Source organism: Poecile atricapillus, chromosome W, assembly GCF_030490865.1.
Source record: "Poecile atricapillus isolate bPoeAtr1 chromosome W, bPoeAtr1.hap1, whole genome shotgun sequence".
Classification (NCBI taxonomy): Eukaryota; Metazoa; Chordata; class Aves; order Passeriformes; family Paridae; genus Poecile; species Poecile atricapillus.
In genome coordinates, this window is record NC_081288.1 from 17,717,321 (window position 1) to 17,861,499 (window position 144,179).

The 144,179-nt window shown below is 40.8% G+C and overlaps 1 protein-coding gene and 1 long non-coding RNA gene across 3 annotated transcripts; one reads left to right on the plus strand and one right to left on the minus strand.

The window, feature by feature from the left end:
- The first annotated feature begins 15,435 nt into the window (after positions 1-15,435).
- LOC131592159 (uncharacterized) lies at positions 15,436-24,531 on the plus strand. Of its 2 annotated transcripts, XR_009280526.1 has the most exons (4): positions 15,436-16,193; positions 21,889-22,444; positions 22,558-23,176; positions 23,705-24,531. It is a non-coding gene; the product is annotated as an uncharacterized LOC131592159 (long non-coding RNA). The 2 variants fall into 2 exon arrangements; XR_009280525.1 differs by lacking the exon at positions 21,889-22,444 and having other exon boundaries at positions 15,471-16,193; positions 23,705-24,520.
- Positions 24,532-27,565: 3,034 nt separating this feature from the next.
- LOC131591885 (transcription intermediary factor 1-alpha-like) lies at positions 27,566-83,679 on the minus strand. Its single transcript, XM_058862994.1, has 19 exons — positions 83,180-83,679; positions 61,962-62,080; positions 52,547-52,694; positions 50,499-50,631; positions 49,081-49,197; positions 47,946-48,060; positions 47,166-47,312; positions 44,394-44,511; positions 42,909-43,174; positions 42,070-42,234; positions 40,386-40,565; positions 38,538-38,673; positions 37,442-37,514; positions 35,970-36,138; positions 35,125-35,423; positions 32,018-32,150; positions 30,992-31,066; positions 29,657-29,806; positions 27,566-28,646 (listed from the first exon to the last, which is right to left on the minus strand). Exons 1-19 carry the CDS (start codon positions 83,583-83,585, stop codon positions 28,437-28,439), a joined length of 3,159 nt encoding a protein of 1,052 aa, XP_058718977.1. The 5' UTR covers positions 83,586-83,679; the 3' UTR covers positions 27,566-28,436.
- Positions 83,680-144,179: the final 60,500 nt, after the last annotated feature.

The following is a 144,179-nucleotide window of genomic DNA, read 5'->3' on the forward strand; positions in this document are numbered from 1 at the left end:
AACATCTCCAGCACATAGACAATCAAAGTACAAAACGCGCCCTGCATCAAGATACAAAACCACGGAACTGGAGATAATCTCAGAAGAGACCCACAAAATAAATCTACTGACAGCAGCACCTATAAATCATGCAACTCCAGCACTTGGCTTGTCAAAATGTCTCCAAGCTCAGGATTTTCTGTGGAGAGGAGGCTGTCCACCCAGATTCTTTCCTAATTTTATACCTTCTGTTTGTCTCTCGGGTGAGTTTGTGTCCAGGGTTTGGGGTTTGTCTTTGTTTTGCTTTCTTAGATGCTAATATGGCCCAGACTGACTTTGACAAAAGTCAGTGATTAATTAGTGATTAGAAATTCAGATTTCTTACCACAAGGCTAGAAAAAAAGTTATACAAACACTTGTTCAAGTGACTGAAAATACAGACATTTTTTTACCTGGTGCCTGTTGGAGTGATTGGATCAATGTTTGGATGTAGTGGGGAGAATATTTAGGGAAAAGGAGGGGGGAAAGGGGAAAATCTCTCAGGATTCATCTTCTGGGGGTACTTTTTTTGCTTGGACCTCCCTACTTATGTCACATATGAGCTCTTGGAAGTACATTTGCAGAGTTTCCACCAAAATCTGAGCTGGCAAAGGTGGTAAGTGTAGCAAGGGCAAGATGAAAGCAGTTAACAAGATAATTTCACCCCTCATTCTCAAGGGGAAACACATCTCTGAAACAATTTCTTCTAGAAATGTGTTAATTCCGAAGTTTTCCCAGCTGCTATAACAAGTGGAGGAATAGCTGATGTTAAACCTTTGTTGTGAAGTGAGAAGCAGAATTAAGCAGGCCAGGCTCAGTGGCTTTCTAGCCACAAGACTAATTGTAACAAGAGCTTAGATTGTCTACTCTGCAGTTTGAACCCAATGCATGTAAATAGCCTTGGTTGTGTTATTCCTGCATATCCCTGTGTCCCATGCCTTGCGCAAAGGAGCTCAGATGCACCTTAAGGAGCAGGAATTATTCCAACTCTGCTCCTCCATAGACTGCTGAAGTTTCTAAGCCTTTGGAGCACACACAGTGTAACATTTTTGTATGCAAATCCTGGAGGTTGTCTCAACTTTGGGGACAAAACTCTGGGAAAACAACACTACAAAAACAGCACAAAAAGACCAACGTTCCCCAGGTAGGTCCTGCATGGACAGATGATCAAGACTGCTAGGAACAAATGATGCACTTTCACACACAAAATAGGAAGAATGATGACAGATAGACAGGGACTAGGCTGAGACTCAGGAGACCATGCTGAGAGACTTCAGCACTAACCCTTGCTCTGCCACTGAACTGCTGCAGGACCTGGGAAACTCAATTTGCTTCTGTTTTCTTGCCCATTCATAGTATAAACTCCTGAGGGTGATGACTGTCCCCTGCTGTATATTTTAACTGCACAACTGAAGCTCAGTTCAGGCCTGTTGCTGCTACTGCAGTTGAAATAATAACAATGTGTAAGTCACAAAAAGCAAGCAAATGAGCTGGTGGAAGAGTGCAGATGGGCATGAAAAGAGATATGGGCGAAAGAATGTGAAGAAGCAGAAAAGACAGGGGGAAAAAATTGCCTGAAATAAAAAAAAAAAGAGATAAGAGGGAGTTAACAAATAGCAGAAGAACACAGACAGAACATGGTCATGCCAAAATCAACTGATGCCTGCTGTTCTCCACTGTCCAAAGGGAGATTTGAAAGTGGTTTAAACAGAGAAAGAGGTGAGCAGGGAAACTATCCTGCCCTTCACCAGCCCTCTGCTAACCCCAGTTCCCAGTTCATGAACTCCTAAAAAACATTCAGTAATCTGAACCTGCAAAACAGTTGGTAAGGCACTGGAATCTCTCCTTATGGACCCAGCACAACCATAACCCCAGCACACCACTCTGCCAGCATTTATTAGTCCTCCAGGGGTCATCTTTGACCTGTTCTAATGTAATCCTGCTAAAACGTGGCTGTCTGGGGCCTGGCTGTCTTCAGCAACACATCGGCGTGAAATATTTACTGAATAAAATAAAATTAAAATGCAATTTTCAGGCATTTTGAGAGGAAGTCTTTAGCTCTACTTGTGGCTAAGTGATAGACTCTAGAAGGTTGCAAGTAACAGTTAAGAGGCTCAAAATACTGTGATAGAAGGTGAAGTTCATGGAGAAGCCCAAGTTAATGCATTTTCAAGCAATCTTTCAAAATGGAAAGATTTCTTAGTCCCTCTGGGTGTTGAATTGGTCTGTGAGGGACTGAATGAGATCCAGTTGAGGCTCATAGTTACCAGAAGTTGCTACCAACCAATGACTATTCAGAGGCCCACATTAAGCAAAAAGATGGTTGCAATAACATATTTAGTGACCAATGGCTACAGACACAAAATATTTTTCATTCTCCACAGTGGTCTGAGGTCAGACAACCAGGGAACAAGAGGCATGAAGGCAATAATAATGAATTTATCAGTCCATACCTGCTCCCACTGAGGGGTCTGGAGGAACAGTGAGACATAAACCCCATTTGTTTCCCAAAAGATCCACGGAGCTGCAGGCTGGAGTCACTGTGCTGGTCAGGCTGACTCACTTTACTAGCACTGAACTGCTGCTTTAAAATAAAAATCCAAGAATTGACCTATAACTACTACACTGCCAAACATAACTGAGATTTCTTAGAATCTGCTCTCACTGTGAGTTTTGTGTAAAATGTTTCCCAAGATGTCTTTGTGTGGCTATTGCAGTTGATGTGCTGTGAGAGATTTTAAATGGCAAGTTGGAGTGTTTCCTTGAGAACTCTTCTGTTATGGACAGCTCTTAAGTTAAACTGGGAAAACAGAAGAACAATAACAAAAAGCAATAATGAGACTAAAAAGGAATGGGAAATATTCATGGTATCCACCATCACTGATAATTAGTCAGAAATGCAGGCTTTAGGTTCAACCTGAAGGAAGACACTGGAATGCAAACTGCTTAAGACAAAGGATCAAAGTGATTCTTCAGCCATTTTAAATCTTTCAGGAGAAAGCTGAACTAAATACTGCAACACTTTCAGAATAAATTGTCTAGAGAAATAATGGAATTTTTAATTTTGGAGAATTCTAAGAAAATAATGCTTGCTAAGAGCAATTTAGGTGGTGCTGATGCTATGGTGGAGCAGGGTAATAGACCAGGAGACCACTTCAAGTCTCCTGTAAATTTATCTTCTTGGATTCTGTGCCTACAAACAAGAGTGTTAGCCAAGAACATGCTAAACTTGGGAAGGTGTGCAGTAATGTTTTAAATCCATTTATATACAAACTAAAGTTTAAGAAAATAGACATATGAGATGAAGAACTGCAAATGAAAGATGACAGAGAAATAACACGCAGGCATTTGAAATGTGGGCCGAAAATAAAACAGGATTCAGCCTGGAAAATGCATGCTAACATACTTGGGGAAATACAATCCTAAATAATATCCTCAGTGGGAAAGCAGAACCTGGAAATCATTTATTTTACAAAGGAATTTTCAGGCTGCTGAGGACAGTGAATCAGATAGATGTGTTTTAAGCACCACTATAACAGCTGGAGCTCAGCTGGGACTTCCAAATTCAGGTCTGCTGCTGCTGCAACCTGAGACACACAAATAAATCCCTCAGCACTCATGGTAAGAGTCTACCAGCTGATTTATACCTTGATTAAAAATGTGAGTCTCTGAAGCTTCAGCTGGAGACCATCAGCTGTGCCTGGAGATAGGGCCTGACGACAATCAGGCTGAACACTGTTTCCAACAGAGCAAGGAAGCCGGCACCCTTCCACCTCTCCCCAGTTTATGTGTAGTAAGGCAAGGTCTTGACTCCCTGACATTAGTAAAGATTAAAGTTCCTCTTGCTGGCTTCTAGGGACACAAAACTGTACCAATACTGGATATTCAAAATTTTGAGAGTAGTTGGAAGAAAACGCTAGGCAAGTAAGTAGAAAATAATTCAAATTATGAGATAAATCACAGAAAGCAGCATGAAGAACTGGCAAAAAAACCACCACATACACAGATATTGACAATAACACTTGCAAATTATTAGACATAGTCTCTTTTACCTTCCTTGGCTACTAATTCTGTTCCTTACCCGTCTGTTCACAAAGAAGTCCAAAGCCATTGAAGAAAATTCTTTCACCACCTGATAAGAGCAATCAATTCCAAGGCCCTTCCAAGGAACCTTAAATCTGCTAGATGGAGATGACAGAAATCTTACACCCCACCTGCTATATGGGTGGCAGCACTTTTTTACCCAGTTACAGAGAAAAACAAGTCTAATTTCAGAGACTTCCACAGAGTCCAAGAGCAATAATTTTGGTGTCGATGTTTTCTTTAACACAGTTTTCCATTCTGTCAGTGGCACACTCAGCAGCTCCTGCCATAAGCACAAGTCCAAGCAGCTGATGGCAGCGAAGTGAAAGTCTGTGTTTGCTCCGTGGGAGATCTCTGGACTCCCACAGCGAATGTTTGTACTTTAGTGCAGGAGTTCAATGTCCATTACCAGATATTAAAATAAGCTTGGTTCCCTCTGCCTCCAATACTTACTTTGTGGTTGTTGTGTTCTTTCCTAACCACTCCAGTTGGATGTTCCCATGGACTACTGACAGCTCTTACCTGTCCATGTGGCAGAAAGTGAAGTTTCCAAAGGAGCTGACCTGCAATCTGAGAAGTCTGTCTCCTGGTTCTGTTCAGATTATAGCCATGGAGTAAAGCAATCCTTCCCCTTCTCCCTACTCTTGATACTGTTTCTCCACCCGAAGAGAGCTTTAATTAAATGTTCCTGGTTTTACTACATCATGAACTGAAATGAAGTCACTTGCTATACTCTGGCAAATGAACGTGACCTGTGTGGTCCTCCAGCTGCACAGTGTTTTTCTCCATGAAACTTTTCCTGCTCCTGAGAGGAATTTCATTATCTGATACTTTTTTATTATTAGTCCTGTATCTTACAAACCCTTCTTGAAAGGGTTTGATGTTGGGCTTCACTAGATAAAGAACAGAGAAGCTGTGTTGGACAGATGTAAAAATCATTTACTGAATTAATTGTGCATGATCCTGTGGACCATTGGTGGTGGAAAATACAGCACAACTGCTGGCACAAGCCATGCCAGCTTCCTGCTCCTGCTGAGAAATACAGGATTGGCAAAATCTGCCCATGCAGGGAGCTGAGCCATCTAGGAGGGTACACCCTGGGCTTCTCCAGACTCCTGTCCCCCCACTACGGTCTCAGGTCTGTCAGGAGTCACCTAAAGGGTGCAGGGGTTCAGTTTGTTTACTGAACTCAACAGAGTCATAAGATCACAGAATGTCCTGGGTTGTAAGGGACCAAAAAAAATCATCTTGTGACATGGACTGGAACACCTTCCACTATCCCAGCTTGCTCAGAACCCCATCCAGCCTGGCCTTGGACACTTCCAGGCATGGGGCAGCCACGGCTTCTCTGGGAAACCCATGCCAGGGTCTCAACAAGATGATCAGAAGGATGGAGTACCACTGCTGCAAGGAGAGGCTGGGATAATTGGAATTGTTATGCCTGGAGAGAAGAAGGCTTTGGGGTGACCTCATTGTGGCCTTGCAGTGCCTGAAGGGAACCCACAGGAAAGATGGAGAGAGACTCTTGACAAGGGCCTGGAGTGACAGGACGGGGGGAATGGCTTCACACTGACAGAGAGCAGGGTTAGATTGGATATTAGGAAAAGATTCTTCCCTGTGAGAGTGGAGAGTCATTCCAGATTGAATGCTAGTGGAAACATGCTCAAACTGGGGCAAATACACATTCAATAAGGAGGCTGCAAGGAACAGAAAGATGTGAGTTCCAATTCGCTGGCCTTCTTTGTAACCTTAATGTTTATCTCCTGGCTGTGCAAATGTTCATAAAACAACACAGATGACTGGCCAGGATCAGCTACAAAGTACACAGATATAAATCTTGATGAAGGGGAACAATTACCTACTGGTATTTACTTTACTGCTGTTATTTTAGTTATGCTTTCTAGTACACTTCTAAATAAATGCCCTTCTTGCTTTAATATTTAAAGATCTCTTGTACGAGCAGACAGCATTTTATATGTGTATTCATATGAAATCTCGTAGTCTGTAGGTATATTTCTTCATTCAAAAAAAAATCACATCATGTAGACCTCTATCATGTCTACTAAATTCATTGTTTCAGTAGTTCTGGTAAAGTAGTTTCTTGCACTAGATTTACTGTTCAAGGATCAATCTTTGTGATTCTATGAGTCTATGAGTTAGATACTTGAAACCCATAGCAAATCAGCAACATAGGTAAAAATGTTTATGAAGAACTCATAATATTTATAATGTAAATATTTCTTTGTTACATGGCACTGCTGTTAGACTATTTCAGAAATATGAAATGTAAAACTGAATGTAAACATCTTAATGCAATAAATCTTAAAAGCAAATATATTTGTTACCTTTAAAATTAGACCCAGTGCATTTTTGGGGATACACCATATAAAATCATTTTCCATCCCCTTTGTGCTGAGCTCAAGTGATGTATTTTTCTGTACATCTTTATTCCTGTTATTTAGGGTGGATATTAGGAAAAGGGTACTGGAACAGGCTTCCCAGTGAAATGCTCACAACGCCATGGCTATGAGAGCTCAAGGAGTGTTTGGACAACGCTCTCAGGCACAGGGTGGGGTTGTTGGAGTGTCTGTGCAGGGCCAGGGGTTGGACTCAATGATCCTGACAGGTCCCTTCCAGCTCAGGACATTCTATGGTTCTTCACAGGATTACTCAGACAACCCAGTATGTCCCCTAGTGGTTTTTTGCCAGTATTTGGTTTCTTTCATCAATAACTGGATTTCCAGACCTTCTACTTTGCAAAGGAAAAAAACTTCTTTTATTTTTACTAACTTCCACATTAGCACTAATGCAGCACTGACTGGACATGTCATTTTTGGGCTTCTGCCTTTCAGGTTTGATTTGTAAGAATCTGGTTCTTCAGCTTTTTTTTTATGGAAATTGACATATTTTGGAAAATGCTTGGAAAGTGCTCTCATGGGACCCCTGATAAGACAACCCAAAGGCAGTGGGACTTGCTTTGCCAACATTGCCGCTTTCTGTTACTTCCTTGCTGTTATTCTTCTGCTAGAATAGTTGACAATCTATGGGCAATAATTCAATCACAATTAAACCCACTAATCTGGTAACAAAATGTCTACATCCCAAATTTCTGAACTCCAAGGCACATTCTTTGGTGATCTTTTTTCAGTTCCCTTCTTGCTTGTGATTTTGAGCACTGGATGCATTGCTTTTGGTGTTCAAACCCTTGAATAATAATGTAGTTACCACTGTATCTGTACAGCTCATCTTTTTTCTTTTGGCAACATTTCAGTCCTTGTTGCTGCAGACCTCAGTTCTCAGCCTTTGCATCAGTTCTTGAACCTGTTTTCACGTAGACATCTGACTCCTTCAGGTTTCTGCTCTATCAAGGTAGAACGAAAATGATACATCATTGCTTGCACAATTTCTGCAGCCTTACAATTGCCTGGGCAGAACAGAGTTTGCTTTGCTGAGAAAACAAAATCTGAATTACTCAACTTGTCTGCTGTGTCATGTAAGTTTTTCGTACAGGAGTCTACAAAGTCTGAAACCACAGCCCTAGTAATGAGTTTTCAGCACAGTACAAACTGCAATTGAGTCTTTCCTGACCTCATGGTCTTCTATGAGACCACTGTGAGTGAAAATTCATTATTTGCGTAAATTAGTATCTCTTTGCTTAAATTATTTGCAAAATTCATCTTGGCCAAAACATTTGTGATAACATTTTTCCTTCTCTTGTTGTCCTACCCTTCTCTTGTATAAAAGCTCATTTATATTGACTGACTGGTTTATTGCTTTATAAAAATGTCTTTTTGGAAGGTGGAGTCTCCTCATATTTAGTCTCTTTTATATTGACACAGGTAACATTTGCTGATGGACTATTTTATCTTTATTTGTACCCATTCCAAGAGATTTATGACCAGGCTTTCCAAGAACAGCAAAATGGGATGACTTTTCACTAGTCTCTTTATGTGCCATTGCAATGACAAGGTTACAGAGTCTGCTGGGATAAAAGAAAACCTCTTCTAACTCTCACCTGCCTTCAGGTAGTGGCCCCATCCTCTGTGCCCTTTGGCTCCTTTGGGTTTGGAGTGGTTTCTGTGTTCCAGTGAAAATCTGGTGGCACCCACACTAATATGTTCACCACCGACACTGAATCCGCCTGGTGATCTGCTGCACTGTTGGAAACTCTGCCCCTCAGCAGATGGTTGCCCTGAATTTCCATCACCCATATGCTTTTCAATGCTGAATGAACACTTTGAAGGATGTTTTTGAAAGCAGCTCAAGAATTGGAGTGGATCAGATTCCTGAATCAGTCTCAGAAAAAAATAAAATGGAGAGGCATAATTATTCCTTATTCACGTCTCTGTCTCTTGACACAAAGGCTCTGTCCATGTTAAGAACTTCTGTGTGAGTACCAGCTGAAATTCTGATTGGTCTTGGATCAGTGAGATATTCATCTCAGAGATATGCTGCCAGTGAGAGCAATTAGCCCACCAGTGGCATAAATTACTTGAATACAAAAGTGAATAAAGATTAGATGAGTTCATCATCATGCCACTAAAGTTTGCCTTATTTTTTCCTGTTTAGGACTAATGTTACTCCATAAGTGATGGTTACTGCTACTTGATAGGGTCCATCATGGAGCAGTAATCCAGGAATCCAGCAGGGAGCAGGAGAGAATCATTTTGCATCCATCAGCTCTTGGTGAAATCCTAATAATGAAGGTCAGAGGAAATGATTCATTTGTTATTAGGTTTGGAATAAAAGGTGTGATTCCAGAGGGGAATATTCACCTGTTAAAATTCTGTTGGGTAAAGGAAAAGAGGGAGGAAGCAGCTGGGGAATGGACAGGTGGATTTTTGGTGGATACAGGGATAGACATGGGAAGGGGCTCTTAGGTAAAATATATATCATGGGTACCACCATGAAAGCCCCAACTGCTCTTCTTTCCAAGCTCTGACATTCCAGAAGGGTAAGCAGTGGTTAGCACATCCATTTCTATATTCCTTGGATGCCCAGTGCCTTGTTGGGAAGAGATAATATTAGGAAATGAACAAATCCAGGAATGTAATTCTTGATAGCAAAGCCCTGGGGGCCCAGGTTTTGATATTCTTCTAGCAACCAAACCCAACAGAGGGAATCCTGGAGGAGGTGGAAAACACTGTCACTCTGTTGGTGGAATTCCTGGGAAATTTAAAGTGGCTGAAGCAGTAAGAACAGAGCTGGAACCAGACTTCAGCCAGGTAAGGCAGACACCAAATCCTTTGGAATTAGAACTGGGAAGGGGAAAGGAGAATAAACTGTTAAATTTGTACCACATGGATTCCTGAGCAAGATCCCAGTAGGGAAACTCTCTGAGAAGACCTACACTGGGGACAGTCCCCAGATGAGAACAGTAAGCCTTGGAATTGTCTGAAAGCACAAGGATCAGCTGCCAAATGTGGAGGTGTTATCAGACAATCACTCAGGAGTGTTTAGCTCCTAAGGCAAATCAATCTCCTGCCTTGTGAAGCTCAGAAATCTGGGAAGACCCCAAGTAATGTAGGGAATGGACTGGCAGATAAAACTGCTGGGTAATGGTAAAGAAAACATTCTAATAGGGGGGCTTATTTTGTACAGGAATCCTGCAAAAATTGTCCAAAAGAACAGGAATCAAATTGGATTGACATATTTCTTGGACACCACAATCCAGTGGGAAAGCTAAAAGAAAACCTAAAAAGGCAAATGAGCCAAATCTGCCAAAACCCTCAAATGGCCACATTCCCTAGCATTGCTGAGGACTTCAGCCAGGCTCCAAGAAAGAGGTGAGCCCATATGGAATACTTTATGGTAAACTATATCCAACTGTGACTCTTCCTGGGGAAAGCCATGGGATAGGTTATCCCAGTTTCAGAGAATATGCTATTTCCTTGGGAAAAACACTTTGCATAACTTCATTGTTTTAGCCTAACGAGTAACCTGGGATATCCAAGTCCATCCTACCCAGTGGGTAGGCTGGGAGTACAACTGAACATGGAGAATTTCTGGGAAAGCCCTGGAGAAGAAACAAGGCTCCAGCTTTGCAGGTCTGTGTCATAACCCATTCTGTCAGCCACTCCTGTTTGAGCCCAGTGGATTTGTCCTCTTGTATTCAACCTCAGCAGCATTAATTGCTGGGAATTAAGCAGCCTTTGGTACTTCTTTTCCATCAAACCTCTCCATCCCACCTTTCAATTCTGTTGTGCACAGAGGAAAAACCCAAAACTTCATTTTTTCCCCTCTTCCCTTCCCTTTGCCTCCTCTTTTTGTGCAGGCTTTGGGCTATCCAGTTGTGGATGTGGATTAGGCAGAGCACCTTGGAATTGGAGCAGTTTTGAGACCATCATGGATTCTCCCAAGGTTTGGTGTGAGGATCTGCATCTTGGGAGGGGCTGGGATTTTGTGCTGTTCTGGTTTGGTTTTTTTTCTTTTTTGCCTTTTGGGCCACCTCAGAGGAAAAGCTGGAAAGCAAACCAACTGAAGGGAATTCCCAAATTCCTTTCCAGACCTTCAGGGGAGGCCCAAATCCATATGGAACTGAGAAAAGGGATGTGAGGAGAATGGGAATAATTGAGCCTCAGGACTGTGCACTCCATTATTTTAATGTGTTTGGAGATGCAGGAAATGCCAAATCCCAAAGGAATTCTGTGTCTGTAACATCAAGTGCAACCTATTTAAAGCCAAGTCCTCTGCGCAGGGGTTTTCCCCAGGGTAAATCCAGATGTGACAGGAAAAAACCTCAGCAAGGATTTCCAGCCTTGAGTACACAGCTTTTGGAAAAGCTTAGTAGCCAAACAATATCAAATTTATATCAGATTGGTATCAAGTGGGGGGGGTTATATCCAGGATCACTCAGTTCCCTGGGTGTGAAAGTCCTTCAAGCAACAAAACTGAGCTGTTTTTGAGAATTCCAAGTGTTGTGTCCCTAAGATTTTTAATACAAAATTTAAATTACTAATATTTAATTGAGACAATGTAAAGCGAATTTGTTAGAGTGGCAGAAATGTTTTTTCACCTGGAAGTATGTTGGGATAATCAATGTTCCTTATATCAGAATTAACTGGTCCTCCTTATTTTACCTTCTTTTCTTTCTAGATTGTGTATATTGGGGAGAATATTTGGGATAAAGAAATAAAATGCATGAGTCAAGCTTCATGTTCCCACAGGAATGCTTTAGGCATGTGAGCTTCTGAACTGCACAGATAAGTCAGGCTCCCACAGAAATCTTCCAAAGCTGGAAGGGGCAGGGAAGAAAACTCCAAGAGTGGTGTGGGAAGTGCTTTCTCCCAGGTCTGGACACCCCTGAGGTTGGAATGAATTAAAAATATTCCTTGTCCCTCTCTTATTCCCAGCTCAAGACTAAGCTGGTGTTCCCTGAGTGGCTGCAGGTCCCTGGATGTGGAGGGAGGAGGTCTCTGCTGGAGACTGGAGAAATGTCTCTGCTGGTTGCTGGGCCCTCGGTGGGCAGAGAACTCTGATCTCAGCAAGATGTGTTTGTGATTATTGAATCAATCCTACCTCCTTTTTAATGAGTTGTTTTAATTAGTCATCAGCAGGGAACACTTTTAGCCAGCTGTAGTTAAGTTTCTTTTTAACAGATTTCTTGCTGTTTTGATCATGAAATCACCAAAACCCTAAGTTTGCTAAATTAACCCTGAAAGGCTTCAATGAACAAATCCTGAAGGCATTGGGGACTGGATATCTTGGATCTTATGGCCTTTCAAGACCATGTTGGGTTTACCCACTGATTTTGGTTTCAAGGGAAACTCCCAATTGAGAATAATCAAAATAATAATAATCAGAGAATAATCAGTTCTCATGAAACTCAGCTTTCCAAAACTTTATTTAGGATAAAAGAAGATGGGAATGCCTTTGGCATAAAAGCATCTGTGAAGTAAAGCAGATTTAAAATGTCTGTACAAAGGTTACAGAAAATCATCATGTGTATATATATATATATATATATGTATACACACAGATAGATATAAAGTAGATATTTTATAGCAGTTGCAGGTGAACTGTCAGGGTTGGGTTTTGAAATATATTCTTAACTATATTCTCTAATTATGCATGTGATTTTTAACATTTAATATACAATATTAAAGCTCTTGCTGGTTTTTGAGCATTGCATTGAAAGTCTATGTGGTTTCTCTTCTTTCCCTGTTCCAGGAGAGTTCTTAAGAAACTTCTGTTATCTGTGAGAAAGTTGTAACATCAGAACTGCCGATTTCAGTGCCTTTATCTGAACTTGATATATTATCTGTACTATTGTCTAGATGCATTTGTTTTTTGACAGAACTAGGGGGCTGGAAGAGAAAATTGAAGGAAAAGGTTGTAGAGAAGGGGCAGAGAAAGAATGTAGAGAACCTAATTTAGGATTGAAATCCATCAGTCTGCTGCTTTGGTCTCCTGGCAGGAAGTGGTGAAGGAGATCAGTCAGTGTTGAACACATGTGTTCTGTGGGTTTGTCCCAGCCAGACGAGGGTGTGGGGGACACTCTGCACCCCAGCCAGGGCAGGGAGGGCTGAGAGGGACAGAGGGCTCTCCCCAGCCTGCTGGGAGCGGTGTCACACGAGGCAGGTGCCTGCAAAGGTGCAGAGATGTGCCCACGATGTCAGTTTGCCATGTGCCTGAGACCCTGGCACACGTCTGTGTCTTGTTTTGGAAAGGGTGAGTGTTGCACAGAAAAATTCTGAATTATAATTTGGGATGTTGTGTGCTGTGGGTTTTGGGGGACACTTCTTTGTTTTGAATGGTTCACACTGGAAAGTTTCCTGTATAGGGGACTCTGATCTGCTGGGTTTTGTGCTGCTTGTCCCACCACAAGCTCTGAGCAATGGAGGGACGTGGCAGCTCTCTCACTGAGTTGGCATCCTTGGCCTGAACAGTCATGGAAGCAGCAGGCAGGTTTCTTGCCTGCTGAATCACTTCTTGTGGTGTTAAGGCTAACATCAAGTGCTAAAGAAAATTCCTCTCTTTTTATGTGACAGCACCACTGACAGGAGAGGGAAGGACTGGGGCAGAATACTAAAAACGCAGAATTTCAGGTGTGACACAAAAGAAAGCTCAGAGTACAAAACGGGAAATGTGTGCCCACATTGCCTCTCGAGGCAGTTTTGCTGTCTGTTCTCATTGTATAGTGTCATCTAAAAATTAGACCATTTTATTAATTGTGCTGTGCAAAACACTTCTCATAATGCCAGGAAACAGATGATACTAAAATCTGAAGGAATTTGGATGTGTAGAAACAAACTATTCTTTCTTCTCCAGTGTGAGGTGCTTGATGTTAGGAAACACTGAAAAGCAAGGAAAAGGTTATAGTTGAGTTGGTCTCTCTTTATTTATTACTCCCCCCACCTTTTTTTTTTTTTTTTTGAAACAGAGAAGTAACTGGGATGTAATAAATCCCTAAATCTTAATAACAGAAGAGGCTTAATGGAGAAGTTAACAGTCCTATGAGGTGATTATTTTTGAACATGGAGGAAGTACACATTGCAGAACCATGAAATGCCACCTGTAGAAGACTAAGTCAAATTGGATTTTTTGTTGTTTTTCTTATTTTTAACCTCAAGGGCTGACACTGTCATCCACAGTCTCAGCCTTCCCAGCACGGCACTAGGTGGATCCTTCTGTCTCTGCTGGAGGTGCAGCTTCACAGACCAGGGGAGGATTCACTGCTGGGTAAGGGGAGGCCAAAGCTGCCATGTGTGAACTGGCAGAGGGTCTGGCCTGATTTAAACAACTGAACACAGCACAGTCACAAGGTGACTCTGCTGCTCCCCAAGCTCCTGCCAGGATTGTGGACACAGGTGGAAATTAAGGGAAAATGACCCAGATCAAGCTACTTTGTTGTGAAATTGTGTTAGGCAAAGAACAAAAGGATGATAAATCTTGGGCTGAATGGGTTTTTCCCATGAAATACCAAAAGCAATACTGGGAAACTTAATGATTCTATTGATAATGGCTACATAGTCTTGGACTTATCCTATTATTACTTTTCCTTTCAAATATTGGAAATTCAGACTGTTCAAATGGAATTGTCTCCTGTCCATGGTATTTTCTTGGTTGTTTTTCAAAACAAAAGTACTTGGTCAGTAATAGTTAAAAACTCATGTTCACTGCATTTGTTCACAACTAATGAAAATGCTGTACAACAGGAACACGGCAAGGAGCAGGTGATGCATTAATTCCTGTGTGAAGATCAACCTGTTATCCATAGTGGGGAGACCTCTCTGCCCCTTCAGAGCACAGGGACTGAGTTTGGTTGGTTTGAACCAAGACAACCCAGACTTCCCCTACCTGCTCAGGCAGAGCAGCCACCAGCCTGTGACACCAGAGCTGGGGAGGAACTTCAACCCTTCTGGGGGCTGATCCCCTTTATTATTCCAGCAGAGCCCTTCTGGGAGGATGCATACGTGTAAATGGCTTTGTTAAAGCAACGTGCTGCTGTCCAGGGCAGTTTGACTTGTTTTGACTCACCCTTCTTCGGGGATGAGGAAGAAAGGCTGGGGGAGACAGTGGGGACTTAGGGGCTCTGATGTCTTTGGGGCACCCCAATGTCCCTGGGAGTGCCAGCTGGAGGAGCAGGTGAGTGCGGAATGGGGGGGTCCCCAAAGGGACCCCAAACTGCCAGAAAATTCAGAGGTAGGGGGGTGTGTGAAGAATACTAAAACTTGTCAAGTTTTAGTATTTATACTACAAGTTTTTGAGTATTTATACTTTCATTTATATATATATATTTACAAATAATACTAATTTTTATATAAATTCATTTCGAAATAAACCCTATCTACTATATTATATACAGGAATGTAAGAAACTCTGAATAGAAATCTGTTGAGTTTGAAAATAACGACATAACGTTTTTATAAATGAATAAAACAAGCAAGTGCCTGAAAACGTAAGCTGATGGGGCTGAAGGAAATAGAAAGGGCTCTATCCCACCTTGTCCCTCCATTCTCTCCCCGGTCCGAACAGCCCTGGGCTGAGCTGTGCGGTGCTGCTGCTGCCTGCTGACAGAGACCGGCACTGCCAGCCCCCGCCACAGCGCCCTGACCCTCCCTGCTGTCCCTGCTGTCCCTGCTGTCCCCTGCTGTCCCTGCTGTCCCCTGCTGTCCCCTGCTGTCCCCTGATGGGTGACACGGGACACCCGCGGCCTCCGTGGCTGCTGAGCATGGGAAGGGCAAGAGCCAGGACCGAGCGAGGCGATGTCTGTAAACAGAGTGGAGGGGTGAAGGAGAGTTACGAGCGCAAACAGCCACGGCCGTGAGCGGGGCCATAGCGATAAAAGGAGTGTCCGCCGTGCGGGGCGGTGCCTGAGAAGAACGAGAGGCGTGGCGCCGGCTGTGCCGGGCCGCACCGCGACACGGCCCGGGGACACCGGGCGGCCACAGGCTGGAGAGAGCAGCCCGTGTGCCACTCTCAACATGGCGGCGCGGAAAGGGAGCCGCAGTTTGCCACTCCCAAGATGGCGGAAGTGATAACAGTCACGTGACAGAGCACCACAGATGGCTGTCGGGGCTGAGCCACACTCAAAATGGCGGGACGGCGACAGAGGTGTCTCTGACTCTGCCTGATGTTCCCCGCGCGGCTCCCGCCAGTCCCCGTCGCCGCTGACGCCACCACCTGTGTCTCCACACCGGGAACGCTGAGAAAAATCGCGCTGAAAGCGCTGGGTCGGCGTCGGGCGGTGGGGTGGATTTCAGGCAGCCGAAAGACAGACGCCTTTGTGAGGAGTGGGGGACCTTAATCGTGCCACTCCAAAAATGGCGGCTTGACCGGAAATGGCTTCCGCCACAATCAAAGATGGCGACGAAGGGCGGAAGTCACTTTTTTTATGCCACACCAAAGATGGCGGTTTGACACGCCTCTTTACGGCCTTCCAAAGATGGCGGCATCTTGCGCATGCGCCTTGGGGATGGGACAAATGGCGGCCGGGAAGGAACATGCTCCGTCCTTTCGGCTGCCTGAACGCCACGCCGGCGCCGACCCAGGTCTTTTAGCGCGATTTTTCATAACGTTTCCCGACGTGGGAAAACGGGTTGTGCGGAGCTGGGAGCACCCGGCAGGATGCAGCTCCTCTTTCCTAGGAGGTGAGGGCTGCGGGGCTGCAGCTGGAGGCAGGGTTTGCCAGGCAGGGGCAGCAAGGAGAGTTCCAGCTCCCAGCAGCTCTCTGGCAGTACTGCATGGACTCTGGGCAGAGGAGGTGGGAGGTGTGGGTGGTGTTCATGTCCTGAAATGGCAGCAGTCTCGTGTGACTGTGTGGGAACCAGCTGTAAGGCTGGCAGCCGAATCAAATCTTTTATTAGATTTATATCAAATGTGGTGTTTATATCTGGGACCGCTCAGTTCTCTGGGTGTGAAAGTCCTTGAAGCAGCAAAGCTGAGCAGTTTTTGAGCATTTCAGGTGTGCTCTGTCCTGCTCTGTGACCCCACAGCGCTCGCAGGGTGAGGGGGGATGTGGATCTCCACATTCCACATCTCCATTGCACATTTCAGCTGGGAATTCTGTGGAAGCGCATGAAGGAACCGGCCAGGCGGGCGCTGCGTGTGAGGCCGGAGATGAGCAAAAGTAAGGGAGAGAAAGGGATTGATCTGAGGGATTGCTTAGACACCCTTAAATGTTCTCCCTCTTTCTGAGGAAGGCTTTCAGCCCTTGTTTCAGTGAAATCCCTTGGGGCTGGGAACGAGCGAGCAAGCCAAAGCCGTGGGGTTTGGTCAGGGCCATTCCCGGGGGCTGTGAGGCAGCTCTGGAGGGGTGGAAGGAAGGAAATGCTGCTCTGGGGGGGCTGACACAGCAGGGCCCGAAGGCTCCCATGGCAGCTCAGGGAAAGAGGAGGTGTGAATCCCTCCCTGTCATGCCCAGTGGAAACGACTGCCCCAGGTGCCAGGGCAGGGAGGAGCCGGGGGAAGGGGATTTGAAAATCCAAGCAGGCAGAACCCACTGGAGATGTGTAGGCTTTTCATCAGGCAACGCTGAGCTGCTGACACAGAATTCTGCAGGTTCCCAGGAAAAGTGAGTTTGGATGTTTCTATTCTAAGATCAATTTGGGGACCAGGGGAAGAGAAATGCATTGTGTTAGCTTGGGACACCAGAATATATGGTTCTCAAAGTTGAATTGGCTTTTTGTTTGAAGAGAAGCAAAATTAATATGGTAGATTGTTGAAAATGGTGAAAAAGTGGAATGAAAGGTTCTTTTTGACCCAGACTGAAAAGGTTTTTTTATTTGTTTTGTTTTGTGTAGCCTGGCTTAGGGAAATATAGCAGATCTCACTTTTTTTTTTTTCTCCAGCCGACTGGAGTGTTATCTTCTTAATTCAAAAAGGGTTTGCTGTATGTGTAATATTTCAGTTGTAATTCCACAGTGGAGGAGAGCTTGGAGCAGTCAAACTGAATCCAGCAGGCCAGGGGCTGCCCTTGTCCAGCAGTGCCCTGAAGGCAGGGAGGGAGAGGAAATCCCAATTAGGTTGGAATTCCTACTTTTGTGGCATTCCAGAAGGTAACTGAGTCAGGAGGGAGGAGTTAGAGGCCGGTGTGTGCTTTGTGTGCACCTGGACTGTGCAGGGGGGAGGATTGTGCTGAAGGTTGTGCTCCTGCTGGGCTTTCAGACACTTCTCTGCAGCCGAGCCGAGGTGTAAATAATTGTAGTACTGAGGGGTGGCTGTTTGTGCTAAGATGGGGTCGCCTGTCTGTAAAACTTGTTCAGGTTACTCTGAAAAGAGCAGGAGCACAGCAGGAAAAACGTCTGTCCCAGGGCTGTCATCCTGACAAATTAACAATTTACTTGGAATTTTTCTTTTCTTACATGTTAACTATAAGGAAAATTTGCTGTTGAGGATGTGAAAGGCAGGGAAACAGGGACAACACCTATGCCAGGAGAAGAGAGATCCTCCTCTCCTCTCCTGTGAGCTGTGCTTACACTGGCTGCTGTCTGGGGAGATGCCACCATGGAAAAAAGCACCTGATAATTTCTGTTCCAAGGTTCCATCCTGCTGTTTATGGTTTATGGCCTGTGCTGAGAGAGGTGGAAATGTTTCCCTATGAGTGTTGTCTGTCAGCCACTAGAAACAGACTCCAGTCTTCTCGTGTAAACTAAATTCTTATTTTTCCTGACCCCATTGAGAACATTGGAATTGGAGAAGAGAAATGATCCTGGTTCTTTCTCTGCTCCACCCTTCATCTGTACCACTTGATGGTCCCACCAGGACCTGTGATGGGGTACATGAGAAAAATAAGTTATTTTGCTGATGTAATTGGATTCTAGGTACTTTGCTGTGGATTTGAACTCTTCTGTCGTAAAACTTATAAATCTTTTAGATTAGAACAGAAAACCATGGAAAAACAGCCTGGCTTGAAGGGTTTCTACCAGACTAGAGCTGACTACAGAAAATTGGATGGTCAAGTGCTATGTTGGTCTGGACTTCCAACTCTGAAAGATTAGAAGCTGAAAACTTCCTGTGTCCTCCAGCAGAGGATTCATTTGGAGTTTGGGAATAGTTCAATGGAACTTGGAGATGTGACAACTTCCAAAGTGTGAGCTTGTGTAAACAAGGAAGCAGATGGAACCTCTGAACTAAAAGTACTTTCATGAAGGTTTTGTGCCACAGAGTAATTGGTGATGGAAAATTAGTTTTCAGGCAGTTGAAAGGTCCATCTTTTCTTTGGAAAAAAAAATAAAAATAAACTGAGGCAAAGGGATAGCCTGGTTGGTTCTGGATCAGGAAGTGAACTTTCCAAGATTTCTGAAGAGAGGAGAGAGGTTTTTCCCCATTTTCTAGAATTCGGTCTCATTAAGAAGAGTTGTCTGATCCTGACACCCTGTCAGTTCCCTGGGAGAGAGGTGGGCAGGACTGGAATGTATTGTTTTATTCAGCCTCTCCTCAGTGGGTTTGCCTTTGGTTGTGTCTTAAGCCAAGAGGGAGCTGCTGTCTGCAGTGAAACAAAGCTCTTTCCTCAGCTGAAATGTCTTCCAGCAGCACTGGGAGCTCGGGCTGCTCTTCCTGGCCCTGTGTTTCCAACAGGGTGAGGTTTGTGTGTGCCTTTCCCTTATGGCAGATTCCTCCTTTAGGCAGCTTCTGTCTGTGCAGCCTGTGGGGGCTTTGGGATGGATGGAGAGAGCCTCAAGGGAGTCCAGAGAAGGCCAAGAAGTGCTTCAAGAGCTGGGGCACTTTTGTTACACAGATAGGCTGGGAGATCTGGGAACATTCAGCCTGAAGAAGAGAAGGCTCTGGAGAGCCCTGAGAGCCCTTTCCAATGCCTAAAGGGTTCCAAGAGAGCTGGAGAGGGACTTTGGGGAAGAGGACAAGGGGCAATGGCTTCCCACTGCCAGAGAGTGGGTTTAGATTGGATCTGAGGAAGAAATTGTTCCCTGTGAGGGTGCTGAGGCCCTGGCACAGGCTGCCCAGAGCAGCTGTGGCTGCCCCATCCCTGGCAGTGTCCAAGGCCAGGCTGGACAGAGCTTGGAGCAAGCTGGGATAGTGGAAGGTATCCCTGCCCATTGCAGAGGGTGGAACTGGATAATCTCAAAGGTCCTTCCCATCCAGTCCATTCTGTGATTCCATGATTCCAACATCTCTACACATATGGAGAGCCAAAGTGCAGTGCAGCATCTCTGGCACCTGATCCTTAATGTCACTTTGGTGGGCTGATGTTGGGAAATAAGACCTATGGATGGACTGATGAAGTCAGTCAATACTTTTGCCTCCTGTGGTGGAAAACACCTGGGATTCCTTTCCTTGCTGGGGATAAACAGCAGACAATGCTTATGGAATAATGCCTTGGCTGATCTTTATCTTCTCTTGGTGGTTATTAATAGTGGAGGGAGTTATCTCCAGGATTCCAGTGTCACTGTATTTGTCCATGGGTTCACAAGGTTCTGAGGTGGGAGCCAAAGCTCTGGGGGTGTGGATCCATTCCCTATTTCCATGCAGCAGGATGCTCTGATGAAAGGCATCCCCTGCCTGTGTCTGCTCAGCTGTCTGGCTGCACTGGAGTGAGGGGTTCCGGTCAGGATATCCATTGGCTGAGGAGGGCTGGAAAGGCAGACGTGGGGTCAGTGTTACCAAGAAGGAGGAAAGCCAGTCGGAGGAGAGGGACGGTGGTAGATCAGTGATGGCCTGGCAGCTTTTGCTCAGGATGTTCAGGGAAGCCTGCATCCCTGGAGCTCATTGTAGGGTCCTGCTGCCTTGGATCAGGAGAGGCTGATTATTGCTGCCCTTTTCCAGCCTTGTTTGCTTTCTGTATTTAACTGGACCAGATCAAATGGAGTTTTGAGCCAGCTGCTTGTTGCACACCACCGCATCCCCTGCAACTCCATCTCTCTGGAAAACGGGGAGGGAGAGGGAAGGGAGGATTCCCAGGGACACAGGACTGAGCTCCTCTTGCAAATGTCTGATGTCCCTTTCCCAGGAGCTCTGACAGGGATTTCTGTGGGTAGTTCCCAGCCATTGTGGAATTTGGGGATGGAGGTGGGAATTTTTGTGCCTTGGGGCCACTCAGCTCTAGGACACAAAGTGGGAACATGAGGTGACATTCCCAAGGAATGTGTCTTCGAGGACATGCCAGGGAGAAGCAGGAGAATCAGGGCACCCAAGCATCCCCTGAGCCTGGGGAGATGGCAGGTCTCCTGGATCTGGTCCATATCTCCCTCAGGGAATCCCAGAGGTTTCTCTCTTTGGGTGTCAGATGTCCTCTGAGCAAATCAGTGGTGTCTTTAGAAGTGGGCTGGGGACAGAGCAGGCCAGCTTGGGGCCACCGCAGCTATTGACGATCTGGGTCGCACACAAACCACACAAAGAGGAGAGAACGTGCAGGGAACGGTCAAAATGTCAAACCAGGGACACACAGAGGAGCAGGAATCAAAGACAAAGCTGACCCTTGGATCAGCTCAGTCATCTCAAGACACATCAGCCTAAGTCTTTGAAGGAGACTGGACAGTTCAGGGGCACATGAGAATTTTTTGGAGTCAAAGCAAGGTCTAATCTACAAATGAATTGTTGTTAGAGATCTTACAAGGTGACGCTTCAGAAAATGGAAAATACCTTGCTATTCCTGTGTGCTTCCTGGCTCCTTTTCCAAGTTGGGATTTGTGCTTCCTATTTGCCATGCAAATAATGAGCTGTATTTGCCTGGAGGTGAGACCAGGCAGATTGCCAGTGGGAACCCCAGCTGGCTGTCTCTTTTATTCACGGTAAGGTTTTATTGATTGGGTGGAAAGATTCATATATGCTGGGTTTCTTGTATTTACTTCAAGCTGCAAATTGGATCAGAGGCCAGGAACAACCAGCATCTCTTCTGGAAGTTCCTCAGAAAGCTGTGGCCAAGTGGGAACAGTTCTCTAAGCCATTTGCACAATCTGTCTGCTTGTAAGTGTGAACTAGAAATAAAAGTGAGTTACTGGTGAGACTTGGGAATAAGATTTACCTGTTTCAGTGGCCCAGTCAGAAAATGGACCAACTTTAAAGTGTGAGGATTCTGGATGTGCTTCCTCAGTTTGACCTGGAAAGAGGAAGGAAACAGTTTAACACTAATCTGAATGTGCCTTCTCTTTTCTGTCCCATGAGGGGAGTGTTGCAGGCTGGTGAGAAGAGTACATGGTGTAGGGCATGGGAATCATTCATGTTTATTTTGTGTCCACTTCTAAATCCTGATGAATTTCAGGAGGGGTGGAATCCCCTCTCCCTAATCACTGTCTTTGAAGGTGATTTGAACAGACACACAAAACCTTGCCTAATTTTGAAAGTCCTAGTGAGGAAGGGCCAGGATATTATTGCTTCTGTGTCTCGCAGGGTTGAGAACTCCACTGGTTCCATGAATGGAGACAACAGGATTGATGTTCTATGGATCCCTTGGCAAATTGCTGACAAGGAAAAGTCCCCACCAAGGTCTTGTCTGTGGCACCTGCAGCTGCCGTGGCCACTGAAATGCTCCAGATCCAGTGGTATTTGAGATGAGCTGTGGCAGAATGGAGGAGCAAACACTTGGGATTGATTTACTGCAAGAACTGGGATTCAGTAGCAGCAATCAGCTGAGCTGTGGTGAGAAACCTCTCCAGTTTGTGCTCCCATTCAGCTCCTTCTCCTACCCTGGGCTCCTGGCAGGAGCCGTGGAATGCCGGAATGGTTTGGGGTAGAAGGGACCTTAAAAGCTCATCCTGCTCCACTCCCTGCCACGGGGACAACTTCCACTATCCCAGCTTGCTCCAAGCCCTGTTCAGCCTGACCTTGGACACTCCCAGGGATCCAGGGGCAGCCACAGCTTCTCTGGACAACCTGTGCCAGGGCCTTGCTAAAATCAGAGGGAAGTATTCCCTCATAATAGCAAACCTAAACTCTTCAAAACAAGGTGAATCTGCAAACTTCTTTGCTAAATTCTTACTTGTGTTCTGTGAAAAAAACAAAACAACAAACCCAAAACAATCCAAAAATACTAACAAGTGTCCTTTTTCCCCCTCTCAGCAATGTAGCATAGATGCCAATGATGGGGAAGAAGCTGGATTTCACACAGTGGAGGCCGTGATTTATGCAGCAGAGAAGGAGCTGCTGAATATTAAAGGCATCAACCAAAGCTGGCAGAATCCCAGTAAGGATGTTCTGGAACTTTAACCCAAGATATTCCACAGGTTTATTTGTCCTGGCTGAAAGCACTGTGGTAAATTTGGAAGGTCTCCAAAGGGCAGTAAAGGTGATTGGAGGTGTGACATAACTTGTGATGGGAAAAGTCAAAATGCACCAGGACAGGACTGAAGTGGAGGATATTTCCATAAAACACACAAAATGGATGTTGGAGCTTTCTTGGAGCAGAATTTCAGTTCTGTTCAGAGGTACCAACTCATGCACGGTCTGTGAAATGTGCACAGAATGATACAGGCACCTCTCCACAAGGCAGGAAATATTAATTACGGGGGGTTAACGAACGGCAGGAGCTCTCCTGGCACTGCTCAGACGGGTTTTCCCTCAGGCTGATGCAGCCAAACTGATTCCCAGGGTTTCACCACAGCCACAGACCTCTGCCAACGACGGTCAGAGAGTATCCCAATCACCACTGATTCCAAAGAGCTGGACAAGCTCCATCAAGGTCAGCATTTTATTATTTCTCTTTGCTGCTTAAACTCAGTTATTGGAGTGGGGTTTTCCCATGAGTTTGATCTTTGCATGGAACCACAAGTCTTGGTTGGATGAAAGACCTCTAGGACTGCTCTTGAATAATTACTTTTATTTTAAAAGCTATAAAAATAGTCTAATCCTTTTAGTCATGATGCAAGACCCAGAGCTGTTTGTGGATATTTCTGGTTTATTTAAGTCTGTGATGTGTTTAGGGAAAACTAAACCAGGCATCACTATCTCCCCATTCCTCTGATAATCTAAAAATGAAAACAATTTCAGCTCTTCAGCAACACACCTGGACTTCTTATCCACAGCATGCACAAGTCTCAGGATGACAAGCAGTTTTCCCTCTTAGTTTTGAAACTTTCAGCCAAATTCACTGTTTAACTGAATCTCTATAAATGTAATATTTTATATGTGGAATAGATACATAGGTGTATTTTTGTAACATGTGACCTTTTAATTTTTTTAATAATTATTATTATAATTTTCCCTTCAGGAGAAATAGAAACAGGATCCATAATGGACTTATCTGGGGAATTCCAATTAGGTCCATGTACTTCCCGGGCAGCATTCCCATGGGACCATACCCTGCGTGTTTTTCTGGATCCCGGTGCAGCAGAATCTCAGTGGCCACGGTTGGGAATTCGGTGAATTGGAAGCAGAGCTGAAGGGTTTGTCCACTAAGAGAAGTGGTGATTATAAACCAAAGCAGCATGCTATTCCACACCATGGATTTGGGATTGGTGATGGTCCCAATCCATAATCTTTGCTCATTTTCTTTTGGATGCTGCAGCCTGATGGGCTGGGGGAGCTGCTCCTTTCCATTTCCATTTAATTTTCTGTATTTCATTAATTCTCTGTGGAAATCTGCTTTTAATGAAAGGGCCCAGGAGGATATCGATGTCGTCCCAGGTTCCTGGGATTCACAGCTCTGTGTTCAGACCAAGGACTGTTCTGGCTGGCAGAAGCTGCACCAATCTCCCAAGAATCTCTGGATTTTCTTCTCCCAATTCTCAGTTTGGGGGTGCAGTGCAGCCCTGCCCTGTGCATCTCCTAGAAGAGTTTTGGTGTTTAAAAGGTTATTTTGTATCCTGTAGTACTTGTAACTTGATAAAAAAGTATAACACTGTATCAATGTGGTTTTGATTGGCTCATTTACATTCCTTAATTAAAGCAAATAATTGAGAAGGGGTTTGAGCAGCCCTTGGTTGGAGCTGGCAGCTCTTCCTTATCTCCTCATTCACTGAATTTCTTTGAATTATTTCTTAAGCAGTTACTGCAATCCAGATGCACAATGAGGAGAACAGCATTGCTGCCCTGCTGGATTGGGAAATCCAAGTGCAATTCCTCAGAGGGATTGAAGAGATGGGGATCTGAGCCTCAGGCTGGGTTTTGGCAGCAGGAATTCAGTGAGGAGGGGTGAGGGGAGATCCCCCAAAACTGGTTAAAGCAAATTCTGCTGGGTTTGGGTGCCCCTCCCCAAAAAATGATCCTGATTAAAGGGGACTTGAGGAAGCAGTGGGATATGTTGGGGGGGGGCTGTGCTGGAGCCCCCAAACCCTGGTCAGGGATGGTGGGCAGTGCCAGCTCCCTGGGGACACTATGGGGGGGGCTGTGCTGACACCCCCAAATTCCAGCCAGAAATGGAACGGCAGCCGGGTGGAGTAGGGGGGCAGGACGGGAGGGGTTGTTCGTTTGTCTGGCGATTTTTATGTCTGTTCACACTGCAGTGATGTGACCCCCTCTGCTTCCCCCTATCCCTCCCGGCCCCCGGTCCAGAGAAGGGGCACCGGAGGAGGGGGCGGGGACTGGAGGGGGGGAAGCCCACCCCAGCCCCCCGGGGCCCCCCGGTGCGATGTGTGGAAGCCGCAATGCCGCCGGTGTGTGTGAACAGCCCCGAGCGGAGACTCCAGCGGGGGCGCGGGCGCCGGGCTCCGGCCCTCTGGGCTTTGTTCTCCGGCGGCCCGAGCTCCGCGGCTGCGGGGCAAGAAGGAGAGCGGGGAATGGAGAACGGGAACAGCGAGCAAAGGGGGGAGGCGACAAGGAGAGAAGGCAGGTGGGGGGGGGGGGGGGGTTCGGGCTGCGCAGGGCAGGACGGGAGGGGGCTGGGGGGGAAAGCAGGGTGGAGGAAGGAGGGGGAGGATTGAAGGCAGGTGGGGGGATTTGGGGAGGGAGAAGGAGAGCAGGGAGAGAGAGCAGGAGGGAGCCGGGGGACAGGGAAGGGGGGAAGCAAGAAGAGGGTGGAGGGGAAGGGTTGGGGTATATAGGGGGATAGGGAGGTGGGAAAGTGGCGGTGGAGAGGGAGGGTGGGGGGAGGCAGTAGAGGGCGGCAGAGAGGAGGGAGGGAGGGGAGAAAAGAGGATAGAGGAAAAGAAGTACAGAAAAAAAGAAGCGCAGAAAAAAGAGAATGACAGCTATAGAGCCCGGCCCAGCCGCAGCCGCTCCCACCGAGGGACAAACAACTCCAAAGTCAATTCCCGGGGCTTAAATCCCCTCGGCCTCGCCCCGCGCAGCCGCTCTGGGCCCCGCGCACCTGAGCCGGCCCCGCCCCGCCCATAAACCGCGGCGGCTCCGCACCCGCTCCGCTCGGCTCCGCGGTGGGGGCTCGGCCCGGGGTGCGGCGGGACCGGCACTCGGAGCGCTCTGCGGAGCCCGAGGCGCTGAGATGGGGCCGGCACCGGGACCCGGGTCCCGGTCCCGCCCCCGCCGGTGTCCGCTGGGGGTCCCGGGTGAAGCCGCTTCTCCCTTGGCGGGCGGGGTGCGGGATTGGCACTGGGATGGGCCCCGGGACCCCCGGGCCGCGGGCGGGAGGAGCCGCTCCGGGCCGGGCGCTGGGGTCGAGCCCGGCGCTGCCGCTCCTGCTTCGGCTGGCGCGGGGCCGGGGTCCCGCCGGGGCTCCGGGCGCGGTCCCGCTGCGGCCGCGGGGAGCCGGGTCTGTGCCGGTGCCGGGAGGAGGGCGGCGGCTCCCCGGAGCAGGCGCTGGATCGCGGCTGGAAGCGGGCGGGGAGCGGTGACCGCCCGTGCCGGGCCCGGCCCCGCCGCCGCCTCAGCGCCGCCCGGCCCTGGCGGGGCGCCCCCTGGCGGGCGGGAGCGGCGGGCGCAGCGCCCCCTGGCGGGCGGGAGCGGCGGGCGCAGCGCCCCCTGGCGGACAGGAACGGCGAGTGCAGCGCCCCCTGGCGGGCGGGCCCCGCCCCGCAGCCCCGGAGCGCTCCGGGCCCAGCTCCGCGCGGAGCCGCCCCCGCCCCGGCACCCCCGAGGCCACCGCGCCCTCCGGACCGGGCAGCGCCCGCCTCCCCCTCCCCGGTGCCCGCACCCCCGGGCCGAACGAGCGGGGCTGGATCGCCGCGGGCGGCAGGAGCCGCTCCGGGGCTGGGGCTGAGTCCGGCGCTGCCGCTCCTGCTCCGGCCGCGCCCCCTGTGGCACCAGAGCCCGCCGGGGCTCGGTCCTGCTCCAGCCGCTCATCCGACACCTGCCGGGGGAGGCTGCACGCTATCCCTGCTCTCCCCACTTTCTCTGTGCCTCGCACTCTCCAGTGGAAAAACCTGTGGGTTTAAAAAGCCGGTGAAACTCGGTGACTCCCACTCACTGCCAGGAACGTTCCGTGGTGTTTCCTCCGTGTGTCCCAGCTGGCTGGGAGGGGGCTGGGAGCCCCAAAAAGGGAACCAGCACCTCTTGTCCTCGGTGTTTGCAGGGCAGGAGCTGTGCCTGCAGTGTCCCACCCGCGGCACGCAGCGTGCCAAGGGCACATCTCAGGGATGGGCACTGGGATTCCTGGGCAGTGCTCGGATGGACGTGGATAAAGGGCTGCCAGCAGCTCCTTGGCCAGGGGCTGCTCCGAACGGGCACCTGGAGATACTTCAGCCTGGGCAGACCCCACCCACAGCCCAAAAATACCCCAAGCTGGCATTACCTGGGAATGTCAGCACGGTGCATTTGTGGAGACGCTCAGAGAGCAATTCCCAGTGCCGACCTCCTGGAGCACCCACCCACCCCAAATCCCTTCCCTTCCAGCCCAGGGACACCATCCATCAGCAGCATTAAAGCCAAGGGAACCTCCCCTCATATAGAAATTAAACTCCGAGCAATAGTCCTCAGAGATGCCTTAAAATAAAAGGTTAGAGTGGGATGAAGTTCTGTTTGGATGAAATCTGGAGTTTTTGAGGGAGCCAGCTGGAGCTACAGAACTGATGGAGAGCTTTCACAGGAGGGTACCACTGGAGGTGTGCTTCAAGGGCAGAAGCAATCCCAATGTAGTCAAGAGCTCCTGGAAAGCAGACGGAGCAAAATAAGGTAATTCATCCTCATTTTCTGCTGATCAAAGACAGATGGAGGGCTGAAGAGCAGTATCTCTTTCTCTTCAAACTTGTGTACTCCCAAGTGAATACTGGTTGCATTCTGACATATTTAGAAATATTGGAAAAAAACAAGAGATTGTGGACAGAAATGATGCTTTTTCTCCCCTCTTTAAAAATTCACAAAAATTACTGGTTTTGCAAACAAACATTTCTCCACTCAAGACACTCAAGACTTTCCCACCAACTTCATTAAACAGAGGTACATCACAATTAGACACCTGTTAAACAAAATAGTACATAAATACAACTGTTTCCTGCTGGTGGTGAGAAAAATGGTGCAAACCAAAATATTCTGTCATTTACTTCCTCCATTAGAAACTCTTACACAAATTAATCTTTTTTTTTTTTTTCCAAGTTATTTTTAATACCCTTTCCCTTACATTTTAAAATTTCCAATAACTTATTTCGGGGCAACTACACTTTCATTATACCAATCAGTATTTCAGGACAATAACATTACACCATCTTTGTTCATGGCTTGTGTTAAATACAGTACAGAGAGACCAAATTATGGCCAGCCACATGCCTTTGGTAAAATTAAAATCTGGTGAGATCACATTTTCTTCAAACTCAGAAAGCCACATGTTGAACCCATGTCATGTTTTGAAGTTCAATTCTATACAAACTTCTTCTTCAAAGCAAAGTTAAACAGCTGTCACCCCACGCAAATGGCAATTTCTGAGCTGCTCCAGAAAAGAGATGAAAGGTTTGAACTTCAGAGAAGCTCTTCACATGCCTTGATCTCCATTAGATTTGTGTTTCAGTCGGGGGCAGAAAGTCTAGTAAATATTCACAACCCTACAAGTCAAAACAGTGATACCAGTGATAAATATTCTCAGTTTTTAAAAAACTTTCTGTAGTAACACATGTGGCTCATTTAAGCAACTGACGTTCTTCTCCTTTGAGGCGTTTTTTCCGGGGCTGTACAAAGTCATCATCTGAGTCATCACTAAGTTCTGGATTATCTTTTTCACTCTGGCTGTTTGGCTGTACAGGGAACTTCCTCTCAGGATAAAGGTTCCTTAGAAGATCTTCAAAGTAGGCTTCGAGTTTCATGCCAGCATCAGCCACTTCTGAATCAGGCTGTTGGGTGAATTAACAACATCAGTGCATCATGAAATAGCTTTGTACTTAGATCACATTAGGTCTTTTAGGTACAAACTACAAAAAACATCACTCAGCAGCAAGAATGACTATGGAGCACAGGACCCCAAAGAGCACAAAAACTCAGAGTAAGGGGAGGTGACCACAGAAGCCACTCACAAAAACCACACCACCCAGTTTCTGAAAGCTACACAAAAATTCTAAGAACTCTTAAATCCTGACTGGGGTGGGAGCAGAGGGGCAGAGTTGTGTTGTGCTGTGAAACACATAGATACGCCCTCAGGGTGTTAGAAACTTCTCTAGCTTACAGATCTTTTTAGTAACAGTGAAAATACTACTTGGTAGACAATGACTGTAATGTGGAACACTGAGCAGTCCTAAAGTCACCACAGCCACCACAGCTATCGGTTTCCTGAGGCAGAGATCACCTGTTTAGGGATAATTCCTATCTAGGGTGACTGGATGAAAACACCACAGAGGCCACTGGGAGAAGCCTTTATTCACACTGTAATTCTCTCATTTTGTGGTCCATTCAGAACCTGCATCCCTATTTCACCACATGTTCCCTTATGTGCAGTAGGGGATAATAACAATTACTTAACATGTGACTTGAAATCATAAGGGTGAGTAAAGAGCTCTCAGAATGAAAATCCCACTGAATTTAAGATCTGATGCAAGAAGGACTAAAGCAATTTTTAGATCATAATGCCCACTCTTAACCTGTATGGTAAAAAATTTGTCCTTTTCTTTATCTGCTGTCCTGCCATTCAGCTATGTTTGTTACCTTCCTCCTCCCTTCCATGAAAAGATTTCCACTGCAGAGTTATCTCAGACCACAGCAGTGTCAAATCTGATCTGTTTTCACTGCAGTCTCATCATCAAAGTAGGTTTAATACAGTAAGTTCTTGCGTTGTAAGTTCTACCCCCATTACAATCTTCCTGAAAGCAATGAAGCCAACAAAACCTGATAAAGTATCTACTTTTCTAACCTCATTAAATTCAGCACAGTTTTGGAAAATCAGTCTGAAATCAGCCACAAAATCTTCTGGTTTTGTGTAGAATGAATTGGTCACTTCAAGCCTTTTCTTGATGGTTGACAAGTCCATAGGCTTTTTGATTATTTTGTAGTAATCGGGGACCTAAGTGGAAAAAAAGAAGTCCAAAATGCAATCGTGTTCATAATTTATTGTTTTCTAAACCTTTAGATTTGAGACAGTGGGGAAGATTTAGTCTCATCTTCAAAGTACAACTCAAAGATACAAGAATTGCAGTTTTAATATACATGCAGACTGTTTCTGGAATAACAGTGATGTATGACAATTTGTTGGCTAAAACATATTCTTTCTAATGCCTATTTTAAAATCAAAGAGAAACACATAGAACTTCCACTAACTGCATATAATAGAGCCAAAGAGTTGGACATTATTTTCAGGTGTAGTCAAATAAGCTATCTATTAAGTTTCATTCTCAAGACCACCATATGAAATAAGTCCTTTGAAATGGTGGCATATTCCAGAGATCTCAATGGTTTTCAAAACCAAACTGTGGCTGTAGGATTAAGATTTTTTTTTCTTTAGGAAGAAAAAGTAAATAAGAATGAAAACCAGTGGTAATATATTTACATTTTTTCCTACTTTCTCGTAACAAGATTCACATTTTTAATACCTGAATTTAGTAACACATGACCATAATATGAATAATTAGTTAATCTCTTGCACCACTTATTATTAAACTCTGTGGAATGTTCTTCAGAATTGCTATGCAAATGGAATGAAGGCTGCATAAGAATGTACTACTTTTTGGTGAACTCTTTCCCCACTGTCCTTCTCCACAGACTCACTACTGATCTTTTCATCTGATCATGGTGGTAGCTCTTTGTATCCTTGGACTTCTAATGCACCTAGGTACTGCTTATCATTTTAAAGTAACAAATTTCAAATCACTAAGAAACTCAATTTCATATTACTACTATAAAGTACCCCAATTCTCAAAACTAGGTAATGTTTAAAATCCCCAAATATATCCCAATTTACCTTCTCAGTGATGTAACTCAGGATAAGAAGTTAGCAAAGTTAGAACTTACTTTTTGTAACCATTTTTAAAGTACGAAGTAAAATCGTTATTGTGGAATTTTACTTGTAAATCCCCTGCCAACCCAATGCTTCAACTTTTAACTTTCCCCTTCAGCCAGTTTGAATAAAACTACACACGTTTAATGCATTGAATGTCTGTGGAATGTGACTTATGATAATGGACTTTAGAATGCCATTAGAAACACGGCAAATATGCTGCTAACATAAAATAGAAACAAGTGAGGTACATACTGTGGGAGGAACTGGATCTTGAAAGGCAGGACTCATTTCGTGACAGTAGAGGTATAGTAGTAGTCTTTCACACTTCTGTGGCAAGAAAAACAGATACCAAGTAATTCAGAAGTCCTGTACAGCTTATTCTAAAATCACAAACTACAGGAAATACAGAACTCAGTCTTCCACCTTTTTCTTTGTGTATATAAATATGTTAAAATGGATCTTGAGCCTTGAAAGAGATTCTAAAAATCCTTCTGTGTGATTTTATGCTTGCTGATCCCTTATCAGAACCTTTACAGAGCTTATAACTTACATTTGATACAAATAGAGCTCCTCCACACACATACACTCACGCTACTCTTGATGGGCAATATGATCTGTCCAAAGATAAGAACACCAGGTGGGAATTGCAGGAGGAACTGTCTGGATGCTTGCATAATTAATGTATTCCAGAGATGGGGGAGTGGTGATGGTTTCAATTGATCTTGGTATACATGGGCCTGCAAAAGGGTACAAAATGCTCCTGGAGCCTGGGCCAGCTGGGCAAACTGACCTCCAGGGGCTGCAGGGCAGCCTCCAGGTGGATCCCACACCTCTACATCCAGCCCGAGGATGGGAACGCTCACTTTTGGACAGGTGAGTGACAGTGGAGATAAAATCCTAAAGTAGCTCCATGAGTGCTTTACAATTGTGCTTTCTGCAAACCTGCACATTTCCAGCTGAACCTGTCTGTGTTAAAGCCCTTCAGACCTGCTTCTATTATAGACTGCATTGGCAATATTTAGATACTGTGTTAGCAATAAATCTCATCATAATCACCCACATAATCAGTGTCATACTTCTTGCACCTGACTGAGTCTTCTCTCAACTACTCTTCCATAAATGGTTCTACATGTAGACCAAGACCCCCAAATAAAATACTAATTTCAGCAGATTTACATAAGTTGCTAACTGAAAACAGGTGGCAAACACTGACAAAAGTTTCTAACACAGTTCAAGACTGTTCAGCTTAAAAGTTTTAAATAATAATTTTATCCTTACCCTACGGTCTATGGGTGCCAAACCCATGGTGTCTTCCAATTTTCTTTTTTCAGAGCTGTTAGCAGGTTTATCACAGTCATATTCAACTTCTGGCTTGGACAAATCCCGACAGAATGTACAAATCCACTCTCCACTGAAGAAGACAAACAGACACACTGATCTCAGTGAGAGCCCTCCTTTGCCAGAAGGCTTTCCACATATTCTGGGTAAATCCCTCATCTGTGGGGTGGGTTTTCTCTGCATCTCTGTTGTTTTCTTCCTGGTGGTACAAAAGGCTGCAACAGCTGGCAAAAATGCTTTACTACAACTTTGTTTCCTTTAAGTGGCACTGGCGTCATTAATGGTGTCCTAGCAGAAACATAGACAGATGGTCTCTACCTTTGTCAATACTGAAATTTTTTCACTTGAGCTCACACGATTTAAGGATAGCACTGTGAAGAGCCCTGTACAACCATGACTACTGAGAGACTGAAGGAGTCATCTGGGCTGAACAGAAGGAAAAGTGTTGGTATTATATGGTGAGAACTACATACCCTCTACAAGCTTGATCTACAGCACATTACTAATCTACAGAGATTACCATAGACCAGATTCTTTGTAAAATTGAAAATATTTCACTCCCTAAAACTTTCAAATTTTCATGATTTTACCAGTTTGTGTAAGACAATACTGGAGATTTAAAAGTCAGCATAAGATTATAAGATAATTAGTTCTGCAAGCTACATCCACTGATTGTTGAACACAATTTATGAACTTGAAAGTTTTGAAAAAAACTGTGAAGAATTTATGTTTTTAATACAGCTCTCTACAAAAGAAAATAAACCTGCATGCTTGCATATAACCACCAGAGGGCTGAATCATCACACAATAGACAGAATCCAGCAATAATCAGTTATGAGCTCAACTGCGTGTATTTACCCAGAGGTGTGTTATTATAAACAGTGTCTTCATAAATGGAAAATAGTTTCTGCAGTACCCTTTATTTCATTTCAATAGTAAGGCAGAAGACTTCACAAATTTAAAAAGAAAATCTTACTGTTTTCTATTCAGAGTGATACAAAGGTTTTCACCATCTTCCAGTTTTAACATGCAGTGGTGAATGATGGACATTTTGCTTCAAGAAGTTTTACTTTCTGCTACCTTAAATTCACAGAGTGATTTATGACAGTGTCACCTCTGTGCCTGGACTAGCCTTACAGAAATGATGTGGCAGATACACAAAAATTCATACAGGCCATGACCTAAAGATCTTGTGACACAAGAAAACAAGGAACAAATTAAAGATAGAGGAATGATGCATTAAAATATTCAACAATCAGGAAGAATGTGGTAGGCTGGAATGAAGGAAAAAAGATGCCGTGGCCTTACGAATCTACGTGGGGACATTATGTTAAACTGAAAGAGGGTAGATTCAGAGTGGATACAAGGAAAAAGTTTTTTATAGTGAGGACTGTGAAACACTGGCACAGGTTGCCCAGAGAGGTGGTGGATGCCCTGTCCCTGGAAACATTCAAGGGCAGCTTGGACTGGGCTCTGAGCAACCTGATCTAGTTGAAGATGTCCCTGAGCATTGCAGGGGGATTCAAATTAGAGGGCCTTTAAAGCTGCCTTCCAACCCAGAACACCCTGTGACTCTCTGAACCTATGAAATTACCCTATCCACCTGAAACAGGAACAAAAAGCAACCATGAAAGCAGCAGACTGACACCGCTGACACCAAAATAACAAAATTATTTTGTGCATTTGAAGGAACTAAGACTAAGAGACTGAAGTTTGTTTAGCAGACTTACAGCTGGGGAAAAAAATGCAAGCAACCCCACAAATATGAGAACAAAAACCTGATACATCAGAAGTCAGCGAACTGCGCTCACAATGCACCTGTAGTAATATGCACCTTTTCAGATCTGAACACCTGCCATCAAAGTGGCTTTTGGCTCCCTTGCCCTCAGACATCATTACTTCAGTTTCCACTGAATGATCCAGTAAAAATGAAATTACAAACTTGTTACTTGTTATTGAAGATTTAATTTTAATAGAAACCAAGTCTTGTAATGCACTGTTATCTACCTGCTTCAAGATTACTTTTTCTTTTCTTGCCAGAAAGAATATTTATTAATTTAAGTGCTTATTGTAAACTTACTGTGTTTTCCTTATGGCATAAAGCTTTGTTTTAATAAAAAAAACCAAACACTGAAATCTGAAGTTTCAAAAAGTAACAGAAACATTTTAATGTTCCATTTCTAGTGACATTTAAAAGAATGATATACTTTCAGAAGTATGCCTGTGCAGAGTAGCACAGAGATGATCAACGTGCTAATCTAAGTTGCTATCTAAATGTTTTACACCAGTAAACTCTGCTGATATTTAATCAGAAAACCTAATATTTATAAAAGCATTAACCAATGAGCATGTTATGACCAATGTTTTTATCCTTCAATACAAACAAGCTTATTGCATGACATTTCCAAGCTGGGGCATTGCAAAATGCCGTTTATTTTAATCAAAGACGCTAATTCCACAGGCAAACGCCGGTAATGCTTATAACAATAATCTATTTAAGACTCTATTTTGAAAGTCAAGAAACTGAGCAATGGTTTTGTAACAGCCATTCAAGAAAGCTTAATGCTTGTTTCAACACTGACTGTTATAAAATATGTCAGTCACTACACATCCCATGCTGGGAATGTAGCCATGTTTAGCACTGCAGTAATATATTTAATATTATGTTAATCCAGATTTTTCCTGTAGACATTTCTTAATTTTTCTTTTAAATCATTATTATTGAGAAATATAACTATTTTCAGTCACCCTTAAAACAATTTATGACAGATTGGTAATGTAATTCTGTGTCCCAGTTTTAATAATAGATGCCCTAGATGTGATCTTGCTTAATTGTCAAATAAGTGAAGAGTTTTACTAGATTTTGTAGAAAAATATGCAATTAAGATGAAGTTTCATGAAAATTCAGGTTTTCTCCAACTAATAAAACTGCTGGATACAAGACAAGAAGACACTGCTCTGAGACTGAAATGTCTTATCCTGGATTTCACAATACAAGTCTAATGTCTTTTAGTGCAATTTTAGAGGCAACTGAAATAGTTAATTACCTTGGAAAGCTCATCAATGTTGGGACATGACAAGAAAGATGGAATACTTTGGGACACTTCTCACAGCAAAGGAGCTTCCCTCCATTTTGACATACAGCACACCAGTCTTCATTGGGATCATCCTCTTTTCTGCCCTCGCCAGCATGGGAGGAGCCCATCCATCCTGTTTTCCCAGGGAATGTGCTCTCCTGCAGTACCCGTGGCTGGTCATCCGTGCTGTCTGGTGCAGCTGTTCTTAGCATAGCTTCGTCAGAAGTAGAATTGTGATTGGTATCCAGCAGCAAGGAAGTAAGTATGGACTGCAGGAAGAAACAAAGGAAGTCAGATTGAGTATTTATGTGAATTTACATGACCCTAACAATGTGCAAATTGACCTGAATAACAGATCTACGTGCCAGCAGCCATACAACTTGAAACGTGCATGCAGAAATTACTAACACACTGTAACACAGGCAAATTAACACAAGAAATTAACTATGAAAGGCTATTTACTGCTCCACCAATAAAAAAAACTAATCTCTGATGGCCCAAAACTCTAGTGCCTTGTTTATGGATATTCCTGCACTATGACTGGAAACACTTCCTAGCAGCACCTGAAAATTTCATCTCTGCAAGTTACTTCTGGATTTCCCAGGTTTTCAGTGGATAAAAGCAGTCTGATCACACCAGTTAATTTAATTGGCAGTAGGGCTAGCTTGATTTTGAATTTCACCTCTTCCTTTTGTTTAGCTTTTTAGTTTTCCCCTGAAACAGTTCCCAGCAGAATACGAGTAAATGATTTTATTCCCTGTAAATACAAAATACCCTCCAATGAGAAAGGCAATCTTTCTAGCTGTAAATATTACATTCCGAGGCCGGGATTCCTCCTCCATCTCTTGCTTCACTACAACAATTGGGAAATCGAAGTTCTCGTCTGATGCACTTGACTCCTGTTTAATTTTGATCGGCTCCAACATAACAACAGGGACTTTGTGTGTGGAATCAGCTCCTGGTGGCCTGCTGGACGAGCCAGAACTGTAAATGACAGGAAAAGGAAGGAAAAAAGGGAAATTAGGCATCAGAACCAGGAGCTTTTTGTACACTGATGCTTTCTAAGACCTCGCGATGTTAATCAACTTTGTTTCTTTGAATCCTGAGCAGTATTCCCTTTATGGAATGAACATCCAAGCTTATTTCCTTTGATGTATACCGAAAAAGCATTACCAAATGGGAAAATTTGGATAGTGCAGTCCCAAAATTAGAGAATTACTCATAATTTGACCCATTAGTGCAAAACTTGCAAATAATCTCAGTTTCTTTCAATCATACACGAAAGAGTACCTCCACTGAACACTGTAAACCATACAACTGACTAAGGCAGATAAAACATGTATTTCCATTATCTTGGAAAACTTTCTTAGAACCTTGCAGCTCTACCAAAACTTGGACCCTACTTTCAGAACTAGATTTGTCTTTTTTCATGTATTTAGTCCTAACAGGATGAGAATAGACAATTAAACTTTAGAATACCTTATCTTTTAAAATAAAGAATTTAAATCTAACACAATTAATTCAAGCAGCAGCATATTAAATCAAAATTTTAAATGCAAGTAAAGATTCTTCAAACACCCATTTAAACTGTTCATTTAAACTATTCATAAGAGTCCTTCACAGAATTTACCATGTAAATGGAATAGAGCAAAAGGTATTCCAGATTAAAAGGCACCTGCATTTGCAGCTCAAGTAGGATGAATGTCATCTGACTTTCCTCTGCATGAAAAATTAATTTCATGTCAGATATATGCTCTAATTTATTGCAACACATTAACAGATCTGCACTCTTCAAACAACACTGTGTAAATATATTTGTTCATTAATATTCCATCAGTAAGGGAAAAAAACATTTGTGTAGACTCTCAGTAGATATCTAGTGCTCACTTAACTGTATTGCAGCAGAAAATTCTTAATAACCCTCTTTGTAACATCAGCTCCTTAAATCTGAAGTAATTTACAGTTCCATAAGGGCTTTCAATATGCAGGTTTTTCCTTTAGCTGATTTTTCTGAAGTTAAAACCTAATTTATAAATGGTATTCTTTTAATAACGCCAACCTAACCATCATTTACAGAGTCAATACATCTTTAGATGTTCTATTAATACATTACAAATGAAATTACTGCTTTTAGAATGCGAAGAGTGCTGTAACAACCATCAGGCCTGACCTGTCAACAGAGAAAGTGAGACAAATCGACATCTTTATGCATTAAAGAAAGAAAGAGACTGAGGCATGTTCTGTGGAGGAGGAAGTTACATTTTCTTCTCTCACATTCTTTCCTTACCTCTCTCTGCTCCCAACACTGGAGGCACTGGGTGAACGAATTGGAGGGTGTACATTTGTCACACTGATTCCTCCTAGGACAGAAGGATCAGATTAGAACAGAACACAGGTCTGTGCCAAATCTGAGATACAACTCAGAAGTACACATGTTTTGGGGAAAATTTCTCCTGCAGTGAGAAATATCTCATTTAATACATTTTCATGAAAGGATGAGAGGCATGAGATAGCAGAGGGAAAGAGAGGGCTAAGAAAGGGTCCATTACATGCAAGCAGGCTGATAGGTGAGTACCTTTGCCTGGCTGACCTCTCCACCTAATCACTGCAGGCTGTTTTGTCTTATTCAGGAGAACTGCCAGGAAACTTCGAGCTGGTGAGCAGGAAGAAGTCTGGGGGACAGATACGAGGGAGACCAAGGTCTGGGGCTCCAAAAGCCTTGTGAAGCAGACTCCTGAGCAGCAGCCCTGAGGAGCCTGAATGGGCTGTCTGTGCTGCCTGTGAATGCATTACCCACTGTCTCTGCCACCACGCGAGCGCATGAGCCTTGCACGAGTGCTTCCTGGGAATTCCCACTCACACGGCCTTCCCACAGCTCAGGTCAGAAAATGGGAGCGAGGAACAGCTGCTGTGGGCCACCAGCATGGTGACAGGAATCCCCTGGATCCTCCAGGACAACCACATTCAGCCACCCATCACAGTAACTTCTCTGGTCATCCTGTGTCAGTGCTGCACTACCCACCCATTTCTAGTCTGCTGTTACATCCTATCTCACTTGCTCAAATACTCGTCTCTTACCACAGGTGCTAGATCTTAATCTGGTATACACCTGAGAGTGCCACTTTTCTGTGGATTTCTATCCAATTTGCTCAAATCTACCCCTTTTTCCCCCCATCCCTGTTTTTAAGATCTGGATGCTTAACTTTGGATCACAATGCTAAAATATTATCTCAACTCTACCTTCTACAAGGGTTTCTACAACTTTGCCTTCATTTTCTAATTTCTCATCTTTAATATAAAACATTAATCTAATGTGTTAACACTGCCACATTAGATTTTTCAATTGCACTACTTTAAGAGAAAATTGAACCACATTCAATTACCTGAGAGGCCTGGGGATGGTACCGAGGAATTTGGTGACTGCACAGTCCTGTTTGAAGGGGGTTTTGGCTGATTCTGCTCTACAGTGCCATCCTTCCTTACAGCATTATCCAGTGTGATGTTTCCTGAACAATCAATCTAAAAGGTGGGGAAGCAAAGGGAAGCAGTTAGTGTTGGGAAGGGAAAAAAAACCCTCCAAAGCAACAAAAACTGAACAAAATGAAAAAGCCTCTGCCATGCTGTTATTTTGAAAGCAAAGACCAAAATGCATTTCACCAAAGTTTACCCATCCAAAAGTGAAATGGTTACTTTATAACATATCATCTTGCTTTCCCTAAAAAGAAAATGAAACAGCCAAATCCAGACAGTGCTTCATTTTAAGAGCAGATGACTCTGTAATGCCAATTTTTCTCCAAAGGCCACAGAGAAGGCTTAAATCAAACAGGGAGCTTTCACACATTGAAGTAAGTTTATCTCCATACCTTCTTTGGACATGCTCACATTACATACTCTTGAAAAGGTAATAACACTATTCACAAACTACCCCTTAATCCACCATTGTTTCACAGGACTGGAAGAAACTCAAAGGACACTCAATCCCATCTGTCTCACATACCCTCTGAACAACAACCATGCATTATTGACTCAAAAAGGAAACAGCAAACTAACACCTGTTCTTTCCACTGTGGCTCAGACCAGATAACTGAACTTTATTCTAGGAACCCCCAATGCAGCACTTCCATAAAAACCACACGTTCTGGCTTGATAAGGAGGAATGACTTTTTGAAATGTTTGGTTTCTCTCAATATGTAAAATAATGTTTGATAAGATGTATCCAAAGTGGGTGCAGCAGCTTTGGCAAGGTCAGCCAAATAGTGATTTGGGCCATGTATCTTAAAAGCATAAACTCAATCACACACAAATAGAAGAGTTCATACTGTGCACAGAAATAAATATGCTAAAATGTCTCACAGACTCAGTAGTTTTATGACCACGTTGTGTAGTTCCCCCTTTAATTCTGACAGATACTGTAATTCCGCAGTCTATGTACTCCATTTTAATAAAGAAAACACATAGTATATAGGTAAAAACAAAGCACAGATGGGAGATAAAGGAAGTAACAGCAAGCTGTAACTAGAAAACCATGACACTTCAGATATCTACAAATCTTAGACAACAAAAACCAGGTTAGGCACTTATGTGGAAAAATAAAGTCACCTGACTAAAAGTAACTACAACATGGACCTCTGGCAAACACATACCATTCAAAAGAAAGTATAAAAGAGAAGCTTAGAAGGTTAAGAAATTATGATCTTACTATGCTATTTCAATCACCACCTCACAGGCATGATAGAAAATATATGAAAAAGATGTATGAAAAGAAGTACCAAAAGGAAAATATGTAAGGAATATAGCCAGTATGCTGACCATTAATACCTACCCATGATAGCTCTTTCAATAAGTTAAAAATAGATTTTAAAAATGTTAAAAAACTACCAGAAATGCCGTCAGTAAACCACTGCTATCTATGGACACTGGTAAACGAAAGCTAAACTAACACATTTTTGTAAGAATCGTTATGAGGGCTTCAGAAAAATATGCAGCACACAAATCAACAAGTCCAATTACAATTACAGCTTGTAATCCTATTTTTCTTAGTTGTTCTAACAGCTGTCTCCCAGAACGGTTCTGAATATTTCCAGCAACGTGCAGGCAACTCTGAATTGTTTATTTCCTAGAACTGTTCTCGTTCTGACAAACAGAATTTCTGTCTAAAAGGTTTTTATTTCTCACAAACATTGAGACTTCAAAATAGAATCCATAAAACATTGCCTCTATGTTACACTTACATCAGGGAGAGATGGCAGATTATAGGAGCTACCCACTGGGGAACTCAAATCTATCACAGGGGGACCATAATTCTTCCCATCACACCCAGCAGCACTGGTGACTGTGGGGCTGGATGGAGTCGATGTTGTGCTGCTTGCAGTTGAAGGGGTGGTTGAAGTTTGTCCACTACTGATCTGCCACTAAAAAGAAGAGACAAAAATCTGAAATTCAGCATTTTTTTTCTCTGCAACAGGTCACATCTACTGAATACACTGACAAAAGCAGAAGCTTAGTTTAGGAAGCCGAATTCAAACATTAAATCCTGATTTACTCTGAAGTTATCTCATTTCAAGAACCAATCTCACAAGACAACGTAAGATGACAAGTAGTTGAAAACTATGAATAGAAGAAATGAATGCAAATTCTTAAATCCAAAACTCTACCTCAGTGTTAAAATATCTATTAATATTTCATGCTGCATTGACAGTGTTGTGGAAGAAATGTAACAGTTTTTGTGAAATAAAAGCATTAGAGGTAATCAGCTGAATGCACAACTACTCCAGTGCTTTACCAAATAAATGGCTACAGTGTCACCTGGATGCCTTGAAGTCTTTGATGCTGTGCTTCCCTTAAAAACATACAGTCATTAAGAATTTGAAATGCTGACTGGATCTCCATCCACATAAACATTTAACACCATGATATGAAGTGCACAGTCAAGTCAGACCAAATTTCCTTCTCATTTACATGTATACAGTTTTCAATGACTTTAATGGAATTTCCTGGCAACTGCAGGCAAAATCTGACTCTCTCAATCCCTTTTTAGTCAGTCATTCTATTTACTGGCCTCTTGTTTCAGAAAGACATTACTGAATAATGAGGTATCTTGAAAGAAAGGCTTGTAAGATGGGCCAGTCTTCTTTTCACAGGCACAGAATAGAAGTGACTTACTTTTTATTTGCACAAATTCTCTTAGATACTGTACAGCTTTCTTCCATTTAGCTGAAATTAGTTCTCTGATATCGTAAGCACTGGAAGCATAACTGGTATTACATCACTTTTCAGGTGACAGATTTGTTTGATTCTTTTCTGCTTACCTGCACCCAGCGACTCGTGTGTAATAATATGCTTTTTAATAAAGATGAGCCTTCCTAAACATCCAGAACACACATGATGTGTTTGCTTCTGCCCCAGTTCAGCTGCTGATCAGTTGGGCACTGATCAGTCTCACTCAGCAGAGGTCCCACAATTGTGGACTCTCTTTTCTCCCCTGACCTGTAAGAGTTCAGGTTTGCCATACTCTGAGGAACCTAGCAGCTCTAGATTTTTAGTCAAGGTTTTACCTGGTTCCTGGTGAAGTCACTATCATCAAGCTAAAATGGGATTTTCTGATTTATCTACTCACTGACTGCAGTGTGCAGACAATGGCCACGCTAAGCTTTGTGTAAGCGGCCAGAAAACACAGCAAGAGAATGAAACACCAACACAGCACACACAGTGGCTCACCTCCCTAATGCTTCAGCTGCTTAGAACTGTCAAAATGAAAGCAACTTGACAGTTACCTCATTTAGAAAACTATATGTATCTTGTCACAGAAAAAAAATGCAGTCTGTTTTAACTGAAAAGCACTCAAGTAGTATAAAATATAAGGCACATTTGACGCTTAATTTCTAAATGGAGAGTGAAAAGGTAAAGATAATCTACCTGTTTTATAGCTTGCTGTGCCAAGAATGCCATTTGCAGTGGGTTTGGCTTTACTGCTGGCCTTGGTAGGTTCTGATTTTGGGGAAATCTCATCTGTTGTGCAGGAAGAGCTGAACCATTGGGCTTGGGACCATGATTCTGAAAATGAATCAAGCGTGGTGGTGCCTGAATAAAAACAGTAAAAATAGTTCTGCAAGTTAGCTGAGATCTTTTCTATATTCCACACATTTTTTACTAAACAGTCCTTTTAAACTTCTGAAACTCCTCATAAATTATATGCAAATAAATAGTACCACAGCATTTATCTGAAACAGCTGAATGAATTTATCTCATTGATCTGAATGAAAAGCATTGAATTCCAATGTTAAAAGTAGTAGTAGACAGTAGTAGACTAGCTGATAGTTTTGAGTTATTTTAATATATGAAGAGAGAGAACAAGAGCCAGTGAGAGTGTTTCCAACTTTGAAAGATATGTGAGAGAATCACTGGGTATTAGGCAAAATAGATGTAGCAAAAAAAAAAATTACACTAACTTTTTGATCACTTGACAAAAACACAAAAAATGTTGCTAAGCACTGTTATATGGCTGGATATAGCAAGATTTTATTTTTTTAAAGAATAAATATAGGCTGGGTGCTACCACACATTGTGCAAGGCAAGTTTAAAATTCCCATTCATTTCTCAGTAAAGAAAATGTCCCCTAAACCATCTACATAACTACATGCTGAAGATGAAGATCTCCAAAGTACCTAGATTTAAGTTCTTTCCTTTTTTTCTTATCTTTACTTTCTCCTTCAGTGCCACAGGAAAAAGAGACTCTGAAAACAGTCCTAACTTACCTGATGAGAAGCAGGAGGCTGTTGCATGGCTCCTGGCATTCTTGTGTTTGGTAGCACTACTGGTCCTGCTCTGCGCTGAGCTTGCTGTCTCTGAGCCATGACCTGCTGCTGCATGTGCTGGAGGCGGAGCTGAGCTAGGCTGATCTGTGTTGGGAACTTGGAGAGCTGGTTGGGGGGTAAGCTGCCTGGTGGCTGCAAGTTTGGTTCCATCACAGGGCTCTTGGGCATGTGTGGTGGAGTTTCCTTATCTTCAATTACCAAGGAACCTATTTTAACCAAAATAAATTAAACCAGTACCAGAGTATGGCAGTTAGCAGAAACACCATCACACTGCCTGAGACATGCAGTCTGACTAGAACTCAAACCATTTCTGAAGTAACTTGTTGCTTTACTCAGACTTTATTTTATTTTTTCTTCACTGGTTCTTATATCTAGCTTATCTACAAAAACTGAACATGTCTGATCATAAACGAAATAGCCTAAAGGTTGTGATTTCTGAAACTAGATAGATAAACATTATTTGGTTTTATCTGTCACTTAAACTCCTGCAAGAACCCCAGTGCTGGTCTATACAGGTGCCATTTGTATTGTAGCACTTTTCAAAATGTAAGGGACCATATTTCAGAAGTTCATTAAATAAATATACACAAGAAAAAGAGCCCAGCAAACACAGGAAAAAGTCAGCTCATTACAAACATCTTATCTGAGCAGCAGTTCAGAGCTATCACCACATAACCTGACAGCCGGTTTCTGGAAATATATTTCAATTCTTGTCTATAAGAAAATTATTTATAAAGAAGGAACTTGGAAAATTTCCTTGCTACCATCCAATGTCGTCATGAAAAAGGAGCTGCCATAGTACTTTCTTCCTCTGACATTGTAGAGAATCATACATTTCCACCTCTCTACACTGAGAGAGCGCTTTCTGATGAAAGGCAGAAAATGCCCCACAGATATCTCACCAAGCCTTCCGCACATGACAGAAAAACAAAAATGCCCACCAAGGTAACAGTGGAGAAAGGAAGCACAATAACAGTCAAAATCCTGAAAGACTTCTAAAACTTTTAAGTCCTCCTACCAAGCTGTTGAGTTCTTAGGGTGCTTATCATCGTGGCTGAAAGCTGTCCCATGGGAAAGGACCTGTGAGTGCTGGTTGACAGCAGGAACCCTTTCTTTTGATGTGAAATAGGGTTAAAAACTGTTCCTTGTTTCAGAAGCCAGAAGTTAGAAGTATTGACCAGCAAACTGAAAGTGCTATTTTCACCATCACATATACCATTCAAACAAGATAAGTCTGTTACTACTTTATCATAGTATTCATAAATAATACTTTTCCTCATGCAATGCACTTTGTTTTTCACAGCTAGGGAAATGCATTAACAGAGTAAATAAAGAAATGAATAGCACAGAGGCTATCATCACAAAAAGAAAGCTGCTTTCAAAATAGGATCAAGACACCAAAGGGCTAATAAAAATTTATCATACCTAGATTGAAAATATTCTGAGCCCAGAAGCTAGGATCACAGTGGAACTGGATGGTATTGTTAGTCACTGGGGAAGGATCACACCTTGCTCGGAGGAGATACCGTAGTCGATATGTAATCTAGAACAAGAACAAAAATAAGGGTTTTTTTTCCTCTGGGGCCAGAGCCATGTATCTGAACAGCATGAAAAACCCAAAACTACACACCCCCACACACAACAAAAAAAGCAACCAATCAAAATATCCTACCAACAAACCCCCCCCCTGAACAAGGCCCTAGAGAATTGAGGTTAAAGATAGAGAAACTTGTCCAAGCTACAAATAAAGAGGTATTTTTAACATCTTTCCCTTGTTCCTAAAGTAGTTTTTAAAAGAAGTTAACTACAGCCTAAACAAAAATAACAATTCTTCCCTGTAGAAATACACATCCTTCTAAAAACTTGGCCGTTATATTCAATGACTTTAACTACTTGCAAGTGAAGCTCCGATTTACATAACCATTGATGTTTTTTCCCCCCACAAATCTATTTTAGCCCATTCATTTTTCTTCCAAAGTATGCCATTCGTTTGGCAACAAGAATGATCACAGGGAATTTTCTTTTGTACTAAATTTAAGTTTTCTTCAGACAGCCAAAGAACAGATTTTTATAAACTGTCTTTGAAAACTCAGATTCAGAGATATTTTCAAATTTTTCCAATGACTTGGTTCCAAAGAACTGGATTGTGATTACACAAGAGAATATTCTACCAAATGCTCACAATTTATCTACTTCCTAGAAAGAAAATGTTGTCTTGAAGTTGTTTCACTAGAAATGTCAGGAACTGATATACCAAAATATAACAGGCACTAATTTTAGAATCACACACAGCAGAGATCCTGAAAAAAAGAACTTAAGGAGTTCAGTTCTTGTTTTTCTTAAGTGCTAGATTATTTCCTGGAAAAGAGAGATACTTGGTGAAATCATCTTAACTGTTTAAAATTATACAAGTTTGAGGGGGTTTTTGCTTGGTTTTTTTTCCTTTTACAGAGAAATTTTATAAGAGCATCCAGTGTACAAGTTTTTTCTTTCAATTTTCGGCGTGTCAGTTTAAGACCATACCCAAAAAACATTTTACACGACTCAAGATTTTCAAATGACCATGGAAAATTTTTAAGTACATTATTACTATTTTGGATAGAGATCTCCTTAGGATTTTCTTGTACATTATCAGAATCAAATAGATGACACTACAGAAATCCTAGACTTTTGTCCTGTTCCTAGTACTGGTCACACACAGTTCCTGCCAGTTTGCTCCACTATTTTCCTACTATTGTGCACATACATGTATTGTAGATAAACTCCTGACTAATAGATAACCTCCTGTTAGCAGTAATGAAAAGTACAACCTGAGAGTACAACTCCCAAGCTCTAATGCTGCCTTTAAGTCTGATGGGCATTCCTTCCTCTCTCCTGGATTTGCTGGAGCAGAAGTTTCACATGCTCCTCTAAGCAAAACTGCTTGGAAGTAAGTTTTTCCAAATGCCCACTGATAAGTTATCTACTCAACTCCCAAGCAGCACCAACTTTCTAAAGCTCAATCTGTTCTTTTGAAAACTTCTTTTCATTTGCTGAGGCTTTTTGGGCTAGATGGTCCTTTCTTTCAGCTGCCTAATGTTTATATGATTAAGATGCCTGAAACTTGTTTTCTTACTCATGTAGCAGAGCCTTGGTGGCAACACTAAGCAATTACAAACAACATGACTCAGTCTGATGTCCTTTTTCTCTATTCAATTAAAAAAAATATGACTGGCTGAGGCAGTATAAGGCAGACCAAATTAACTTAACTACTTGAAATTGATAAAAACAAGTAATATTCTGCTATAGCTTGCAGTATCAACAATGGCTGTTAAAAAAAAAAGAAAAAAGAAAAAGCCACCACCAAACACCAATAGCAAACCCAAACCAAAAAACCCCACAGAATACTCTGCTAGGTTCTCAACTAAACAATGAGAAAATAAAGAAAAAAGCTTTGTGAACCAGTTTCTAGAAACTGGAAAAAAAAAAAAAGTATCTAGCATCTTTCCTCAACATTGCCCCAGATTGCTGCTGTCAGGCAAGTACAGTCTGGCAACCTTTGGAAAAATAAAGGTAATCTTTTGATTTGTTTTTTTCCTTTAAAATTTTCTAGGATTGCTGTCCATCATGAACAGTCAGCTTAGTGCAACAGCATGCACTCAGATCTTCAGGGTCATTATAGCAATGAAATATTTAGCTTTGTAATCATTTGTAAGGATAAACAAAAGCCTTAGTTTAATTTTTATCGATTTTGAAAGACTTTTAGTGGGAAATGAACCTGACAAAGACATACAATAATATTTACATTAAAATGCTAGATACCAGACACTATGATATACAAAACACTGTTTTCCATGAACTCAGATGCTGTAGCAAGTATTGTAAAGAAGCACAATGATGATATAGGAAACAACATTTTTTTCTGTGTTTCATGGCTTCATGGTACATAACCCAGAGAAAAGGAGTTGTTCTTACTTCTGCAGATCTACAATAGTTCTGTAGTATTGTAAAAGGAGAGAACCATGGCAAAAGAGCTAAATTAATAGAAACATTTTGTATTTATGTTTAAGAAAAAACCATGAAAACTATATATAAATATTCTAATTAGTAGAAAATCATTACAAATTCTAATACCCTTGTACTCCTGACAAGCATGGGCATGCGTATCTGCAACTGTAGTCTCTAGATGAACAGAGAGAGCTGTCTTCCTAACCTTACCAAGCGTTTACTGTACAACAGTGCTGTGCTGCTCCCACTGGAAACTGCCCATTTGGAAAAATTCATGACATGTTCCAGCTGTTTAGAGAGACCTGCCACTTCCTGTTGTTGCTGCAGAAGTTTCATCCTATGCTCTTTGGCCAGAGTCTGCAAGTAGAAAAGCAGTTCCAGTCAAAAGGTTCAATTTAAAGGTTTAATTTAAAGTAAAAAAGGCTTTAGCTTTCATATTTGTAATTCACAATGATCAAGTGGTTTCACGTAGCTCCTCTAAAAAGGATCCCTGCTCCCTGATGTAGCTATCAAACAAAAGTCAGTACACATTTACTCAAGATATCAGGACTTCCTGTGCTAATGACAAATTTTTACATATATATATATATATATATATATATGTATGTGTGTACCTCTCTACATACACACACACTTTTTAAAACACAACTGGAGATATTTTTCCAGGTGCCCATTCTAGATAATTCTCTCCTGTGATTTGCTACTGGACTACTGAATTTATGAAAAATTCTAATGGAACACTTTTCATGCATGATGCATAGAATTATGAATTACAAAAGCATGGGGAAAGAAACTGGCCACCCCTCAAAAAACAAACTTTCCTTCATCAAAAACCCCACTTGCTCAAGTAGCCTGTATAGGGCATCTTTCCACTTTGGAATCATCATAGGACATGCACAGGGGACTAATGCTAGAAATTTACTTTAATGTGAATACATAGAAAAAATATGAAGACTGAAATTTACTTTCTTATGACAGAAATGAAATTACCTCCAACTGATGCAGCAGAGCTTTTCCCTTTTTATTTATTTCTACCATCAGTGTAAATATGGCAACTTTAATATCCTGTTCCACCTGCTTTTGATTCTGATTCACTTCAAGAATTCTGTAAGTAGACAGTATAGAAAATAATGTTCTTTAGCTCATAAATCCATCCTCTAAACAGTACTAAAAAAAAAAAATCTCTTGCTTAGAGTACAATACTTCTTGGTCATATGCACCAATTAATACACGTATCATCAGATACTTATAGTCAGGAAAATTACTGGGAAAAAAGAGCTGGTAAGAGTGACCTATGATTAAATTAATTAACTGGTGGCAAATTCTAATGCTGTAACTCTGACTTCCATCACTGATAAAAATTAAATGCTCTTTGTAATTGAAATTGTCCATTTTTAGAGCTCCGTCACTTTTCTGGAATGGTTCATGCCAATCAAAACTGCTTAAGTCTAATTTCCATCTAAAGTAGAATGGCACTGACTGAGCCATTTCAACAACTGTGCTCAAACTCATAACAGCAGAGCTAAATGTTATATTGGGGAAACCTCTACTGCAAAGATGAAGGAAGAGTTCAAGTCCCACTTGGCTTCCCTGACTGTGCTGAATCTCCCTGGGTACTGCTGCCCCTGAACTCTGCTGAAGGAGCAGCCACAAAGGCTCACTGCAGATTGTGTTTTACAGATTTATTTTTCTCCTAGGTTTGTGGTACCCAGTGAATACAGCCCCAAGCATAAATGTACTACATAAATCTTCAAATACATGTCACAAACATTATGAAAACATGAGTCATAACCTTTCACTTTCAAAGAGGGATCTACAGTAAGAAAATTAATCTGCTGATGGTGGGGAAGCATTTAAGACTGTCTTCTACAGTCTCTATTTGGTAAGTTGTTTTGTTGCACCCAAACAACTGCTGCCCATTAAGTCCACAGGCTGAGCAGAATTATTACCTAACACAACCAAGCATACTGAACAGGCAACAGTCCCTACAGTGAACTTTAGGATTCTTCTTTCTGGAAGATTCAAAGGAAAGAGGTACATAATACACTAATTTAAACATTTCAAGAAACTATAGTATATGTTAAGTTGCCTTCTGTCAGTTTTAACCTCATAATCTGATACAAACCTGTTTTGGATCTGTTTCCCTGTATATTTTATGTACTTAGTCTTCTCCATCAATTTGGTGATCAGTGTCTCAATAATAACTTTCTGGTTCTGAAAAGCTTCTTCTATAAACTGATACCTGTAATAAAAAGCAGTGAGAATTTACACATGTAAAAGGTGTGATAAACTTGCTAAAAAGCAGGGGGACTTACAAAATAATACTTCTTCAGTTGAAGAAAGAGGCTGCTCAAATCCAAAATGTAACTGTCATTGTGGAAGCATATGTCAGCAAATGCTTATATGTTTAATTTATAGTGTATTTAATTTTATAGTATATTTCCTGCCATATTGGAGGAAAAAATTATGATTTTTCACAAATACAAAAGGACATTGTGTGACCATAGCCTAATTTTAGCAAAAGAAAAGTTAATGCTTTGAGGTAGTCATCACTTTGAATGTGGAAATGCAGGTACACTATTACTTCATGCAACACAACGATGTAGAAATAGAAGAGACGACTGACTGCTGAGTTGGTAGAAGTTGGCAACATTTTAAATCAAGGAACTGAAATCTTTAACAATCTGAAGAAAAAAGAGGTGGCACATTATAAAAGGGATATAAATCCTAAGAAAAGGAGAATAAAAGAGGAAGACTGCAACTCTGCAAGAGCAATCTTTAGCCTGTTCCAAGGAGTAACAGTAGCCAACACTTCTCCACCTACTGACATTCACCTGGTCAGGCAAGTAAGCTCTCTGGGTGGTTGCACCAGGTATAGCAAGCATATTAATATTTAACCAAAGTGCATCTGTCCCAAAACACTACTATATGTGTTAACCAGCAAGATTTTTGCCTTGTACTCAGAAGTTGTATATATTTCTGCTTTTCAGCTTCAGCGACCATAAGAGATGACCAAAAGAACAGTAACACAAATATTTAAATATTATAGTGTTGTCTAAATATAGTAATAGCCAAACTGTAGGTTAACTCTTCCTTTGAAAGGGCTCTTCACAGAAAAAAAATCCCCATTTGCTCCATTCTGAAGCTGTTTGGTAATGCTGTTATATAATCTTGTTGAAGGACAAACAGAGAAATTACACATAAGTGTACAGTTGCATAACACAGCCCCTGTGTTTTTTAAGGACTCTCTGAAGAGCTCCATAGCAACAAATGCTAACCAAATAACTTGACTGTAAAAAAGGTCTTGTGCTTAAGTCACCAGATTAACAACTGGAAGAAACAGGTTTTATTCTATATGTAACACACACTCATCTGTCACATTCTTTGGGATACAAATTGCGGTTTTTTTGTGAGTTTTATGTCTGAGCAGAAAATTTTAGTTTGCACTTTTTCCACCTGACTGTGTTCCATACAGCTAGAACTACAATCACCTTCATGCTACCTTCCTGTGAGATGGATAAAACATACACTTTGCTTTGATACCTGTGCTCTTTGTGCTCTAGCAACTGACAGTCTCGGCAGGTCAACTTGTCACAGGTTTCACAATACAACTTCAGCTGCTCCTTTTTGTGGTAAGGGCAGAACACTGGCCGCTGACTGGTCACACCAACTGCCTCTGTTGAATAAAGGAAGATGTTAGTACAGTCTATTGGACTTGTTCAAGTTTGCATTCTCCTGTTTTTCCTTCTATGTACAAGTGTGTATCGGGTCACTCATTGAGACTGCAACAGCCATATCTCAAACTGCAATGTCTCACTGTTGTTGCTCAAGCATGGAGCTAGCACCTTGTCTTAATGGAAAGTGTCTAGAACCTATTTTAACATAATCTCTTATGGCCTCACAAAACTATTTACAAAAGGAGTAGCCAGTACTGTGGAGGCTGCAAAAGACATTTCATAATCAGCAAGCTCCTTTCTTAAATTGAGATGAGGAGGTGATTGACTTAATTCGTTCTCTGTCCTCTTTCTCAGCTGACCTGGTGGAAAGGGGTTTGAGGATATCAAGACATGGACATTCAAAGTGTAGAACATACAGAATGTAATAATGTAAATAAGGAGATATGAACTTCATTTCAGGACCCCATTCTTAATGGGTGAAAGGTCTTACTTCAGTTTCTAGTGAGCAGATATCAAAGGGTAAAGGAAACACCACCAGATCATAGAAATTAAATCTGTTTCTTTAAACAGTTTAACTGACAAAGCCTGATTTCCAAGAGGTTAGGCTGGACACTAAGTTCATAAGCATTATAGAGCCTGCAATGAAAACTGGCTTCTCACTGCAGCCCATCCTTCACTGCAGATCAATAAGGTCTCTTTTTCATACCCATTCATTTACTGTTTTCAAGAAATCGGGAAGAAGCTATTTTCAGATCTGTATCCTTCAGTCAAAATTCTTTCCAGCTCACCAACAAACTGCCTCCCAAAGAGGCCTAAGTGCACTGAGATCACTCCTCCCACCAAGTCATGTTCTGCCTAACAGTCCACCAGCCACTTCTACCCACTTCTGTCCTCTCTTGGAAGTACACCCAGGACTCACTTTTGATTAACCATATGTTAAAGTGGGATACAGCATACACTGCATATCCTCAAAGTATCGTGGTGGAAGATACACTTTGAGCAATAGATTACCTCATAATACTAAACAGGGTGGAATGAAAATAAATATCTATTCTAATACATATATTTAAAGTAACATGTAACAATTGCTAAAAATAAAATTAAAATTATATATTTACAAGAAAAACAATGCAAGTCCAATAGATGTATTAGAACCAGTAGAATGTCAGCATCGTATAATGTTTATTATTCTCCTATAATGACACTAAAAGACAAGACACAGTGGGAAAAAAACTGAAACAAAAGAAGTTCTCAATGAATAGAAATACAACCTTTTCTACCACAGAGTAGCCAAGATTTCTCAGAGTACTGTATACAGATAAAGCCTCAGCAATTATAACTCAGAACTGAATGCCTGAAGCAGGAGACTGGACTAGATCAAGTCACTTCTAGCCTGAATTATCCTAGATCCTCCTGAGGAAAAATGCCCCAATTCATAATATACTTCCCTTACATTTCTGAGACAAAACATTTCAAGCTCAAAAGACACATAGCTAAAACATGAATTTTGGCTGTCTTTTTATCAGAATGCTGAAAAGATATAACCCATTAGTGCCCCTTTTCCTGCTGTATACAACAATAAAGCTCATATTAACGATTTGTTAGACCCCTAGTAAAACGAGAGAAGCCAAATGCCCGAAGAAATATTTTCTGCAGCTGATCTCTAAAGTCTAGACAATAGTTTGCCATCAATCCATATAAAAGATAAAATCTATGTGTATTTATTGGTAAAACATGTTACATAAAAAAAAAACACAACAAGAAAAGCAATCTGTACCACTATTCAACTTATCTGAGACAAAAAACTGACAGAAACCAGCTTTCAATTTATCACTTTTTTTAAAAAATGTGTGTTGGTACAATACAATTTTCCATTGCAGACACAAATTCTTTGTGAAATTATAAATACGTCACCTGGAGATACTTCCTCTTTCTGCCTCACAGTATGATCCTTTGTGAATTTAACCCTCTGGTGAGCTCTGATACAGGTCTTGCACAACCACTCTACACACTCCACACAAAACCCATGAGCTTCTGCATTGTCTTCACAGCTTGTGCAGACCTGGCAAGAGGAAGAAAAGGTAGCTGTTAAAATAAGTTTGGAATATACACACAGGTTATTTTTCATACATCATCAGTGCACTTTCATAGTTTTCTGAAAACCATGAAATCAGAACAGAAAACTGCCTGAGGTACAGGAACATTATAAATAACAGCACAGAAGTAACTGAATGTGACTTTTCAAAGAAACAGGTCATTTTGTCAGTGTTACCCTAAAATCTTTGCTGGACATGATGAAAGACAGACCACTACTTTCTGCCATTTCCTGCACACTTAGAAGCAATACAATGTTTACTATATACAAGATGCTGTTGTGAAATATTAACTAATGACAGAACGCAACCAGCACTACTCTGATTTTAGAAGCCTCCCTCAGTTCAAACAGCAACTTTAATTTTAACTTCCAGTCACCTGCTTCGTTTCAGGAAGCACACACCATACTGAGCAGTAAAGTTGCTCTCAAGAATCTTAGCATCATCTGTTAAAGACAGTATGCCAGTTATGTTTGTTAAAGAAGATACCCCAGAACAGATTTGCAACCAATGCATAAGAATTTTCCAACTGTGGCCTGTTAATCCCTGGGGCTCTTTGGGCTATACCAAACAGACCTGGGGGGGGAAAAAAAAAAAAGTAAGGAAAACAAACACGTCATCTGACCAAAACCTCTCTGCACTGACTAAACACATATACAATAAAAAATTGCTACAGTACCACAATCTGAACAACAGGCTGAAAACTCTGAATGATGGACAACACCATTTCACACATTCGTACTATCATTTCATTTTTACTCCCTTACATCTTTACAATGCCTTCAATGTCCTGCCTTCAGTAGGGTTTTGGTAGTAAAAAATAGTGAACTTGCTTATGTAGATCCTTGTTTAGTTAACTACCACTCATTGCTGGCAATGTTTAGCACTGCTGCAAACCAAAGCCTCAAGGTGTCTGAAGATTGCTACATCCTACAGACAACAGTGACAGATTTCTGCTTGCAGGAGCAACAAGGAGGAAATGTTAGGTTTTAGTTTTGTTTTCAGTTTGATTAAAGAAACCCAACCAAATGACTTCTGCACCCACACAAGGTAAATATAGATAAAGTTAAAGAGGAAGGAAATATTTCTATCTCATGCAGATAAAAATATATATATACAGAACTATGTTCCAGTTTCCCCTTCAGGAAAGAGAGGAAAATTAGCACAAAACTTGCCTTAGGCCAGATAGCAAGTTACTGACAGAACTGGAACTGGAGTTCCAGGCTTATTCTTCTGCACCATGTTATCTCTCAAAGTGAGTATCTTCTGAGAAATGAAGTTACAACACAAGGGCTGTTGACCCCTCAAACTTGGGAGTTTGAAGCAGTTTCTTTTCATTAAAGATGACCTGCAAAGGAGAAAAAATTGGGCTTGTGCCCCTTTTTCTGCTTCTTTACAAAAATGAGGCCTGGATTTTCTTTTTCTTCCCCTCCTTCTCTTAACAATAAAAATTTTTATTCCTATCCAAACCAGTAGACTAGGGAGAAATACCAGAACATCATTAAAAATCTAGAAATTGGAAGGAAATACAGCAATTAAACGAAGTAAACTGTAATCAGGAAACTGACTTTTCTTCCTTTCTGTCCTGATTTCAGCTGGGATAGAGTGGGGGGTTTTCCTTAGTAGCTGGCACAGTGCTGTGGTTTTGGATTTAGAATGAAAATAATGATAGCAACAACCAGAACATCAGTGTGTTAATGAGTGCTTATACACTCAAGGACTTTTCAGCTTCCCATGCTCTCTGCCAGTTCACACATGCACAAGGAGGGAGTGTGGCCAGCTGAGCTGAACTTCCCACAGGGGTATTCCATACCACAGAATATCATGTTCAGCATATAAACCATAGGGAGTTGGGTGGGAGGCACCAATCTCTGTTCAGGGACAGGCTGGGCATCGGTCAGTGGGTGGTGAGCAAATTTATTTGGCATCACCTGTTTGTCTTGGGCTTTATTCGTCCCTCCCTCTCTCACTCTCATTACTACTACTATTATAATTATTTAATATGACTTTATTTCATTTATTAAACTGTTCTTAGCTCAACCCACAGTTTTACCTTTTTTTCCCCCTGATTCTCCTACCCATTCCACTGGAGGTGGGATGGGAAGGGAGAGAGGAAGTAAACTGAAAGGGGGAAGTAAAAAAAGCTGCATGGTGCTTGGTTACCAGCTGGGGTTAAAGCTAACACTTGTTATTAACCCTTAAATTCAATGACATTTTGAGAAACAAACAAACAAAAAATTTTAAAAGTATTCTTAATTCTTGGGGAAAACCCAAGAACCAAAAACCCAAGAACCACTCTCTCCTTTCTCTTTAGCCAGTTGTCTCCTTTTTGTGACAGTGCAACCCTCTGCATGACTGCGATGCAAACCAACACTGATTTCAGCACTGTAGCCCAAGGCTCAGTTACATCAGCAATGCTGACTGGACAGTGAATTTAACAGCGAGGCCAGGACAAGAAAGTTTGCACATCAGTCTTGTTGCCAGAGAGATGTGATTGTGCTGTGCCCCCAAACACCCAGAACATGTTTTTAAAAGTCAGAGTGGAGAGTAACATATTGGATGTTTGGTTTTCTAGTGTAAAAAAAAAAAACAGCAGTAAAAACAAAATAAGCAGAGAAAAAGAACAAAAGAGTCTTTCAGGCATTCTCTAAGTCAAAGAAGCAAAACAAAGACCCCAAAAAAATTAAAAAAAAAAATAAAAAAAAAATAAAGGGGCAGGAACCAAATTAAAATCAAAACCAACCAACCAAACTCCCCACAACAGCCTTTCCAGATTATCTTTAGCAAAATCCAGCAGATGAACATGCCAGGGCATTTAGGTAAATTCAAAGAATTTTTGAATTATTAATTCTTCCTAGATTCCACAACGTTAATCTGTTTTCTTTTTTCAATATGCTTTAGTTGGGGTTTTTTTTAACTGCTTTGACCTGTACACGGAATGAGATGAAAATTGTGATTCAACAACCAATAATCAGGAGCGGCCAAATGAATCAAAACTCCTCCTTTGTAGTTTCAAAAATTTATATCCCACCTTTACACTCTTCAAATCCACCAAGTGGACATGAGATAGATTTCTAAAGCTTTTCATAGACATCATAACTCAAGCTGTCAAAACAGCAATGACTTCTAGGTAGCATCAGATTTGCTCCTATCCACTTCTGATTTGAAATAAGCATTTTCAGATATAGGCTGGATTTTACTAGAATTCCTAGTTATCAGAGTAAGCCATACAGCTAAAGTACATGGAAGCATAATTACTGCAAATATTTGTTATGCACTTACAAAACCTAAAACTCATTTTGTTCTTATTTTTGTGACTCACACAAGCAGTGTTTCAGTGATTTCAAAGAAAACTCTCCCTAGTTAACCTGCAAGCCTTTATTCTGGTCAGACAGACATTTCTTTTTAATTGAGTTTTCCTTGTAATTACATTTAATTCAGTTACAAGTTCTAGTATTTATAACCCTGGGATGTGTTCATTCAGCCTTCAGTCAAATTTAATGAAAACAGAAATTACTCAGCATGTTGCAGGTAAGTACTATTTGAAGTAAATACACAAGCTTTTATGGCAGAAAAAACACATTTACTTGCAAGAGTTGAGGTAACAGACCTGTCATCTCAGATACTGTAGTAAGTAACCACTCTTCCAATTAAATACACTTGGAGTATTAAAGAGATTAAATAATCAAGCAAAGGTTTCAAAGGAAGAGAGCAAAGTAGTCCAGATGAATATTCAGTGAACTGCAAACTTCACCAATGTAAATTAGATGCAATGGATTAGATGCAATTTCCCCCACTGGATCCAAACCTCACTGATGCTAATCATTATGTAATGATCTCTCACTATATGTAATTCTAAATATGAACCATGTACTGACAGCTCAAAATGCAGGAAATCTGATCAACATATCCTTCTTACTCCACCATCCCATCAATATCCACATCTCTTCAAAGCACACCAGAGCACATTGTGACTCTTCCTGAGTCCATTACCGCTGGCTTTCAAAGATGTTTGGGTCACAGGTACAGCTTTAATAAGCTGTTTAAGAATTAAAGTTCTTTGGAAAAACACACAGTGGTTCCTCTGGCACCATAAAAACTTAAAGAAACTTATTGTTCTCAATTTTCCTCATTAATCACCTCATTATGGCAGTCAGACCTGCTTACCTAATATCTGGATCTAGTATCATATTTAAGCTGATACCTTGTGTTTTGTTACTGCGATGCCTTCATAAAGTTGACCTAGAACAGAGGCTAGACAGGGTTAAGAATTAAGTACGTATTTATTAAAAGGCATTAAAGGACACATCTTGGGCAGTACAAGAGCCTGGCCAAGGCTACACCCAAGATGGACCCAAAATGGTCACAAAATGGACAACTGGTCATGAGGTCTCACACTTTTACACATTTTGGTCCATTTACATATTGGGGTTAACTGCCCAATTACAGCTCCAGGCTATGAAGTCCCATCTTCCTTTTTTGCTCTCTTCAGTCCAACTGTTGTTTATGCTTTTGGGCCTGAAACTTGTAACAATTGTCCTTGGTACCAACCTAGAAAAGGATTGTTTTGTCTACCTACCCTGTGAAGAGAACTTACTGACACTTAATATGAAGCTCAAAACTACACACCTAGGCAGCACAGAATCTGAAAATTATGAAAGCTAAAACTTAAGGCATCATTTCCCCCCTACATCACTACATTCCCAACATCTCACATAAAACCCAGATGTTCTTCGTTCCTAATGCAGTATTTTAAACTCTCAGGTCAGTAACTGGTAAAGATACAAAAAGTTATTCTTATCATCAAAAATATTTTTACACACATTCTGTTTTGGACACAGAAGATATGAGAATTAGAACCTAGACTAAAATGCACTAGAGGCTCAGTATGCTGCACCAATACCCATGTTATCACCAAGGTCTTCTCTCTTGCATCAATCTCACATTCCTCATTTTTATTTTCATGGCTTTGCATATGCCATTTTCTTCTGTTAAAGTCCCTAAATTCCCCTCATTTATCTACCCTTTAGTCTTATTCAAATCAAAAAAATTTGCTTCAGCTACATCTCTTAGGTCTGAAGCCCCTTTCTGCTCACTCTTATAAATGAAATACAATTAATTTTTATTTTCAAACTTCTCTTTAGAAGCCAATAACTTTGCCAAGTCAATAAATTGCAATGTCAAAAAAAAACATTATAAAGCATCTGCTCTTTCAAAGTATTTATGTTCTAGCTGCCCACAACTACAATAACTACCTTTAGGAAGATCTCAACTGTCTTACAAATGAAAAGCTAGACCTGCCAATACATCAAGCAAGATATCCAGTTTATTAGTTTGTTCGATAAAAGGGTGAGCAATGACAGCACTGGGTGCACGGGGGTCTCCACCCCAAGCAACACACAAATTCAGGTCTCGAAAGGTAGTCTCTTATGCCATTCCAGACACTTCACTTCCTCAAATTTTCAGTTATTTTCTACTTGCTTTTCTTTATAATCAGCAGTTGTGGTGTTTGAAGATCTGTTGGGGAGGTGGTCCGAGATGGTCTTCTGATGTCTCTCCAGCCTCCCATTCTTCTTCTAAAATATTTTTTTTCCACTAGCATTATTTTTGGTTATACAGTTTGTTTAAGCAAGCATATATATTCTGTTAGTCAGCATACATTTTGCAAGCCTTCTTTTAGTCATTTCACAACCTAAAGCTAGCATGTCTAAAAGAATGTCTTCATAGGACTTCTTCCTCAGTTATTACAAAACTCAAAGTCAGCATGTTTACCTTTGTAGAGTCTCTCAGCTCATGTTAGTCCTACTTCTCCTTTTTGAAGATTCTTCCATACTCAAAAAAACAATTTATAGCTTGTACAAAGGATAGTTTGAAATTTATATTACAATGTAGTTTAAAGCTTATATGAATTACTTGCAAGTAATTACAAATTTGTTGTTAAAACAAACTGTTAGCTAAAAGCTTATTCTTATATAATTGTTATATAGTTACCTTGTTAAACCCTACTTCCATGCCTTACTTTAGCTGATTCTTAAAACTTCTATATAATAATGCCATGGTCTCTGTCCACATTGCCTGCAGACACACATACATAGGTAGGCGCTATTCAATTGACACGAATCACAACCTGAATCCTCACAACTGCATTTCCTGTGAGTTTCGTTTATTTTGCAAGGTTTCCTATGCTACTAGCCAGCACAAAACCTTTAATGCTAGCCAGGGAAGCTCTTGTGGAACATCTACTAGGGAGTTCTATACTTTCTTCATGCTCACTTCTTGTGCTCCTGAAGTTTTCAGTAGTAATTGCTAGAAAGCACAGCTATGCCAGTAGTGTACTGAACTGCTCAAATCAGGCTCAGATAAGATAAACATGATTACAGATAGATGGATAGCATTTTCATGGGTTCCAGTTATTTTTCTTTTCCCAAAATGCCAGGCTCCATGATAAGCCATTCACTTCTGCAGTTTTAATTCAGTATGCTAATAATTGCTTTAGCATTAGTGCCATTTTGAATCTGGAACATTTCATTTGCAAGAGGTCTTTTGCAGTCTCTCTTGGACTGAAATAAAGTAGTCCTTCCTGACAACACACATATAAGGCTAATCATAGATACAGACCAATGGTTCTAAGCCACAACAATATTTGCACAAAACCCATGCCTTGCTTCCAATTCTAGTTTCTTACCCACTGAAATAAAGCTGCAAAACTACTGAAGACAAATTAACTATCTCAGTAGAAAAATCCTATTAAATAGCCACAGTTTTGGATAGAATTTGGATGATCTCTGATGCAATATTTCCTGCAAGTGTCAGTATCTTTTCTACTTTAATTTCTCTGATGTGTTGCCTATGCTATTGGCAAATTTTCTTTCCTTTCTCTTTGCTCCTTCAAAGGCAAAACAAGACAGCCTGATTAGAAGGCTGTATCATCCTTAAACCTCGTAATATTCCCCCCTGGACAGTACACTAATCAGTTTAACTATTATTGATTTAACTTTGCTGTTCCACAACAGAGAAGTTTACAGAACAGTGTAGAGCTTTTTTTCTTAGGTACAAAGGAATGTACAAAAAGCTTCATTATTATACCAAAATTAATCTATTTGAACAAAGAGAACTGCACATCATTCATTTCCAAGAGGTAAGGTACACACTCACTTAGCAGGCATCTCACAAAACATCTAGCTCCATTTTCTTAGAAAAAGGTCAGCAGAAAAGCACATGAATGTCCTATTCAGCTGGTTCAGCAAAGTCTGCTGGTCTTCCTTCAACTGCTAAAGAAAGTGTGCTGAGCTCATACAAGGACCTTAGCTGAACAACAGACCTGCTTTTGAAGTGCAAACCTGCTGGCTTGTGTCAGGGAGAGGGAGAAACAAATATGGAATGGAAGAGTAAGACCACAGTCTAGAAGGAATCTTAAGAAAACACAAATGTTTTCAAGAACCTCCCTGCTAACACCACTCAGTGAATGGAATTATCCACTTAACTTCCACAGGGAGAAAAAAAATATTGTAAGGGGGAAGAGAGGTTGATCAGAGACTTTAAAAAAAAATGGTTACCACTCCCAAGGGAAAAAAAAATTCCGTTCTATCACCACTCCCCAAAGAGTATCTTCAAGGACTTGTTATGTAACTAAGCAGAGGCTATGGGACAGCCCCACCCTCTCAAAAAAACCCTCCACATTTAGGACTGCTTCTGCATAACATTATTTGTTATCTTGCTTCTCTTAGTAATTTTAAAGTCACTATAAAAGTTATGATCCAATTTTCAACATGAACTACTCATCTTGTCAGTCTTACTGATACAGTATTGAGAGACTATGTAAATCTCACAACCATCTGCAAAACTCAGATACTATCCTGCAATTCCCAGGGGACAAACAAAACAACAATCCAACATTTCCCCTTGCCAAATCCAAAAAAAGCCAAGTTCAAACAGTCCTAAATTGCAAGAACACAGCTTGTACTTTCAGCAACTCACAAATCAATTTCAGTTTCTGGTAAGGTCTACCATTTCTCAGAAATCAAGTTTCAAAACTTCTTAAACTCTGAACAGTTTAATGGTTTGCAAGACACAAGTTCTCGTTCTCAGAGATGATGACACCACTTATGCCTTCAATAGTCAGCAAGTTGGCATCATGAACCTGACTGGGTCCTGTCATCTGTTCTGAAATGTGGCCGTTCACACATGCAAGGACAAATTCCAGCTAAGCCTTGAAACAAGCAGAATGCACAATGAAGGACCTTTAAGACACTGCTCCTGAAGCAAAGAGCTCGAGAGCCAATGATACAGTCCCCCCTAAAATGGGAAAGTGAAAAAGAGGAATTTTCAAAATAAAAGGAGACCACCATCCAAATACTAGGGCATGAGTTGGAATAAAAGCCACATTGATACACAGCAACCTTACTGTTCTCTTCTATTCTACTATTCTTATCAAGAACGCAGCAACATACAAAGAGGATTAATTATTTACAATATGTCCCTGGAGTTTAATGAAAAGTTCATGAGTAAAAAGATGCATGAGATACTCCCTTACTAGTTAAAAATGAAGACATGCAATATTTTGCTAACAGAGATTGTTCAATTGTGATCCTACACAGATGTGACTATTAATTTGGTATTGCTTCCACACTAGCCAGTACTTGCCTCCTGAAAAAAACATCATGAGGGAAAAAAAACCCCCAACATTACTATTCTTCCAGATAAGCAACTTTTATGAGATGGCTGTTACTTGACTGCAAAAGGAAGAAGAGGCAGACTACATAAGTAAAACAAACAAGAAATCCCTACAATATACCATCCTTCCCAATTAGCATTTTGAGCCTCCTCCTTGGCAACGGGACTCCAGCTATTTAATGCCATGTTTTGTCAGTAATGTGATAAAGTCCACTGAGATCTCCTGGTGTAGTGTTACTCAAGTCTCTGCTTCCAAGAATGCTTTAAGTACCTTACCCAAAGTATAAAAATTCCCATTCTAATGCCTATTCGTTACTTTTATCTTTTGCTATTAAGATGCAAGTTTATATCAACAATTAAAAATAGTTTAGGGTAAGATAACCACCTTTTCACATGCATTTTCATACATTTTAACTGATTTTCTAGAGTCACTACCCCATATGATGTCTAAATACTTGAAGTTCTGTCTGCATATGAAGAGCAAAAAGGCCACACAGCAAGAAACCAAGGATATGCACACACATCCAAAAGGTGTTAACTTGATTACATGTTAATGCACTTACCTGATTTGATTTCTCTACTGTGCTACTGGGAACCTCTGTGGTATCCTTCACAAAAAAGTTATCTATGATGTGTCTCTCTGCACATTCCTGACCACAAATTGGACAGCGGATAACACCGACTGGGGGGAAAAAAAAAAATCTGATTATGCTTGCACAAACTAAGATATATTAAACAACTTCAAAGACAACTTGCAAGGATAAATATTTTTGAAAGGATGTTGTAATACCTTCCTGTCAATAATGTGTGAGCAAGAAAAAGCAAATTCTTATTTATCACTGAAATAATGTTTACCTGTTCTTCCCTGATGACATATTCTATCACCCAAGGTTAAACACTTTCTTGTTTCAATGCCATAAGGAATTTGCCTTAATCTTGTAAAAAAATAATTCTTTTACTATAATGGGAATTCCCATTGACAATTTGTTGTTATAGACTGGATTAAAGTAAACACTTATTAGTGTGGAATAGTAATAAGTGACACTGAGTGGTATTACATATACACACACATACACGCCAGCAGTGTGACGTGACTGACCTTCATCCATGTCATATGAGAACACAAATGTAATACATTCAAAACTAATGAGGTGAGTTGTAGAGAGGAAAAATGGACCTGTATTAACATCCTGACTACCTTCACATTAAGCAAGGGAAAGCAAAAAAAAATTAGGAATAAATAAGCAAGGCTCTCTCCCTCCTCTCCTCTGCAAGACACAATGTGGTACAATTCTAAGACAGAAACATACTTTGGCTTCAGGTTGAAGAAAGCTGAGAACCGGTAACACAAAAGGATAAACAATTAGTCTTCTGAGCAGAATGTAAAGGACAAAGTAAAGTTCAAAACTTGGGGATGAGCTGTGAGTAGACTAGGTTGAAATGGAAAAGATCTATATAAGCATTTTTGAGCAGACACCTTTTCTAGCTGCAGAAAATAAGTGTCTTATTAGCACTGAAGCTTGTTTTTAACATTCAAGAAAAACCTCTAAAATGCTAGGCACTGACATCTTGCTTAAAGAAAATTACCATAGTTATTACAACCAAAAAAGAAAGCAATTGAAACTAAGTTAGGCTGAAATAATCATTTAGGACATGGAAGTCAAATGCAAAAAGCCTACAGTCATGCAAGTCTACACTGACATAGATTCTAGACCTTCAGCTCCCATTTGAGATGAGAAATAGATTTAGGGCCTTAAAAAAGATCTGTTTAATCCAGTGAATTCAACACCAGTATATAACTCACCATTTGCATATTTAACTAAACCAGCATGGGCTTAAATCGGTTCCTGTTTCATTTTTACAATAAAATGTAGAAGTACAGAAACTATTAAATATTTCACTTTCTGCAGAAAGACTTAATTCCTTACCCTAAGTGCTTCATACAAGATTTAGGTAACTTTTTCGTAAGATTCTTCCAACAGATGCTCAAGATTTAACTGACAACTCAGTATAACGCAGTGCTCTAATAAAAGTCTACCCATTTTACTACAGCAAGTCTTCAATCTGGGAAATCAGCAAGAAGTTTTTAATTTGTTATCCAGGCATTTCACTTTCATCTGAACAGCTATGATGTTAAGCCTGATTTTACTCTAAATGCCATTTCACCAGTCTGCATTTCAATACACATATGTGCAGCTTCCTTTGATACACAAATTCCATTTTTTGGTGGCAATTTTTGTAACTTTTTTTATACCATCATCTGCAAGGATAATTGAGAAATTAAGTTCTGGTAAGGCAAGTAGCTAGCAAAACTGCAAGTACTGAATTTCTCCTGAAATTAAGCAAAGCAATTTACTACAGTCAAGAGTGAGTACACCTTTTAATACTCAAGCTACACACTTTCCAAAAAATACTATTTTTTACATTTTTCAACAGCACCAATTACAAACTACCCTCTCCCTGTTCCCTCACTGCTCATTCTTGACCCTGACAAAGCATAGTGCTCTGGGCTGATACTGAATTAAGAAAATTAGGAAATTAAGATTTTAACTAGAATAGGATCATCTTATGAGAAAATTTAAGGTACAGAAAATATAAAATAATTTATGGTAGGAGCAATGTGGGCGATTAACAATTTCTAGGTGTGGTTAAAAGTTAAAAACAAGTCTATACACCTCATGCTTGTAGAAGGAATGTAAAGTACTCAATGACTGCCAAGGTGAAATGAATAGTCCAAGGATATATATAATATATCATTCCACTTGTCTTAATGCTTAGTTAGAATAGGACCATATATCGTTTACTTGTCTTAAGTTGTGTTTGTAGAAGGAGACAAGAAGTGTGGACTATTGTGGAAAGGAAGGATCCGTGTCTGCACCTGCAGGCAAGGAATATTAACTATGTCCAAGAGTACCAGGAGAGCTGCCAACAGGACACAGTTGAAAAGTTCAAGCCCGAGGAAGATTTCATTAACAGGACCCCAAGCCCCACTTCAAAAGAAGAACTGAGCATGCCCAGAGGGGCATGGAGCTCATTACCATATGAGGCAGCAGCAGGCGGAGTCAGACAATGAATATGTATTTGTATATGTACAGTATAATTGTGAATATGTAATTGTATATGTATTGTGTAATCCTATGCATATGTGATACTTTGAGGAATAAACAGAGAATAAGGGGCAGTGGTGGAGCACACAGGTCTTTGAGAGATGACTCCACGTGCCGCACAGCCGTAATAAAAAAATAAAGCATACCACCTTCTAACTTTAAATAGAGAGTACTTTGACCGTGATTTTACTGCTTCAATACCAAAATCAGCTAGGGAGGAAACTTTCAAATAGAATTTTAAGTATTAAAAATCAGGAATTTTTTATTGCAGCATGCTGGATACACAGAGGGTGTTTCCTCTAATCTCCTCTAATCTGATGTGTTGCAAAACTTTACAAAAAAGATATTTATTCCATCATGATCATAAATATTGATTACAGTGTACTTCCTGGCTGATACATACACATCACTTCTAGAACTAATTTGCACACATCCACCTCTTAGTAGGAGTCCTTTTATGTTCCTACAGGGTCCTCTGAAGGGGTCTCTGGTGATTGTATTCACTGAGAGCCCCCAGTGTTAAAGGGGACTTTTCCTTGAATTTCTCTTAAGGCATGAACTGTTGCCTCCTTTTATGTAACTACCATAAAACTCACTGTATTCCTCATTATCTATTTATCCCCTGGTTCCAGCTACATAGAGCATCCTGTGTGTCTACTTACACATTCTTTTATCTACTTCTTTAGAACACATTGTTCCCTTATTTGGATAAGTAAGGCATCATTATGTTCTGTTCCTTTTGTCAAGGTTAACACAGGTGTCTGAGTCTTTGCATGTGTTTGGGAGATGGGCATAGACATAGAATGAGACTGGCAAACCAATTCAGACATGGATGTATTTTTCCTGCTCTCCCAAACTTCACTTTCATCCCCTGTTCTGCTTCACTGACCAAATGCACTACTGACTACTGTGAAGCAACACACGAAGCAGCACAAGGATGGGAAGAGGATAACACCACCACTGAAGATTAAACATGGAGCCACTGAACCAGATCAGCAGCATTAACCACAGTTTGTAAATCAGCTTGAGTTGAAAATATGGAAGACAAGGAAGGGGAGGCAAGAAATTAGGGAACATACTAACATAAACCAAATGTTTCATATGTCTTTTCAACAACTTTGCCAACTACCTGTTCAAGAAATAACTTAGAATTTCTAGTATTAGATGGGAAAAGGAAAAAAAAAAGGAAAAATTGCCTACATCTCTCAAAATCTTTATTAATTTTCTTTTCTAGAATTCCTTAAGCTGTCTAGCCTTATGTCACAGGTTTCTTCTGCCACTGTGTGAGAGTAAACTTGCTTTTGTTATAATCCTGGATTGATGACTGCTACACAAATCAGTTTTAACCCAGAATTAGTCAACCTTAGGATGATGAATTTAAGCAAAAGATCTCAAGTATCAGGGTTTATATTTGTCAAAGTAATTCTATAGATTCTATATCTAAGTAATTCTATATAATTATATATTTCTTTTTAATGGAGCAAGCACAGGAAGGCAAAAACATATGACTTAAATTGAGAGGAGTTTCATAATCATCATCATGGTAATTGTGAGGATAGTGAGTGAGCAGATCCCACATTTTTATCTGCTCCTCTGTTCCAGGTGTAAGGAGTTAAAAAAACACAGTTGTCTGTCTCAAACATTGTAACAGCCACAGAAGGACCTTGCCATGAGATAAGCATAGAATGGAGTGACAAGACAGCGCTATCTCCCGGCCTGGCAGAGGTGAGACCTGGTTAGCTCATTCTGGGTAATGCACCCAGACAAAACTTCCCACTGTGGAAACATGTGTAAAGAAGCAACTGCTCCTATGCATATCACTCGTCAGAGATCACCCCAAGTTCTGGCACAGCTGACATCTGTGACCACCACCAACCACTGAAGCTGCCTGAATAATGCCTCCCTGGATACCTGGAACTTTAACTGTAAGATAAGCCACCACAGCAGACACGTGAGATAAAAGGGGTGCTATTGCCTGAATGTTATCTCAGATCTAGGGGGAGGCTAACAAAGCTGGGGGAGAAGAATGTATCACTGATAATGCACACAACTTCGGAATTTGTGGGCTACAAGGAAAGCCAGCTCAGCAACTGTGCTGAAATCAGCTTGGATTTGGTAAAACGTAGTTCCGGCAGGGGGAGAGCGCAACCACCAACTCAAACAAAGGGGAAGACTGAGTACAAGGACTAATTAGCTTTAGAAGCAAAAGAATCAATTAACCAATAGAATAGAAGAAGTGTGTAGCCAATGAGCAGCAATTTGTTTCATTGCTAGTATGTATGAATAGTGAAAAGACCTGGAGAGTCCCACTACTGAGAAGACCAGGGTGAAGAAGGATCAAAAGGACACCACTAGATCCACAGGTGGTGACTATCTTCTACCTGATCTCTCTCTTTCTGCTTTTTTCCAATTCTTTCTACCCTTCTCCCTGTCATCCCATGTTAAATAAAATCTGCATTATTGACTTCAGTGTATGATCTTGTTTGAACCTTAATTTGGGCAGAGGCACATCTCAATAGCTGGATCTTAGCATCAGGAGCATTGTTTTTTCAGCTGTAAAGGGAGCTGGGTCAAGCACATGTGGCTCTTGAACAGGAGAAGTAAAAGAGAAGACCTCCACTCTTCTTAGCAGCATTCTTACAAAAAGCAAGCAGTTGTGGAATCTCACATTCAGATTTTGCTTGAACCAGGACAGGACACCACAATGCTAACAAAAGTAGCAATGCTGGCTCCCATGCTCATTCATTTCTGTCCCATGACAACAGGAAGATTTGTGCTGCCACGCAGCAAGTTGGATTAGGGATTGATTAGGGATTCAATGGGGAGAAAAAAGTGTTTCACCCCACTGGCTACAGGCTCATAACACATGCACCTCTTTCAAGGAATTTTAGTTAGGAAAAATCAAGGCCCATTCTTAGTCTTCTTCACAAGTTATATGCTGCATTTGCAAGGGCACTGCAAGCCATTCAGCAGAATGGATTTACAGTGTATACAGTATTATTTCCAACTCTAAACTCAATTTCCTGGGAGTACATTCGAGACCACTGAAGCATCCCAAGACAATAGGAGGAGACTGCTCTGGTTTGCCCCAGTTTTGACTCATTTGCGTCTTCACTGTTGCAAACAAGTTTCAGAGCCAATTTAATAAAGCCACTGGATGATCATTTGTATATCCAAGAGGGTATTTTTGTTAGTAGATGCAAAGTGCTTTACTAAAAGGAGGACTTAATAGTTCCCTGTCTTCAGATTAAATCAGTCAAAAAATCCACCAGTTTTCTGAAAGAGAGTTCTCTTTATTAAATAGAGTGCTCAGAAGCAACCGGCAATTTTACCTGCAATGACACAGTCATTACAGAATAAATAAATTAGGGTTTCATACAGCAATCTTTCCCAGTTTTACAGATGTTTTGCTTAAAATTCTAACTAGAGATTTCAGAACAAAAAATATTAACAGCAAGTTACATATGCAGTTAAAATGTTTAAAACATGGACATGTTAAGTAAAACTAATAAAAGGTATGTCAGGGATTGAAGACAGCACCAGCTATAAAATTTTTAACATAACTACACAGAAAATTTGGGTGCATCAACTGTGAGATACAGATTCTTTTCTTCTCTTGCTCTTTCTATAGATACCATTAATACTTACAAGCATTTTCATTAAAATGCATGGGTTTGAGGGTAAGCTGGTTATATTTACACAGGTCATGTTTCCCAGTTAAGAACAAGCACTTAGAAAACTTAATTTGAGAGGCAATATCATGTGCAGTATCATCTGAATCAATTTTTAAAATAATTACTGCTTTCCTCTTGCTTCTCATTAAGCCACTACTGGTGCTGCAAAATTGGCAACTTCTTCAAACCAGTTTGTTCCAGAAAAAGCTGCTCCCATCTAGTTGTGACAGCCTGCTGCTGCTAGTAGAGGGGAGATAGGTTAAACCAATAAGCAGGCACATCTCAAGGGAAAACTGGCACCTACTGACAAGATATAAACATTCCAACCAACCACCAATCTAGCAAAATGTTTATTAAAATTATAATTAATTAGTTGTTAATTTAAATTATTTTAAATCCTTTAAAATGCAAATAAATTAAAACCAGACAAAGACTATTAGCTGTAATCCCCCCTCTGGAAGAGTGTTACAGGCCAGTTTTTATGCTGCAGTACATTGACTTTCTTGGAAAGCACTGCAGAGCTGAATTAAAATATTTCAGCTGCTCTGTGAAATGGTTCATTGTTTTTGCTATACATGCCCAATCTTCAAACATTTTAGATAGTGTGTATTAGACTTCAAAAATTGCCAATTTTGCAAGGATTGACCCTTCAGCCACTTCTGAATACCTTAAGAAATTCTGATGGCAGAGTTTACATTCACATGCAAAGCTGTCCAATACATTTTCTTCAGCTAACAATTATAAGAAGTGTCATAGTGCTAACAAAAGGAAGCATTGTTATTGTGGGGTAGACAATGTTTAAGTACAAGATGATGAACAAAAAGTCTCACTGTCTTGCAATGAACGTGCTTCAACGATGATGCAGAAGCTGCCAACAATTAAGCCAATTGTCACTGCTGCCTGTGATGAGCATTTCTTTCATCAGAATTAAAATACATTCTTTCCAGTCCTGAAATTGTCAAGTATTTCCAAATGGTATGTAATGAATTCAGACATATAACATGCAAGGATTTTTAAGGTTTTGTGATTTTCTTGCATCGTTTTCTCTGATCAGCCAAGTATTTCATTTTGAAATAACATTTTGAAAGTGGGTTTAATGCTGTTTAGATTTATACATTCTACTGAAATACCATTTTGCAGATACTCTAGGATCTTGCCAACAGTGCTCAAGTCCATTGTATCCGTGTGTGTTTCTGGAACAAGGAAATTAGTACCTTTCTCCATAAATAGCAGCATGTTAACATGTTATAATTAATGTTTTAAAAAAAAGATGACTACGATAAAAAAAAAAAAAAAATTGTTGTCAGAATCTCTGGTATGAAGATGGACCCTGCCTTAGAGCACAGCACAGCTAATAACAATTTCTTTGTAGCACTGTATTTCATACTCTGGTCTTCATCTTTTTGAGTTCTCATCTACAACCACCTGTTAGTTCAGCAGTCGCAGTAAAATGCATCTATTCCCAGAAATCAGTTATAAAAAATAGCAGGTTAGCAGAGTATAATTTGGACAATTGGAGCCAGTCTCAACCCAAAGAACCAAGCCCTTCTCAAGCACTGAAAGAGTTGGTTCTTTTTAATTCTTTGTTGAAAGGATGAAAACTACATTCCAACATGTGACACTCCTGAGTGTTTCACCCACTTCTTCTGTTTAGCCCTAGCTACCTTAATGTTCCCATCAACACTGAGCAGATGTGAAGGTAAAAAAAAGCCTGAAAATATAACTTCTAAGAACTGGATCGTATTAAGGGAACCAAATTAGTAGTGGGAACAATAGTAGGTAACAGGCTTTAGTCAGAGTATTTCAGTATAACTGTCATCCAAACAGAAATGATAACGCAACTCAAGGCCTTTGACTAGCTCATGTTACTCCCTCTCTTCTTCAAGGGCTCAGATGCATCCTTGCAACCTGTTCCTTCACAAGTCTCCTTCCATTCTCAATATGTTCACCACTCAGTAACTGGAAACTACCTAAGAGACTTGGCAAACTACCCTCTTGGCCCTCATTTTTCCAGCCACTAGCCTCAGGGGAGCAATTCAGGTGCCTAAACAGACATACCTAATTTGAGGGTAATATCCTGCCTGGCTTCCAACTACTATTCCAGAAGGAAATAGGGCTCCTGTGGATTGTGCAGTACATCTACCAGCCCTTTCAAAAATACTACAGGCATCCCAAAAATTCAGAAATGCCAGAAGATATTCTAGTTCAGATAACTGAATTTCAACTTACCTGCCTATTCTATGCCATGTATTTTTGATATTGTGATTTTAAATTCCTGTTGGAGAATACAACTGAGGCACACAGATTTCTGCACCCTAACAAACTGCAGTCTGAAGCTCCAAAGGAAAACTTGTTTTAAAATGCTGAAGTGTCAATATTCAGAGCCATCAACTTAACTGCAGTGTTCACAGCATCTGTCCATATTCTGCTACGTGGAGTAGCATGACTGGTTTCACTGTTAAAGCAGATATTTACACTTGGTCAGATGAATTATACCTTGAAAACATCCACTTCTTTCCAGTAACTACATTAATACTCTTATCCACTACTGGGCATTCACTTCAATTGCAAGAATTGCTCTGATATTCTAAAACCAGTCATTAAGAGAGGAGAATATCCTCCAAGTCTACTGTAAGCTACACTTTTGGGTAGCTTACAGTAGACTTTTGGAATAAAAAGCCAGCTCACTTTATATTCTTCTCTTACATGTGCCCAGTATGCCACAGCACCCTTGTAAGGGTTCAAAAAGCAAGGTGCCCAGCTTTTTCTAGTTCCCACATAGCTTTAAGGCTACCAGGCTGGAGCATTATATGCACTGTGAGATTCACACATGGTTATGCAGCCTGCAAGAACCATCATTAATTAAAGAAGCAGTGTTATCTCCTCTGACATTGCATTAATATGAAAATTACTGAATGTAACTAATAAAACATATTCCTTCTGGGTTGAAGAGATGCACTAATTGATCAAGTAAGAACAACAGGGATTTCTAACAGCTGCCCTACAGCTTTCAGAAAACAGCAGGTTACAGAGCCAGCAGTGATACTGCTTATGTTCCCATGGTGTATCTCCTTCTGTTGCTGTAATCTGCAGTAGATAACTGAACCATGAGCCAGAGCCTGTTGGCTGATGTGAATGAACATCCACGTCCACTGAAGAAATCTAGTCTTCCTATGGAAGTTTCCTCCGTGTTCTCAGAGCTAAAGAACTCCTTCAAAGGCGCTTTCCCAGTGTGACACTCTCAGCGCTAAGAAAATTCACATTCTACCAAAACTGGTCTCCGTAAGTGCCATTTACATACCTTCTGTCCTTTAGACTCACTCAATCTCTTTTCCACTTCTTGCACCATACTGCCTCAAAGGATTGAAAATTAAGTTCTTGGCATTCAATAACAGCTTGGGAATGAACTAGGATTGTATTTCTATTTCTTCTTTATTTTTAAGGAATAATCACAAGGGTTCCACCATGGCATTGTGGTTCTTAATCTTCTTGTCTGGCATAATGACAAATGAAAAGCAAAAACCAGCCACAACTTTAAGCCAGAACAACAGCGACTCTAGCTAAAGTTTGAAGCCAGACATCCTGCAGCTTACAACACCTACACTATATTCTCAAAAATTTAGATCAGTCAAAAAGGCAGCCAAAGGAAACCATTTTAAATCTGACCTCCTCTCAGTGGAACTGGGAGCCGGGAAAAGGAAAAAAACTCCACACAATACATACAATCAGACTGGAACACAATACAATAATGCTGTTGCTAAATGGACTTTTAAAGGATGCAAGACTAGCATTTAGCTTTTTAAAGAATCCAGACTACATTCAGCTCTTGCATAAGGGGTGGAATTGCAGCAAAGAGGACTGTCAACTGAATCCATTTGGAATACCCATAAACAAAATCATCTTCGTTTTGCCAAAACAGCTTCTAGAATCCTTATCTTGAGGAGAGATCTTTGGCTCTGTTGAGTGTCAATGTCTCTGATAATCTAGAAGACACATGAGCTACCACAAATCATGGGTTTGCTTCTAACTTGTGTCTAGTCCAGCTATAAAGCCATTTCTGAAAAGGAAAAGGCAACAGAGTACTGTCTCCCTGCACGATCCATCAAAACACACACAATTTTACTGATGGTGCCAGTGCCATGTATCAAATACTTATTAACCAAGTGATAAAAGCAATACTTGCAAGTCATTCTTATGGTAGTTATAGGAGTTATGACAAACATAAAGACTGTTTTCTTTCCTATTTTGTTTAAAATTCACTGCTAGATGAGGGAAGCCCACAGGTCTTCCCACATGTTCCATTCCAGAAACTTCTGCACACTCTTTCACAAGACTGGACTCTGCCTTTGCTATGAAGCAGAAAATAAACATTCCATTTAACAACTTGGAGTGCAATATTTGAAGAAGGAGCTGCTAGCATCCCTGGACTCCCATTCAGATAAACTATCTGAATGCCACCTATGTTTATCCAAGGAAAGAATTCTATGTGTCTGTTTTGAGGTAATACTTACTCACGTAACATTTAACACATCAGCTCTGAAACCATATTTGAGTATCTTGCATAGAGAAGGGACTGAAGGAAAGTTTAGAGCTCCTCAAAGGACATAAAGTTCCTTTAACAGTTGATTAAACTAAACAATCTAAGTACTCCTAAGTTCAGCAATTTCCAAGATATGCTAGCCAGTGGGTTATACCCTCACTGTCCCTTCTCCCTACTTCCAATGGGAAGATAAAACTGAACTACTGAAGGCCAAGTAGTCTGTAGTTAGTAAACTCAACACAGTCCATAACCTAAAACAAGTGAAAACAATAGCTGCTAATGTGTGATGAGAGGCCCCCAAACAAGATAAAAGCAAATAAGGAACAGAACTATTGAGTGCTGAAAACAAACTGCTTAAGCAAGGAAAGGTAGGAATCTGTAAACATAAAAAAGAGATAACTATAATCCAGACCTACGATACCCCCAGGGTTTCAAAGTTCCCAGATATTTAGCCATTACTGAGGTCCTGCTAAGGGACACTACCCACCATTATACAGCTCTACATTCATTCAACAAAGCTTATCTGCTAAATAGACTGTTTTTATCTCAGTGTCCAACCGATGAGTTACCTACTACCCTAATTTATCACTTTGAGGCTGTGATACTGAAATCAGCCAGACAGAAACTATCTAACAAGTTTTGAGTATTAGAAAACAGGCACTCTTTATTACAATGCACTGGTCACTTGGAGGATCTTTCCTCTAACCAAGTGCCCTGAGTGTCGGGTAAACAGGTTTTCATCATAAACACTGATGACATATTCATTAGCTATCCCCATTTACTTGATGTATATGTATTACTTTATTTGATATAGTCACTTATCAGTGAGAGTCCTTTCAGGATTCTTTGGGGGTCTTTTTCAGTGGTCTTCAATGTCCAGTATCCTTTTCAGGCAGCTGTTCCTCGACCCCCACTTTTGAGTAAGCACAATATGATTGTTTTCCATAACTTCAGCCTTGCAGAACTGAGCTGGCATCCTACTTACCTTTTGCATGACTTCTGTTTGCCTAAGTTACATCCTTTATTTCTACAAGGCTGTACTGTTCTGTTCTACTGTCCTCAGACTAAAATGGTGTTCTGTTCTACCATTAGCTGGCAATGCTATGAATTCTAACTTTTACTTGAAAACTGTTGAAACAATTGTTCCAAGTCATCAAAGTTTTTCCAAAGGCAAAGAAAATTCAAAGCTGCTACCCCTTCTCCTTAAACCAACTGGTGAGGAGAGCATGTAATTTACATTCCTACATTACTTCAGCAACTAGTTTACTCATTTTAAAGCAAAGTCCAAGTCAGAAAAATATATGTGTTTCAATTCACACTTTTGCTGTTCAGGACAATTTTGCATACTGCTTATTTCTGGTAACAGACTTGGTGCTGGGCTGTTTTGTCGAGGCACTGCACCTTGCATTTAAAATTAGAACCTTGCTCCCACTTTAAAATGTCTCATTCTCCAGTCCCAGCAGTGCTGCAGCTCTCTCCCTCTTTCTTTCCACCTACTCATTCCCTGTGCAGCTGCCAGCATTCCCTCCCCTAAGAGCATCAGTGTTACAAATATCCTGACATAGCAAGTTCAGCAGCAGCCGTCTAAGCACAACATGAACTTGTGTGAGGGCTGGATTATAGCATTAGCTCAACAATTAGTTTAGCTCATACATCCTTGACCATGCTCAGACTCTAGAGTACATGCCCAGAAACAAATTAAGTCAATCAAGTAAGTTTTAATAGATACTTTCTGACCTCATGTAGCCATCCTAGAAAATACGGGGGGGGGGGGGGGGGGAGAAATCCAAGTCAACATGTATGTTAAAATAGTCCTGATTCTTTTTTACGACCTACAGTCCAGACAGATGTGTTAGCTCATTGGGAAAATTATACAGTCACTTTTCAAATTAGGCAATCATTTTAGTTCAAAGGGTATTTGCACTACAGTCTTGTTTTATTCAAATTGCACTATATTCACTTGAGGGACTACAGTTGAAAGGGAAACTCTCCATTTTAATAGTGAGTTGCCTGTGGCAACTTAGTTATTAATCAGAAGCAGAAATCTTTCTACATTCAGAAGGCAAATGTCTTATTTCCCCTGTCCATGTACTCTAACTTACAGAGGACTAAGCACTAGAGTTGCAGATTTCTTTTTTGAAATGAGGATGTCTCCATGACCCAAATCCACAGACAAGGGCCCTCAAAACCCATGGGTGCAGAGCTGAGCCTTGCTTACTGTCATCCTTTTCCCATAGCCCACTGATAAACTTCAAAAATAACTAGAAACCTTGTTTAACATCAGTCCTTTATCATATTAGTAATGTATGTAAGGTAATATGCAATTTTCTCCCACATAAAAGCTTCAAATAAGCCTTTACTTGAATCACTGGAGAGACAGTATCAAGTAATTAGGGACATTCCTTGGCTCAACCTTCAGTTTCACAGTTGATTTTACAAGACTGTTTCCTGTTAAAAACGATGTTATTTTCTTACTTACTTTACACAACTGTTTCATGATTTTTTTGATGGTATTTATGGTTTTACACATACTCTCTGGCCAGTAGGTTAAAAAGTAGATAATTTGGTCAGTTCAACTATGGCACCTTCACCGTCAAAGCACATTTGAAGTGCAAGTAAGTACTTTAAACATACACAATTTCATAGCAACCTAATTGCTGAGGTGAATTTTATAAGCATCACTGGAATTTTTCCACACAAACATCTTTTTCTGTGACCTTTAAATTTGCCAAAGAAAAAAGAATGCATCAGAAAACTGCTATAGCACATAAAAGTTAAATCTAAAATAGTAACTCCAGTAGAAGATTTTGATACTATTAACAGTTCGGTGGGATCATCTGTACTGGCCCACAACCCACACTTCAGGCCATATGCACCTGAAGAACCCAGCCTGAGCAGTGTGTTATGGAGACCATGTGGAGCAGAGCCCATGGAGAACCCTGTGCTGGAGCAGGTGGATGCCTGAAGACAGCTGTGACCCCACGGGAACCCTATGCTGGAGCAGGCTCCTGGCAGGACCTGTGGATCCATGGAGAGAGAAGCCCACACTGGAGCAGATTTGCTGGCAGGACTTGTGACCCCCTGGGGGACCCACACTGGAACAGTGCTCCTGAAGGATTGCACCCCATGGAAATGACCCATGCTGGAGCCGTGTGTAAATAACTGCAGCCCGTGGGAAGGATTCACACTGGAAAAATTTGTGGAAAGCTGTATCCCATTAGAGGGACCCCATAATGGAGCACCAGAAACATCATGTGATGACCAGAACACAGTCCCCATCCCTGTCTCCTTGAGCCACTGAGCAGGGAAGAGGTAGTGAATTGGGCATAAAGTTAAGCATGAGAATGAGGGAGGGGTGGGGGAAAGGTTTTTTTAAAGTTTGCTTTCACTTGTCATCATCCTACTCAGATTATGATTGGTCATAAATTCAATAATTTCCCCAGAATAACTTCCCTAAACTGAATCTGTTCTGCCTATGATGATAATTGCTGAGTGATTCCCCAGTCCTTATCTTGACCCACAAGCCTTTTGTTACATTTTCTCTCCCTTTTCCAGTTGCAAGAGGGAGTGACAGAGGAGCTTTGATGGGCATCTGGCATCCATCCAAGGTCAAACACTGCACTAGGGTATTAAAGTACTTCATTTTACTGTAAAAATCTTTTAAAAGTCTAAATTCCCAGTTTTGGAAATAATGGATTTTTTAACCTAATCAGTTACTCACCCTGAAATACAGTGCTATTTAGAATTCACTTAAAGTTCCTTTTGGTTTTCCCCTGACTTGTTTTTAGACTAGATACAACAGGCAAAATACCAGCTTTACAAGTTTACAGTTACTGGGAAATTCCACTAAATAATATGGAAATTCCTCCTACAGCATCTTAGCAAACACACACAATAATGGAATAAAGATTTTCCTGCACAAAAGATAAGTTTCTTTAACAACACTACATTCAGAATCAAGAGTTTCAATAAAAGTTCTTTCTCAAATTTAACAAACTGGGTGAACTTGAGAGAACATGGTCACTTTGTAGTACTCATGGAATTCAGGAGACCAAGCTAAAAGCCTGCTGCATTACTGAGTAGTTCTTCAGGACATTTTTCCTAGGAATAAGCTAGCCCACAAAAACATTCTTACACTTGCCTCTTCATGGACATATGCACCACTGTTTTCCCTTGCTCTTCAGACACGACATTTTCTGAAGAGATATCTCTATTATAAGCATTAAAACAACCCCAATACACTTTCCATTAGACACATACCTGAAAATTTTTAATACATTAGTATATATATGCTGTTCTTATGATCCTTTCACCTTATGATCTAAAATTCCTTTCCACTGCTAAAAGTACTAATTGCTTACCAGAGACATTATAAGACAATTTGGTATTGAAACAGAGCTAGGTTGGCCTCTGAGGATAGAAATAATCATCTGGAAAGTTTCACACAATGACACAGCTATTTTGATAATTTCTACAGCCTAATTTCTCTAAGGCTTCCAATTGGAATGAGCTTGGTAACTGCAGTTGTTCTAACACTCAACTGAGGTTCCTGATGGCTTCAGCTTTTCAATCTCCCACTTTCTATGTGTGAAAGAAGCAAGAACATAAATGCATTCAAACTACCCTAGAAATACTATTCTGCATACATAAGACAATAAACATCTATTACATCTATTAATCATATATCAGAGCAAGCAGCATTCAAGTTTATTTCCACAACATGCAGTTGCCTGCCTTAATAAAGGCTGCATAGGTGTGCCTCCAGATTTTTATGAAATTCCTAGTAGAAGAGAAAGCAGTAACTTTTGGCAAATATATCCCTACTTCAAATTACACTAGTACAATAAGTATCATATCCCATTGCATACATCTTGAGAGCATACTTTTTTCATAAAAGAAGGGTATTATAACTAGAAAAATAAGAAATTTCTCTAGGTAGTTCATTAATATTTTAAGCTTTTAATAGCTTCATAACTTTTTAACCAAGAGCTTTGTCCGTTGCAGGGTGTCAAAACAATAATATTGTATTTCACCTGTAACAATGCTAAATGTATTTCACATATGCAATCCCTGGGGCTCTGGGAATTTTCAATTCAAGGTAAGCATAAATCCAAGAATGAAAACTAGACATATCTTTCCTATACATATTCCTATGACATACACTATTTCCAAAGATTAGCACTCCCAAATGTCCTTATGTTGGAGGTTAAACAATTCACTTCTTGATGCATCACAGCAGAAACAAGATGATCCATGTGAAAAGGATGCATAGATGTTTGTGAAAGTGAGTGTATAGCCACACGAATAAAACGTGGACTCTTTGTAATGGCAAAGATGCAGAGAATTCACTTTAAGCAAGTGGCAATATCAAGGATAGAATGGAAATAATCATTTGTAGCAGAAGATTTAGAAAAAGAATCTTAAGTCTCCTTAGACTACCAAGACATAAAAGAAAAATTGAACTTCACTATAAGAAACCTCAAATGTAGTTATTATAGGCTTCAAACTAATAAGGGTCTCAATCATTATCCAGCTAAAGGAGGGAAGTAAGAAAAGAGACAAGTAATAAAATTTAAGTTGATGTTAAAAAGCTGTATTTTCAAGGTCAAATGAAGTGATGACATCAAAAAGTCCAGATATAAAGATCAGATGAGAAGCTGAAAGCATTTGAAGCTATTTGTAAAAGGACTGTGGTACATAAAAAAGTAGCTGCCATCCGCGTATGTGAGGAGATGTCCAGAGTAAGGCCTTTGTTCCATCATCAGAGAACTTCAAACTCTACTGCCAAGCAAATATTTCTGGGAAGCAAAACCTGAAACATGAACATCTCTGAATCCTTGTTTAGTAATTTTGAAGTATTTATTCCTCAATTAAGAGCATGTATTGAACATATTTGAAATGTTACTCCAGACACTCCCCAAGCATTTAGATCATGGGACTGTCCAAAGATTATATGCTTCTAACAGCCTCATATAAATTTGTCTGTTAACAGGTTTGCTACAGAATAGTTACAGAAAAAGAAAGTTTCCCTCTACTGTTTTGGCACTGACACTAGTAAGATTTCATGATTATGCCTGCATAAAACTTTGCTATGCAGTTCCATTCACAAGTATTTCTCCGCACCAGTTCCAAGTCTATTTTGTGTATAGATTCATGACAAAGAACAAACAAGGCTACTTGAAACTTTAAAAATTTTGAGAAGGAATAGAATTTTGATCTCTAACTTTGCAGCTCTGATGTACCTATTTCACATTTGAAGATTCCAGAAGAGTACTATGGAGGTCTGCACATTACAAACATCACCCTTTAAGTACAGGCCACTAGTCACTCACTGACTTGCAGCCCAGACAAAATTTGGGCAAATGGCAGACTTTTAATAACAGTCTTTTTTTGTGTATGCTCCAGTTGTAACTCACACAACTGGACAGTAAAGAACAGCCATTTGAGAAACAAAAAGAAAACCCACATGAACATAGCCAAATGGTTAATAGAGGTAGCCATAGATACTTGCTCACAAGTGAGTGTCACATTTACAGAGCTGCTCTTTCAGCACTCTCTGCAGCTCATAATGCTCTGTATGACAATCCATTTTTTGGCAATGCAACACCAAAATTCTCACCTATAGCAAATAAGCTAGCACTGGACATTCAGAAAGCAGATGATCAACTCTCCAGGGCTAAAATCACTGCTGTCTGACACACTGATGATTCTTCAACACCTCCAACTTCAGGAATGGTAGAGAAATCAGAAACTCCAAGGGTTTTTTTCCACAGTTCTTCTATTTCAAAACTGAGTGCATGTGGCAGTATAGAATATATCCATGCCAACTGGCCCCTCCGATTTGCCTTTACAAGAGGAGTACTAGTTAACATTTATCACATGAAATTCCTCTGCATATCTTGCCACTTGTCTGCTATTGTCCATGTTGAATCTTGTATTCAAGTGAGCAGTTCCAGAATTCTTAATTCACTTTAAGCTTGAAGTCCTTTCTTTCACAGTTCCTTAATTAGTTGTTAGAATCTTCACAGAAAGAGAGCAAACTAATGAACTCCTCTGTATGTTGCAAGTTGAAGGCATACTTTAGTAAAGTGAACAAATGTTTCTTCTTGGAAACAGTTTAAATGAAGACAAAAAGCATCTCCAGATTATACTTGGAACTCAACCTCTTTCAGCTACCCGTTTCTCAGCTAATTTCAATACTCATATAACACACAAGGCTAGTTTGGTGAAGCACTTCTCAGATCATATTCTCTCTTTTGTTCAAGACAGGCTCCATTCTACTAATCTTTCATCAGGCTCCTTTTTGTGCAACTCAAGAGCTCAGCACTGGTGCATAAGCAGCCTGTCTACTTATCTCTCAGGACATTTTCATAGTTTGCAATTCTATTGTGTTCCTTACTCAGGACATTCCTTCCAGCAAAAACTGCTTCCTTGATGTTTGTTTCTTCAGTTTAGTCATAGTAATTTCATAATTTACATCATAAGAGTCATTTGTTATCCAGCTTTCTGAGATTATATTATTCAGTTTATTTCTTCATGTCATTCCTCATAAGCATTTTGTACAACATATTACCAGAAGAGGTGACAGTTTTGCACCACTTTGGTCCTTCCTACCATCTTAGAATTTAAGAACTCCTCCAGCTGTAACAAATTTCCTCTATTTCCTCTAGCTTTGGACAATAACAGGTGGGTTCTTTCCCAATCCTAACTTCGAATTCACAGGGTTGTTTTTTTTTTGTACCAGCTGGAAAACAAAGTAGACAATGCACTTCACCAAGTCAGGCTATAGCTAGCTAATATACAGTCTGTGTCATTTTAACCAGGGCAAACACATGATAAGTAAAGATATAAAAAATGCCTCAAGCTGAGTGTGAGTTTCTTCTTCCTACTGGACAATGCACTCTAGTATGGAAGCATGAAAGCAGCTTGGTAGAAAAGTGAATAGGGTAATAATAATTGTCACCAAAAATACAGTATGTCAGTGAATGTGTAGAATGAGTAGTATGTACTGTGAAAGTCATTCATACAGAACCAACTCACAATCAAAAGGAGGGAACAGAGCTACAAGTTTACTATTGCTGTGACTCATTATCAAGCAGATGTTTGAACAGCACTAATCTTTTAATTCTTATGATGCATCTCATTTGTCATTCAGCTACAGATCCCTATTTCTGCTATATATACAGAACATCTGGGAATGGACCTGTGCTGTTCATGACCTCAGATCTCAGAAGACAATGATGCTATTGCCTCTTACACTACCTTGCAAAAAGTTCTGAGCTTGTATCTATGCCCTTTCCTACTTCCAAGTCTGAAAAACGAGGTTCCCATATTTTTTAAATAAAATTTTAAAAGTTTAATAGAAAGACAATTAGGAGATAGAAATAAAATAAAATGTACAAATATGGGCAGGTGCCTCAGCATTCAGCCAAGAGAGCACACCTTACTAAAAAAGGATTGTCCTTTAAAAACAGAACCCTATTACATATTCATAAATTCTCATACATGATTCAAACATTCCTCTTAAGTTTTAGTGTTCCTTTGTTTAGTTTTATCTCAGCCCCTCCCCAATAGATCAATCTTCTTGGCTCTGATGAATTTCACACTCTCTGATAACAGAGGTTCAATTAATTTCTCCCTTGGAGCACTGGTCACTTCTGTCCTCATCTGGATAAGATAATCTAAAAACGCAGGGGGGTTTCTAACTATCTTTGCAGTCTCTGGGCTACATGAACTAAAGCAGGTTTTTTTATTTTAATACCATGCCACAGCCTAACATATATATGTATTATACCACTATTTTTAAGTTTCATCAATAACAGAAATAGAAGGAACTATATTAATACAACAAAGTTTTCTAACCTTATACATGTAACATTCCTTTTAATATTTGCAAAAAGCCAATAATAGAATATGTATCTATAACACAAGAATCTCATCTTGAAATATCTCATCATACTCCAGTCCGTGTTTTTCTGTTCCTCCCATGCAGAATTTCCCATTTCTACTCATAGACATATAAACAATAACATGTCCTGAATCAATCAAGCTGAAGTATATAGGCTTTGGGTCTCACAGACTTTCCCTTTCTATAACTTTTGATTAGGCAGTCTGACTAGGACATACTTTACATGCTAAAATTAAAGACTGAATGAATATACTAACACAGACATTCACACAGATGATGAGGCTCAGCATATCCTGTTAACATACTCCGGAGTTTCTCAGATACTCTGAGGCGAATATTTAACTGTTCCAAATATTTCTTTCTCTGAAGAGGGTGTTTCCTTTACGAATTGCTGCAAACACTTTACGTATTCAAGTGGTAATCTTTGGTCAGAACTCTGGCAGGATGGTGAAGTTTTCCTAAAGTCCATTTAAAGGACTTAAGAATGGTCAACCTGGAGCTACTCCTTTCCACCTGAGCCCCCACGACACATTCCAGCAAGTATAACCTCCACTAATACCTATGGATTAGCTCGATTTCCATCACACTTCCTCCTTCCTATACAAGTTTTTCCGAGACCTTGACCAGCTCCCACTACAGGATGCCTGTTTACACTTTTTTCTAAGACAAAATTGCCTTTAACAAAACTAAGTGATCCACCAAGAGGGCTAGTAGGGAAAAAAAAAAATCAAAAACATTAGGAAAGTAGTTTCAAACTGGAGGAGTTTATTCCATATCTTCTACAGAGATACGTACTTTTCAAACACATTGACACAGGCTACTATGTCAGTACACGAGCTTAACAAAACTTCCTCGCGGCATTCTCCCTTCGGCGCGGTAATTAGCAAGTAAGTGGTGCATGAATGCATTACAGAGCCATCCAGGCTGCCCATGGCGCGGACAAGTGTTGTTATTAGTGCTCGGCCGCCCCGCTCCCCGCCCAGGCGCGGGGTCGCTCCCCGCCGAGCTCCGCGCACGGCGGATGACACCTGCCGGACTCCCCTCCGGCCGCGCTCCACGCGGAGAAACATCACTCAAAAAAACTCTGTTCTCTCGCTACCTTTTTGTGCCTCGTTATCAGCCCGTGCTCAGGTTTTCCGCCGGCCGGGGGCCAAAGCCTGCCGGCTCCCCCGAGAAGGGCTGCCTGGCCCCGCACCCACGGCCCAGAGCGGGAGGCCGGCTCTCACCGCCCCTCTCCATCCACACAGAGAGGTCCTGGGAAAGCACAATAGTTCTGCCTTCCCTCCGAGGTGGGAAATTTAAAAAAATAACGATTAAAACAAACCAAGCCAAAGCAGAACCCCGCCGCCAGCCTTGGCGCTGGCGAGCAGCGCCCGTCCCGAAAGCTCCGTGCCCCGGCAGCTCCGCGGCCGGGCACCCGCACCCCGCCCACGGCACCCGGTCCCCACAGTTCCCCGTCCCCCCAAACGCGACCCACAGGCCTCCGGGCTGCGGGGTGGAGGGGACAGCACCCCCAGGCAGGGGCAGGGGGTACGGCAGAAGGGTCACTTACTGGGCGTGCAGTGCAGAGGTGAGGCTTGCGAAGAGACGGGCGAGGAGGGAGGCGCCGCCGGCGGCGGCGGTTCCTTGAGGGCGGCGGCGGCCGCGGGGGTCAGGACGGGGGGCAGCATGAGGTACCGGTCGGGCTGCGGCAGGCAGCGCTGGCACACCGAGTGCAGGCAGGGCAGCAGCTTGGGCCGCCGGCTCTGGATGGGCTGCCCGCACACGCCGCAAGTGTCCAACAGGTTGAGCGGGGCCGCGTCCCCGCCGCTCTCCGCCGGGCCCTGCCGGCTCTCGGCCTCGTTCTCCCCGCTCAGCGGCGCCGCCGCTGACGCTGCCCCCGGTCGGTCCGCCGGGCACGGCCCCCCCGACGCCACCACCGCCGCCGCTGCTGCTAACGCCGCTGCCGCCTCTTCCATTGTCCTGCGCCGGCCGCCGCCGGAGAGCCGAAGGGAGGCGGGGCGGCCCCGCCGCTTCCCGCCCGCGCCGCCGCCGCCGCCTCCCGGCCCCCGCCCCGCGGGTGTTGGTGCGCCCGCCCCGGCAGCGGCTGCCCCGCCCCGCCGGGACCGCGCCCCCGCCCCCGCTACGTGCGGCGAGCACTGCCCCGCCCGCCCCGCGGGAACCGGCCCGGCCGCCGCGGAGCCCCGCCCCGCCCCGGGAGCCCCGCCCGCTCCCCGGCACCGGGGACCGCGCTCTCTCCTCTGGGCGGCCGCCTGGAGCTGTCCCGGTGAGAGGGAGGACGGGAAGTTCCTCTTGAATATGAGGAAAAACTTCTTTAGTATGTGCGTGACCATGCTCTGGAACAGGTCACGCAGAGAGGGTGTGGAATCTCTCTCCCTAGAGATGCTCAAGAACCGTCTGGACACAGTCCTGTGCCATGTGCTCTAGAATAACCATGCTTGAGAAGGGAGGTTGGGCCACATGACCCATTGTGGTCCCTTCCAACCTGACCCATTCTGTGATTCTGTGAGAGTCTTTGTCCCTTGGACAGGGTGTTAAAAGAGGTCACCCTTCTCCCTGCCCTATGTGCAGGTGGGAATCTGTAAGTTTTGGCTTGGCAGATCACAGCAATACCACCACATGCAGCCACGGTACCTGACTGAAGCTAATTGGTGATCGGTACAATTAAAAAGATAAACCAGAAAAGTACAATTCTTGTTTAGACACAGCATTTTATTGAATCAAAGGCCTTAAGAACTGCGCTGGTGAGACATTGGAACAGAGAATTACGGATGCCCCAACCCTAGAAGTGTTCAAGGCAATGTTGAACTGATACTGAAATCAGATACACAACAAACTTCCTAACAGAATTTTGAGTATCAGACAGCAGGCATTCTTTATTGCAGCGCTGGACACATCAGTAGGATAGCTCTGTTAATCTGACGTGTGTCCAGAAGGTACAACAAGGAATTGATTCCATGGTGATCATACATATTGATTACAGTATACTTCTGGTTAACACATAAACATCACTTTTCATAGAACTAATTTGCACGCAACTGCCTCCTACTGGAAGTCCTTTAATGTTCCTAGAGAGTTGTTTGTACTCACCAAGTGCCTCCAATGTTACAGATGACCTTTCTTTGGACTTGTCTTAGGACATGCGCTGTTGCTTCTTTTTACATAATTTTCCCAAAAAGCCACTATATTCCTCATTATCTGTTTATCTACTGGTTCCAGCTATGTTTATCATCCTGTGTGCACACTTCTACATGCTTTTATCTTTTTTTTTTTTGTTAGTTGGTCTTTAAGCTCCATCCAGGAACTTCTGGGGAACTGAAAATATCTATTCTGTGTTATCTATCAGGGCAGGACTTTGAGCAGCCTGGTGCAGTGGAAGGTGACCTGCCCATGGTAGGGTGGGGTGGAAGCAGATAAATAGTTAAGGTCTCTTCCAACCCAAACTGTTCTATGATTCTGTGAGCTTCTATGAAGCATGCATGCAGATACAAAGCATTGCTTACAGTTGGTTGCTGATCAACCATTAACTGTTGCAAGCTCCTCAGAATATTCCAGACAGCTGTGCTTAAATTCCCAGAGCACCTAATATACTTCCCACTTCCTTGCAATTTCATCAAGACCCTAGCATCACTCCTGTAATAAATAGGACCATAGAAAACCTATATATGACAAAATACTGATTTCTTCAGCACAAGGAACAACCGTATACAGGGCCATTGTCATGATTCAGCATGTCTCACATGCATAATTTATCACGGTAACAGGAGAACAATACTACAGGTTGTTTTGGGGAGGAGGAATGGATTTGACCTTACAATGAGGAATTGTTAAGAGGGAAGTGTCATTCTCTGATTAAGAATATCAGTGGAGGGGACAAACCATACATTCACACCCCTTGACCTGCCGACACATAGGGAAAAAATGCCTCCAGAAGCAGTCTCCTGAAGTACACCTCCTGCCTCCCAGTCCAGCTGCCTCTGTCCCTTCACTAAGAGGCACCAAGTGGTAGGAGAGAGTGCTGTAGTCCTCTTTCCTGCCCTCCCCCTATGATGATGTGCTAACAATCCATTGTGACAGGAGCTAGCAGGCTGAGAGCATGCCAAGTGTGAATGAAGAAATGGGTTCCGGAATTAAGCTTAAGGAGGATGGTACAGGTTCTGCAAGGTGAAAATTACCAAAAATGCCATTCAAAAGGGTCTGTTGAGGAACAGGCAATAACTGAAGAATGGTTGATTAGTATTGAGAGCAAACATGATCAGAAACTCAGTAAATAATACATTTGTGAGGAGTAACAGCAAGTCATACGATCATCAAAATAGATAGTTTCTGTAACTACCTATTATAGTATTAACTATTTCTCTAACAGATGTCAACACAGGAAAATAGCAATACTGTGTAATGGTACAAAGATCATCCTGTGAAGGAACTGAGTAGAGGCTTTGTTGCAAATGATGATCCCCGTGAGGCAGTGTCCCAAATATTAGTAAAATAACAGGATTATGTTTCCTGCCGTTCGTTTGCTTGGAATGTTTGCAAAGCTTGCTCAAACTGTCCTGTAAAGTCTGTAGTTGCATGGCATTTGAACAGCATCTGATTTAAAATGAAAGTTTGAACTTGCATAATTTGAATTTGAATGTAGAGCCTTCCTGTTAGTGGTAGCCTCATATCAGGGGTACTTGGGACAGGAACAAAAAGGGCATGGAGGGACAGAAAAAAACCACCCTGAGAAAACCAGCCGTTCAGTACATGTAGCAAGGGAGTGAGGGAAAAAGCTTTTAAATGTAACCACATTGTCTAGACAAAATGTGACGAGTGAAAGAAGTGGCATCCCATTATACTGATCTGGGTGCGCAGCTGTTGGCCACAGCTACACCACACCTGGCCATCAGGAACACAGGCAGAGCTGGCTTGGAGCTGTTGGAAAAGCTCATGTAGACAAGCCCACCACAGGGCAAAATGTGCTGTACTGGCTTTTGTCTGAAAACAGCTGATGGTTTTGTCTAGTTTCTGATGGAAGGCGACTTGTTGGGCTCTCCAGTGTTTTACAGGAATGAGTCAAATCAATGAAGAAAGAATGACAATGGTCATTCTGGAAATCATGATGGCTAGCTACAGGAAACATCCAAAAGGTGAGGATCTCTTCCCCTGCTTTGCTACTCATTACTTCTGTTCACAATTTCTTTTACTACCTCATCTGCTTCTTCTGGACATACCATTTAATGCAAATTCCAGAAGCATTTTGCCTTCTGTTCAGATATACACTTTGTGGCTGCAATCTAGATATTTGCCATTTGTAATCTACATTCCTGTGATATACTCCACAAAAAGTCATCATTCAGAAACCTCAGCTGCAGAAAGAAATGGCTGCCAGCTGCACTAAAGAACTTCTCAGTGGAGATCTCATAACTAGAAGTTCCTTGCACTTAGAATTTACTTGCTGGCTCTAATTTCCTCCTTTTGTCCCTGGTTCAGTTTGTCTCTTTCCTGTATTTCTAGATTTTCTAGCAGTCACTTGGCCTTGCAAATGCAACAGATGCAAATCTTCCCAGATTACTACTAAACATCAGCATGTACATTTCCTCCTCTTAAAATAGCCATGTGACACTAAACAATCTCTTTTCAAAGTTTTTTTTTTACAGACCAAAATAAAGCCATGTGCCTTTGCAGTGTGCCAGCCCAGTTTAACCTTTATGTGGCAACATTGAAGGAAGTGGGGAGGAGAGACTCAGCACTCCGTGTCATTAAAGAATGCTTTTGACACAGTAGTCATCCAAGAGGTAGATCTGGCAGCTTTTTGGCCAGACTCTATTACAGCAACATGAAACAGTCACTGGGAGGATGTGTCCCAGAATATACAGCCTTTACTATTCTGTGTTCTTTTGAGAAATGGACATCTTAATATGTAGTTGGTTTTTGAAATCTGTAAAACATAAAATATGTTCACTGGAAGCAAGATGAATGCATTAGGAATTCATGGTTAGGGAAATGTAATATATTAACCTTTCCAGCAGCAGTGAAGTAGGAGAACTTTATGTACTAAAACATCTGGAACAAGCAATGAATGAGCATAGTGCCTCAAAGCTCTGAAGGCTGAATTAGGAATTGCTGTAGAATATAGCTTAGATCTGTAGGCTGCCTTTTGGAACTCCACAACCAGAAGCCCATTAAGCTATAGTAAACTACTTACTTGTCATTTCAGTAAGGAAAGAGTGAGAAAAACCTGGTTCCAGTAATTTTCTTAGGATTTTCAACTTTCTGTTTTCTATACTTCACTCACCTAACATATACAGACACACACATAAAACTTTCCCAGATTGAAGGATGGTTTCTTGGAAACCTTTTTTGTGTCCTATTGTACATGCTCTTTACCCAAAGAAAATATTTCTCCAGCACCTGGCAAATAACAACTGACACTTTCACAATTGGGAAGAGATTTGCTTGACCAGTTTCAGCTGGAAGCTTACCAGAGATAAGGCTGGGTCCAGCACTCTGGAGTGGGCCAGCTGCCATGTAATGTTTCCAGTTCTCCATGCAGCATGCCTCCACTGTAAACTAGGGAATAATATCACCTCTTCACAGTTTCTATTGGTCTCATGGTCAGAGAAGACACTCTGTTTTTGTAAATTAACCCATCCCGTTAGATTCCCTTTCAGGTAAAAGGAGCTTGCCTAAGGTGAGAGGAAACAGGCCAGCTCTGAACACCCAGTATTAGATGAAAACTGATGGCAATGACTGTGGTGTTCACAACCCCTTTTTCTTCCAAAGATGAACTTTATTTTTTAGGGCTCACTTTCATTGAAAATTCCACAAACACATGGAAACAGCCTAGATATACACAAGAATATTCCAGTTACTGTCTCCTAACAATATTCTATCCGCTTGTTTTATTGGACACTTACAGGTCCCATCTCTAATTCCCAGTGGACCTTTGGAACCCTGTGTCTCTCCTAGGGATGAGTAGGATGCTACTCCTGCTCATGTAGAGATGCTGTGGTTCAAAATTTAATGTCTTCCCCTTCCAAGTCCCTGGGCTCCCTGGCTGTGCAGCATCAATGGAAGTGGGGCGTCTCAGGGTAACAAGCACAGATCCGCCCTGATAATTTAAGAATGCAACTGCGAGCTAATCATTGATGAGTTAAACCCAGATACTCAACCAAATAATCAGGCCAACAGACCATATTCCTAAATTATCACAGGCCAGCTCCAAATCTGTCACATCCAGTTTCTTTTCTGACACATAAAAGGCCAGAAATATCTTTCTGCTGCAGCACAAGTAACCTCATTGGGTATTAGACTCATTTTAAGGAACTTGGGAATTGCCCAGTGGGGGCCACAGCTTCTGTTGATGAATCTCAGTGATTATAAAGCAGGGGATATAGTGGTATCGCCTGTGGGTTTGAAATTCAGCAATAATTGACTGCTTAGCTCCTTACCTGCCTAAGGACTTCCCTTGCCCTGTCTCAATGATCCTTGTGGGTCCCTCCCAACTCAGTATGTTCTGTGACTCCTTATCTCATGAGGGTTTCCTACTCAGGTTCTTGTTAGCATTGTTGCTAGAACAAAATGAAGCTCCGCCAACTCCTGGCAATCTATGAACAAAACAGCGTTTCCTCAAGTCACCTGGCTCTACTGGGACACTGTAATCTAGCAGGATGAGATTCTGCCCTGACTTCATTCCTGAAAAGGGAATTCCTAGTCTTCTTTTTGAGGGAGGCGGAGGAAAATGTTGCTTTAACAGTCAGGTTGCAGGTGAATGTACATGGAAAAGAAGCCCTGCATATCTTTCCACTTCCCTAGTGTGAGTCTTCAGCTGCAAGAAGAATCAAAGATTCACTTAACTAAAAGGATCCCAGGTTTCAAAATGTGTTTCCATTCAGATTAGGAAAGAGTTTCCCCAAATATAAAATACTTTTAAAAGAAAAGTATTGTGACATAGTCTGGATTTGATTAGAAATTATGCTTTCAATACATATATTTTATTTGGATTTTGATATTTAATTTATTACTATGTTAAATAAATTATATATTGCCACATGAAGTATCTGGAACTTTTTCCCTCCAAAACAGCTAAAAGCCACTTAAAAAATTACTAAAACTTTTTACTTTAAATTCACAGTTTGCTGAAGCATTTTTATCCGAAAAAAAAAGAAAAAAAGAAAAGAAAAAAAATCCCCAAACCTCTTCAGACAGCAAAGGAAGACGGTCATTACCTCATTACTGGTATTCTTACTGTCACCTCCCTTGCTGACCCCACCTGTTTTTCAATAATGCCTTCACAGACTGTGCCATTTTTTGCCCATAGAACTTTAACTGAATACCCACAGTAAGGTACAATTTGTTCTCTTAGTCTTATTGAGCATCAGAGGTTTGTTTTCCCTCTTGTTGACAGCAGATCACATTAAATTACTAAAAACAGCCCAGGACCAAAACCACATTAATTTTCACTTCTGTTCTGAAAATTAACCATATAATGGAGTTGTACAATAACATATTTTTTTTTCCTACTGATTTTAAGGTCAAATATCCTCAGTTTAAAGGTAAAGGGTATTTTTTTAAAATATTATACCATCTATTAAGCTACTGCAACTTGCAATTTAAAGGTCATAATATTCCTTCCCGATCAACACTACTCCTAATGAGCACTTATTTTTGACCAGGAAGTCCCTTTCTTTAGACTTAGGCTTTCAGGAGCATCTATATGAATCACATAAAGTAATCGGGAGGAATAGGTGTTGGGAAGGATGAAAATTTAACAGGAAAGTTTTACAGATATGAATGCTTAGCAGAAGGTTCTCTCAAAATAAAAGCAAACTTTGATATATAAAAGATGTTTTTAGGGACAGTTGTTGCTGAAACAGCTGAGAGAACAAAGGTTTAGTCAAGTTGGAAGGTTTAGAACCAAGGTTTAGTGAAAGGTTTAGTCAAATCTTTAGAAGAAGGTTTTATGGCTAAGGTCCAACATGTTAAGTGGTCTTCAAACAAGTCATGTTTTCTACCAAGTAAAAAAGAATAGGCAGACAGAAAGGTGTTTACCAAAGCAAGAAGAATTTTCCACTGCAAAACAAGTTTCAAAGTTTAACACGTAACTACTAACTCAGATGACTGGTTAGTCACTAACATAATATGGTAATTTTAGCAGTTTCAATAGGTTATACATAAATGTAAAGGTATTGTGTTTGATGCTGATTGGTTGTTATGTACTAAGATGCACAGCAAAAGAAAAAGATACAACGCTTTGTAACATGAACAGAAAAGGGGCTTCAGGACTCATGGCTTGCCTACAGCCAGCAGCTATAGGCTCACCCACAACCCCCAACTGCTGTGACCCAGTCTAGGCAATAAACAGCATTTTAAAGGAGAGATGACTGAAGTCCCCATCTCCCCATCAGGCTCTTACAAATAGGATCTCTCTCTTTCCCTTCATTTTAAATATTGCGTATATTCAGAAATGCCCTACTTTGCACACAGGCATTACATCTGTGTGAGGGATTTGCATCAGTGTGACTAAATTGATTTTGCTGCATCATTGCACATTTGCCTAATGTCAACAAGGCCTTTACTGTCGGCTATGCTGAACTAACAAGAATAGAAAAGTAGCATTGAAAACTTTCCTTAAGGTTATTTGGAGATAGGATTCTGACTATACCTACAGGGAAAATAAGAAGGGTTGGTTTGCTTTCACATGTTGTTGTTTTTAGACAGTTGGTTTTCAAAGAAGCAAAGCTTATTAGAAAATTCAGAGTATATCAATTTAAGTCAAAGGACCATGCTAGCAATCTCCTAGCAGAAAGATAAAACTAATCTTATCTTGGGTACTAAAAATTTTATTTGCAGTGGTAACTGGCTAGTAAGTAAACTGTTCAGCTCTCCAAAAGCCTCTGAGTATTTTGAGTTTCTCTCTCATTGTGTCCCAAGTGTTGTCCCTGTTATAAATGCAAAGGCAATTTCAGGATAAAAATAAAAAGAGAAATTTATTAATAAACAACAAAGAACAAACAACGAGAAAAAAACACAATAAAAATGGTCAGCGCAGCGCTGGGTGGACAGGGTCTACACCGGAGGTGTAGGGTTCCCAAATCCACCCTGAGTGTTCTCAAGCTTGGGGTTTTATAGAGATTTTAAGTCCTCAGGCTAGAATTCCAAGCAGGCTCCATTCACCAAGTGTCCTTGATTGTCTGGTGAATGGATTTCCTGGCATGGAAAAATAGAACTAACCAGTGTCCGGACAGAGTCTCCTCATATGTAAAGAGATTCTGTATGTATTTCAATTTGTGTCATCAAGGCAAAAGTGGTGTGATCCGGGGCCGGTGCCGATGGGTATCTCGGCAGAGTCTTTCCTTTTGTTTCCTTTGATTGCATCTCCAACGCTGGTTTGACAGGTGGGGTGTTCAGGTCTGGCGACGACTAGACGACTACCTTTTTCGGGGCTTGTCTTTTGTCGACCTGATTGTTTCCCAACAGAGATCTGCAGGGACGTTGGTCAGGTCCGGAGATGGATATCTCCTCCGAGCTAGTCCTTTTGTTTTCCTGATGGCCCTCGTCCTGTCTATTTTCTGAGCTGATGTTCCTTATCTGGGTGTTGGCTGCAATCTGTTGCTTCTGGGAGGAAACTCCCGGCCAGACTTGGAGAACGGTTTTTGTACATTTTGGATTTTATATTACAACACATACATATCTTATTTATACCTTTACGAATTTTTATTTACAGATTAATTTATTACATCCCCACTACTAAACCAAACCCACATTGGACAACGGGCACCAGGACCAGCTGGAGCCAAACCAACTCTTCTGTGTGTTATGCAACTTCCCTGAACAGCCCTGAACAGAGGGTGGGACAACAAAATAGAGGATAAACAAGTCGCAATCCTGGTTAAAAGCCACAGTGGACAGACATAGGACTGTGTTACTTGGAATAACACCTTCTGAACCCTTCAACCATCTGTGTCTGGACAGACCTCAAGACTGCTGCACAGAAATGTCAAGGCTCTTGCCTGGCCTCTCAGCTATGAAAGTATTCTTTGCCATAGGAGACATGGCAATATGACTCATTTCAGCCCCAAGACATAAGGGATGAGGTATCCCAAGCTTCTCTCCAATTTGTTCATTCTGCCGTCACTATTTTTGGTATTAATTCTTAGGGGATTACATGATAATGGAACTATTTATGGTATTAATTCTTAGAGTATAATAATGAAATTAAAGGGAGTAGATTATATATATAGGAACTTTGGATAGATAATATCTAAACCCCACACATTTTGCACTTGGTTACCTCAAGACGTTTATGGATCTAGGGAAATGCTGAACATCTAAGAGCACTTCCATTTTAAAAATATTTTTGTTTGGTTAATATCTGGGGGAGAAGGGTGGGAGATAGGCAAGGTTCACTTTACCTTTGCTTTCCCACATGCAATTTCCAGCTCTGCAGAAATTCCTTCCTGGGCTTACGTTGTAATACACAACTCTTTTGGCAACAGTGCCAGGGATGAAGTGGTGCCACTCGAGCTGCTCAAATGTCCAGTAATGCCCTGAACACAGCACTGCTAAGTGTTCCAGCTTTTTTGTGGGGCAGGGGGTTATCATACTTTGGTTGGCTGCAGAAAAGAGAACCTTCAAAAATCCATGACTACGCCAGTGGCAGCTCTACCGTGCCCCATCACAAGAGAGTTACAGAGTGTTGATGGTACCATGATGCCCACTTTTCAGCTTCTCAGTAATGCTCTCTTCTGGATTTAAAATAAAGGCATGACTCTTAATTGCATTTATGATCAGAAATTGAAGGTGTTAATACTGATACCAGCTATTATATTTGTTGACTCATTTTATTTAAAATTTCTCATATTAATAGAAGAGTCAAAATGAGGCTTCAACTATGAGCCTTCAGAATTCCTGGATAGGAGGGATAAATAACCATGGAGGGATAAATAACCATTTATCAGGCATATTTTAGTTAGATTTCCCATAAAATCATGAATGTGCTGATAGACCTCTTAGAAATATTTCCACCAAACATTGTCATATTCTGCCTCTCTTAGATTACAACCTTAGTACATATTTTTGCTCATGTTTGGAGCAGTCAGCACTGTGTACCCATAGAATACTCTGACAAAACCTGTTCCTTCACTCATGCACATTTCCATCCTAAACCAAATGTGAGAAAAGCAAGCAGAGTTTGACCCTAAATTGGGGAGTTTTGCCAAAAGAAGATATGTATTACATTCACAGGAACCTGACCTCCATATCTGTGGAGCTGCATATTTATGATTCTACAGTGCTTGAACAGATTTTAAAATAAGCCAGTCTGTAAATACAAGGGAAAATCTAACTGCAGCATTATGAAGTTGTGCAATGCAGCACTCCAGATTTGTTTTCTTCATAAATCTGTAGAACTGTGGGCAATATGTAAGTAAATAACTGTCTAATTTACTTCTTGTACTTCTATTCAAACAAGTCATACCCTAGAGTATAATATTTTAGTAATATTTCTAGAGTATATTTTTTGAGGGTATCATTTGACATTTCAGGATACAGGATCAAGGATTATGGTTCATGCATCAGAGACATATTCTGGATTTAAGCACAACTGGATTGAGTTTATAGATACGCACACACACACATGCACACACACATATATATTACATACATATCTGTATTTTATGTATATACACATGTATCAATCACATACTTCCCTGGGGGAAACAGTCTATAACTCTTGTTTGCATTTGCACAGAAATTGCATTTTCCTGTCCCATGGGCCTGTTGTAATAGACCTCAAATACTGAGATATCTCACATATTGTTGTAATTGGAAATCATATTAAATGTGCAGCAGGCAGATATCCTAAATGTTAAAATTAAGTTGGAACTCGGAAGTAATTTCTAATTCGCCATTATCATCATCTAGTAAAAGATTAAAATAAGGAGAATATTGCAATTTTTTTCCTGGTCTCAAGTAATAACTGAGTGTATTTTTGCCCTGGGAGACAGCTCACATCTAATGACATCATTTTCACTTTAGATATTGACCAAAGCAAAATTTCCCCAACTTATTACTCCTACAGAGATTATACTGTATTATGAAGAACATAGCAAGGATACTTAAAATTCAGATTCTCAGAAAATATGGTTCAGCATAACTCCACCAAAGTAGCTAGAACTAGACCAAGCTGGAATTCCTGACACTCTGTCACAGTGTTCCTACCCACAGTTTCAGTTACTGAAACCTTAGTTCACCTTTACAAAATACATAATTTTATTTCTTAGTTTCTGCTTGATTAATCACAGGTGAGTGACAAACTGAGAAGAATTAATGTAAAACCAGATCTGAATAGCAGCAGTATCAAGCAATGAACATGACAACTCTTTTTCCTTAGAAAAAAATTGAAAAACCAAAATAGGAGTGGTCAAAGAAAAGTACATTAGCTTAAAACCCCTCACCATTTTCTGATAAAAGGAGTTAGCTATGATAAAACTACATAACAGCATAATCAATTGTCCACTGATTTTTAAAATACAGAATTTGCTTTAAATTATTTATAGTTATCCAACAGACCAGTGCAGAATCTTTTCCATTCTGTAGTTTTCTACAGTTTTGCCCTGATATGAATGCTAAATAGCTCAAGTTAATGATTCCTGCTCTTGCCACTGGAATGATGCCAGTCCAATTCCTTTCACAGTTTCAGGTGCATTTGTTAATCTGTTCCTTTCATTTTCCTACCTCATTTTTCTTACGTACATCCTTTTGTATTACAAATGAAAAAAAACAATTATCTATTATCATTGTCAGTATCTATTTCCAGAATAGAGAGTAGGAGCCTTCACCCTCTGATATTTTTTTCCCCGAGTGCATTTACTGTTAATATTCTACTTCAGTCTTTCCATTCCTTTTACTCACATTTTGCCACACTTCACTGCCTTGTTCCCAATGTTGCTGCATTCTTGTTGCAGCCTCCAAGATTTCCCCCCAGTGTTGTGGTAGCTCGGTGCTGACTGCCGTGTAGCAATCACATCCCAATAGCATTACAGGGCTGTGTTGGATCAGTCACACAGGAGTCGTGTCAGATACACCACACTCCTCTTATATGGTTACCTGTGAGGTGCAGTAGCTGAGGCACAGAGTTATATTAAGAAAAACGCCTAAGGACTTTTAGAGGAAATATAAGGAGCTGAAGAAAACCAATGTTTCAAATAAAAGAGAAGGGTCTCTTCCATTTAACAAGGTAGTGGGGGAAAAAAAACCTGTGTTAGTGATATTGCAAGCCAGTGAGAATTTAGTGATTCAGACTTAGAAGCAACCAACAATAACCTCTCATATATACCTTGGTGAAAAGAGTATTTCAGTTTTTCCCTCTTCAGGCTGCAGTCCTGTGGCCATCATCAGGTTGGCAGAGGCTGGAAATATAATCAGGGAAATGAGGCAGATGCACACCTGAGCTTTGGGGTCCCTAAGAGTTGGTGCTTTGGCACTGAAGAGCACTGAACTTTCTGTAGTCTGCTCAGCCATAGCCGATGGTGTATGTTGGGTTAGAAGTCCTTCCTCTTGGGTTGCAAAGGAGCATGGCTTAGCTCAAAGGGGAGAAGAGGAAAAGGAAATTACAGTCCAGGTAGAAACACTCCATCTGTTTGCCCAGACTAGGAGCCTGGAGATCAAAAAGGCTGCACCACACATTTCAAGCAGATTTCTCTGAAACAGGGAAAGAACTGCTTTATGGCATATGGTGATAGGCTGCTTTTCATGGATTCTCATGTTTAACACAAAATGGAGGAGGGAGAAAAAAGAAAACAAGAGAGAGAAGGAAGTCCTTATTTGACCAACCCCTAATTCTTTTCCAATGGACTTAAAACTTTTAAGTGGAAAGAGATATCTCTGGCTTCCATAGCCTGAACATGGAAATAAATATAACTTTCCTATAATGATTTGCTCCAGCACGTCCTTAAACAACTGCTCTGTTTTGTTCGATAAAAAGTAGATATAAATATTAAAAATAAACCAGAGACAAAATAAAATCTGCACATGGTTGTATAGCATAAGGGAAGAGAAAACCATGTTGATTGAACAGTGTGAAATAAAAAGAGAATAGATTTTCTTATTGGCAATCATATGGAGAAATCTTTCAAATACAGAAAATGCCCTGTCTTTTAGATTTTGTTCTAGAGCTTGTCATTACAGAACAATTTCCCAAATATCAAGTAAAAATAAATTTGGAAAAAAAAAAAAGATGACTTCATGGTATCCACTCAAAAATTTTGCACAGTAAAATGACAGTAGACTGCCATCCCCTTACATAAATATATAAACTATGCCAAGGAAAAGTAGTGTTGGTAAACAAAGTAGTTAATACACATTCTATTGTTCTGGTATTCACTGAGCCTCTCATAGAAATTGGGTGCATTTCTGTACAACCATCACCATTTTTTTTTCCATTCAGCCTTACGAATATTAACTGGAATGTTAGGGCAGGAGTTGATTATGCAGCTTTGGTGGTGAATTGGTTTGTATCCAAACATAAAATGAGTTGTCTTACAGAATGATAGAAGGGGATTTAACTTTGCTGAGTCAAATTTCAGTAAAGCAAACAGAGCCAGTGGGTCAAATGAATTAAAGGTCCTGTGTCACTGTAACAAAACTATATTGCTAAACAAGCTTTGGATAGGGTTTGGGGTTTCAAATGCTTGTTTATTCCTGTGGCAATATGGATCACAGGAAATCTTTTAATCTTTTAATCTCTGTTAAAGATAGAAAAATACAAGGGAAAAAAGAAGAATAAAAATATTTAGAACCCAGAAAAGTCAGGCTTTCATTTTAAAACTCCAATTTGCATTCATTGTTTAAAGTCTATGTAAGAAAAACACCATTATTTAACAGGCTTAGATATAGTAATATATAGTAATGTAATATAGTAATCCAAAGTATTGGATTTTCTACTTCAGAAAAGAGAGACATTCAGTTCACTGAGATGGGCTGGAAGTTCTACTGGAGCTGTTGACAGAGCCCAGTCCTTCCCTGGAGAGGCAGAGCCATATGGGAGAGGGACAAAGACAGCTCAGGAGCTGTGGGGGAAGGGAACTCAGCCTCTCTCTCTGGTATTGGCACTGAATAGCAAATTCATTGCTAGAAAACTTCAGGACAGCATATTGTCTGTTGGTCACACGGAAACATGGAAATTGCAGCAATGCCCTGCTGTCTCTAACACAGCTTTTTGGATGTTTATTAACAGCATCATAGCAGCTCTCCAAAGGACAGCTTTAGAATCTCAAGCAGATTTTTCTCAAACAGAAATCAAAGGAAAACACATGTGAAAAAGGAAAGAACCAGGGAGGGAAGGAAAAGTATAAACCTTGTGCTTCTGCTGCCTACTTATCTTTCTGCAGTTTGGGTCAAATTAAGCATCTTTGCAGCTCAGGATTTGGTTCTTGAGGTTCTTACCAGGGAGTAAGAATAGCCCATCGCTCATGATTTTGCTTATGAACAAGGTTTACTCTACCATCTCAATTTTGCCCCATTGATGGTGACAAAAAATAGTCAGGGGTCATGGAGTGTGTCCTCCACACACATCAGCTCCCTTGCCCATGCAGTCTTTGAATATGAACTGTCCAAAGATAAGAGCACCAGGTGGGAATTGCAGGAGGAACTGTCTGGATGCTTGCATAATTAATGTATTCCAGAGATGGGGGAGTGGTGATGGTTTCAATTGATCTTGGTATACATGGGCCTGCAAAAGGGTACAAAATGCTCCTGGAGCCTGGGCCAGCTGGGCAAACTGACCTCCAGAGGCTGCAGGGCAGCCTCCAGGTGGATCCCACACCTCTACATCCAGCCCGAGGATGGGAACGCTCACTTTTGGACAGGTGAGTGACAGTGGAGATAAAATCCTAAAGTAGCTCCATGAGTGCTTTACAATTGTGCTTTCTGCAAACCTGCACATTTCCAGCTGAACCTGTCTGTGTTAAAGCCCTTCGGACCTGCTTCTATTATAGACTGCATTGGCAATATTTAGATACAGTGTTAGCAATAAATCTCATCATAATCACCCACATAATCAGTGTCATACTTCTTGCACCTGACTGAGAGTGTTCTCTCAACTACTCTGCAAGAGTACTACTGAGTCTAGTCTCACATTTGTTTTATCTTTACTGGAAATGATTTCAGCATAGTCCTTGGAACTTTTCACTGAGTCTTGTTTTCTTGAAGAAGCTGTCATTTTGTGTTTAATTTTCACTGATCTTTGCAAATTGTTTTATGTAACAGTCTGAGCAGTACACTGGTCACCTTGAACTACTTAGAGCATAGGCCTTGGCACAACAAGATCTAATTTTTCTTGTTCACAAGGACATTCCTTATCTTTTCTGCGGAATAAAAGTCTGTATAGTGATCACTAAAGATATTAAAATGCTTTTTATAAGATTAAATGCATCAATACTGCTGTCCTGTCTAAACAATATGAAATTGTATCATTCAGGACTTTTTACTTGACACATTCTCAAGGGGAGAACAACTCAGACATCTCTGACATCTCTGACATGTCTGACAGGTTGTAGGGGGAAATGTGCTGTGGTTAAAAATTCTGGTGTCTTCTGTGACAAAACCTACAACTTTTAAGTTTGGTGTAAGGACTTAAAGGCTGATAGAAGACAGCTTTTGTGTCAGTGACAGGTATATGAAAAGTCATGGTGCATGTTTAATAAAGATGATGTTGATTTCAGCAGAACACTTTCCTAAAAGATCCCATTTGCTACAGGTGGACATGAGCTGTAAGAGGTTTAGTCAACAAAAGAAAAGCAGGAGCCTGCCTTCCTTGGATCCCAGAAACACAGATGTTTACATCAAGAGGACAGAGGACAGAGTTGTTCAAATGCACTGTGAAGAATTTCTCAGACAGAGATACTGGATACCAAACCTATTCTAGATGAGAAATGGGATCGTAAGAAGAAATTGGGGAGTTAGGGCAGTCCAAATCCAGCCAAGTAGACTGGAAGGAAAGAGTGTCATACTGGGGAGTGAGCAAAGAGCTAATCAGATTGGGAGATCAGGAGCTGGGACCCACTGTGACTTCCTGTAGGAGAAGAGGAGGTCTGGAAAGAAGTGGGGAAAGAAAAAGGACAAGGATGGTGAGAGGCTGGAGGAGACACAGTGGGTTACCTTATATCTGGAATATGCATCTATCCAATTACTTGCCATCCCAGCCAATAAGCAAATCCTCAGTTCATGTTTCTCACCAGTGCCCATCAGCAATCCTCTTCTGGGAGTGCTTTACTCAGAGGATGACAACCCGTGACTGGTAGTGGCACTGCATTAACTCAAGTAGCAGAAATCTGTGCTGATGCTGCAGTTGTTCATCTGCTGAGGAGAAGGAGGAACCAGGATAAAATTCATCTCTTTCCAGCTTGTTTTCATATTTTTTTTTTTTCTGTTTAAGAAAATAAATAAAGAATTTGTTAAAGAAAATTACTGAGATTGCTAAGTAAAGCAATTGAAATAGGAAAGAGAAGAATCAGATAAATTATGTTTATTCTGCTTAATTAATTTTTCCTAATGTGATTTTAAGAGCTTATCTCCCCTGCTTATCCCATTTTGGTCTGATAAGTAATTAGCCCAAACTCATTTAGAGCAGAGAATATGCTAATACAACATAAATATTTCTTCCAGTATGTGTTTTTTCATGTATTTGCTCTACAGGCTTATTTTGACCTCTCTGTTAGTACAGCAGAAAAACAAGAATGCAACTATGCAGTCACCCTGATTTATCTGTTTTGAACATTGTGCCTGCTGCCCTTGCATTTAATTTCAGTTGTTTCTAGGCTGTGCAGTCTGGTCACAGACACTTTCCACCTCTGTATGAGATCTAGAATATTTTGGAAATGACTTATGGAACAATACTGCCATGGTAATTTCCTCAAATATCTCCAAAATACTAAGGACCCTTTGCTCACTCAGACGAGTAGCTTACTGCTGCCTAAGAGGAAAATGGGAACCTAATCATATTTTTCAAAGGAAAATAGGAGCCCATATTTGTATCTTGGCTTGCTTCCCTCTCTCTTTGAAACAAGCTTCAATGTTCCAGCTTATGTAAGCTGTGGCTGAACCTGCCAGATCAGCCTAGAGAAACAAGGTCTTCTATCAAAACTTATTGTTTTCAGAGACAAAATGAAACCAGCATTAATCCAAGAAAACTGCTGAAATTGTTGAAGAGTCTTAGCTGTTCCCAGTGCTTGGGGCTGCTCCACCCAACCAATACCCTGCACAAGGGCAGAGCTGCAGTTGGAACCCAAAGGAGAAATCATTTATTAGATTACTGCAAAAGGTGGACACTGCCTGTTGTTCTCTGTGGCTGGGGCTCTCAGTGGAGCTGAGCTACCAGTGGAGCTGGCTGTCATGGCCATAGGACCAGGGCACAGGAGAAGGCAAGGCAGGGCAAGAATGCCATTTGCTTAATTTTGTCCTCAGTCCTGGGAGCTTATCTCCGCCTCTTGTCATTGCCTGGCCTATTAGGGAATTAACCCAACCTCATTTACATCAGAGAATATTCTAATACAGTCTAAGTATGTCTTTCAGTCTATAATTGAATGTTCTAATTATATAACAAATTTGAATGTCACAATGTAGATTTGCTTCATCACAGCTGTTTTCTGGGACCCATGACCTTCATCTTGATTCTCCCACTGCATAAAGGCAGGTTACTAAAACACATGGTCTCACCTGAGGAACAACACATTGCATGATTACATGCAATGTGTCCTTATATTACTTATATTACTTATATTGCTGGTGAGGCCAGTGTGAGTTTGTATCCCCTTGCTGCTGTCAGCCTTGCAAGCAGCAAGTGATCCAGGCAGTGATATTTCAGTCAAGGTTTTGATTCCAGAAAATAAGCCTGTTCTTTGATGTACCCCTATTCAGAAAAGTGCCTAAACATGCATGAAACTTCTCTTCAGTAGATGCTTAAAAAGAAGACACACATTTAAGAGTCCCTCCTGAATAAAGCTCTTTACTTCAATCACTGTATACATATAAATACATATGGATCTTGATGGACAGACTCCCAATTTTTATACACACACACACACACACACACACACACACACACACACATATGTATTTAGTTATTTAACTAGAGAGAACAAGAACAATCTCATTTTGGAAATTAGGTTAAGCCCATGATAAAGTAATGAAAAACTCTCATTATGAAGATGTGTAAGAAACACTGATGCTCCTTTATGGAGGCAGGTATCTAAAATAACAGCAGTCTGTACTCAAAACACAGACACAGGCTGCTGCTCAGGACACTGGAATATATATATAGCACAAGAAGGTGGAAAAATTTCACTAGCTACCATTGAGGAATCTGGGCTATGTGTGGGCTCGATATTATGAGAAATGTAGAAGAAAGCTGAGAACAGACTGTAGAGATTTACTTTTCTAAAGAAGCATAGATTTAGTGCTTTTGTGTTAAAACTTGACCAAGAAAATGACTGGGAATTACAGCAGGAACAATATGTCCGGAATGTATTCAATGTGCCCCCTTATTTCAAAGAGGAATCACCTCAAAAAGCACACTCAGATCTAAGTTCAAACTTAATAAGCAAAAATTACTTGGTAGATAATGCAAATAAAAAAAGGACTACTCATTTTATAGATATTACTAATCTTGCAGATCAACACCAGATTGCACACCAAATATTTATGATTAAACAGCAGAACTGTCTAATACAACACAGTTTGATTAAAGATCTTTCATTCAGTCTAGGTAACAAAAATAAGCCATCATTGCTAATGACACCAGTAGACTCTAGATACCTTTGTAGATACATGAAAGGCAAAGCCCCTTTAATCAGGGATCAAGTAATTTCCACTGGCATGACTACCTGAGTCCCACACCTGCCAACCCTTCTTGACCTGGACTTTCTCCCCAGTCCACCATGGCTGCAGCAATTACACAGTGATGCCTTGGCAAGAGGTTTTCCCTGGCTCCTTGAAGTATTTGGTACAGTGCTTTCATCCAGAGCTACTGCTGTAGCTGGACAGCAGCTACACTTTGCATCTCTGGAGCAAGAGCATTATTTTCCTCCCCTTCAGTAAGGTTCACAACTATTACCTCCAGTGGCAAACTAGGTAATGCAAGATTTTTTTTGCAGAGCAAACAAAGCACTTATGAAGAATGTATTGGGTTCTCTTTGCAGCTCTTATGTTGTTCTTGCTGTGGAAGGTGGCATCTTCCATTCCTTATTGTCATTCCCTGCAGTTTCTAGCACATGGTTGGGATTGATCACCATCATTCCTGTCAGGTGGACCTTCTTCACACACATTGGATCGTCTCTGGAGGAATTCTTGGGGGTTGCCATTCAGAGATTGCACAATTGTACCCCATGCTCCCTGCTGCCTGGTGCAAGGAGAGGTGGTGGTGGGCAGTTCAGCTCTATGCTGAGACAGAGACCAACATTCAGACTTTTTCATAGGCACTTTCTTTTTCTCCAGGCATCTAGTTTTCCTAGCATCTTTGATGTCTCTGTTTTCCAGGATCTGTTTTAGCATTGTAATTACATTTAATTAATAATTCTAATTTTTTTTTTTTTTTTCAATCTGGAACTAAATGTCTTGGATTTACATATGCTGAAATCAGTGGTGCAAGACTTTCCTATTTTTACTGTCAGTTCTTTCCTAATTAGTCAGAAGTGGGATATGGACAGGACTGGCAAGCTCTGCTTTCCCAGAATTTGTGTTTTCTAGCATGACTTTGATGCTTGGTATTAAGCTTTCAGGGATGTTTGCTTTGATAACTGATTTTGAATCCTGTCTGGCTTACTACTTTTGCTAGGTTATGTATCTTCACAGGTTTTTTCAGGTCTATGGCTCAGTAACGCAGTGCTACTAGCACAATTTATGCTTCCAAGATATGTGCAATCCACCCCACAGAATGCTGCTGCTCGTGCTGCCTACACAGTAGCTATGCATGATAATGCTAAAGAGCTCCAGAAAGTAAGTGTAGCCTTGTTTCACACCAGTGTTCAAAGTGAACCAGTCCACTTACATGGACTCCCAGATGCAGCCATCCACCGCTCTCTGCAAGGCGGTGATGATGGAGTAAGAGCTGAGTGCTGAAGTTCCACGAGGCATTCCTGAGGCCCATGTCAAGCAGCCTGAAAAAATTATCAGTGAAGATGGTGATGAGCAAAGCGTGTCATTGCACGTGTTCTTCCAGGACAGTTCTTTTGCATGACTATCTGGTTTTCTGGGCCTCAGTCCAGAGGCTGCTTTTCTCCAATTCTGTGTCATCTTGTGCAACATTCCACTGCAAATGACCTCCCCTATCTGCACAGGGCAGAGAGACACCTTCCCAGTCTCACATCTTAATATTTTAACAACTCCATGTTTCCTGTTGTAAAAATTTGGCACTTTTTTTCCAGTTTTTTTTCCAACAACTCTTAAAATTTTACTCCTGCAGTGACATCATGGTCTCTTAGCATTTCTACTGTAACAAAAATGTCTTTCATTGTGTTTTTGCTGCTACCTACTGGACTACAACTTGCTTTTTTGATGTCATCACTGCACCAACGGCAATCTCTTTTTAAAGAGATTCACATCGTCTCATGTTACAGAATCTCATGTCAAAGTAGGGCTAACTTTCTGCTGCTGACTTCTTTAAAATGCTTTGCTGATCCATATTATCTCTGTTGTACATATTTCCCTATCTTTGCTTTTGATCAGCCCATTTCCTGTCTAAACTACCCACACAGGATTTTTGTAACTTGGTAAACAAGATCTGTGGTTTCCTACCAGGGCAGGAGTTTCAATTTCAAGTGTTAGGTATTTGATACATCTCTGCTCATCTTTCCTTTGCATCTTTACAAAGGACATTATTTGTCACTGATTTGTTTACTCTCATGTTCTTTCCTGTAATTCCATACTTTTCATTGTCTCAACGCTATAGAATTTTTATTTCTGAGTTTTTATCTTCTTTATGATGCACCCTTTTTTGGGCTTACCCGATTTGTTCTGCCCATCCTTCCCAGACATTTCTACTTGGCATTACAAAGACCATCACTGATACCACCAGTTATACAGAACGTCTGACCCCGCGGGGTGTTTGTGTCAGTATCTATTTCTGAGTCTTTTTGCCATCTGGCAGGACCCACATGTTTAAGCCAGCAAGGTGCTTAAAAATACATCAAACAACAAGTACAGATCAATCTGTCTCCCACCATATTGGTAGATCTTTCACACTCATACTATTTTAACACAAGGCCTAGGTAGGCCATGTGACCCCCAAGTCTGCTTGACTTAAAAAAGGTTGCTAACCTATAAGTGACAAAATAAGCACTTAAGCCAAGCAAGATCTATAAAAAAAAAAAACCTGAAACAAAAACAGAAGTGAAATTGTTGAGTTGGCAGCAGTCACTTGAGGACTCATGGAAAAATTAACAACTGAAATAAGTCTAAAATTCTGAGAAAAAAAAATCAAAATACAGCAACTTGGCAAAACTGAGGATCATCCTATTGCAAGAAGCAATGGAATCTCACACTTCCCCATGTGATTACCATCTGCCTGACTAGCAGAAATCCAGTGGTTACCTGCATCAGAGGCAGTGAGGATATTAATGCTTAGGCTAATAGCACATTACTCACAGCCATTTATTGTGTGTACAATCCAGCAAATGGCGTAATTGCTCCATACTCATAAATTGTGTTTGTGATCCTGCTTTTGAGCCTCCATGCAAAGGAAAAGATCCATATAAGAGTGAACAAAAATACTGATAGGGTTATACTACACCACTGCTGTATTTCTTGATTCCTGTAGTCATCTTTGTTATTGAAGTGGTCCATGAAAAGAAATAGGCTGAGTTTTGGTATTTCTTAATTCCTACTATGAAGGCCATTTTGTAAATGCATTCTTGTGCTCTTCTCCACATTTCTCTGTCATAACAACATTGTGCAATCTCTGTTTTGGCATGTGGGGTGCCATGCATTGCTCAGATCACCTGTTTGGTTGGCACACTTCCTTCTCCCTCCTGGCTGCCAGATGACGGTCTGCCTTCCTGGGGTGACTCAGCCTGCAAGCTGCCTGGCTTACCTGTCACTGCCCCGTCATCTGCACGTGGATATGTGTCAAGGCAGGATGTGAGTGCAGATGGAAGTGCAGCCCAATTACAGAATGAAGAATGCAGGTGGGAATGCATGAAATTAATATTGGTAGAGTGCAAACGCTGGCTTTCTTCCTAAAGTCTTAAAATCTATATACATCTTAAGATGATTTCCAGCAGAGCAAAGAATTAGGCTGGTCTTGCAATCTAGGAATTTGGTGCTCATAGACACATGATAGATTCAGGTATTTCTCTGTGTCATCCATTAGCTGAAAAAGCTAGCCACCAAAACTGGAAAAAAAAGAAAATAAATAACTAGGAGCAAATGTAAATAAAAGTTATTTTTTGAAGTTGAAGTAATCTATTGTTTTACTTCAGCTCAACAAAATTTAAAAAAACCCAAACAATTAAACAGTGGTGGGAGCGTCAAGGTTTGGGAGAAAATGCCGAAGATGAAGAGGTAAAAAAACCACAATTTGACTTATAGAAGCCCCATGCTGTCCTGTAGCAAGGTCAGCTCTAATCCTACAGACCCATCAAGGAGACAGTCATCTTGATTTTGGGGAAGGAAGGAAGGAAGGGTGAGTCTGCTGTCCTGTACATTTTTGCTGTGTGAGCAGCCCTCAGTGACTGGCCAACACCTGATGATCTGCCCAGCAACATGACCCTGGCAGCCTGCCAGCACTTGGTAATTTAGTCCAGCAGCAGCATTGAAAACTTTCCTTCCCCACTGGTGAATGGATCAGCACAGATGTGTGACCTCACCAGGCTTAATGCAGTCAACAAAATACTTCTGGTGCACACGCAGTTGTTTACCAAGCCATGCAAACGTGCAGTGCTGCTGTCATCTCAAAGCAGCAGAGTTAATTTTAACATACTCTGATATTTCCTGGAAGTCAAGGGAAATCAAGTTCCACTTGAAATTTGTGCAGAAGTGTAAATGTCTGCCAAACCATGGCCTGTATACATGACCTGATGCCTGGTTTCTATTTTCTGTTTTACAAATGTTAAAAAAATCCTTCACTTGTGAAACTACCCAAACTCTCTTGCAACATGAATAGGATCTTTGTCTCCTGAGATGTAATAGAATATATGGCAAAAAAAAATGCATGAGTTGTGAAAAGATGACTACATATAGCTTTCATGGTTAAAAAAGATTACTTTTCCATGTTCACAATTAACCTTACCCTCCTCAATTCCCATCATTAATTGCTGCTGGAAATGAGCAACTTCCTAGAGAAGAATGAGACCCAAATTTCTGCTGAAGCTGAAGAAATGGGGATTGCAGCTCACCTTCTCCAGCCTGAGAGCTGTATGGACTCCAAGCAGCTAACACTGATCCACTGATCACAAAGCCCACAGCCGGTCCAGACAATCCGCCCTTTTTCCTACAAAACTGGCTGGAGCTGGAGAAGGAGATGGGATAACTAGGAGGATGATGTGGACACAAGTCATGAACCTAAGGAAAAGACAATCTCATGGTTCCATTACTCCACTACAAATATATCTGTATCTATACAAATATATATATTTAACTACCAGTGGTGTCACCTGATGGGAGCATATCAAACCAATATTTTAAAAAAAAATATGCAATCACTCACCAAGCTAGTGAATCCTTTTGACATCATATGTGGGGCTTTTGAACACATTTTGAAGGAAGTAATTATTGATAGGTGGATAAATGGGAGAAGAGATTAAAATGCATTGATGACATGAAATGAATAGATCATGCTACAAATCATCTTCTTCAATAAAAATGGAGACAAACATGCTTTCAGAATACTGAAAAAAAAATAACATTTTGTATAAATCAAGCCCTAATGAAAGTGTTAAAGGATGATTGTATAATTATGTCACATTCGACATGGTGTGCATTCAATACACACTATGGTGATAGGTAACATCATTTAGGAACGAATAACACAGATAATCAGCAAAAAATAGATAGTAAGTAGAGCTGACCATTATCCCTCTTCCTGCTTACACTCCCTAGTCTTTCAAACACATTGTTTGAGCATGATAAGCTTAATAGTTACATTTCTTAGCTAAATTGTGATTGAAGTGTGTGAAGGGACTCCATAAGCCTGTGAAAAATATGGGCCCAGTTAAGGATTGTGGAGAGACAACACTTGAAAAGTTAGGATACAGCCCGAGGAAATGGGTGAAGGATATGAAAAAGAGGTGAATGTTCCTTGTAAAGGAACCGGAAACCGCATTAAAAATGTTCTTGTTCTTGAAGAAAAATTCAAGCACAAGAGAAATGGGATGATGCAGGCCTGAGAGGATCCTGTGCAGCAAGGATATCACATCCAGCTCAAGTGCTCCAGTGTATTATCACCACTGCCCTGGTTCTTAGCATGGGAGCTCAAAGTGAATTGTCACTAAACCAAACTCAGCTGCTGTCCTCTGTGTAAGGGGGAGGGGGTGTTACATCCTTTGGTAGGAACAACACGACTTGTGGTTTGCACGGCATACCTCAAATTCAAACAGATGGAGTAAAAACTGAAAACAAAGCCCTCTCAGCCCTAAGAGATTCAGTGTAGGAACATAAATTTACCCATTTTTCTGGACAGCTGTCCCCAGACTTCCTCCTCTTAAATCCTTTATGAAACCTCCAAAATGCCAGAAACTGCGACACAGATTCAGTGCATTGTATTCCTTCTTCTGAACAATGCTCTCCCATCTGGTTTTCTGATTTTGTAGGTGATAACTTAATGACTGCCACTGGTACTTCCTGGGATTACATGGTTGGGTTTTTCCACAATGCTTCTATCAACTCATGCCCTTCTTCTAAGAAAAAAAAGTTGTAGATTTAGGTTAAACCATTATGATACAAATGAACAATTACCCCCAGCATGGCTCTGTGGATTGAATAGGCTGAATTGAGATGTGTTTTCTTCATAAAAGTGTATCACTGCGGTAAGAGAAGCCCACTGATCTCTTCAGGAAGAATTAATTAGACAGAAAAGAGATACTGAAAGAGCCTGAGCTAAATGGGCAAAAATGGAAAAAAAAAGACACAGTGGTGGCTGGGGAAGTGAGGTAGCCAAAAGAAAAGAAAGTAATAATGAGTTAAGGGCAGAAAGTATATGATGCATTATTTCATACAACATCATTGACAAAGTATGTCAATATCAGCAGATTCCTTGCTGGATCTGTGGCAACCCTGCAGCTCCATCCTTCCAGCCCATGGTGAGGGAGCTGCAGCCAGCTTTGTTTCACTTGCCAGGCCAAGAGCAGCATTGTGGGGCCCTTATTAAAGTCCTAGAGTGGTTTAAGCAGCTTAAACTGCTTTATAAGCTTACAGTATCTAAGTCTTCAAAGCTGCTTAAAGCTATTTAATCCGCTTAAGACACTTTAGTCTGTTGGTCTGTGCAATGGGGCTGTACCAACACCCTGGCCTGCAAAGCAAAGAGTCCACCTTTGTATTTACAGGTGCCAGCAATGAAATCAGCTCAGCTGAGTTCTCTTCTCTTGGATCATAGAATCACAGAAGAGCTCCGTTTGGAAGAGACCTTTAAAGGCTGTCTACCCCAACCCCCACTGTCTAATTGTCCCTCCCTGTGCTTTGGGATTATGGCTGCCCTTGACACCTGACATGTTTGTCCCAGGGTCTTTGAAATTCTGCAAGTTTTTTACTGCTGTTGATCCAAGGGTGAGGTGTCTAATGATACACCTGATGCAAGCCAGATGTATTATGTCAGTATTTATCCATTTGCACAGAAATATTCACAAGCTCCAGCGGTTTGCTTATAAGAGAAGAAGTTCTTGTGCAGTGTGAAATCCTTATTTTGGTGTCTAAATGTCATGTATAGTTTTAAAAGAACAGAAGAACCAGTGGATATTCACAGAAGTGTAGCCTATAAACACCAAAACTAAATATTTATAAATTTCTGTAAAGTCATAACCCTCATCCTATCTTTGAGGATCATCTTTTATTAGATTAAAAAAACAATGGCAACTGAAAACACTTCTAGTTTACAGTCATATTTTGGTCAACATGACAGTCCACTCTGATGAGCACAGATTTCTCTAGAAAACATTTTTGAGCCAGTTATTTTCATAGTAAGTAGTGACTAGAGTTTGTCAGAAGTTTTATATAGATTTGAATATCTAACAAAGAGCATATTTTCTGAAAAAAATTAGTTTTAAATTAAAAATTTAAGTAAAGTAAAGTTAAATAAATAAATAAAGTTAAGTAAAAAATTTAAATAGAAAAATAAATGGATTTGCTCCATTTTTCTTTGTGAGTAAGATTTTAAAGAGATTTATTTTGAGCTAACACAAAAAATATCATATTGCAGAATGCTCTTTTACTTGCACAGTAATTCTGGTTGGCATTTTCTTGTGTATATGAGGGCTCTGTGCTCCCCTAGCTAAGACAGATATATATATATATATATATATATATATATATGGTACACCATGACTGCAACATTTCGGGTTTTGAATGTTGAAATGATCTGTTGCAATTCAAGCCCTCAAAACTTTCCAACCTTTTCAAAGCACATACATTTTTTTCTCGTTCCCATTCTTCTAATTTTCCAAAATAGAAAAATGTCCTAAAACTTTGAATAAGAATTACTAAAACAGAATTTCTCACAGGTTGAGAAGTCTGCACTTGTTAGTTTTACTGACATCCATATCTGTGCAGTTGTTTTGCAGACAAAGCATGAAAACAAGATTTTGTCCTTTTCCATTGGCAAAGATTATTTGATCTGTGTTTATTCTGGTTGTTTGTTTAATTCATCATTTCAGCACTATCATAAATGATTAGGTCATTAGTTCCCTGGTAAAAGAACTAGTTTAATAATTAACTTGTGCTTTCAGAGCTCTTCAACAGCTCAGAAAAATACAGTAGCTTGCACGTGAATCATGGAAGTATAGATTTGGATGGAATCTCAAGGGGTTATGTAGTTTGTTATTCCCCAGTATTTTTAATCAAAGCTGTTCCAAGCCTTCCTGAGGTAAAATAAAAACAAACCAAAAATCCCACAACTCAAAATCAAAGGAAAAATGTTTAAAAAAAATACCAAAGAACAACCTGTGCAATATTCTGTAACAGCAATCCAGTAGGCTCAGAACCATACATGGAATTTCCAAATGCTTTCTTAGTGAAAATATGCTATGGATTACCTTGTAATAATTTGTATGCTCTGTCACAGTTCCAGTGACCTCAGGCACCTGCTACAAAACATGCACCTGGGCCATCTCCTAGCTTCAAAGAAAGTCCACAACTGTCTTGATAAGTGCAGATGGCAGTCCCTCTGATTTGTATCTAAAATCAATAATGGAAAGTATTATACAACCTTCTCGGGTAATATATTCCAGCAGTAATCTTTTCTTCTAGTTACAATGTGTTACTGTCATACTTACTGTAGTATAGCTGAAAAAGGTTTCCTTGGCATTATGTGTGTCATTTCTGGGAATGAAAAAACATGAAAAAACATGAAAAAACATGAAACTACCCTCTTAGTAATAGCCTTTTATGTACTTAAAGACTGTTGAGTGCCATATAACTTTTTTTTTTTTTTTTTTTTTTTTTTTTTGAGATTAAAACAAAACTAGAACTTGCAACCTTCTTTTATAGATCCAGTTTTCCAATCTTCATCCTTGTTGATCTCTGGATTGCTTCCAGCTGATCTACATCTTTCTGAAATTATGGTGCCTCAGTGTAAAACAGCATTTTAGCGGAGGCCTCACCAGTGCCAAAAAGAACATGCTAATTTTCTCATCTTACATACACTGTCTTGAGCAGACAATTCAAGAAAATCTAGAATTACATTTATCTCTTTTCCTCAACAGCATCACACTGTTGGCTCATTCATGGCCCTCATTAATCACTAGATCTTTATCTGTGGTGGCATTTTGTGGTTATGCTTTTGATTTCATCCTCCCAAATGTAGCCCTCTGCGATAGCCTTTGTTCAAACTTTTCATGTTGGATTTCACAATCTGTCAGGATATTTTTGAATTCTAGTTCTGTCCTTGAGCACATTCTGCAAATCTTTACATATTGTCACCTACCAAGCTTATAGGTATGTAATTATTTCTAATTCTGTCATCTAAATCTTTATTGAAATGTTAACAGAAGCCTATCCATTAGGAGCTGCGCAAGACATGCAGCTACCAACTACAAGGTATTAGGTTTACTTTTGACAGTGGATTGAATTAGGGTTGATTTCAAATGGAACAGCTTTCCCCAGTTCATTTATGAGCATGCAGGACTGTTGAATGTCTCTGGGTTCTTTTCCTCAAGGTCGGGATTAATGAGTGAGAGAGAGAGAGAGAGAGACGGTTTTCATGTTCGGACTCAGTTGTTTATTTTTTCTTACCTATGTTACATTCTCACAGCCAGTGAGGCCATCTGCACACTGAGCTAACAGTCTAGAAAATGGAGACCCAGGTATCTCTTTCTAAGGCCTTTTAAGTGTCAACTACCCAATTATAAAATGCCAACTAATTTATTTTTACTTAGAACCCAGTAACCAAACCCATGTAATAACCCATGTAATAACAATAACTTGTGTTCCACAATGTGGATTTTTCTACCCAATCACACAAAATTATTAAAATCCATGAAGAAGAAAGAGCAAGGCAGCTTAACGCCCTAAAACCTCCATCTTGTTGCATACATATTATTATATTCTAAAACCTTAAAGTCTAAATTTTCCACCAAGTGATACAACACGCTTCTATTCAAACTACACACTCACAGTTTCAGTTCTATCTATCAATTTTGGAAGCCTTTTCCATGGCCTCAGGTCAAACACAGTGTTCATGCACAGGGTCTGTGCATGTCAGCACAGAAAGCATGAAATTCTCTGTGTACAGGACAATGTCAACAGCCTTACTCAGGTCAAGATACATCTTGGGTCTTACATACAGTCATTTGAACAGCTTTTCCTTATCTTTTGGACCCGTTGCCTTCTTCAAGAAGGTAATTAGATTAGTTTGATAAATTCATGTTGGAAGCTTCTTATCTTCTTCTCATGGTGTGCATGAATTTACTTCTCAATAATTTGTCTCATTATCTTTCTCAGTACTGACGTTAGTCAGAGTACTCTGTAATTCCCTAGGTTCTTCCTTTCCCGTTTTTAAAAGCAGGAACAGTTATAACCCTGCAAACAACCAATAACTTCTTGATAGTGTCAAAATCTAAGCCTGCTATGAATGCCAAATTTAAGAAACAAATACCTTACTAAATTTTTCTTTTCTGTTTTAAAACCCAGGTGCCACAATGGGAAGAATTAAGAAAGAGCAAGGCTTTAAACCCAGTGCATGTTTGGTTTAAAATAATTTGTAAAATGTATATTGCAATGCCAGATTTCTGCTAATTACCAAAAATTGTCAAGTATGATGCTGACTGTATTTCCTTCTTAGGCTAAACAGTTGCTGTAGGCCCTGGTGACTTAACCAGTCCTCCAGGAACTTTCAGAGATAAGTCAAGAGCCCAGTAGGTATTAAGTGAATTTCAGCAAGCACTAGAGACTTGCGTACATCTGACTTATTCAAACATTCTTTTACTTGTTTCTTTCCCTACCCTGGCATATTCTGTTAAAAAAACAGCATTATCATTACCTATCCTTAATGTTTATGTGCACGTGAAGAAAGTAGCAAATTAATAAAACATTTCCCTCAACTCTGCCCATCTGTTATTTGTGCCTTTGCCCTTCTCTTCCTCTAACTTCTTGGTATTTATAGAATCTCTCTTTCTTCCATTTTATGTTCCAGGAAGGCTGTAACTCACTTTGTGACTGATTCTTTCTAGTTTGATCCCTAGATGTTTATGCCACTGCTTTATTACCCATGTCACTTATATGCTTTGAGATTGAGAATAATGGACCACCAATTTGTCATCAAGCAAGATTGTCTTTATAAAACACACTTGAGTATTTACATGCTTCTTCTGTGTACAAGATTTAGGATCAATTACACAGCTAGCCAGGAGGAGAGAGAAAGTAACCACACAAAAACAGGAAGAGTAGAGCCAATGTTTCTAGCTCTTATCATTCATCCCACACACTTTCACAGCCCAGTTTTTTGGGCTCTAAGTCAAAGCACAGGTATTTATGGCTGGACTTATCCTTTGGTATGCGCTTTCCCATGGGACAACAGCTGCTAATCAAGGCCAGGATTGCTGAGAAGGCCGCTGCTTCTACAATATGCCCTTGATTTCACTCTTAGTAGGATTTCCTTTTTGATATTCAAGTCACTTGAGAATTCCTGATGCAGATATACTGGCCTCTTACTACTTATCTGTCTTCCATGTCAGGATGGTTTGCTGGTGCACCTAGTGCATGGTTTCACTTACTCACAGGTCTATTTTCCTTATAATTTCTTCACATGGAACAGTTCCTAGCAGCACCCTGAATTGCTGTGATGAACAGCGGTCAGGTTTTTTATTAGCTGCATTTAAAACCAAAACCAAACCAGCGTGTTTCATCTGACAGTTTTCACATGAGAAAAATAATAGGTTTAAAATAGATAATATGTGGCTCTAAGCAACTTAATTATATCCCATTTTAAAAAATTACTTTGCCAATGAAAAAAGGCATGTCAGGGTTTCACCATGATGATTTATGATTCTGTCATAATGACAGATGTTCTTCATGCATCTCTAACATTGTAATCTGGAATCAATGTGCTTTTTTTTTTCATGTTTTCTGGTAAAAAGAAATGCCCTATATAAATACATCATTATTTGTTTTCAAGGCCTTGTTCTGCATTAGCTTGGGAAACTGGTTTCATTTTGAGATGAGTTCTATAGTAAAGCCACTGTAATAGTGATAGTGTACTGCAGTTTGGGGTCCCTTACTGAACATTTACCAGGCTGTTATGCTCAAATCCAGGGAGGATCTGGCATGCTGCTGTGCTCCTCTGAGCCTTGGCAGACTTCAGCCAGGGTATCCAGCTTCTTGGTTCATCCTGGAGACTGAGATTCCTGATCTTAAGCACACCTTGTCTGCATTCAGGATTTATTCCCCATACCCCTTGGCTGCTGAAAGGCAGAATTTGAGCCTAGTGAGAGAGAGAATCAGTGGAGCATGAACAGAGAAAGGCATTAACTCACAGAGGAAGAGAAGTGACAAACTGTACCCAAGAGGAGCTTCCTTCTGCCACTCCCCACCTCACACAATGCAGTTCAATAATCCTCCATCTCTAGCCCTTTCTTAGGTACAATTGTTCTCGGGTCCCACGTTTCTGCTTTGAGGACTGCTGAGAGAAGCTGAAGGGCCACAACTTTATTTCAATAAAGTAGTGGAGTGACAGAGACACAGGAATATCTGTGCACATATTTTTCTAAGTTGTGAAGTTGCAGTGAAATCACAGTAAATTTCTCTACCAGTCCGTCTTAGGGATTGCGCTTCTTCACAGTGTGGCCGCACTGGTGACAGCTTGTGGGATAAACATAGCTGAAGTTCAGAGCTTCTGCAAACCATAGCTCATCTTGCTGCAACAGCTTCTATAGGTTTCTTACTGTGAGGGTATTTCTCTGCAGTCCAGATCTCTGCTACAGTTGTGTTTATTTATTTGTATTTATTTATTTATTGCATTATTTATTTATTGTATTTATTTATGCTCAGCTCTGGGTTCTCATAAAAAGGTGCAGAGAACTGTCTTCCACAAAATGTAGAAGTAACAGGAAAACTGCTTTTGCCAGATATGACTTTATAGCCTATCTTCACTAGGAAAGAATGTGTGATCAGCTATAAATTCACCCTTAAAAACATAGTGAAATACTGCACCAAAGAATATTTGTTAACAGTGAACTCTCTTGGCTGGTGCCATTTTTATGAGCTTTTTGGTAAGACAGGCTAGGGGAAGAATCAGATACAGAGAATGGTTCTGCACTGAGCAGAAAAAAATGTTAATTCACCTTTCAGATCTCTACTTTTCACAAACGAGGTAACAACAGGTGCAATCATCAACAGGCAAGCCAAACCCTGCATTGAAGACTGTCTTCATGGTTATTACCAAGACAGGATGACATTGCTACATTCTGGGGTTTCCTGAAAGCTGCATCGCATTTTAAACTAACTCAAGCCTGCCCTGCTAGTTTTACTACATGAGTAGTAGTAGGATGCATGCTAAGTAGAAGGAGATCTACTCTAGAAGATACCTGAAGCAAATTTCATTAACAAAGGGCATAGTTTGGCCAGGGTCCCAACAGAAACAAAATTAACTGTGTGTGCTACGGGATGCTGGGATTCAGGTTAGTCTGGCAGCTAGAGAGGCACAAGAGTGGATCTCCACTGCTGCTGAAAACCCCTGACCCTCATCTCAGCTGGCTCCCCAGCTTCCAGATCCCAGCTGGTGGACAGGACACAGCTACAGAGCAAGGGCAGGACGTCTGTTTCCAGCTCTAACTGCTCATCTGGTCATGGTTTGAGATTCCCAACCACAGGCTAAACTTAGCAATACTAGTACATGAAAGAAAATTACTCACATGAAAGCCAAAAAAGGGCTTGTTTTCAAGATCATATGGCCTATCAATGTCAGTTCTGCAGAGCTTCAGACTGAAAAGTTGAGGGGTCAGGCTATTCTTTAGGGTTTAGGAAACCAACAAAAGGGAAGTTGAAGGCTCAGACTATTCTTTAGGATTTAGGAAATTAACAAAAGTTAACCTTTAGACAAAGAACATGCAAATAATACACCATTATGGTGCAAATACAAAAATCAAGTTTCACAGATGGTTTCTATTTCCTTCCTTCCTCAGGGCTGCAGATCTTTCAATTCATTTGGTCTTAAGAAAAAAGAATCATATGACATTGCTCAAGGATTTATACTTACAAAATCAATACATTTGTCAGCTACTACACAAACTTATTTGGGGTTGAAATATTTACAACATGGCAGAAAAGTAAAGTATGAATGCAGTTCTTTGTATTATTGCAAAGCTGTCCTGTGGACAAAATGGTCTTTTTAGTGTCCTCCATTTTGCAGAAAACCAGAAACAATAAGCAGTAATCATATTATTTATTTTTAATCATATGCCTTTCAATAGAACCCTTAAGGAAAAACAAAAAAAATCTTCATCATGGTCATGAAGAGACATATTCATGCACTTATGAGGCACAGTCATTCTGTTAACTTTAGTAATTTACTTTATAGCAATAGGGCATTTTTGAAGCAAATACCCAGACTGTACTACCCATTTGTCACATATTAACTGGTTTCTCAAAGTGATGTTGATGTGCACAAAGCAGATCCCTGCTGCATGAAACCAGAACTCTACAGCATTCCAACACTCAATGGAGTAATTGGTCCTGAATCCTTGTATGGACTTTCCATGACAAGAACCTCCAGTACGTAGATAATGTACAGGCATTCCCCAAAGCTGTCAGACCCTGAAGAGTGGCCTTAAAGCCTGAAGGAGACTGCACAGTCAGGTACTGCATATATCTTCCTTGTTACTGCCAACTTCCTTTTCTCAATTAATTTAGCAGTGTCTATGCCTACTGCTTTATCCTCAGTTATCTGAATTTTAGATCTTGAAACCTTTTTCATTTTTCCTGCCTTTTACTGCTGAACCCATCTTTTTTGTATTATCTTTCTTTTCCCCACACTTTAATCTCGTCTACCACACTGGAAACACCCTCTTATACCTGCCAAAACACTCAGGTAGTTGCAGTCTGCAGCCCCAAAGAAACTAGATTTCCAGCAAATGTGTACCATGATGGAAAGAGGAGTTTTTCAAGGGGCATGATAACTCAGTGGTACTCAGAGGCTGAGCAGAGCTTTATGTATGTAGTTGTAGCTGCAGGAGGCTGGAAGTAGAAGAATAAGACAAGAATCTTATCAAGGCTTCTCTTTCAGAAGTCTTGGAAATCAAAGCCTTGAAGATCTCCTCTTCACAGCACTGCTGAGGACAAAATCTCCATACCCTCTTGACCTGTGGTGTACCTGCTCACCTCAAAGGAATTAGTGACCAAGGAGTAATGGTCAGAGGCTGCAAGACTAAAGGATGGCAGTCGTTTACTTGGACATAGCTCTGGATTCTGAAATCTCATGTGAGGATGGTGAAAGTATGGCACCGACTTATAGAAGAGGGCCTTGATGATGTTCTTCAGCATCCTAAAGTTCTGCATCCACCTCTGGTTATCCTGCCCATCTGTCACCATCAGCATAGTCACAATTGTTACGTTTATTTTAAAATTTGTATCCTATATTCAGAAAACTGCAGCATTTTGAGTCTCAACAAAGAATGTCTTATGGAAAGACAGTGGCATTTTTATGCTCTTCCAGCCCAACACTATTGAACTGTTCAAACATGATCTTCACAAAGCATTGCAAACACTCCTAGAAAAACACTGTCAGTACTTGGTCAGACCCATGACTGGTCTGGTCCAATTAGTAGTGTCAGAGGAAAGTAATTCCAAATATCCATGAGTAAGTCTCGTGACTCAACTGTTACTTCAATAATTGGGGTGGATAAATATACATGATTGGAATTTTGTCAGACAGTGATGATGACCTAGCATTTCTCCACAAAATTGTTAGCTCTGACACAATAAAAAATCTCAACCATGTGTGCATTCATTTTTAATTACGTTTAACCCACCAACAATTTACTGAAACAAAAAAAAAACCTGAGGAAGTAGCTTAATTTTTTTAAAAAATATTTTGAATTCTCAGCAATCTAAGAAGATTACTCACCATCTTCTTTAATAATTTCTATGTTTGCATGTTTTCTGAAGAAGTATATGTAAACACTCGCTAGAAATGCTACAGCCTATTTCAGTCCTGCTCTAAGAGAATCCTCCTGTGAAACTTTGCTACAAATGCAAAAATTCAGACAGAAGTTGTGTAACTGTGAGGTAATGTTGTGATTCTTTTCACCACTCTGGACTGATGATAAATCGGGTGCCTTTTATTTTCAATTAATCCTTAATATGGGATTGTCTTGGTTTAGGGTTTAGGTAGCCCAGGACAGGATATAGGAAAAAGAGTTGTTGCAATTTTTAAAATATTAAATGGACCTCATGCCTTTTTCTCACCTTCGTAATTTTTTGATTGTGAAGAACAGCTCATGGCATACTAGCGGAAATGCAAACACTTAGTTTTGAGATAATTAGTTTAATTTTCCAGACTGGCTTCCTTTTGAGGTCTCTTCATTACCCCATCAGCCACAGGCAGCCTCTGCACATCCTGTGCCCCTGATCACAATGTGTTTCCCTCAGCCTACAGCCCAGCACCTCAGCTCATTCACTTGGGGTATTATGCATCTCCTCAGCAGCTCTTCTGTATGCGCTGTCCATATCTACACCAAGCCGCTCCCTCTGTACCCTTTTCTTTCTCATCCTTTGTTGAAGCCTGCATTTATTTTCAAAGACTCCTCTACTCAGCCTTTTATGTGCGGTGCTTTAAATCCTTTTATTCCCCTGAGCATTCCCAGCTATCCATTCTTTCCCGTAGAGGGAGGTGGATCTTCCTTGAAGTCATTATTCAGGGAAAGAAGACTAGGCCCCATTATTTGATTGATTTCACAAGTCATTTAAATGAATGGTATGTAGGCACAACTAGCAAATGCTTGTTAAAATGGTTAATTCGATCATTTCTTTTCAGTGATAGTGGGAGAACAAAAAAAACCACGAAATGAGTAGCTGAGCAAAATGGCAAGAATTATGTTTTGTCCTTTGAAATAATATTAAATGACAACATAAATCCTGTAGAGATACTTATGGGATATTACTATATCTACCAAGAGTTCATTATGTCTTACGCTATTAGAATGAAAGGCAAGGAAATGAGTGAATATATTATGATGTTAAAGCTGCACCAATTTTTATTTAAGCAATCACATTACTAGCAGTACAGTGTACCAGAAAAATTACTGCTTCAGTGACAAAAATCCTTTTCTATTACAAAGCCCCTTTTAAGATAATTAGCAGCAGGACAGAAAATAAGATACAAAATATTTTTAAATGTAGGAAAAATGGGGAATTATTCTGATGATCTAAATTTCCCTTAAGCACTTGCTTGTATGACAAAATCACTACAATGATTAGTGGTCTTGACACAGAAAAGGTTGAACACTTAAGTAGAGTGATAGGACAGGAAAGACAGTGACAAAGCTCTTGAAACAAATCTTGCCATGATCTGCTTCACTTATATACTCTGTCAGTCAATACAAGAAACTTTGTAATTACTGAGAGTTTTTCCTTAAAAATAAAACTGTCTACCATCAATTTATTAGAAACAGAAACAACTTCCTGATTATAGCTGAAAGACCTTGGGGAAAGGCTACATTGGCTTCAAGTGATCAGGCTAAGTTTCTGCTCCCAAATATTTGGGTGTGATTTCTGACGGCTTTATCAGGGTTTGCATCTGTAAGCCATGATTGGACAGAAAAACATGGACATGGAAATAGAGACTCCAAAGTGATGTCTGACAGTGTCTGCAAACAATTGCTGTGACAATTGCTGAAAGTATGATTGGAACCTGCATCACTGAATTTTGCCAGGTGAGTGCACTGATGACAGGCATCCTGTGTTTGGAGACCTCATTTAAGCATAAATGTGTTCCTTAATAGCAGAGCCTTAGTCTTAATGCTGGAATTTCCTATGGGCTCAGCATTTGTTAACCTCCAGCCCTGATCCCTAGCTTGCCTCTCTTAACTCAAATAGAGCAAAGGAGCTGCAGTAAGTCATCACTCCTCCCTGGCCAAGGACTTCCCCTCAGCACATCCCCAGATGCATTATAACCAGCAGCCAACCCTGTGCCATCACCTTTGGCAGCTCCAGTCCTACAGGTGCCACAGAGGTGGCTTCTGTGCAGAAATCCCCAGCTACCAAAAGGCCTCTAGAAGCCATGGGAAAAGGTACAACATTGATTAAAAGACTACATTAAAATGTTTTTTGAGGTCTTATCTCAGTTGGCCATTGGACTAAATTGCCATAAGGCACTCCCTTTAGTAGCACTGAATTTCCCATCAGGGACTGTTTCTCCTTGGTGGTTAATCCTTCAATTGTGTATTCTCTCTGGCAATAACTTTACTATACTCTTAAGAAGAACAGAGTCATATTTCATGCATCTCTTCCTAGCAGTGATTGGGAGGCACCTTGAAGCTGGTTGTCATTATTAAGCTTGCCTATGTTGGCAAGCAGTTTGCTAATACTTCCCAAACTAGAAAACAATGACCCTTTGTTCCATGTTAAGGCCTGAGTTTATCAGAGCTGTGGCAGTAGGTCCATCTTCATCAGAGATGTGCTCATTTCTTGATTGAAATTCCTTAGATCTTTCTGAAGTCAGGTGGGAACAGTGTCTGAAATGAAAAGTCACTCTTAGTGAAGTCTATGCAAAGCAGTGATTGCAGCAAAGCAAGTATCCTTTAGGATGTATAGTGCCTTCCACACTCCAGTCTCTCATATGCATGCAAAGATATGTGTGCATAACTTTTATCATTTACGCTCTAGACTTCATCAGTTTTGAGTATTAAAATGTGATGATTTCATATTCACTCTGTGGCAGCATATGCTGATTATTCTGAAAAATATTAATCATTTTTCTACAGTTTCTATTCTATACAGCCATTGTTCCATCATTTCTGTCTTTGCAGTGGATGAAAACTTACCCACTGGTGTCGTTGTAAGATGACAGTCTTCTACCAGGGCCTCACTAGCAGCATAAAGCATGTGTTTAAAGAATTAATTTAATAAAGAAATAGAAACTCAGTGGCAGGAAAGAGCATTATAAACTTTAGAACACCAGGAGCATAATTAGTACTGTGACATAATGATGAAAGAAGGCAATAAAATAATTTTACTTCACTCTGTAATTCTTAAAGCACTGAAAATTAGCTTGTCAGCAGGGAAGGGCTGGTTTCTTTTCATCTGTATGCTGTCTTAATGTTATTTTCTTTTTAAAAGAACACAGTACACAGTGAATACCATAGAAATTAATTTTGAATTCACATGCTACACGAATGAATATATTTTTTGAGGCTGAGAATCTCACATTTAGGAGAGGTTTTAGTGTCTGGACAATTACTAGTCCCAAGAAAAACTGCAGGATGTGTCCATTTGGTCTGTCATCTCTACCAAGCCATGGAGGCTGAGAAGGGTGGAGATAATAGCATCACTGTACCAGCCTTATCCAAAGCAGAGAGAGATCACATTGGTGGCAATTTGACAAATTCAGAGTGACCAGAAAAACCAACATGCCTGATATTTTAAATTTACTGGAAAACAAAATAACCTATCTCATGAAGAAGTAATGGTAGATAAATGACGTAAAGGAATAGAACACTAGAACAATTAGAGTAAGAACACATAAGAAAAAAAAGGACACCAAGCACCATCTCTACCTTCTGTAGATGCCCATGTCAAAACATTCCTTGCACCACTTGTTATTCCTACCCTCTCTCAGAAAGCCATTATTGATGTGCTGCTGGGAGAGATTGTTGTGCCACAGGTGTGGAAAGATGACAGGGGACCCCGTGGGCAGAGACTGGGGGTACAGCTGGAGGAAACTGAGGAGTGATAATTCACATCCTAACAGAGGTGATAACAGTACAGAAATTAAAGGGTAAAACACGGTGGCTGCTATCTGGATGGAATGAGGCTGGCATGCTCAGAGACCTATTCCACACACTGTCTGCCACTGTAAGCACCTGCAAAAGGGGGATGGAATGGAGGGTGGAGCAGTGTGGAAAAACTGCTGCCAGGAGCTTTTGAAATCTTTGCAGGGAGGGGAACCCTGTGGTGAAATCGGTCTCCTTGGATTAACTTGGTTCATGATATAATTGTAATATTAACACATACCTCCATCCAAAAGGTACAACCACCCCTCCCTGGGCACGTGCTCTGAATTTTTTTTTGACTGTGTCTTTAAAAGCAAAGTGAGGGAATTTTACACCAGTCATTAACAAAGGTATATATGACTAGTGTCACTCAAGCTTCACCTAAACATAAAAAAATGGTATAAGCTGAGCATGGGGGAAAGTTAGGTATCACTACTGAGCTTGATTAATATCCATTTTACTGTTGGATATTTATTTCCTGTTGACTGTATTTACAATATATCTACAATACCAAACTGAAACATACTGGATTATATCCAATTCTGGATCCAATCTGATTCTGTTTTTCATTTATCTTTATCTTCAACAGGGTATGATGACCTAAAACTCAGATTTCTTTAGAAAGAGAACAGTCAGACTGAGTTTCCATACATAGTCAGTTTGCTGCCATTTCATTAAAATCTAATTTAGACTGAACTAAACACTTCTCTGAACTAATTAATCTGATGTGGAAAACTTCAGAATACTAAATCACTGATGGTCTCATTTTATATTAATAAATGTAGGCGGATATATTGACATCTTATAGATTCATGTCTCTGTCATGTAAAAACACTGTAGAGAAAAAAAAGGCAAGACCTGACAGAGATCTAAGTTTAATGGAGCCAAGCTTGGTCAAGAAATAGGACTGAGTTCTCCTATGAGACAGAGGGACAGGAATTACAGGCCCAGAAGATAGGATTTGGTGATGGGATTTAAGGCAACTCAGAAAGCCATTTAGTCTGTTCCAGATGGCAAAAGCAGCATGGGAGAAGGAGCTCAGTGTCAGCTATGGCAAAACAATCAGGGGAAACACAATATTTAAACAATTTTTACTGAATTCCATAAAAAGCCTTTATTCAAAAAGTGTAGGGGTTGAAAAGTTGTTTTTCTCAGGATAGGAAGTGCGTGGTTTTAACGTTTCCCAGACAAATTAAATTTGTAACTCTTATATGCACTGTAAAATCTTTAATTACAGGATAGCATTTTTACATAGCACCTTTAGCCTTTCTGTGCACGTGGATGGCATACATTTAATGAGCAACGATTCATTAGCCTGTTTTATCCTCATTGCTAAGTGCATGACATCATGACTCATTTACTATATCCTATTCAAACTCTGGCCTGAATACACAATTAGTAACATTCTCATAGGATCACCCATGTAATTTATTGCTGTACTACTTAGTGCTTCACAAACATTAATTAATATCTCTAACTTCCTTGTAAGATCAGGTCATTTTTCTTGTTTTTATGTTTTGGAATAGTGTGAGATGAGAAAAGACTGATTTTTTTTTTTTTTTTTTCTCTTCAGGAAAGCCCATATTTATCTGTGGTGGATTCCCATGTGGGCCTCCTCTAGAAGAAATGACCATTCACCATTTCTTTTTTCCATCCCTGTGTGAAGCTGGAACCCCTTCCTCTTCAGGAATACCATGTCTTTTGGCGAGCCAGTGAATCTCTACCTTTGATTGTTTGGGGGCACGTCCATCCCACTGGGCCATCTGCAGCCTGAGCTCTGACCAGGCATTTCCTTGGGCAGATGGGTGAGAAAGTGAGCAACCACCTTTCCAAACCTACTGTTTGAAGGAGAGAAGACAACAGTGTAACCAGAGTCAGATCACAGGTATACGAAGTTTCTGTTATCATGATCCTGAATGTTCATATGAGCTACCTTTAATTTTAGAAGCCGGTATTTGTATTGCTCCCTGTGGAGATGAAACAAGCCTGGGTTGCTGCTGTAACCAGCAGGAAATTTTTCCACAGAAAATAACATCAAGCACACTTCTCACTCCTCTGCCTTCCCAGACCCATTAGATCCCAAGTTTAGCAGAAGACTTGCACACATCTCTGTGACAAGCTTTAGTAGAAATATCAGTTTTGGTATGGATAGAGCAAAAGTAGAAACTTGTGGATGTGGGAGAACAGGAAGAAGTAGAAAAAAGTGGGATGAAAGAAAAGCACGTGTTAATGGCATCTAAATTAGTAGATCATAAAGTCTATCTGCAGTTTCTATTTATAGAAACATCCAGACTGAGAAAAACAAAGGACAATCTAAATACAACAGCCTACACCCAGAAAGAGACAAAAGAACAATGAGTTAATCAGCTGTTTTGCCTAATGACTCACAGAGGTAGGAGAAAAGGAGAGACAAACGATTCACTGGCAACTTTTGAAAGGTGTAAAAGACACATCCATAAGCCAGCCACAGGGCTGCCATTAAGAAGAACAACCCAGAAGACACCAGGAGAGCTAAATTAGCTTCCCCAATATTTTGTGGCCACAAATATTTTTGGACAGACCACGTGCAGACACACCTTCAAGCTTCCTAACAGGAAAGAATGAGTAAAACTACAAGAAAACTCAGCCTGTGCCTGAGTGATACCTGGTTTGTACAAAATAAAATTACTTTTCCTTCTTATGAGGCCTCTTGTTGAGGGTTGCTCCATTAGTTAAGATTTGCAGAACAGATCTTGATGCTGGATGCCTCTCCATGGCTCCTCTCCCACCAAGTGAAGCCTCAATGTGCAAATTGGCTGTGCTGGCTAAGCAGCACCACATGCTCACAAGTGTTATTTCCTTGCAGAAATCGAGTCTGATGTGAGCCCCAGGTGAGATGAGGGGGAAGAGTTAGCACATGGTGAAGGGTTTTGGGTGGCCGTGGGAGTATGTCTCTGGCTCTCGTGCAGGGACACAGGTGAAGGCCAGCATCTGAACACTGCACAAGAAATGCTACACAAATTTCAAAATATGATCTTACTGTCCTGGGGTGACATCCAGCATCACTCCGTGGCCCTTAATTTTGTCCTCTGTAATCACTGATAAACTGTGTGGGACGCCTCTGCTTCTGCAGAAAGATGACATCCGTCTCCACTCCCAGATGCCCACAAAGTTTTAGGTCATCAACCCAACTGAGGCACCAGCTAAATTTCCTAGGTTGGGGAGGGGCTTCTAAACACCAAAGCTTGCAGAGTCCTTACAAAGAGTCGCTCCTCCCTTGCCTGTTCATGACTTTGCCAACTCTTGTTGCATGTAACTATAGACACGCCTTTAAATGTTTTACAAAACTGTGGTAGTCACCCATTCATCATTTATGGTCGAGCACTAAAATACTTTGCAGGTAACTGTAACACTAGAAAGTGTTAACAAATATCATTCACATAGTGAGAATTTCTTATGTGTTATTAGAAAGTTGTGACATCAGCATAAGTAGCATTTTAATTTTCAAAGCACTTTTAACAATAATCAATCCATATAAGATCATTGTGACAGAGGCAGGCATTGAAAAGAGATTCAAACAATTTCTACACAGCACTGCAAATAAAAGCCTGGGTTACAGCCTTATGCCATTAGGGCTGAAAATTCTGGTTATATGTGAATAAGTAGTACATGTTATAATTGTATTTTCCTGTATTCCATACTCTGCCCTCCTTACAGGAGAACTTGTAGTTTGGGCTCCATTAAATTACTGCAGAACAGGCTACAATCAGACAGAGCAACCTGATTATCAGCAGGCAGAATAAACTGCTTCAGTGCATAGCTATCTACAAATAAAGTACTTGGTCACAATCAACATTCCCAGAGAATTAGGTTATTTTCTAGATCTAAAAGCTAATCCTTTATCGTAAAATAGGTCCATGCCATCACAAGCAAATAGAAAATAACAGAAAAGTAAATAACTGTAGGAAAACATTTTAACAGTTCAAAAGCATGACATTTTAGTAAAAGCCTGTCTGCACAACCCAGCTTTCAATCCAGGCAATAGTTCTAAGGGCAGTGTCCTTGAAACTCTCCTGGAGCAGCGAGAATAAAGAAAAACAATGGCATTGTGTATAAAGAAAAGAATGTTAAACAACATGTATTAACCAATCGTAGCTTGTTAAGCCGCGAACCCTGCTAAAGATAGAAATAAACGAGCTATACCTCTATGAGGACTCAGTGAATAGTCTGAGCAGTTTTCCATTAAATAACAGAGGACTAGTTTGTTTCCTCTGCTTTGTTTCAGCAGTACAAGGGGACACCTGTGAGAATGATAATCGTGGCCAAAGACATTACACAGTACAGCTGTAGCATTAGTCTAACAGTCCGAGGCAACATTTACCCATTCGGCTCAACACTCCTTAAATATTTTCCAGCCCAACCAGGTCCCTCATCTGGGTCATTGCACAAATAACTATGCTGGCACAGAGGGTGGAAAACACCAGCAGAAAATTGTGTGGCAAAATACTGAGGGGTGAAGTGCTCCTTGTGCCTGCACAAGAAGGCTGAAGCTACACGATGCAAACACTCCCATGGAATTCGTCATCACGTCTGTCAGGAGCATGGTAGCCTGGTTTAGTGGAGGATTTGGCAGTGTTAGGTTTATGGTTGGTCGTGATAATCTTAAAGGTCTTTTCCAACGTAAATGCAAATGATTAGTTGATTTTGTGATCTTTTTGTGATCTTTGTCATGTCCTTCCTCGAGGTCATTAGGACGCAATATTTTAGAGCTAAGCAGTGAGAGGTTTGTGGCAGTACATTGAGGAGAAAGTCCAATCTTATGAAATGGTCAACAAAGTGTAAACACTAGGTGACAGCTGATCAAATAGTAAGTCTACACAAATTTAGCAGCAATTTATCTGTAATGTGATAAAATAATACAGGAACAGCTTTAGAGCAGTAAATCAACACAACACAGCCATCAGCTAGCTTCTGTGTATAATAAATGCATACAAATCATCAAAGCTGCTCCTGATATTCAGACTTGAAGTGAAAAAGCCAGAGCTGTTTTTTCCAGTCCTGGATGTGGCTATAGAAACAATGACTTCAAAATGGACTTTTGTCTGACCAGGTATTGTGAAATGATGGCTCGTCCTTGACAGAACCGTGGTCTGGATGCAAGACAGGGGATTATCCGCTTTAATTCCAAAACCATATGAAAACCAGCTGATGTTTTTTTGAGAGTTTGGAGTCTCACCAACTTGACAGCTCCTGGCAAAGTTTAATAGTCTCTTAGAATAATTTAGATTGAAAAGGCCTCTAAGATCATCAAATCCAGTCATTAACCTAACACTGCCAAGTCCACCACTAACCAACTATCCCTAAGTGCCAGGTCTGCACGTCTGTTAAGTACGTCCAAGGATGGTTATTCTCCATTTTCCTAGGCAGGCTTTCCAGTGCTTGTCGACTTTTCTGGTGAAGAACGTTTTTCCTAATATCCAAACCTCCCCTGGTGCAACTTAAGGCCTTTTCCTCTTTTCACTTGCTACCTGGGAGAAAAGGCCAACCCCCAGATCACTACAATTTCCTTTCAGGTATTTGGAGAGAGTGATAAGGTCAGGGTTTTTTGGCTAACATAGCTCACGCCTGATGTATATTGGGAGCTGTGCTCTTAGTTCAAAGGAAGAATATCAAAGATGCAGGATGGGAGGGACAGGAAGAGATAAAGGGCCACTACACAGCCATTATCACCTACAGGGTGCTGTCTCCTGCAGCCACTGTCTTTGCATGGTGATTGTCTGGCAGTTTCCTCAGAATCTGTTAAGTCATGGAAATGGCACAGACTAAACTTCCCTGCTAGAAGGTATAAAAACGTCAGTTTAAGCAAAAAGGTTTGGAAGCTGATCCAAGAGCAGTTGCACTGGGGCTGTCTTGGTTCCTGGTATGATACCAGAGATACCTGTGCAGTGCCAGAGGAGGAAGGATGAGCATCTCCCCACCAGTTAGGTAACTGTTCTGCACACTGGTGCATAAGTTGAGTTACAAGTTGTCAATTACCAGTTATGAATTAGAAACTTCATAACTTATGTGATGAATTAGTGAATTCACACAGCAGACTAGTCTGTGCAAAGGCAACTGAGCCCTTGTTTGTTATGCTTCTTCCTTTCTTTCTCAATGAGCTTGTAAAATAAATCTTAATTTACAGAGTACATTGTCCTGTAAATCTGAAATACCCAAAGAGACAATGGCTGCTGTGCTAAAAAGTTCATTTTGTCAGGAAAATTAATCCACAAACACCAGAGGTTTATGTCCAAAAAGGAGACAGAGGAGTCCTTTTTCTTTATTCGAATAAAGGGAGAGGCCATGGGGCATTCCCCTGGGGTCTCTCAAATTTTTGGAGGGTGCAGCCTCCTTTTTATCCTAATTCCCAGCCGCTTGTCCCTTCTCTCTTTCCCCATAGGCTGAGGTACTTGAGAGGTACAGGCTTCCCGGAACGCCTGATACCTGGGATACCTTTCCACCCCCACGCATAATCCCTTCTTAATTCTTAACTTTTGTGGAATTCATGGTGCTCTTTCAGCGCCTCTTTGATCTTTTAGTGGAATCCATCCCATTGTTTCTGTTGTCTCTCACTGATAGCTGCATCTTATCAGCAGACCCACAGCTTGTTTGTAAAGACAAACATCCCTCTCAATTTTATTTCAGTATGACTTGGTCTATTACAGCACGGAACAGTTAATGAAAATTTGAATTAATTAACTGCAACTTATTGTGAAAAAGTAAATAATTACAGAAACCCCAACAGCTGAAGCCTGATACACAAGAAAGTTTGCCCACAGCTAGACAGACAGGTGAGCCTGGGAAAGCCATATTCACTATTTTGGTCACCTAAGATGCCCATGCAACCAGAAAGATGCACACTTTCATTATTTTGATTACATTAGATACCCTTGAAACCAAGGAATTACAGACCCCACATAAACTTATTTTAAAACCAGACTGGACTAGATTTTTTTTCTTTCTGCTACACATCTGCCATCGAAGCCTGTAATCTAATGATTTCTGGTCTAAGTTTCACTATATGGTTTCCTATGTGACATTAGCAAACTTCTATCACATATTTCTAGAGACATCAAAACTTACACAGCCCAGCACAGGTGCTTGTGGAAACTCTGTATTTAATTATATCACTTTGTGCTTTATTCAATTAAACCAGGGTGAACCATCTCGATTAACCTCTTTCCCCAGCCTTTCCAGACAGCTTCATCTGTCTGTAACTGCTTCCCTTATGATCACAATCATTACCATTCCAACACCCTGGGAGCACTTTTTTGAGAAGACTCAGTTCTTCATCTGTGATTTATTTACAAGCATGGTCTCAGGGCAAGAATTTGTAGATAATTCTATGGTCTTTCTCTAGGAATATAGGTTGTGAGTATTACTAATTCCCTGTAAAATGCATGAGAAAAATACCCAAAAATGAGTTGGAGCTAGTTTAGTGAATTCGTCTGACAGTAAAAGAAAAGGGGAGGAAACAGAACTGGGATCTGTCCCACTGGTACTCTGTCATGGAATAAACTTCTCTTACACCAAGCAGTCCCTGAGAGCTGAGGTGCCAGGGTAAGATGCTTTTCCTTTTAATGTTGTGTCTGTATCTCTGACATTCCTTCTGACAGTTCTCAGCAGTGGACCAACTCAGTAGGTGCTGTGTAGCCAGAGGAGAATATCCTGGCCCTCAAAGCTTCCTGTAACCCTAAGCAATGCAGGCAGGGTAAGAGGAAAGCCCTGGCCAGGCACACCAGTGCCAACAGCTACAGCTGTGGATCCACGGCTGGAACATTGGTGGTCTGCTGTGCTCCCGGTCTGCCTTGGGGTGGAAGAAGAGTGTAGTCAGGCCTGGTGAAGTGAGACAGCCGAGGAAGTGGCCACCAGTGTGGTACTGTGCGGCACAGGGGTTGAGCTGTGGCACAGAGGCAGTGGTTTACAGAAGGCACCGGGGATGGCAGCCACACTGTTTGCAGACATGCTGCCTGCTTGCACATGAGTGGAGCTGAGGAAATGTGGCAAGAGAAAACTAAGCAGAAGGTCTGTCACGTAGCTTGCAATAATAAATATCAGGTTGTATAACCCAATCCCAGGTCTGCTTCTCGTGGGCAACAGAAGCAAATAGTCACTGACAGAATAAGGCAGACATGAACATGTTATGAACGAAATAAGACAACTAGGTCTATTGAATTAACAGCAATTTAATTAAAAATTAATACAATTTAGTGAATTGAATAGCAATTTGGCATAAAAGAATACAATTTAGTGAATATATTCAAGTATATATGTATATATATGTATGTAATTTGCCAGTAATTAAGTATGATTAAAACATAAGTAAAACCAACCGGGGTATGGAGAGGGTTTCTCACTCTACCTCACATACAAAACAAAGCAATTCAGACTAAACTTATGTACTATGTGCTTATACATATTCATTTATGTTTCCTGTAAGTTTCCTCTTACTCTCAATTCTTAAATTCTATGTCACTATATTTCACAGCGCATGCTTCACTTGTTGCTCGGGGGTCTTCAGTCTATCGGTGGTCTTTGGATGAAGGCTTACACTCATCCTCATTGTCCTCTGGATAACCTCACAGGTTGCATGTGCGTACTAAGCGTTGTGTTATGTAAGTAAGCACTGTGTTCCAATAATTAGCCTTGCATTTCATAGATAAAACCATAATTTCAGACCTTATGCTTGAAGTCATTCCAACTTTGTCCATCTCAAGGTCAATTCTGTCTTGAGACATTACTTATCTTAAAACTACATCCTGTATCCTATTTTTAACATATAACATCTGCAAAGGAGTCCATCTTCCTTGTAACACTAATTCCCTTTATTGCTTTATAATAATAATAACTTTCCAAATAGTTACAATTTAGTTAGCACGAATCATGTCCATTTATCATACACACGCTGAAGAGGGAGCAGAAACAGCTCCTTGTCTAGAGTTGTTAATAACCTGAATGGACAAGATGCAAATTGTGCAAATTCACACACACACACATGAATGTTCATACTACCATACCCTATAGCTCTGAAGATGCTCCACCTTTGGAAGGAATTTGTTGTTGTGCAGACTTTAATTTAAAACAAGCAGAAGAGACAACCCAAATGCAATCTGCTGACCATGTATGCACACTTCTGGTTAGATGGGATGTGCCATGCCACGCTCCTGGAGCAGCACAGAGATGGGACCTACAGGTTTCCCAGCACCATCAGAGCAGAGGCTGGGTGTGACAAACATGGTTCTCTCTCCTGGTAACATTTTAAAGTTTAATAAAGAACATTAGGAGGCAAAGATAATAAAGCAAAGTTTAGTGGCTGGGTGCTTGGCATTCAGCCAAGAGCACCCCTGCTATTTTGGAGACACCCTTTACATACCTTTTCTATTGCATCAGCCTATTGCATATTCATAAACAGTCATGCATACTTAAACTTTTCCCAGACTAGTTTACATGTTCCTAGAACTCTTTAGCATGGTTCCTCCTCAAGTCTGCCTTTTTAGAGCTCGTGCAATTCTTGGCTGTGGTTTTAGTCTGTTCTTATTGTCACCTCCAGCTTGGGTTTTGGTCTGTACTTTCTACAGACGGCAGGTGCTGATAATTGGCATATCAGTAGCAGGGGTCTTCATCATACGTTCATTGGGTGTTATCCCAACCAAGCAGGCAGTTCAATTACCACAAGCATAACTATATCAGCTATTTCACTGCTGTGTCTAAGTTTAGTTAATAACAGAATTAAAAACTACATCTTTATAGCAAAGTTACTTTAACATTATACATATAGCATCCATTTTAATATTTGCCAAAAGCCAATATTATGATATGTATTTATAACACTGGCCAACATTTGTCCTCTTACACTTCTCATGTAGTGTTTCCTGCCCCACAGGAATCCTAATTCCTAATTTAGCAGCATCTTTATTGAGGTTCTGCTACTATATATGCTATCTGAGAAAGTATGGCTATTTTAGTCTATTCAAAACAGCAAGTCAACAACAAATGTTATTTTCTTGGTAAAAAAAGCCACTCAGCAGGCATCTCTAGCTCTCAGTTACTATTGTGTTTTCATTTGGGCTGCAATATTCTTTCCCTGTTGCAGCTTTTAACATTACACTCTCCACTACAGGTGCCTTACATACACCTAGCAGCCAAAGATCAAAGGATGCATTCCCCAAATAGGTGTCAAGACTCCAGACTGTTGAGACTGACCTCATTCCTCACCAGAGAAAATTAGTCCCAATTTATGTTCTTCGAGAAAAGTCTCACGTCACCATTAAATCCCAGAACAATTTGTCTAACAACTCTCTGCTACATCTAACATGCATTACTGGCAATCTCACCCTCAAAAGGAGAGAATTCTGAAATGTGTAGTAGGAGAGCCAATACCCCAGGCAACACAAAACCTCTGCCATGAACTCAGCTGGGACCCCTTACTCTGCAGTGGGTCTCTGTCACCCCAGGGACCAGCAAAAGCCCATGCCATGGTTCCACCTGATTTTGGCTCTAATCTGCATGCACTCCTTGACAAAATCTCAGTTTCCAAAATTGCCTGCTTCCCAAAGCATTTTCAAATTTCATGTAATCCTCAGTAATTCATGTCAAACATCAGTCAGGGCACTGTTTTGACTTTTCTAACCAAAAGAGATGCACAATTCATCCCAGCATCCCTGGCTGTAGAGGGGAGAACTCACTGTCGTTCCTGTGAAAGCCCCCCAGCATCCAGCTGGCACTTTCCCTGCCTCCTGCAGACTTCTAATTACACTCCTGCCTCCCTCCTTACATTGCTGCTCATGAGCTCCCCAGCTCAAAATCTGTCACTTTGCAGCTATGGATTTGTTCTGGTTGACATCCAGTCCTGGTTGAAGTCCAGGGCAGGGCTCTCCACCGCTGATAAGCAATGAGGTCTGCATAGCCAGGGGGCTCAGCCAGCGTGTCCCATATGGCTATTTGTATCCCTGGACAGGCTTTTGCTGCTCATCAGGCTGACCTCATTCCCACAGTCTCTTTTCTCGATGGGGTTTCCTCCTAAGGGCAATTGCCCAGGCTGGGACAGCTCTCACTGCAGCTCCCGTGCACATTTTGGAGTGCTCTAATCCATCCGGGGCTCAGAGGCACACACAGGCTTGTAATCCTTCCCTTTAAAGGGATGGCAGTAACTCAAAATCTGCCTTTTCTCCTTTGTGAGAGGCTCCTCCTTGCAGCTTAATAAGAGTGCATTTTCTAGGAGACTTTACTCCTTCAACCACTGAAAGTGTTTTGGCTGTAGAAAGCAGACAGAGAGATCTGCAGCTTCCCTGGGCCTCGTAGCAGACACACAGACACAGACCCTCCCTCAGCCCAGGATGTGTGTGGTGCTGTTGGAAGTTCAAAGTAATGACTTTGAATCCAAAGTTCAAAGAATCCTTGGGAAATTGTGTTCTAGAGCTGTCTGAGAAACCTCCAACAAGTTGTCCAGTAAAAGGATCTACAAGAGGTGAGTGCCAATCTCATCAGGCTGAGCTCTGCAGGAGGCATACTGACAAATTTATGCTGCACATAAACCCAGATGGAAGGAAATTGCCATAAAAATCCCAAACATGAAAAGTCATAAAGGATGTAACCACATCTAAAATGTGATTTCATCAGATCAAAAATCCCAGCAATCAGGTTCAGAGAGGTCCAGCAGGCTGCCCTAGGCCAGCCATTTGGTGCTGGAAATTATTCAAAGTTTAAAATTAGTTTATGCAACTTTAGTCAGGGGTTTTGCTCACCTTTGCCCAGGGGGAAAGGAATTGAAGCTGCTTTTGGAAGCACTGTTTCACCATTCAAGGCCTGATGAGCTTAGCATCTCAACAGACTGAGAGTTGAACAGAAGATAGGAAAAGAATATGACCATTGATGGACATCAACTCTGAACATCACCCCTGGCATGGTCCATGGTCCAGAGACACCTGGTTGGGGAAAAGATTGATGAGAGGAGGAAGAATGAGAACCTAATTAACATAGAAGGAGAAGGGATCAATAACCAATAGGAAACCAAATACTAAGAACCGTGTAACTTGGGATGAATGAACATTGAATCAATGAGTTGTTATGAGTTTTGACTGTGTAAGTATGTGAAAAATCTAGTAAAGAGTCATGTGTGATGGAATGATTTTCTCTGCACAACCTGGGCAATGTGTGGATGAAATTATTTCTGTTGCACATCCTGGCCAGAAAAAAAGCAATGCCTTGATTCTCTAACACTAAAAATGTTGTTGTAGAGTTTTTGTTTTTCTTGCCATTCCAGTGACAATGAGACAACCCATCCTGGCCCCCCTTCTGCTGAGCTGCCAGGAAGGGCCCAGACAGCAGACACTGTGGAGATCCTCAGTCCAGTGTGAGGTTTCACCTCCAGCAGCAATAACAGTTCAAAGGTGAGCTCAAGTCTCAGTGCCCAATACAGCCCCCAGAAGGACGTGCCAGCTGTGATTTGTATTCCTGTTGCCTCTGAGAACAGCAGTGCAACCAGAAATAGGATCAGTGGGGACAATCTCCTCATCAGGAGGAAAGCATTAGCCACAGAAAAGAGCAATGAACCTATAAAAGAATCTTGCTATCGAGGGACCCATCTGGCTCTCACCAGTGAGAATTTGCAAGGCTCCCAAGCATTTACAAGCAGAATTAATAAGAATCTCTTTATTTCATCAGCTCTAGGCAGTAGGAGGACCAGTTGATTAGTTTGCTTGTTAAAGTATTACTGACATTCTGTCAAACAATCAGATCTTGATTATTTTTGGTCATGTAAATAAAGTCCTTAACGGGATTATTTCCAAACCTATTTATATATAAATGAAGCATTATTTTCAAACCTCAAATTCCCAACAAACTAAACAGTATATTTTCAGGCACATGGCACAGGAAATGAAGAGGTTTTATGGGAATATTTAAAACTCACTTTTGCAGACAAAGCAGACTTAGAAAACATCTTTCAAAAGGGTGATGTTTTCAAAGTTGGGAGAGGCTGATTATAAGCCTTTCAAACAACATTCATTCTCCAAAAATAATAACACTTTTATCACATGCAGAATATTAAAGGTAAATGGATGGAAGGATATCAGTTGTGCAGAGCTTGGAAATAAACCCAGATTCCAGCTTTGTAGAGAAGTTCACTGGAAATTCTTGCTGAGAATTCTTATTTCCATAATAAAACCATAAAACAGTCATCTTCCAAATGCACTGGACCCAGTACAGTGGCCTTTGCCACAAGTACATATACTTTGGGAAAAGCCCAGACTACCAGGCTTCTGGGCCAAGGAGCAAACAAACAGGAACATGAACATTTCTGGGCAGAGATGGACTCTGGCCTGAAGGACTGTGGGCTTCCCTGGCAGAGCCAAGCATCCCCAAGTCAAGAGGTGTTTAAAGAGCATGCAATGTGCCAAGTTAAATATGAACCTTGGATTCCTCTCTTCTTGCACAGTTTCACACTTGTGTTTTAACTGAATGTCCCTGTTTGGGGGAAAAAAATGAAAAGAAAAATCAAAGCAAGTCTAGGAATAAAGTGTATTGATGGCAACATCTGCTTTAAAATGGCACAGGCAGAATTTACCTTATTTCTTACATTACAGAGTAATACAAAGTATTACAGAGTAAGCAGGGAAGGCCAAGGCACAGCAGATGAAGAATCTTAACAGTTTCACACACCAAATGACAGGGACTTTCAGATCATTAAGAAACAAAACCAAAATGTTCCTTTCCACAAAAAAGGCAAAGTCAAAAGAAACCCTGTAGAAGTAGGAGAATATCACACTGACAAGGAAGGAAGAAAATTCCAGAATCAATTCAATAGCAAGAAGAAAAGTTCTGGAGAATATTTTTCTGTAAACATTCAACACAAAGGAAAAATAAAGTATGGAAAAAATGAGTAAATTTAGGTTGAATTCACCTAAATCCTTGGCTGAAAGAAAGATTAAGCTATAGATTTTTGAAGAGGGCAAATATTTCCATTCCAATCATTTGCAAGTAAAATTTTGTGACTTCTTTGTTCAAAGTGCCATTCAACTAAAAAAAAAAGGCCAACAGTAATCAGAACACAAACAAACATCCAGTATAGTTGGAATGAAATATTTTGGCTCATTCAAAGTTTTGATACACAATACATTTGGTATGATACTGTCAGGAAAATTAATCCACAAACACCAGAGGTTTATGTCCAAAAAGGAGACAGAGGAATCCTTTTACTTTATTCGAATAAAGGGAGAGGCCATGGGACATTCCCCTGGGGTCTCTCAAATTTTTGTAGGACGCAGCCTCCTTTTATCCTAATTTCCTGGCCGCATGTCCCTCTCTCTCTATCCCCATAGGCTGAGGTACTTGAGAGGTACAGACTTCCCAGAACGCCTGATACCCAAGATCCCCCTCTAATGTATAACCCCCCTCTTAATTCTTAACTCTTTGTGGTGTTTCTCCAGCGTCATCTTTCACTCAGTGGAATCCATCCCATTGTTTCTGTTATCTCTCAGTGATAGTTTCATCTTATAAGCAGACCCACAGTATATTTGTAAAGACAAACCCATCATTCCTCTCACTACATTTTTTTGGTTTCATTTTGCCAAAGAAAACATCAGAACATTCTGACTTAAGACTTTTTTCCTGTTTTTTTTCGGTTTGGCTTCCAAATAAAAAAAAAAATACAAATCCCGAACTAGTATTTGTCTTGATCTATTAGAGTCATTGAATGAAACCATGCCAAGGTAACATCATTTGAAAATAGCCAAAATGAAGATGCTGAAGCATCAGATTAATCCAAAGCAGCTGTGTGCTGTCTTATGCTCACTGACTGCTACAGAAAATACAAAAGGAACGATGTAAGGCTACACATGGTGGATTCTGGAATATGAGTATGTGTTTAGAGCCCAAGGCTGGTGGAGGATCTCTCCCTCTGTCCTTTGCTTTTTTCGCTAGGCTTCTGGCCAAACACACCAGTGATATACTGCTGCTGAGGCAGACAGGTGCTGCCCAAAACTTTTCCGAAAGTGGACTTCACTGATAAACAGTGGCTGCCTTTTACTAGCACAAGTATTGTCTTGGCCTTCACAGGTTATTTATTGTTGCTGTGCTGTAACATTCTTCATTTCAAAAGACATAAGCCAATTTAGCTGTGAAGTCCTTTTATTTTTGTGTGCCCTCACTTGTAATGCTAAATGTCCTCTGGTAGGCAAGTTGTGATGGTTCATGAGACAGGCACAGTCTCCTGCTGCTCTCTGTGCTCTCGTTCCTGCAGCTCCTGTGGCCATTCCTGCCACCACTGAGGCCACCACTGGGATCACTGAACTGCTCCCAGCAGCAGGAAAAGCAGCACGTTTCAATTCCTTTCCATGTGCATTTGACAAAACTAAGTTTTTAGAGCTTATTTCTCAGTGGAAAAAACCTTCAAAACAATATATTGTCTTCACCAGAAAATGTACAGAGACATAAGAGAGATAAGGAGTAACAAATGGGAGCTAACAGGACAGTAAATGCAGGAGTCCTCTGACGCAGCACTGCACCAGAGCTCTGGCTAGCTCTATGGTTGTCTTTTGCACTCCAGCGCAGGCGAGCCCCAAGAGTGGGGAATCACTGGGGAGCAGGCTTTTCCCTCAGTGAAAACTCCGGAGTCTTGGGCCGCCCCAAGCTCTGTGGTGCACAGCGTCATGTGTGGAGACAAGAAAGCAGAGGAGTCTCTCTTGCATTGAAGTTCCCAGCAATGGTTTTACCAGGTCAGGGAAAATGAGGGATTCACACCAGGAAGGATCAGGTCCAAAAAAGTCTTGAGCACTACTGTGCAAGGAGTTAAGTACTGCCCAAGCTCCAGGGGCAGGTACAAACCACAGACCAATGGGGAATCTTGAGGGCAGGAGTAAGGGGAGGGGATCACAAATTCAGGACCAATAGGGATACATAGAGGGAGGAAGCAAGATACATTAACCAGTGGAGCCTCGAGGGACAAATGATTGACACAGAAGGGTCTGGAAGAAGAGGTGGGGTTTACAGTGATGGATAGGGAGTCGTGTCAGGGCTAAGGTGACAGGCAGGGAACATTCAGGAAAAATAGGAGGGGTTTACATAACTGACAACTGGGGCCAAACCAATACAATCAATAGGTGGAAACAAGAACATACCAACAAGCTTTAACGAACCTTTAACAAAATTAAATAAACGAAACTACAACAGTCCCCCTCACAGCACTCACCTTCCAGAAGCAGTGATGTGTCCCTATATCTTAATGATGGTGTGTGTCTGGGGCTTGGGGGATGGAGGGCAGCATTTGCTACCAGGTAAAGAGTTGTTTAATGCCCCTTTTACATTGCTTGCTATGGCTCCATCAGAGAATGCCTCTGTCTTATGTGGAATTAATAAACAATGTAAACATCAATAAAAGAGACCCCTTTTGGCTAGCAACCCATCAAACCTGCTGGTTAACTGTTTCATGAAAAAACAAGTAAGACACAGTATGTTCTACAGCCAAAACAGAAATAATCTTCCTGACAATAATCTTGTTCTCCTAAACAAGAGAATTTGTTTGTAATGGAGGAATAACAGAAATGACAAAGTAAAGACAGGGAACAGAGCACTTTGATATGCATGCAAGAGCTTAAAAGCATCTTTTTTGTACTGTCATGAAAACTGTAAGTAGAATAATGTAATAAGGAGTGGTATTTTCAGTGGTTATTAGCACATTCGACAGCCAAGAATCTTGACAATGATATAAAAACTTGCTTAAGACCATGTAGGAGGAGATTAAGAGATTTAGAACAACATTTAATAGGCCAGTGAAGCTCAAATTACTGTGCTACAGTTTACCGGAAAGGTCCAAAGATATAACAAGAAGAAAGAGAACTTAAGAGGGAAACATCTGCTTTTTCATATTTCAGATGGTGGCAGAATAATTTTCAAATATGTAATGGTACCATTAATGTTTAGTCATATTTTATAAAAATACTCCATGTGGTATCTAGTCAGGCAGTACTAAAGCAGAAATATCACTGTCAAAAGGCAAAGGCGTTGCAGCCATTGGCTCAAACAAGCTCCTAAAAGAAGATTTTACATATACCTAGGCAATGGGCATGCACTGGCATCTTCACACCTATTCCCCCACTGCTGTAAGCAGTCCCTGAAAGAATAAGTTCAGATTTAGAAACATGATACTGTGTCAAGTTACTATTCAGCATGTGGCACGAACAACAGGTGAGGGTTTCACTTTGTGTACTTCACGTTTATAGTGAAAGCACGGTCAAAACTCTATAGTCAAAGCTATATCTCAGATTTACCCTCTGTGGTCTGGCACCCTCAGCAGCTGCTTTTCAACAAATCCTAAATAAGGAATATAAAACTATTTTTATATCTACTGAACTTTTTATCTTTTGAATCTGAGGAGTCATAGTCAACATCCTCGATACAGTACTGAAAGAGAAAGACAACTGCATTTGTTCAGAGAACGTAATATCTGAATATCCATTTTCAAAGACACTTGTATTCTGTGGTAATTAACACAGATTAAAGTCTTAAGAGCCTTATCACCAGAACTAGCATAGATTCTCAATGTTGTCATGAGTGAAAGAGCATGAGAACCAAATCTGGGGAACCTCTCTTTAGACAGCAGGTTTGTCAAGCCTAAATTACCTCTGCATCCTTCAGTCTGCAAATAGCTTTTTGTCTGCCAGGTGCATTTTGCCCACAGTATTTGCTCCACATAGCTTACAGGATGTCACTGCAAAGGCAGTGATACTATCTATGCAGGATAGCATCCTTCACCCCAGGGACTTGCCTCCTCACCTGGCTGCATGCTGTGCAGAGCCCCAGTGCTGCAGCAATGGGTTGCATTTAAACTGCCTTACAGAAGCCTAGAAAATAGTTTTTAAGGTAATTTATATTCCCTTTCATATCACTGGTTACTTCTATCAGGCAGACCAGACTTCTGAAGACTGCGTCCCGTAAAAGCAGATGAAACCTGCAGGCTTGGGGTTGCACTGCTGGAGCTACAAAGGGACATGACTATGCCAGGTCATGGCACTGAGCAGATGCTGCCCAAGCCAAGCACGTAAATTGGTCTATGTGGTACTAAGATTGGATTTTAAGCTTTTTGGTCCAGGAAAAGCATCTTCCCCTTTGTAGAGCCAAGGTAAAAAGGCTACAACTTCCAAACATGACAAAAAAAATGTCTATGATAAATTATGCATTAGCTTTCTGTGCAAAGTCTTTCAGGTGACAGAGAAGCAGATGGTTTTTGAGTCATGTGTACATATGTTTCTCAGCAGAGCTCCCTATAGAAGTTTCTAGGCACAAGGAACAGTAAAAAGATCAGATAAAATCCTTTCAAAGAGGAAGAAGAAAAGATGTCATTCCAGTGACAACTTAAAATATATTAATCAAATACTGGAAAAGTTGTTTCAGCATATATTTAAAGCTGAGTAGAAGTTTCCTGGATTGAGACACAGATGAATATGAATATTTTATTTTTAAGGGTTCTTAAGCAGGTTGTCACAGGGGGTCCCTGAGAATTTCCTCATAGAGTGACAACAAAGACCTTGAAAATACAGGCAGAGAATGACTTCAGAGGGAAAAGCACAAATACGAATCGTCGAAGATGGTCAGTGAAGGATTGCAACCTGAGAGCTGGGCAGGGTTTTCTTCAGGGTACAACAAAGAAGCCATAAAAAAAGGGAACAAAGAACATATATTGAACTGATATAAAACATCTCCTATATAGTGGAAAAGGAAAGAATAAAAAAAGGAGGAATAGAAAAAAAACCTCTCTGCAAGACAGTGATTGCAGGAAGAGGAGGGTGAGAGGAGGTGGCCTGTACTGTGCCATCCCCTCACCCCAGCAGTAACAGCATTGTGCCCAGTCCATACTTATCCACAGCAGGTCCTCTCTCCCCTTCTGTGGAGAAGGAATGCTGCTCTACTGAAACTATCCATCAAATGTTATCTTTCCATTCATGGGTTAAATAAAGTGGAATTATAAAGAGCTGTCCACATGTGCATGTGTGGGTTTTCTGCTCTAGCTTTCCAAAGCAAGGTGGGAAAGACCACAGCACCCAGTCAGATTAAAGGTGGACATAATCAATTTTTAAAAATTTATTAAAAATATGGATTTTTTTTTTTTAAAAATTAAAAATCTACAAAGCCTTTAAGTACTTAAAGGTTTATAAATACTATAAAGCTTCAGATAATGAATAAATAATTCATTACACAGTAATTCTTAAGGGTGCATTTCCTCGCTCAAGGAATTCCTGAAATAAAGCTTGGCAAATGCAAAGAACCTATGAAAAAAAAAAAAAAAAGGCATTAATTCCAGAAGGTTCTGAATTTAACAAGTTTCTATCTTAACATGAGATGAGAATTATTATTCTGTCACTCCTTCTGAATGATACCAAGATTCAGACGCCGAGCACGGTGCTGGAGTGCGAAGCTTTGCTGTACCCAGAGCAGCTCCTCGCTGCACCTGTTTACGATCGATTGCCTCATTATCATTTCGCTCAGCGGGAGGGAAGGCAGCTAAATTCACATTCGGAGAAAGCTGAAAATTCCCTGGCTTTATTAATGTCCCTTTCCTGTGCAGCCCCGCACGCCGTTCCCTGAGCACTGGGAGCTTTGTTGTCTGGGTGCTGCATGGCAAAGAATTGCACTACAGAAGTCTCCAAGCTGTGAGGATGGCAACTAGACATGATAGAGCACAGAAATAAGAAGCTGTGCCCATATGTTGTGTTGGTGTTTTGGGTTTTTTTCAGGTCCCCCCCCCCCCCCCCAAAAAATGGATGCATTTAACCAAGAGCAAGGATAGAATAATATATGGAGAGGAAGGAAGCAGGAAAAATCAATGTATTTTTCACATGCTTCCATAAATCACAGCAAACCACCATCATTGTTTTCATCCCTGCAGCCAGGTGGGCTCTGTGCTGCAGTGCAGAGATCCAGAGTTTGAACTTCTCACCACAGCTTTCTGCTTTCTGTTCCTGGGCTGGCAAGGGCGAGAGACCCAGTCTTGCTGGGCTGCTCTCTGGAAACATACAAGGTCAGAATGGAGGGGGCTCTGAGCAACCTGATCTAGATGAAGATGTCCCTGCTCATTGCTGGGGGTTGGACTAAAGGATCCTTAAATGTCCCTTCCACCCTAACTGTCCTACGAGTTTATGATTCAGAGCTGGCTGGAGGGCTCTAGACACCCCTCTAGGCACTCCCCAGTTTGACCTGGGGTGTAGATTTTAGGGATAGACTCCTAAACCCTTGGAAATTTACAACTGGAGCATCATAACACTGAAAATTGCTGTAGAGTTGAATTTTATTGGTACTTATGCTCCTCCTCAAATATTTGCAACCCCTTAACTCTGCTTGGTCTTTGTTATCTCTTTTTCTTTTTTCTGTATACTGTTGAAAGCAAAATTTATTTGCTCATGGGGAAAGCTCAGCAAATAGTTAAATATATTCACCCTAAAGAGCCACATGTAAGAATCACGCATGCAGAAAGTGGTAATTGTCACATGGAAATAGCTGACCAACCACAAGTCCCAAACTAGCAAATACCCACTGAAACGGTCGTACCACTGGAATATGTTTGCATAAATTATTTACAGAATAATTCTGAATATTGAATGTGTGCAATGTCAAGGCAGTCTGGGAAAGTGTGCACAGATGCATTTTTCTTTTTTGTGCAGCTTTTTATCACGTCATGATAAGATTGGTCCTGCTGGTCTGCTCAATTCTTTCTCTCCCGACAGTCTTGCAGACAAAAGGTGTAACTAAGTGTCCCTGTCCTTTGTAAGTCAGAGTCTGATCAACTCTGAACACTAAGAGCATTAAGGTAAATATGAGCAAAGTGGTTAGATCAGGATTTCTTCATTACAACAACTGCCTGTCTGTTATTAGCAGATTCTATTTGCTTGATGCTGAAAAAGCTTACAGAAAATGAACACTGAGAGTCGACTTGTTTCATTTGTTACCAGTGGACTGTGTTATCTTTTGGGTGCCTGGATCCGATGCCGACCATTCTGTAGCAATCTGTCACTTGCCCAAAAACTGCTCACATCTGTAAGGTGAGATAAACTACCAAAGGTCCCTTAAGAGGCAGTTTGACACCACTATTTATTTCCTGTGATTGATTCAGCACGATTCAAAGGAACAATTTCAGTTCTTTCCTAGACTGAAGGTACACAAGAAAAATAAATATTCCTTTCTTAAAATTCATGGAAGATGAAGCTGAGGATCCTCTTGGTTCATCGTGACCAGGAATTTAATTATATTCTGACAAGTGCATTAATTTAAGTCAATGCATCTTGGGTGGAAGAGGCATGAATCAACCTTTTTTCTTTTTTTTAATATTCAGTAGAAAAAGCCAAAAAAATAATAGGGGGGTGTTACAAATGGTTAGCAAATTTGATCAATAGAAAGTATTTATTCCATAATTAAAATACAATTGTAAAAGCCACAAGCAAAAATCATATCAGTGCTGAACTGGGCGAACAGCGCCGGGTGAGACAGGGAGGGGCTCTCTGGCACTGCTCCACCGTGTTTCACAAAATATAACTATCACAAGGTCCTTTTTATATGTTCCCAGGCTTTTCAGGGTTCTCTTGCCTTCTTCCAGTGGTCTTGTCTCCTTTTGCATGTTGGTACATGTTCCTCTCCTTATTGTGGTGCCTGATAAATCCCTTGGAATACACTTTTTGCAGATGAATATTCATGCTGGGTTTGGTGCATATCACTGTAATCTCGTCAGACAAAGATTTCCTGGAAATACACTTTTTGTAGACGAATATTCATGCTAGGATTTTTATCAGACAAGATTACTATAACTTTAGCACAGATTTATTCATGCCATGTATCACAGGGGAAAAAATCTTATACCACATTTCCTCTACTGATTCTCCAGCAGCAAGTAAAGAATAAGAAGTGTTCTACACACCATCATAAATTTTCATACTAATGGTGTTCCCT

What these genes read in the sequence shown, in the direction of transcription:
- LOC131591885 (XM_058862994.1), bottom strand. Translation starts at nt 83,585, where the DNA reads ATGGAAGAGGCGGCAGCGGCGTTAGCAGCAGCGGCGGCGGTGGTGGCG. An exon ending in TCAGAATATTTTCAATCTAG is followed by an intron (nt 43,175 to 44,393) that starts GTATGATAAATT and finishes TGGTTAAAATAG; the next exon opens with GTTCCTTGGTAATTGAAGAT. An exon ending in AGCCTCCTGCTTCTCATCAG is followed by an intron (nt 42,235 to 42,908) that starts GTAAGTTAGGAC and finishes GTTTTTATTCAG; the next exon opens with GCACCACCACGCTTGATTCA.